Below are 126,276 nucleotides of genomic sequence, written 5' to 3' on the forward strand. Positions count from 1 at the left end.
TAACAGTGATGAGCTGGGGCAAATGAAATACATTAATAAAGCTTTATATATGTTCATAGCTATCTTTTAAATGATGCGGCAGCTGAGAATGAGGAGAAACCCACTCCCCACAGAAAACAAGTGACTGCTCCACAGCCAGGCAGTAGCTTTTTCTAGTCACCTCCCAGGTCAGCAGGAAATGAGGGCACAGGATATGAGCTGTCATTAACAGACCAGCTCCCATTGAGCCTCTGCCCATTCTTATCAAACAGCCAAACCTCAAAAGAGACATTACTCAGTGCTGATAAGGACACCAGCATCTGACCTTTACCTCTGCCCCTCTTTCTGCAGAGCCAAAGCAAAACATAATCAACTGCCACTGATTTTTTTTTTCTTAATCAAAGTTTGAATAAGCATAGGCTTTGATTGATATATTTTGTAGAGCTGCATGTCCATAGAGTATTACCACTGTAAGTTTATACTCACAGCAAAATTCTCAACACTGCAATATGAAATTTGCCTTGAAAATCAGTGAAAAAGCACAGTAAAAATCTCAGTGTTTAAAAGCTACCTGAATGGTGACAGCAATTGGTTAAAAGCTTGTCATTTTGATAGCATATATTTTGATTTCCAAGACCTAATGAAGAATCTAAAAGAAACACTTGTGCATGGGAAGTTAAAAGGAAGAAAATACCAAGTTCTCAACAAAACTCTTCTTTTACTAGCTTTCAACTACTTGTTCTGCAATCTAGGGCTAATTTATAACAGCTGAGGGTTTGGGGGGTTTTCTGCAGTCTAGTAAAACACAATAAAGTAGTAGCTAAAGTGCCAAAGCATTTGTGGGTTCTGAGATTGATACTTTTGCAACATGCACTGATCAAACATTAAGTCATGGTGGAAGAACCCTGTATATTTTGGAGGAAGAAAGGAGATGGGAAACAAATATTTTAAATATAATTTCATTTATCAATATCATTTAGGCCTATGCTTACAGACATTATACAGTCTTTAATATTACAGTCATAGCAGATTCTAATATAATGTTCATTTTGCAAATGAATGAAGTTAGCTTAATACTTCTAATGCTATCGTCAATTAAAATGCAGATGTACAAGATAATAAAAAATAAAGTGGATGCCATTGACATGATATCATAGTGTTAGTGCGAATCCATCTTTTCAAAATAAAATCTCCCTTTTGCTAGTAGGAGATATTGTTCTCTTTGTGACAGCCATACCCTCCTGGGAACTTTCTAATTCTGTAAAAGCCAGCTACCAGCATTCGTTGAAGTTGTGTATGAATGATCACCTGAGAAATCTTTCTCAAGAATGTGAATAAAAGACGAAGATTTACCAAGTCACTGGGTTGTGCTATGTTATATTTACAGGGAAATAAACTGTATAAACATCATAAAAATCATCAATGCACACTTAACGTACATAAAAAGAACGTCATAGCATTCAAGTCTAGCAGCGCCAGACCCCACCTCTGAGTTAAGGCAGCACTGTGGAACCCCAAATAAAGAACATTCCATAACAGTTCTGCTTAAACAGCTTAAAATGCATTAGAAACCTGAATAGCAGTGAAAAGAATTCAAGGATTGAAAACTGTTGTACAGGACAATTTGCTCTTAAATGCTTACCTCACACACACATATATATATGCGAAATACAGGCATACTGCAGTAAGGCAAATTAAAAGTGTTCTGCTTATATGCAAGTCAGGGAAAAAAATGTTTCAGACAGTTCCTCAAGCATAAGAAATTACTTCTTGCTTCACCCTCAGGTACATAGTTGCATAAGGTGCCTCCTGCATTTGGATCTAATAAAATACAACTTACAGGTCCTGTTCAAATCTAATGTACCTTCACATTACTGATATAACTGGAGAAACTGTTCTTTATTACAGTAGAATGAGAAACAGAATCCAACACAGATAACATTTCTCAGTGGGTAAAAAAAAACCAGCACTATTTAAAGACAGATTTATTTTTTTAATTTTCATAGAAAAATGACATTAAAAGGGACAAATCAAAGGAACCTGGGGGGAGATAGAAGGATGAGCAGTGTAGACAAGACATGGACACAAGATATAAAAAATCCCACCCAACTATACAATTGTTTTCAGTCTGTTTCCAAATGGGTAAAGTATCTTCTGAATAAAAACCACCTGCTTTTTTCTCTATTACATTTAGGTGCTGCAGGGTACCTTTACAGGTGGCTACTGAAACATGTGGTGACATTCACATAACTTGACCTCGTGCATTTCATTTCGGGTTCACAAGTCCTTGCCAAAGGAAGTTCAAGGCAAAGAAATACAAACAGAGTTCTCCTCAAAAATCCATCCTCCATGTAAAGGTTTTCACTATAAATAAGGCATAGCGGTTCAAGTACTACATTAAATATAATCAAACAATGGGAAAGAAAACCACCCATGAACTCCTGCCAGAGAAGTACTTTATTAGGGAGGATAAAAAGCACTGCTCAGACAGTCTGAATAGGCATGGCCTTCTGCGCTGTCAGGCTCCTCAGGCTCAAAGTCATCAGGGTCTGGGGGCAACTGGTCGGCATCTTCATCAGAAGTGGAAGGGCGTGTGAGGATTATCCGAGGTATCTTCAGCAAGATGTGAAAGATTTCAGAGAAAAGAATCAGATCAAGAGCAGGGAAGTGTTGAATGGGAATATTTTAAAGGGACAGGGGAAACTGGTGATAAGAAAAAAATATGTGAGAGGTGTAACACCATAGAGAATCATAGAATTGTTTAGACTGGAAAAGACCTTTACCATCATCAAGTCCAACTACTATCCCAGTCCTGCCAAGTCCACCACTAAACCATGCCCCTAAGTGCCACAACTACATGTCTTTTAAATACCTCCAGGGATGGTGACTCAGAGACTTCCCTGGGCAATGTGTTCCAATGTTTGAACACCCTTTCTATTAAGACTTTTTTTCTAATATCCAATATAAACCTGCCCTGGCAAAACTTCAGATCATTTCCTCTTGCCCTGTCACTTGTTACATGGCAGAAGAGACCAACCCCCATCTTTTTACAATCTCCTTTCAGGCAGTTGGAGAGACCAATGAGGTTTCCTCTGAGCCTCCTTTTCTCCAGGCTAAATACCCCCAGCTCTCTCAGCTCCTCCTTGCAGGACTTGTGCTCCAGACCCCTCACCAGCTCCATTGTCCTTCCCTGGACTCACTGCAGCCCCTCAATGTCTTTCTCACAGTGAGAGGCCCAGAACTGGACCCAGCTCTCCAGGTGTGACGTCAGCAGTGCTGGGTACAGAGGGACAATCCCTGCCCTGGTCCTGCTGGCCATACTGTTGCTGATACAGGCCAGGATGCCACTGGCCTTCCTGGCCACCTAGGCACACACACAGCTGAGGTCCAGCACCCCCAGGTCCTTTTCCACTGGGCAGCCTTCCAGCTACTCTGCCACCAGCCTGTAGCTTGCATGGGGTTGAAGGGCAGAACGTGACACATAGCCTCATTGAACCTCACACAATTGGCCTTGGACCATCAATCCAGCCTGTCCAAATCCCTCTGCAGAGCCTTCCTACCCTCCAGCAGATCAACACTCCCACCCAGCCTGGTGTGACCAGCAAACCTATTAAGTATGCACTCAGTCCCCTCATACAGATCATTGATAAAGATATTAAAGAGAACTGGCCCCAGTACTTAGTCCTGGGAAGCACCACCAGCTGAATGTAGCACCATTCACCACCATCCTCTGGGCCAGGCCATCCAGACAGTTTTTCACACAGCAACAGTGTCCCTGTCCAAACCATGAGCAGCCAGGTTCTCCAGGAGAACACTCTGGGAAATTAAGTCAAAGGCTTTACTAAATTCTGGGTAGACAACATCTAAGTGGGTCATTTTGTGACTTTGTCCCTAATAGATTAGGTCAGTCAAGTTGAAGTTTCCTGGATCCTCCTTCCAGCCCCTCTTCTAGAAGGGAATCACATTTGCCAACTTCCAGTCAACTGCGACCTTCCCAGTTAGCCAAGACTGCCAACAGATGATGAAAGGGGCTCAGTGAGCACTTCACCAGCTCTCTCAGTACCCTTGGTCTGGCCCCATGGACTTCTGTGTGTGTGTAATTTGTGTAGCAGGTGTTGAACATTTCGCCTTGGATTATGGGGGTTTTATTCCACTCGTTACCCTTGTGTTACAGTTTAGGGGACTGGCACCCAGAGAACAACTGGTCTTGCCATTAAAGACTGAGGCAAAGAAGGCATTAAGTACCTCAGACTTTTCCTTATCCTTTGTCTCTATGTTTCTTACCACATCCAACAAAGGATGATTCCCCTTGGGCCTAGTTTATTTATTTTTTTTTAATTGATAAAGCAAAATTAGGATAAATTGCCCTTTCCTCTCATTAGCTAATCTTTTAAAAAACTTTCTATAGGTGAAAAATATTTTTTAAAAATAACGACAAGTAAATATGAAAAAAAAAATTAACTTCATTATTCATTCAATTCATCCCCCTGAAAGCAGTAAAGGATGAATTAAAACCCATAAATAATATAAATTATCAATCTTTGGAAAAATTGCATATTCAGGCTTCTTTACTGACAAAATATATTTAAGGGAAACATTAAGAGAAAATATCAATGTTTAAATTTTTCAGTAAAAATGAATACATGGATTTGATTTTTTTTTTTTGGACAAGAACTTTGTATTCTTTGAGAATTATATTGCAATGTTTTAAAAATAATTTAAATGCTATAACTGATAAAAAACCCTGTGTCAGGCTCTTTATGTACAGTCAAATAATGTATCAGTAATTGTTTTTAACAATGAATGGATTATTACAAATTTTACTCTGATGCACAAAATCATCCTCCTTTTTACTGCTTTTTAAAAAAGATTTAACATGTAATGAAAACATATAAGGGTGAGTCAATATATCTAACAAACAGGTAAGATGATAATGTGTAGTAAATAAAGTGACCATCTTACTAGAAGTATGAAAATTTTCAGGAAAGTTAGTACTTCTTATTTATCTGCTACTTCTACTTCATGAGAACATTTAATGTTGACACCACACAATTCAATTGTCTATATATTCTTTCCTTGCTGTACATTTTGATTTAGGAAAGACACAAGCATATAGATGCTTTGTGGCTGTTGCACTTTCAGCCAGGAGATTTCTGCATTGAAGTACAATGAATTATTCCCCAGGCTTCCCTGACATTAGCTCCAACTCCCCCCAGCTCATAGCACACTACACAGAGACCAGAGTGCAGGTGTCAGTGCAGAGCTGGATCTCACCCCTGGCAGATTTAAACTAATTTTAAAACCATGCATAAATTCATTGTATACCCTGGTGTACTGAGCACCCAATTATATACCTTTTTTTCCCCTTCTTTTTCTTCTGCTTAAACTAGGGACACAATTCTGGAAGCTTTAAGTAACCTATATAGATCCTAAGCACTGGCCAAGCAACAACTCCTGGGATGATTTGCTTTTGTCATGCACACATGACATAATTTATAAGCTTTCCTTGCACTGGATGGTTCTGTTCTTTGTTGAAAGATGCTTCTCGATAACAACAGCCAGCAGCCAGCTGCTTTGCAGTACAGCAAATGCACATCTATACATACAGGTGGTTTACTGGGTGACATAATGAAATTCTGACACTTCAAGAACTACTGCAGAGGTCTACGCCCTAAGTTACCTACAGTCATATCCAGGACCAGACTTTGCATTTCATTGAGCTGTCAGTTCAATGCTCAGGAAAGACTTTTCTTTGTGTACTGTGCTGTTCAAAAATAGACATGTGCACACCTCCCTATGACTGACATGCATTTCATTAGCAATGCAGACTCACAAGTACCTATTTGAAGTACCTTTTGAAGAAAAGGCCTTAGCCATGACTGTCAGTTTTGAATGTCAGTTTTTTAAGTGCTCTTTTTCAGCATGGTTCCTACTCCCCAGTTTGCAAAGAACCAAAATTAATTCTCTAAAGGAGATTTTCTTCAAACATTTCATGACTGCTTGCATACTATCTTTTATATATTATGATGGAACTAGGTCTAAATTATAAAGTAAATTTAATTGATGAAAAGTGCTCCTTCAACATTTCTGTGGTAATTGTGTTAACTGCTCCACAAAATGCATGGTGTTGGGGAAGTCTTACATCTAATCTTTCATGTTGCTGCTGGTAAAAAGGAACCAGCACTAAACGAACAACCAATTCTCTACAGCAGAGGCTAAACAGTGTCTCAGCCCAGAAGTGCTGCAAAGGCTGGAAACCTGCACTTCGAAAAGAAGAGTGGGCTCAGGTGTGATCTACAGCAGCCCGTCTGTACCCTCTCCAGGCAGGTGAAAGCTCACACATCTGCTAAGTCACACTGATTTGGAGACATACTGTTGAGTCTCTCTAACAAATCAAATGTTCTGGTCCAAGAGCAGCTGTATTCTCTGTCCCTCTGCTTTCTGCCCATCTCCCTGCCCACTGTCCCTCTGAAACCTCATGTGAACCCATGCCTCTGCTGTCCCTAAACCATTGCTGCTCCTTCCCCTGCAGCCAGTCATCCTCCTCTGTGCCTCTTCCCCTGATGGGATGCTAAGGAGCCAATTTCCTCAAATCTGAATCATAGGTACCAATGAAAAAAACAACTCTCAGTTGAAGATGGTGCAAATTATGGAATTGCAAATGCAACTAGGTTATACAGCATGCATTTGTACAAGGTCTAATTCAATGAAAAGGGGCTCAGGCCTCTAATCTCTCTCTTCTTGCAGCAAAAATTATCAGTTAAGCTCCTCTATAAACCAAAACCAACACAAAACGGATGTAAGAAACACACATCACATTTCTAAGCACAGTGGCCTAACCATCTTCACCTAACCATCCCCTAAGAATCCAGCACTCTCTATCACTGCCTTCACATTCACCCAAGCTCCAGGAACATCACAATATAAGCTTTATCAGCTTCCTTTACTCTTTCAGTTTTGTTTAAAAAGAAAAAAAAAAACCAACAAAAAGAAAAGAAGAAAAAAGGGGAAAAAAGAAACAAACAAACAAACAAACAAGAAAAAACCAAACCACAAACAAAAGAAAAGAACAAAACTCAACAACACTGAACTTGCATTAGATTTTGTTACATCCTTTTCTCAAACTCAGTGCTTCCCTTCCCAGAATCCTCTGGGGATTTTACCTTCACTTTCTTATTTCCCTGCTTTTCCTCACTGACCTCAGTATTACCCTATTAAATAGGCAAGCTTTGCTCTTGGAGCTTTTCTTTACTATTCGTATTTGAATGTACATTTCCTGGTGCAGCATGATCGAGCGAAGATAGGAGAACATATTTCCTATGTAAAAAAATGGCACTGCAAAGAGGAAGCAAACTATTTCCACTGCCCACTACAGACAGGGCAACACAGAGACATTTAGGATGGCAATAAGGAAATCCTTCCAGTACAGGCACCTGTGTTGCTTGTCTAAAGCATGTGAGAAGGTGTGAAACTTCCATCTTCAATAGATAATTCTGAAAAAAAAATTGATGCCAGTGTAGGAGGACAAATTCTCTAGATTTTCTATTATTCCATTGTTTTCTACTGGTTGTTACTCAGCAGTGTTTGAACTTGTTTAAAATACTTACACTGAAATTGCAAAGTCCTCCTACTCACTTTCCATCATCATGCTTTAAATATCATTATTTAAATAATATTTGAACTACTATTCAATCTCAAATTGTCCAAATACATAGAATACTTTTTCAGAAAAATGCATTATTAATTAATTGAAACAAGTTACTATTTTTCCATTTTTCCCTGAAATTACATTTTCAGTGCCTAAAAAGTAAACTTCAAAATGGACATGTCCTCTGGTAAAACCAGTGGGCTCACTGTGGAGACTTCTTCCATTACCTTGTTTGTGTCACTTTTTTTTAACATAACCACTAAGACTTTCTACACTAAACAAATTCAGGTTTGTTAGAATCACACATAACTAAAAATCAAATTAAGACACTCTCATTATATGGGATTAACAGCCTACATTGAAACTCAGAGTCCTTCAACTGGAGCACAGACGGGGCTGCCTGTGCACTCCTGGTCCTCTGCAGGAAGAAGTAAAATAAAGCCATCTAAATAACTTGGGGCAATTCGGTTGCAGTGTTGGCTGCAAAAATTCTTTCATACTGAAACAGAAGAGGAACAAACCCACAACTAGCTAAGATGCATGAAAGCAGTTTTTAAAATAAAGTGTGATAAATTAGATGTCTTGCCAACAGGTTAACATTCAATAATTTTTAACTTCCAGATGTGCACATATGCTCTCCTTACCTACTTCTAATCAAAATGTCTGTCCAAATGGTTGCAGAACAGTCCATAAAAGACATTTCATTATGTCTTTTTATAATTTTTTCAAAACTAAAACTGAACAGAAGAAACCCCACCATCTTTTTTTTTTCTTTTATAAGCCTTTCCCTTCCCCTAGCCTCTCCCAGTCCACAGGTCCATATTCAAATATTAGCTGGAGAGAGAAGTTCTCTAGGCAAGAGTCAGAGCTACAACCCAAGCTTCACATCAAAGGCATAACCAACAGCAACAGGGCAAATAACAGCTGGCAGCAAGGCCAGCTGCTGGGGACAGAGGCTACAAATCAGAAGGTGAAATGACACATGAAAGGCCAAAGTTTGATGAAATAAGGGCAGGGAAAAGGAATTAGGATTGACTTTTTTTTAGGAAGAAAACCAGATTTACTTTTAAGTCTAGTTCAAACAGATAGATTTTTAAAGAAAATATTCCCAGCTAGAAAATATCTGTAATAGGAATGCCTGCCTAGCTCAGATCCACGTGTCTAAATTATGCATATTTTTAAAATTTGACTTTACAGTTGATCTTCACTGACTCCATTGCTAAGGATGGTACCCTTAACTGGAGAAAACAGGGGAAAACAAAATTATCAACACAGCTGAAAGCATGTGCAAAGGTTTACATAAATATCATGAATAATGTTATGATTTCATACTTAGTCTTACCTGTTTTGTCATCACTGGGGACGGAAATAATTTTTTAGACCTGAACAGGAAATTTAGACTTCTCACTAAACAATGAAAACAGTCCTTTGCTAGATGCAAAAGATCATGATCGATAATGACTGTATTCACAGAAGAAACTGTCTAAATCGAATTTAGTAAAACAGGGCATTTACTCATGCCTAAAAAATATTACACAGCTAGACTTTTAAATAAAAACTTTAAAAAGAGGATGCAAAAATGCATCCAACAGAACAGCAGAGAAGGGGCAGATCTGCTGCTGCACAGTTCACAACAAACAGGCATCCGATGGTGTTCTTAATTAAAGTGACGTCAGCAACAGTAGATAAAAGCAAGCTTCTCCCCAAAAGGAAACAAGGAAATACAAGTCAAAGAGAGAGAAAGAGATCAAATTAGTTCCTCGTGAGTTCATTACTCACAAGCAACCCCACCTCCAGGCGGGAGCGGGCACAGCAGCCAGAGCACAGCCGGGACAGCAGCTGGGGCAGGGTCGAGGGGCGTGGGACAGAAACAAGGTGATGTACAGCTGTGTGTACGAAAACACATGAATCTGAAAACCCCTTCTAGGCATTCAACACAGCTTCCCTTTTACAGCGTATCAGGGAGATTTCAATAAGCATGTGTTTTATGGTGCACCCTCAACTCTCCTGGTCGTGGAAATCCCTGGCTGCATCCCTCTCCCTGGCACTTTACAATGCTATTTTACTGCTGTGTTTGATCTCTGGCAAAACTCCAGAAACTGTGAAGTAGGATGAAGAGAGAGGTATAAACCTCTCCTGCTCTCTGGGGAAGATAAATCTTTGGTGAGGCATGGATGAAACACCTCATTAGATTGGCTACAGAAGACCTCTGCACAAGGAAATCTGTGTGACCTGTGCTGCTGCCCTCAGGGAGCAACCGGCTCATGACAACACCTTTTTGTTGCTTGGGCTTGGGAGAGGGCAGCACATAATTCAGTTCATCCTTGCCTTTGGAACAGGCACACTACTCTTAAGCACCAACAGAGGAGCTTTGGCACCATGCTTTTGGAAGTGCTGCTGCTCAGTTTTGTGTGCAGCAGCCTGGTGAGGGCCCTGAGCAGGGGCTACCCCACCAGCCCATCCCTCTTCCCTGTTGCTGTTCCCACACTGTGCACAGTGATTTTCTCCAAAATCTAATTCAGCTCAGTATGATTTCCTGGAAGTCAATGAACCAGACAAGCAGTAAGACACTGGAACAGGTTGCTCAGAGAGGTGTGGATGCCATTCCCATTCCTGGAAATGTTTGAGGACAGGTTGGACAGGGCTCTGAGCAACGTGTTATAGTGGAAGATGTCCCTGGTCGCTACCAATGGGGTACAAGATGACCTTTAAAGGTCCATTCTGACCCAAACCACTCCATGAGTCTACAGAAATTTCCTCTGTGTGAGTTTTCTAGATACTGATATATTTTACAGCTCAGGTTTAAAACTGAGCGTTTTCTCCACTTCTTGGAATAGCAAGAGAACATCTTGCATGTTTCATCTGTCTTCCAGCATGCAGTATATATAACATTTGGTCATGTCACATTTAGAGCAAAGCTCCTTTCTGTTCTTGCTGTCTGCCTCCCAAGGGCAATGCACAAGGCAAGAAAGAGGGAGCTCTGTCAAACTCACAACAAAAATGGAAGACCAGTCCTCATCATGTCACATCTGCAATGCTGTCAAGCACAAAAGGCTCTTATATGATTCAAATTGTGTATGAAAAATTGTCCTTGCTCCATTTCTTACATCTTCTGATGTACCACTGGATAGTGACTTCCCTGACACCGGAATCTGATTTACAGATTTTCATTTAAGTGCTTTCATAAAAGTGTGTAATAATTTCTGGCCTGATGCTGTGAAGACATGGAAGAAAATGTATTGCTCTGACCAGATTGGGAGACTTAAAAGGCATTGCCCCCATAAGCAGTGCTACCCATGGTCCAAGTTGCCAAGCCTTTGATTTTTTGAAGAAAACTCATCACTCCTGTGTGAGTTTTCAGTTCCTGTCTGAAAGCCTGCAGGAACATAGTAGTCTCTTCCCCTGCAGTACTCCTGCAGAATCCACAAGGATGCCTTTCACAAGGGGAGACAATGATTATCATTTGTGTAGTTCTTTAAATACTTATCCTCTTTTATTCTCAAATAATATGCTGTGTCCTACAGCACAGTTCAAGGTGCCTTGCTTGAATCTGTTTGTCTTTTACATGGTTTTGCTTATATTGTCTGCAGTGCTTATATTGTCTGCAGTGCTTATATTGTCTACCATATGATGGGCTCACTTTGTCGGTTTTCTCTAACTTGGAGGTATTTTAATATGGTAACTTGAAAAGATCAATTAATGTCCTGCCTTTTTAAAATGTTTTTTTTTCCTATTTAGCGTTGTTAATTACAAGCTTTACAAAATCCAAGAACTTAAAGTTTGAAATGAGTCAGTTTTGACTGAGTGCTGTGAGAAAACTACTTAAAAGGAAGAGAGGAAAAAGGCACCTTGTGCAAACAGAAGCATTTGTTGGGAGCAGGAACTTAATTTCAAATTCACAAAATAAGTTCCCTAACCACTATACTATGGAGGCAAACACAGTGTCTACAACACCCACCTTTTATCTTCCATCTTTTATCGTGACTCAGAAATACTCAGCTGCTTAGATAAAAGCAGGAGCAAACTAGGAGATGAAATGGAGGAGGCAATCACATGGCACATGGGTGCTCACACTCCACTGTGCTCACACAATGGCTAAGGTTAGCTAAATCAACAAGGCTCATAGGCTTCTTTGCAAATGTATGTAAATCTGCACAAGATGCAAGGCAATGGAGAGTTAGATTCCTAACTTCTAAAACAAACTTAGCTTGTCAGAATAGAAAAAAAATAACATACAACAACCCCTTACCTGACAAGATTAAAAGAGTCATGAAAATGTTTGGAGAAGGGATAAAACAGTTTCTTATAAGAAACTTGAAGAAGTAGATCTTATGGTGCTACAGGTCAGTCAAACACTGTATGTGATGTGAACAAGGTCTTTACTGTTTGAAACAAGCTTAAGAAGAAACCTGGCTTTGTTCATGATAAGGACATTCTGAATCTCACTTTAGTTGTCTTCTTTTTTACTGCTTCTCTGACCTGAGTACTCCACAGGCTTTGCTTTTAAAATTGAACAAAGTAAGACAATGACATATAATGACAAAAGTTTTATTTTATGTTGTATGATTTCAGTTTTCTGATATGTTTACAACATGATCAGATGAATAAAGAAAGGGTTTGATAATTAGATTTTTGAAGATTTTTAACTAGTGTAAGTGGATCAAGGCTTTTTCCTGAAAAGTCTTTATCAGCTGGAAACGAAGAAGGTAGATCTGCTGGGATTCTCATCCATGTAAGATTTCTCACGACTTGTATATGAACAATATGAGACAAAGGCAGAAGACCAGCAACTGCATACTGTGGGAGATGCTGTATCTGCTTATGCAATTTCTGCAAGCTCAAGAGGATTTAATTTTGATACAGGTTCTAGTACACTTGTCTGTTTTCTTGGCAGATTTAGAAACGCTTAAGTATCTCTGCATTTTTAGCAGAGCAGCCAAAATATTTGGCTGTCTTAGCCTGAAGAAGTTCTTCAGATTTTTTCACCATTTATTTATTTTTTTATTTATTCACACAATCACGTTTAATTGGTAACTCTTACTTTAACCTTCCTTGAAAATTCCACTATCCACATGTACCCGCAGTGACCTATATGGAAAAATATAATTGAGAAAATTCCCAGGGCAAATGTACAAAATTAAATCACATAATATGCTAAAATTTTAAGTTAAATACTAGATTAAACTATCTTGAATGCTTGATATTAATTACAAAGTATCAAATATCCTTATTACGTTGATAGTCCCAAAAGTGAGTCAAAGAAGATGGCATGATGATGCATGTTATGAAATGACAGAAGATGCTGAAACCTGTCAACACTCTCCATTCAGTCAGTCAAAGTCCTCTGTGAATTTCAGTCAGAGGTTGAACAAAAATATTTATGACGGAGAAATAGTAGAGTTGGCTCTACTTTTGAGAGGATGGATAGGAAACAGTAACAGAACTGGAAATGAAGAATCCAGAATCCAAGTTAAAGATCCTTCTGCTAAAGTCAGCATGGGCATGTGTTTATATCCCTGATTTTTTTTTTGTTTTTTGTTGTTTAAGTTCAATTCAAATATTTTTATTTAGATATATATATATTAAACCAAGTAAAATATGTTTTCATATTTTTGAGGTGTGATTAGCATAACTGAGTCAAGTCTATAAAATACTGTATGCCAAAACTATCTACTTGTAATTAAAGTTCTGAGACCTCTATCTACATGTCAGCAGAATACTCAATCATAATTAAAACCAAGGAAGATTCTCATTTTTCCTTTGCAAAACAATGACTCACTGTGAAAGAACATTTCGTTTGTCCAATTAATTACTGGTCATTCACAGTGTCATGAAATCTTAAAGCTGGCACAAAGGGTTTGAAATTGAGTTTGGCTGGATGAGTTAACAATTAAATGAGCCTTTAAGATGCAGTTAGATTGACCAAGCCTCTGTGGAAAACAGAGACCTGAACCTGGCAGCAGTGTTGCCTGTTGTAATGCCAGAGCAGCAGGCTCAGAGATGGGGTGGGCTGTGGCTAGCAAGGATGAGACAAATATTATCACATAGAGCATTTGCAAAGAGGATGTTTTTTAAAATTCAATAAAAATAAACAGATGAAGACAGTGTCTGCTGGAAGGCAGAAGGATGACATGGAAGAGAGGGAGAAGAAAGATGACACCATCTGGCACATACTGAGTTTTTGCAGAATAGTAATAGGAGTCTCTTGTTTCTCTGCCATTATGCTTCAATTCTTCCCTCCCTTGATGCAGACACAACCATCTTCTATTGAAACCTGATCAGAAACACAAAGGAAATGAACCTTCCTATATTCCTAGCACAGAAGAAGATTCTGCATTAAGGTCCTACTGCCACCTGCTTATCTGAACATGCAAAGCAAGTCCTCCATGAGAGGCCAGGCTCTAACCATTTTCCAGATAATAAGATTTCCTTCAGTTACTGAGGAATAAGAGGGACTTCAAAGTCAGAACAGATGAGAAATTGAGCACTCCCAAGTCAGCAGGATACTCCCCATAAACCCATAATCCCTAAAATTGATGAATGCTGCTCCAGGCTACAGGAAATAACATGATTCATTTGCTACAGCACAAAGATTTTGATTTCAAGAAAGAAACAAAACCAGAAATACAAATGTTTCTTCACAAAAGAACTTGCACATCGGTTACTTTTGGCACTCAGAACATATTCAGCCAGTTGACTCCCTCTAAGTACTCAGCTCTAAGTTAAGTATCTCAGTCTAACCTGCCTCCTACCATCACTACAGATGAAGCACTTTAAAGGGAAGCATACAATGTAAAAATACAGTAATTTCTTCTGAAATGAAAATACTAGAAGTCAGATACTACTGCAACAGATCCAGGCCACTGCCAATGTCTGAATAAACCCTTTCAACAGTGGTTCCTCTAACAGGAAGCTTCATGCTTCCTGCAGTGCTGATTAAGACTGTAAGAAACAGCTACCAGGCATAACTGGACCAAAAAAAAAAAAACCAACCAAAACCAAAAAACAACAAAACACCAACACAAACTGATGGAAGTATTTTCAGCTGGAAAATAAAATTGGTTTAAATTTTTCACAAGATGATGCTGGAAACTCAAAATAAGTTTCTTTAAGCAACTAATAGAAGGGAAAACCTTTCTTAGTCTATCTCATGGACAAAAGCTGCAGCTCAACAGGTCAAAGAGTGATTAACAGAGGAAACCAGAGAAAAACAGTTGCATGATCTATTTGCTCACTTTTTCAGTCAACTAACAAATCACTAACTAAATGGTTAATAAAAACTGATTTAGTCTTTGATTATAGTCTTTTATATAATATACATACTTTCATTTTTTTGCCATTAGCTGAGTTGTAAATGGTATTCATGGACAAAGATTTTTAAAAAGACTGAAAGAAGATGAATCAAACAAGCGTTCCTCTGGCATTTGCTGTAGTGGAAACAGTTGTTGCTTCCTGGTACTTCAAGCTCCATACAAGATGCTTTTTGACCTTAATTATAAGACCTTGATCTTATTGTATCTTCCTAGTAAAGCCATAGTTTCAGTTGGGCACATTGATGACCAAGATCAGGGTATGTTTTTGGAGAGTTGAAGTTGCTACAAAAGTTCAAAACACTGGATTTCTAAAAGCCACCCTGCAGGCTCAGCTGTTGCCTTCTGTGACATGTGCAGTAGGCTTTCTCTCACCACTCACCTAAAATACAGGCATGTCTTAGCCTGTGACACAAGTTCCACCCTCCAGTCAAAAGATGAAAATGGTCACCTCCAGGTAGCTGTTCACCCTCTCCCTCCTATAAGAGGGACCCTGGAAATGCTGCTCCGTCCATTAGCTAGAGACAGAGTCCAGACAGCAGAGTAATGACTCAGACTGGGGAGAACGGACACCACCTTAAAGTCCCCAAATCAGAATGCTTCAAAAGCTCTGCTCTGCTACACGGGCACTCACCCAGGAGCTGAGCTCCTCCAGAAGCCATGTCCCAGCTGCAGTGACAGCCACGTAAACACTCGGTAGGGTCTGTGGTCTTTGATATGTGTTGAGTTCAGTGCCAGTCTTCACTAGCATTAATGACAGCACAAATTTCTTAGGTAAGAGTGACTTGTTATTTACTAGGGCCATCCTACTTACTGTTATGACATGGTTGACTGTCGGGAAGGGGCTGCCCTTGGGGGAAGCTTCAGTAGGACCAGCATCAAGGACAGCAGGTTCTGAAACAAAGGTTGCCTTTAAAAGAAAACACCAGAAACATATTTTTAGTCTGAATACTGTTTAAGAAGAGGAGTTCCCTCCCTCTCAAGTTAGCATACAAACACCTTGGCCCTATTGTTACGTGTGGTTGTACAACAAAAGAAAATGAAATTGCAATTCTTGCTGTTTCTCAGTTTTGGTGAATTTTATATTTGAACTGTTGAAATTATCAGTTCAAGAATAACAAGTTGTAACACAAAGTGTCAAGAGAAAAATGCCTGTTATTTGTACAGAGATTAGTCCTGTGGTCAAAACATTAGTATTTCTATAACACAGCCCATTACATTGATTCCTTCTTGTGACAGACACAAAAACAGCAGAGATTTGTTTTCTATATTCTTTAAACAGATGAATGATTCTGCCATCTTGTGGGAGATGGAGAAATCCTAACTATTTGTACAATAACAGCAGGGCAGAACAGGATGAAACAGAAATATCTTCTCTTTTTCACTTGTTTCACTATTGATTAAGTGAACAAAACACCTCGTACATTCCAAATAGCCTTCAAAATAAAAAATTAATTATAGCCTCATGGAGGAACCTGAGCAATGGGGTTGATTTTAAAGATACTAACTTGACCAGAAGCTCTGCTCAGATGGTAAAAGCACAGCAACTAAAAGTCTTGGGGTCTTTTCCCCAATGATCTGATAATGTGAAATATGTAGAGAATTATTTCAATTCTCTCACATTTGTTAAAATAATTTTGAAAAAAGAAAAAAAAAGTAGAATTATGCAGATTTTTATCTATAATTAACCTTTTAAGAACTGGTAAACTAGCAGAATATTTATATGTTATGGAAGACCACCCTCTATTAATAATTCCATAGCATAGTTTTACAAAATTAGTAGAATAATTTGTCATTAAATAGTCTTTGGCTGATACACGTTTTATTATTATTCCTGACCATTTAACAGACCTACAATATTGCTTGTTCTATCCAGCTTTAATTTAACATGGAGCATGCTGGAGAAAAACTACTAATCTAACAAAGTATAAATGACAGTTTAAGAGAACAAGAGCTGAAATAAATATGGACCAGCTTCACCTCAAAGAAATTTCGTAGAGGTTCTCTTCCTCCACCATTCTCAGGAGGTAAAAACCAAACAGAACATCCAAAGTATGTAACACAAAACTGTATGTGATCATTTTTTTCCCCATTGTTCTTGGGAAATTCTGAAGCTCAAGAATGTGGCTTCTGCTAGGAAAGATGAGGCTTGAGGTGGAGCAGGCTGGGAGACACATTTATCCCTTGGCACTTTGCACTGCAAGCCTCCATCAGGGGAGTTATTTTGAGCTGTTTTCTTCCCACCAAAAATTACCTTGGGGTAATAAGCTCATCTAGTTTACATCTCTTTGTTGCAACTTCACGGAACTCATCCAGTAAATCTAATACCATGTCACAAGAAAGCATGGATCAAGTACAACTACATTTATGCTTATATAACTGCTTACTAAGACCAGTATTTTCCTTTGTAAATCGTTCATTTAAGTGAATAATATTTAGTTAAGCACTTTGAACATAAAGATCTGACAACCAGAACATAAGAAGGAATACAACAATTTAATGTTATTATCATTTCTTCATAATGGCAGGTATCTAAAAAGCTACTAAGGCAAGCCTAGATCTGCATCTCAAGTTCCCCAACTCTAAGTGATTTAAGACAACAACAAGAGAACACGCTCCACAGTGACAAACAACCCATCTACCTCAGCCACTCTGTCTCCTGCTTGTACCCCAGCCAAGTCTGATGGACCATCTTTTGGCAGCCGTGCAATCAGGATCCCCTGGTAACACAAAACATAGGTTTCAGAAGTGACAGTTTCTCCCACTGTTCTTAGATGTAAAAAGCAAATGGGAAGTAATTAATTTTCAAGACTTATGGTTCTGTTGACTCCATAAAATTAAAAACTAAATGCCTTAGCACATTAGCAAGACAAAAAAAAAAGCCTCCATGGCTGACACATACAACAATGAACAAAAGTCAGTAATTGTTTACACTGTGCCATGGGGAACAGACTAGAAAACAAAGATTTATTTAAAAGATAAATCAGTGAGAAGATGTGTGAAATATTTCTCTCAAATCAAGTTAGCTCCTGGGAATGAGCAAATGAGATGGGAGAGGCACGTGGATTGCCAAGGGAGGGACCCCAAACTGAGGCAGAAAATGAGAATTAGACAACAGTGTTTCAGCCATCAGGTTGCCTTTGCAACATCACTGGTTTACATTTGGGTATCTCTCCCAAATCATCTGTTCTGGAGCTTCCCATCAAAATCTAATGCCAGATCCTACTCTGGGAAATAAGCTATTTTTAGCCTTGTTACCTTTACAAAGATGGAAATGTTACAGGAAGGACAATCTCAGAAAGCAAACGACAAAACACAGTAACTCAAGGAACTACTCATCAGTCTATTCCTAATGATCACTAGATAAATTTTGAATAATGAAATGCACCTCATCACTTTCTTTACATGAAGACGAGCCCTTTCCACCAGCAATGCTAATACCAAGACTCCCCATTTGACTGCACACAGTAATGGTTACCTGGAAAAGAATTATAATGGAGAAGTGACCTGATTAATCAAAAATATTGCTTATTAATTATGTGAGCATTGAAAAAAATCTGCCTCCCACATTGAACACTAGCAGACACGCCTCTTGAGAGCCCAGTCCAGAGAAAAATGGTGCTACACTTCAACACTGGCACATGCAAGACTTGTCACCACTGCTTTGAAACCATGGACTGAACAAAGACTCAGCTCAGTGCCCACCTGCACATACCTTTGACTTGGCCTCACAATACCAAAGCTGGATATCTGAAGTGAGATACATGACTACAAGGAAAGTGGAGTCTGTTGGGTTTTTTTAATGGGAAATTCTTTTTCCATATAAGTCACAGGGAGCAACGACAACCCTCAGCTTACTCTCCTAAAGGTAAGCCTCACGACACCTGCCATGCAATGTCCCCCCTTCTTTGCATCTTTTATAAACTGCCTCACCCAGGAGGAGTTCCCCACAGACACAGGGACTGCCGCACAGACATGCAGAGCCCCCCAGCAGCAAGCCCAGCCCACACAGCAGTTCCAAACCTTCAGCGGGGGCTGCGGCACATCCAGCACCCGCAGCTCCTCCGCGATCCGGCCACTCTCGCTGGGGAAGCTGCCTGCTGCTGACACAGGTGGCCGCACCTTGGTGTTAGATCCTGCAAGACTCTTCCCTTTCATTGCCAACTTGTGCTTTTCTTGAAGCGTTGTTCTGGGATTTCTTTGATCTCGCATGCTGTCGTTGCTATCAAAAAGGCTGCCGGAAAACTTGGAAATTGGTTCCTGAGGGTTAAAGATAAACACAGCAACAGCAGGGAGAATCTGAAACGCAGACCTTACCCATGCTAACATGAATTTGTTCCTCACTCTCACATTGCTGTATGATAGAATTTATTTCACTGAAGACAAAACTGGAACTTTACAGCAAACACAAAGATTTCTTTTACCATTATTTCTCAGGGCATATCTTGCCCTCAACACTGGGGTTGAAACTGTGCGAACAGGGAGAGGACTGGGATTTTGTATACCCTTTCACTACATTCCCTGGCACACACAAGCACACGTAATACACAATACCCATACGTGCATAAATCCTGCAAGGCCCTGTGAAAATGGCAGAGCAGGAGAACAAGACTATTTTGGGCAGCCTCTGGCAGCTCTGTAGCACTGAATCCATCCACTGTTCTGGGGGAAGGAACCACACACACAAGGCAAAGGAAAGATATTTCCATACAGAAAATAAAACAGTTCTTATAGTTTCTCAAAACTCACATTCCATTTTTGGGAGCATAGGTGTGAGAGGAAAGGCAAGCCCCTACCTTGCATCTATATATGCAAGACTTTGTTTCAGTCATTGGATTGACTTCAGTTGCAAATGGCAGTGAGTGGAGACCTGCACACTCAAGTGGTTTAGGAGTCCTCTGGAAATGGAACCTCAAAGGTGATGCATACTAAAGCCTACACTGAAGCCTGGCTCTGGGGTGAACCTAGTCTGAGATCAGTGAGAAGCTCACAATGTCACCCTATGCTTAGCTAAACCACAAGGGCTTGAAAAGAGAAATATAATTAAAATACCTCCACCAAACAATTAAAGCTTCAGACAAATTTGACTGCAAAATGCAGCAATATTTCGCAGCTATCAGTTATTCCTGACAAAGGGTTAAATTAAATTCAGACATGATGCCCAAATTCTGTTCACATTTTAGGAACACTTTACTTATATTTAGCTGATTTTTGCTCCTTAATTTTATGGATTAAGGTGAAATCAGATCTTCATATTGCCCAAATCCTTATGTCTTCTATTGGCAGTGAAACGATGCAGCAAACAGACATCAACACCTCTGAAAATAAACCCCATAAGTGTTTCTCTAAGCTTGGAAGTTTAATACCAAAATACAAAGCAGTGTCATTACCTTGAACAGCTGTGCAGAACCCCACTGGACACTTTATTTTTCAATCTATATTGGCACTTTCCCACAATGTTTTTTTGGTTGGGATGGAAAGAAGCATTGCCAACCCCAGGGATAGCATAAAAGGCATGATTGCTTCCCATTTTCACATAAAAGGAAATATGATTAGCTTTGTGTCACATAAAACATTCACTACCTTTCTTCTCTTGAGAGAGATTTTTCTTTACAGTGCCAGGCTGACTAACCCAGACATATCTGCAGTGCTGTGGGTGCCAGAGAAGAGGGCCATGAGCAAGAGCCACGACTGTGGGCTGGAGGAGGAGGCAACCAGCAGCACTCACAGGGGCTAGGAAGGAAGCAGAGATCCTGGAAGAGGAGTAGGAGCCCCAATTCCCTCCTTATCTCCCAGCAAACACCAGGAAGAACGGTGAGCAAATGTCCTGAAAGGGAAAGGCTGCAAGAGTGCAATCACCACCTCCTTTTCCCAGGCTAGGACCAAGAGGACAGCCAGGTTGCAGCACAGGTGACAGACACCTGGCAGACACAGGCTGGAGAAACTACAGCAGGCAGGGGCTCACAGACATCAACATCTTGGAAGAGCATCAGAATTAACATGCAGTGGAGGAGCACACTGCAACCTCACTTTTCTACCATCCGGGCCTAGGGAGACACTGAGCCCCAAGTGCTGCCAACAACCTACTTACCTGTAAGTGATGGAGGGAGCTTGGTAACTGGGGATGTAAGTAGGAGTAAAATAAAAAACGTGTCTCATCATTGTTCAGGTTACTCATTTTAACCTGCAGGTACTGTAGTACTGTACTCCTGAGGGTTGGATGGATTAATTACAAGCAAAGTGAAGGAATAAAACATTGAACATAGCTCTGTACCTTCTGCACAGGCAAGGACATGAGAGTATAAGCACTGCAGGTCCCCCAAACCCAAAGTGCTCTGCTGCACAGCAGTGTGAGCAGCTATAGCCTCTTCACAGATACACTTTGTCTCTCCAGATTTCAAGACTACTTACATCATCAGGATCCTCGAGTTCCTCTGCTTCTTGCTCGGGACTGATCCTTCCTTCTCTCCATTTTCCATTAGCAGAGCTCAATTTGTACAGGTTACCACCATGAAAACCTTCCTTTCCTTTCAATGAGGCCCAGCGAGAGCCCTGGGAGCTCCAGTTATGGCCAGTGTACAGTTTAGGAGACTTGGGAAGCCACTTAATAGAGTCCTGAGGAAAAGAGGACATTAAAAAAAAGGCAATGAATAGATTTTAAGAAAGCAATTGAGGTATGTAAGTGCAGAAACTGTCTGGCAAGTTCTGCAAGGTATTTTAGATTCTTGCAAATACTCTGTTTCCCTTTTTTACCTTTAGAAGTACCTTCAGTCCCACAGAGACACTTAGCCAGTTAATGGGCATTACTGGTGATACAAAGAGCAACCAAAGGCTGCTGAAAATAGTGGAAGACTTTAAGGACTTACAAGAGCATGGGACCAAGCCTACCTTCAGCATTGTAAAGAATTAATGATCAACAACAGTCTTCAATAAAGTGTACTATTAAGAAAACAAACAAGAGTACACAGACCTTTAGTAAGCACTTCATCTCATGACCTGAGTTTAAAAAAAACTATTAAGTCACTCCCCTCTTCATTATTCATTAAATAAAATGTTTCATTTGTTGAATGGTACCAATAGAAAGCACAATACTTAATTGATCTTTTAAGGATTGTTAATTTACAAAGTGATTATAGTTCAGTTATCCCAAAATGTCCATTACTCATTTGCATCCAAAATACTCCACCTTTCTCACTCAGAAGTTTATACATGACAAGTAGTGTCAAGGTTGCCTATGTACCTAAAATTCACTGAATTTTAGAAATAATTTTTTAAAGTAACCTTTATCTTTCTTTGAAGCTTTCTTTAAATCTCACTTCTGCATTTTCTTACAGTGATACAAATCCAGCGGTAAGAAGCAGCCTGACACCAACAAATAATACACATCAATGGAGAAAACAAACAGAAAACAATTTTCAACAAGCTTATGGTGGAGCAATCAGAAGCACTTGGTGACTTTCACATGTTTTAACAGGTATTTGATTCAAGTTAAGTTTCCATTTTCCTTTTTAAATGCAGAATGGTTATTTTCACACACACACAGATATGCTGCTACTACCAACAACTCAGATGTCACCATCTCTATTAGATCTAAGGTGGGTAAAGGCAAGGAAATAGGACAAGACTGTTCATGCTGGACACACTGATTCATCTTCAGCTGCCAAAGAAGGTCATCCTCTTGTGACTCTTCATTTGCTTTCAGCTTTAGGATGGCTGAAAACGCTAGGAAGCGGAAATGGACGGTATCCCAGTGTCTCATCGGAAAACACTGTAGACCTTTCTGTGAGTCTTGAAAAGATGATAACCCCATCACAGGATTATTTGTATTGTACAAGGAAGGTGCGATTTGCCTTTTCCTGCAGGAAATTTGCTGTTAAACCACATTTTGAACTGCACTGACACTCAGAGATATCGGTATTTACTGATAAGTAGCCCATATTTCTGGTTATTCTAAACCACATTGCTCAGGACACTGGAGCTGATTGTCAATTTAGCTAATCAATGGGAAAGCAGCACAATCAATCACAACACAGCATTGGCCTCCTTCCCTCCTGATAATTCAAAATGCAAGGCAGGATTTTCTTCACACCCATTTTGAATACAGAAACTAACTTTGCTTTCTGATAATATTAACTAGGGGAATAGCAATTCTAATCAGATAGATGAACAGTACACTAAGTGAAATTGTTTGCTATTGGCTTGGACTGTTGTATTTCAGAATAGCTAATGTGACATCTCTCAATGTTCAGGGTATTTCAAGACAGCTTAAATCCTTGTCAACTTTTAAGCCCATTAGGAAGTCATAAAGCAATTTCACTCTAAAAATAAACACAAGTACAGTGAAGCATTTACCCTCTTCCAAGGAAACATCTTATCCTTGTTTGATGCTGATCCCTAATCCTAAACAACAGCTTCTCAAATTCAGCCTGCCAAATTCTGTAAAACCAGTAAAAGGCTATTCTCTCAAGGTAACAGACAGATTTCAAATTAAGCTTATGCTGACAATCCCTTCATCATTTCAGGCACTCAGCTGCAGTGGCAGCCTCCTGTATGCAAAGGAACACGGTGATGAACGTCAGTATATTTTACATCCCTATGCCCCCTGCAGTTCAGTTGGGACACAGAGCTACAGGGCATTCCTGCTCCCTGTCTGCCTTCTCCTAAGCCAGCATGCTTCTCCTCATGCTGACGTACAGCTGTAACGAAAATTCAGTACCTGTTTAACACCTGTAACCCAAGAAATTTTAGTCATTAATATTCTTGATCTACAGTACTACAAAGTAAAATAAAAACAATGGAACAAATCTGGCAAAGATTTTTCAGCAGGTCTACACAGTACTGTAGACAGGATTATCTTTATGAAAGCAGATTCATGATTTGGTTGTATCAATAGCAAAAGATGGAATGTAACAACAAAGAAATGCCTATTAGTCTACATTTGCATATACCTGCTATATTCAAAACACCACATGAATTATACTTCCACAAAGTAAAATGGAGAAACCAAGCCAATGAATGCTACTGCTGTGAGTGCAGGCTATTATTATTTTGCAAACAAATCTCAATCCCCAATTGTTTTTTACAAATTCATCCTTTCTGATGAAAGGAAAGGGAGAAGGCTGGAAATCAGATAGTGAACTCAACCTCTCAGTCTGATTTTTTTACTGGATTTTGTTCCCCCTGCCAAAAATAAATTCCTTATTCTGATGTATTAATTAAAATTGCTTTAGATAGGCAACAAGCTTCCATCACCCCTCAAGGTCGCTCGGGTAACAGATAGTAGACTTGTACTCCAAAAATGAAGCTCTCTTAAAAACTTTCAGTCATTTCTTAGCTTATTCTCTTTTTATTAAATACTAGAGGACCATGCTTTGAGACAGAAGACTACAGGCAAATATCCTAATATGAAGAAAGAAAAATCAGTCCTCCTTACAGAATTTTACAGATTATAATTGCCCTTCTTACTATACAGGTAGAGTTTGGAAGTTCTTGTGTTTCATATGTGGGGAAGCTAAGACCCAAAAAGATTAAAAACATGATTGGTTTCAGTCATTAGCAGCAAACACAAAGTGAGATGCACATAGATTTATATTTTTTTCAAAGTAGCTGGAATGAAGCAAAGGCAAATTCTGTATTTAGGACTTTAAGCTGCATGGGTATGTGGGTGGTGTAACACTGCTGTTTTGTAAAAGCAGAAGTGCTTGGAGGGAGAAAATATTTATCAGCCTAGCAGTTATTATGTTCCATGGAAACACATTTTCTCTTCTCTGTTCACTCTTAATGAGCCTGATTTGCTAACAGATCATTTTGCTTCAGTATTACACCAGCAAGTCAAGTGACGTTTTTACCTCCTTTCAACATGTTTTTCACCTTTTCAAAGGCAGTCTCTCCATAGCATAACTACTGCTCTGTATCATACCCCTGTAGTTAAGAGGACAAATTGTTCTCATAAAGCACAATGCGTCCATTCTGTTAAGATCTCACTAACAAATGGCCTAGAGAATGAATTTCCTCCAGGAAACAAGTCGGGGGAATGCTATGTATCACCCTAAAACATTCTGGTAAATGAAAGAAATTCCAAAACAGCCTAACAATAAAAGCCAAGTTATGAAAACCACCCATGTCTCTGAGCACCGTTCTGAAATCACAGTAACAGTGAAACACCCTGCTTACAGCCACAGCCTGGTCTCCACTGGCAAGTAGAATCCAGTTACCTAGAACATTTCAATGGTCATACACCTGCTACAACAATTCAACTCAAAACCCCAAACACAAATTCTCACCTATTTCTCTATTTAATAAAAAGATGATTTGCTTAAATAGCACAATTATGGGAGAAAATGGTTTTAAAGATGCATTTCCTAGACAATAAACACTTTCCTGCTTCAAAGTACAACATAACACATTCTATTAATCAAAAGCTATTTCAGACTCGTTCCCTTTTTAAATGACAAAAGACTGTTTCTAACAAAGCTTTGCGTAATTCACATGAAACAAAAGCTGAACAAAATGGTGCTGAAACAAAGGCATCCTTGAATATGCTTCTGCTGGAGGAGAGGCAGTGTAAACGCTGCCTGAACTGATTATGGAAGCAAGCCTTACACACTTTGCTAGCAGTAAATACACGATTTAATTTCAAACTCCGATACTCATGTATTAAATAACCAGGTAAGATTTTTTTTTAATTTCCTGAAAATAGGATTTAAAAAAATTGCTGTAGGCTATACTAAAAGCATCCACTATGCAAATGCGCTTTAGGCTTGAAGTTTTCTCCCCTTCTGAATGAAGAAAAGTCATCAATAATATTCAAACAAACCTTTCTGTTAGTTAGTTTGGATTGTGTTTTGGTTTTAACTTGCTTAGTGGAAGTCCAGGATGCCATTTGCAAACTCATGTTTATAATCATGTAGTCATGATTATTATGTTTAATGTTCTAGAAATATGGGACAATCCTATCTCCTATGAGCAACTTCAGAATGATTTAAACCAGCCCATTTACTTTGGAATTGAGTAAAACTGGCAAGTTACTGAGATGATAGAATCAGACCATTTCCATCACAAGCACACTCCCACAACTTGCCTGAGTTTGCTTCAGGAGCAAAACAAGATAGGATGTTTAATTAGTTTTGTGTCCAACTAATACTTTTTCTGCATTATAGTGGGGATGCTTACAAACTGAAATCCAGCTGCTGATGCTTTAGTGGTATATCCAAGCTCTGTGTGCATCTGTGGATCTTGAGGAAACTTACTGCAGTCCACACTGGTCTTCCACAGTGAGCGTTGCTAATATTTTGTGTTTGGCTGTTACCACCAGCTGCACATCAGAGATTCCAGCCAAGACAACATTCCCCAGTAACAGATGAGCACATCAGAGAAACAGTGTCAAAGGTTATTGTACATCAGGTGTCCACTTCCTGGTTTTAATGCTGAGGAAGGTTTGCTAAAAACTTTCTCTGAAACATCATTGAGGAGACACAAAGTTGTCTCCACGGTCAACAGTGACTGTATTTTCAGGAGAGGTCTTCTCCTGGAAAAAGCTAAGCTACTTGTTAAGATCTCAGAGTTAATGAACTAATAACAACAGTGTTTGGAGGCCGACACCCTGAACAGGTTACAAATTCAAAACCAGACTGCCATGAACCCTCACACCTGAAGTTAGCACAGTCCAGCTACACTCACTGAGCTCCCCCCTCCAAGCCCTCTGCTCTGGCAGAACCCATGACAGACCAGCCCACTCCCACAAAAACTTCACATGAGGGAATGAAACAAACAGTGTCTCCAATACCCACCAGAAGAGGAGACAGGATGGCTCCTGCAAAGCAGCTCATAGAGTTGTCCTCAAATCAGGCATGTGCTACTATCCACTTTGGAAAAAAAAAAATCCATTCTTCATTCAGCTGGTGGAATAATGATTATAGTCCTGACTTTACAATAAAAGGAGGAGGCACTGTCCCTCTGAAAATTTCACAATTGCTTCAGGAGAAAGGGGAACACCCAAAACAATTACTAACAGTCAAAACCGGCTTCTGTCATATTCCCTGACAGAAACCCAAGCACAGAGATTTGTGTGTTTGTCAAAAACTGAAGATGGGAAACATTCATATCAAGTAAATTGAAAAACTAAAGTAATTTCATTTTCTGGAGTCAAGGCAAAGAATGGTGGTGAATTCTCCATTACCAAAAGGTCTAGACATTTCTGATCAATAGTGTGCTTCTAGAGGCAGACATTTACAGCAAACATGGATAGTATCAACCAATATACTAAAAAATACTCTTATGATAAAATTAAATTCCTGGCATCACTAGTCTCTCTTAAAAGCTGAAATTACAAGCTCCAAGCAGTGAAACCTGTTAAGTAGCTAAATCAGCAAAAAGCTACTCACCCAACACTAGTAAAGCATCAGTGCTAGACCAGAAGCAGGCCAAGCAGGACACAAACAAGTCACAGGCTGGAACGAACAGCATTATGCAAGTTTCCAGTAGATACTTTCCTACAATGCGCTGATTATCAAAAATATGGAACTTAAGCCAGAAAAATAAACTCAACACATAAATTACATGGAAGTTGTGGGAAAAGCCTGGAGCAACACACAGGGGATGGAAAAATCCATTGCTGCACTAACTACGGTAGCACAAGAGTGCCTTTTTTCTTATTATTCTTTTAAGACTAGGAATTGTGACTTTGAATAAAGAGAACTTGTATGCAGTAACTGGCAGGTTAATATTAAATCCACTCCACCATATGGTCAGTTGATTTTCCCTGGTTACCTGTTTATAGCTAATAAAACAGCATGCAAATTTTGTAGCCTCTTTGCATTAAACCCACCTATCAAAAGACAAAGTAAAGTAGGAAAAGTTTATAGAGAAAAAAGTCATAATCATTCAAAGTCATTCACTACTCAGGCTCCTCCCAGTATCAGCAAGAGGGGAAAAAAAACCAACCAGACTGGGAAGAGAGGGCTCATGCTTTCAAAGACAGACATTGCTTCATCAAGAACATGTGTCATCAGCTTTTTCTGGCTACAAAACAGTTAAAACTGCCTGGAATGTTATCAATGCTGTTAGGAGGAGGAGGGTACTTCAAGCACTCTCTAAAATGGCACACACATGGATCACTCAAGAGATGAGAGGGACTTTGGAGGTCTAGGGTGATGGAGGTTTGGTCAAATAAAATGACCTGCAAGTCACTCTGAACCAGCATTAGGAGGAGAGAGAGGGCAGCCACTTGTCTCTGTTTGCACAGCAAGAATCCAAGCATCTTGTCACCCCTGAAAAACAACACTTCATCTGCTCTTATTCCATAACACTGGCAGCTGTTGCCATACCTCAAGGTGTACCCTGGAAATTACACTTCCTGCCAGACTTGAACACTACACTACCTTGTATACACTGCTGAACTACCTGCAGCAGAGCAGAATCTTAAACTGCATCACCAAAAAGCATAAACAAGAGACATTATTGAGATACAGTGCTACACAATATTACTGTAGAAACCTGAAAAATACACCTTCTTCATCTCTCCCCAGACACTGACTGAAAAAACATAACAAAAATACAGATTTCGACTACACAGGTTAGCAAAGTGAGGAGAGAGAGCAGTGAAAAGCAAGGAATGCCACCACTCTTCTGGGAATAGTAGCTGGTTGCTCTGATGATGGACTTCAGCTCCTCTAACCTCCCATTAAGCAATTGCTGGATTCTAGTCTACACTCAATTAATTTTCTTTTACAATTGAGTGGAGGCAAGCACCTTCAATATGCAATTCATACCACCCATCTTTGGCTGAGATGACCACAAGGAAATGATCATCCTGGACTTCCACTATGCAACTTAAAACCAGCCACCATTGGGTGCAGCAGTACGAAACTGTCCCAAATAAAGGGACGCCCTGAATCACCCACTTATTTATCTGTAGCCAGAGAAACCACAACAAATATTCCTTCCACTATTACAAAAAAAGGAAAAAATTAAAAATCCCCGAACTAAAACATAGTGACTGCTGACCAGTTCCTTTGTGCCAAAGTGGATGCAGCAAGTAGTGCTTGCCTTGTGGTGAGTTTGTGGGCTGCAGCAGTCTCCATGAGCCTGCTGAAATGTATGAAAAGCAACTCCCGAGCGACAAAGCGCATATCGCAGAGCTGCAAAAAGATTTACTTCTTGTTCTGACTGCAGCAGGAGGGAGTAAGTGTAAAAGAGCAATTAATTATTTTCATCTGGTAGCAAGTCAGGCAAGGCCCAAATCCAGGCTTTCCACATTCATCTTGCTGGTAGAGCAGACGCTAAAAACAAAACAAGCCACAGCCTCCAAATGAAAAACTGGCATCACAGAGTCTTGCTGTCTTTGGCTTTTTTAGGAACTGTCTTTTTTAGGAACTTTTCATCTCAGATGGGTTTGTTGCTCTTTACTTGGACTCTTTTGTTGTGTCAATTCCAGTAAGTACTTTAAAAAGAAAATTCTACCCAAGGCTGGAGTCAGCTGTACCAAAATGCACTTTCCTTTTTGATTTTATTTTAACAGCAGCTTACCAAGAATAACCAGGAGAACTCTCCCTTGGGAACAATGAAACTACACTACCACTGAACTGACCTAATACCTACAAACCTCCAGCACCCTCCTGCAAAATTATGTCTTAAAGCTTAAATGAGGAATCTTTGGGAAGAGAAATGAAAACTAATGTATTTTGCCAGGTTAGATTTGAATACCTGCAGTTGGTTTGAAACATCTACTTGTTCAGTATCAAAAAGACAGCAGTGCCTTTTGTAAAAGCTTCAAATGAAAATTAAGAGTTAAACTAAAAAATTATCACATGTTGTAGGTAAACATAAGTTATTATGACTTCCCAAATCTCCTCCTTTTCTATCTTCTCCCAGATATCCTCATGCAACCAACACCTACTGGAAAAATGTTCAGTAGAAGAAGGGGCATGGTTAGCCACACAAAACTTCATTTTTTTGAAATTAAGGTTCATTGTGAAATCTAACACTAAATACGTGACAGTTTTGCTCTGTACCTCAAGTCCCTGCACTGAACCAGCCAGTGGTCTTTGTTATGGCACATACAGAACCCAGAGACATCAACATCAGTCTTTACCAGGCTTTTGCAAAATTGTTATTTACTGAATTGAACTCAGTTAATACTCACCTTTATAAACAAATCAGAACCCATAGATTTAGTAAAACCTCGAAATCAGCATTGGACAACTGAAGTGTAACACAGTAACAATGATAGCATTAATGCACAGATACTTTAATTGTTGTTTTAATGATACATCACATCTACTGAAGCTTTTAAAGATGTTTTTATTATGGTTTTATAAATTTTTATAAAACCACCAAAGCACTTTAAAGAATCATGCTTTCTCGTGTAATACATAAAACTAATTTCATACAGTGCTTCTGAAAGTCTATCGTGCTGTTTTTCAAGTTATTTTACAGATGGCACATTAAAAAAAAAAAAAAAAACCAATGGAAGCATGAATTTCTAGTGACTGCAATGCAACAAGGCATCCAAACCAAGATGTTTCATTACAACTAAGATAAAGTGTGAGTGCATTATGTAATAAACAATAGCAGTTTGGTCATTTAATCTTAATTCTGTTAACAACAAAACTAACATTTGTGCTTCACAACCTAAGATCCCATAATATAAACACAAGTTCTCTGCTGTAAAATTCCCAACAAATTACTGTCCAAAAAGAAAAACATATCTAAAGCAGGAGACCAAATCTATTCACTTTCCTCGAGAATCGCTATATTTAAGACTAATATGACATACCAGACACAGTAAGGCACGATGGGTGGTACAAACAAATGAATACAGTTGTCCATGATACTTGTTCTCCTCCACAAATACTAAAATATGTACCGCTCAAGATAAATTTTCTCTTAAAAATGAAATACATCATCTTGTTATGAAAGTCCTATACAAAAATTTAAAATTTACACCATCTGAGCTGCCAAAAAAATAAAAAAGTGTATCAATTTCCCACAAAACTATATTTCTCACCAGCACATCCAGCCACTGGGAAGAAGATATCCCAGCACTCTGGAAAAGAAAAGCATTATTTCCCCTGTGTTTAAGACAAAAATATTGTATTCTGCATACAGTAGTGTATTAAACTTAAAAAAGCCTAGGACTATTAAAATTACAATATTGATTTGGAAATTATTGGTTCACTGCCTGGATGAAATAAGGCACTTTCTTCCAGCGGGCCGCACTTTTCGTGTGTATGGAGACGATGAATCAGGTTCTGGTTAAAAACAAAAAGGGGCTCAGTGAGGTCCCAGGAGACGACAGGAACATGTCAACAGCAGGGGAAGACACAGGAGGTAAAACCTGGAGATGAAACTCTACACAGAAGTGGTCACTCTGTCAATGGCATTATTGACCTCGTTTTTGTTTGAATCCAGTCCTTTAGCAGCATTCATATCATTCCGTAAATTCTCCACTGTCTTTTTCATGTTCTTTAATTCTCCAGGGTGTGGAGTGGCTCGCCTTAGAAGTGTTCTCTAAAAATAAACAGTGCAATAAGTGGTTTTGCCTTTGTCTCTCTGCAAAAACAACATACATTTTCAAGGCTTCAGCATTCACATACCAAATATTAAGTATCAATTCTTCCCCCCTTTTCCTTTTCAAAGTATGATGCTCTGCACTGAGCATTACTTTAAAAGCTGCTTGTTTATGAAGACAGGGAAAGAAGTTTTAAGAAGTCTCCAAGCGCAGATTTTCTCCTCTTTTGGACTACTAATCTGAAAGCCACTCAAGTAAAGTACAATTACAAGTAATGAAGCGAAGATTCTTTCATAACTGTACTTGGGGATTTTTTTTTCTCCCCAAAACCATACAAGTGATTTAAGATCACACTTAAAGCATTCATCTGATTTTGAAAGAATCCCACAAGATCTGTTTACAGCTTTAAATAGTGTTTGTGTGGAGCTCCATTTGCCTTTCAACCCCACCATACAGTCTGGTTCTCTAGTTAATTGAGAACAAGCACCTTGAGAGGAAGAGGGAGTATTTCTCTTCCACCTTAGACACAAGAATGTATATCATTGTGCTGAAACCTTTGCAAGGAAAACAAGATTCACAAAAACTCCGGTTAGCATCCAGGCTGGAGACCAACAGAACACCACAAATACAATATACGTATAATACACGTATACATGCAATTACTTTTTAGTGGCATGCATGTAAACTGTGCAGAACTGATGACCCACAAGTGGGTGCTTTTGTCAAGACTGCTTTGGAAATCTGCCCTTCCTTCTCCTCAATAAGATCATAAACGTTTTTTTCCCATAGGAAGGTTCTTGCCTCAAATCAGGCAAATCAAGCCCTTATCTTCAACACCTGAGCTTTCACTGCTCTATGGACATTCTGGGGTTGGCACAGTTGTTAAGCAGCATCATTCTGAACTCCCTATCAGTCAGTGAACCATGCCTGTTAAGAGACATTTTCTTTCTGCTGCTTTGGAGTAAGCATCTACCTTGCTGGTTCATTTCCAAACTAAAGTAAGAGTTTTTGTAGTCACTTTTTGACCTAAAAGATCCAGACAGTGCCCTGAAGTAGCTCAAGCTGAGGTCTAATGAGGACCACCAGCAACGTTTTAGAGCATCAGAGATGCACATTGAAAACATGACTGAAGCAGTGTTAATCTTTACAAGGAGTTTTAATTGTTAATGAACGCTAGTAAAACTACAGATCATGTTGTGTTTTGGTCTTCAGCATATGCAGAGCCCAACTTAATGAAGAGGTCTTGTAAGTACAGTGACAGATGTTCCCACATCCTTTGCTTAAGTGGGAAACTAATGAGCAACATTCCTGCTGTTTATGGACACCATGGTTGGTTCAATGCAAATGGTGGAGTTCAAAAAAAACAAACAAAAAAAGTGCAAGAAAGAGATAGAACATAGAAATAGGATAGATAGGAAATAGAAATTAGAGAGACAAACAAAAGCAGACTTAATGAAGACACATGCCAGAGTGCTGGAATCCTAAATTGGACCCTATATACTTTCAGGCAGTAAAGCTTCACAGAAGCAGAGAAAGATCCTATCTTCTTTCTGGAAAGAAAACATCCTGAGCAGACAGAGGAAAACAAAGCAAAACAGAAGACTGTTCTGCATCAGAATATAAAAGTTCTATTCAAAGCAGAAAAAACAAAGGCATTTTAAGTCAACATAAAAAGTTTCAGCAGCCAACACGAGCAGGTTCTTCTCCAAATGAACACACAAAGCATGCAGTCCAAGCTGAAATATTTACAGCAAGAATGCTCAGAGACTTTTTATACTTCTGCATTAATGTCACAACATCCGGAGGTATCCAAAGGCTTAGAAAACATACCATTTCATTTTCCTCTTCATCTTTTTCATCTTCTAAGAAGCGAATTGCACTGACTCTGTTCACAGCCCGCTCATTCCATGTTTCATCTGACATTTCATTTACCAAACTCTCCAATGCACCACATCGTGGTAGGTTATCTGTTAGAACAGGAAAATGTAATTCAAGATTCACAGCAACACGCACGTGAAGTCACACAATCAACATACCATAATGTTCATAATTGCAATATCTGAACAATCACTCATCCAATACTTACAAGTGGCTATTTCTACTCTTTTTGGAAGAAAACAGAACTTGCATTAGTTTTTTTTTTACCAAACACTAGATGGTTCCTGCAAAAAATAGATATTTTTGTACTTGCACTTGTTGTAATTCTCTAGGGGAATGGTTTTCTCCCTTCTGACCCCCCGGAGTTCCTTACCACATAGAGTGACCCTTCCTTCCTTCTCTGACCCCATTGACTATGGTCCAACTATCTTTTCCCTGAGCGGGGGGACTATATAATGCCTTGCTCTTCCTTGTTCTCCCTCTTTACCCCCTGGAATTTCAAAGAACAAACGCTTGGGACAAAGGTCCTGGGGAAAGGGCGTCTTCTGATATCTTTATCGCGTCCTTGGTATAACTCCCTCCAAAGCCTCCTAATAACTGAGCTAGCTAACGGCTCCGGAGGCAGGTGGGGGGTATTTTTACATGGACTGTTTCAGAGTTTTAGAGTACTGGTTATATAATTTAATATACTTGCCACTATATATGCTTTTCATGTGGAACATGGCTGCCAGCTGACATTAGCCAATTCCCTAAATGGCACTCCATAACATAGGATCATTTTACTAATCTCATCCTTTCAGTATTGCTAGGCATACACATCCAACAATCTAAATTCCAAGCCTTCTACCCTTGAAGCCATGAGATTCATCTGGAGAGGACAAAATCTAATTTCTAAGTAAGGCCTTTAGAAAAAGTCAAGTCAACCTCCTTTACTCTTCTAGCTTAATCCTCTCTAATTCTAAAGAGGTTAATTCATATATTAATTTTAATTATTAACTATTCTTAAAATCCAGGAGCTGAAAACAGAAACATTTCTATACTCCTACTGTTTTAATGGTTTCTGTTTGCTTCAGCCATATATCATTGAAATGCTGGAATTCAATCTGGGTACCTACAACACAGATACCCACGGCTGAACTTTTCTCCTCAGGCCCCTTTGTACTCAGTGGAGAAGAATCCACATGATTTTCTTTTAAAAGACCATTTTTTGGATGGGATAAATTACTGTCCAGTCATTACAGTAGAAATTTAAATATTAGCTCAGATGAACCCCCTTGAATGTTCACACACAGCTTTAAAAGCTTGAGGACAAAAAACATTCAGAAGTTATTGGAGCAGCAACACAGCCAACAAAGAGTTTATGGTTCCACCTGGCCCAGAGGCAAGTTTCATCACAAAAGGGAAAAGCAACTTATACTGCAATTCAACATTTGTTAATGAATATAATGAAGTTACTATACAGCACGGCTGCTTCAAAGAAAATGAGCTTGCTAAAAAGCAAAAAGTCACTATTTGCTTGCAATTTATTTTGCTGGTAAAGAGATTGCAGTTGGAAAGACATGATTTTTCCATATATATTTATATAAAAGATGTATAACCAATGTACACAAATATGGACACCACTACTGGGCCCACTGGCAAGCCACAAAATAGTGATAGGAGTAATTCTTTTTCTTCCAGATCTGTATTTTATTTATTGTAGTGCCTGTCATTGTATTTTCAGTAACACTCAGTGCCAAGTTTTCAAGCCTTCTGAAGACTAGTAGGGTAATAAAAAAAATGGTTGAAAATTCAACTGATCTTTGCTACTTTGCTCACTATAGCTTCGGCATGTTTTACAAACCTTTATGGGACAGCTCAGTAAACAGAGAAGTAAAACTTTTATGCATAATGAAAAGCTGACTCTAGGCACTTACCTTGGCAACCAGGCTCAGAAGGCATTTGAGGAAGTAGTACACATGTTAAAATCTTTTCTCCTGTTTCAGGGTCTGTGTCAGTCTGAAATGTCAGCAGAGGTTGGGACTGGTTATCAGACAACCACAAAGCCTTCAGCTTTAAGGTAGTCAGTGAAATGGGAAGATACGTCAGCCTAGTTCAAAAAAGCAAAGTAAAAAAAGTCAGGCCAATCCCTGAGAGACTTAATAGATGGTCATGAAGTCAACTCAAGTATACACTGCTGAGCTGGAGCAAACAGGACTGAAACTAATGCCTCTAATAGAAGGTATTGCAGTAGTCGTCAATTCCAACTACTCCATTCTTTAAAAAAAACCAAAACAAACCTGCAGCTTAACTTTATTATAACTTCATAATCCTCTGAAGCTGAGTAACAGGTAAAACTACGCTGAGCTTTCTCTACTGCAGTAAAGTGCCCTGGAAGGCAGGCAGCTGCTTCCCATCAGCAGCTTTACATGTAAACAGTGGCCAGAATAGAAATACGCAAGTGCCTGTGAGACAATTTTATTGCATAGATGAGATGCCACTCGCTTTTCTTCTGTCTTGGGTTGTTGGGTTTTTTTTGGTTTTTTTTCATTTAACTTTCTACTAAGAAACTGAACTAATTTGCTGGTTTATGCTTTAATCCACTCATTTTTGCATGTTGATGTTTGAAGCACTAAGATTCATGAGAACCTGCAAGGTCAAAGTGGCTTTCCTTGTTACTCCACCATGTTGTGAAGATAAAACACTCAATATTGGTGCCACTTGACATTACAGCTTGGAAGCTTCACCCGAAGTTCTATCCATTGCCTAGATTCCCAGTTTTAATTCAGAAATACATTAATCCAGGAGGTCTTATTTAAAAATCCAATCTCTGCCTCAGGGTCAAAGTAATCCAAAAATCCCACTTGTGACAAAACACAATTTATCCTTCTTTTGGCCCAGAGGGAAGACTACTTTGACAATTTCAACAGTAACACTAACATGAATGTCATAACTGTTTTTTTATTACTCTGTTCTTAGACATAATATCTTTTGCCATCAGAAAGAATTAAGTAAATACAACAAAAGAACATGAAAACACAAAAATCCCTTGCCTGTTTCCAGCAACATCCAGGACATGAAGTTCAGTGGCCTGTGAAATTTCAGCGGGAATTCGAGATAATCTGTTGTCACGTACAGAGAAGACATTAAGACTGCAGCAGCCCCCAACCTACATTTGAGAAGAGAGGGGGGGGGGGGAAAAAAAAAAGCAAGTCTGGTTTTGTTGCACTACCATAGTGTAACAAAGGCATGCAGTACGGGTCACGGAGTGTGTCACAGCACATTCAAGTTACAATGCCTGCCAGACACTTCCCCCAGAGGTACAGACTGCAAACAAGTGTTAGCTTAGAAGAAGTCTGATCTGAAGCAAGTCTGTAGGAGCAGTCTCTTGAACATCTGCTGTCTGCAAATAATGGCTATCTTTACATATAGGTCACATTCTAGCTACCTTTCAGAGTTTTCCACATCCAGAAGAAACCAGTGACCACACTGACACTACTCTGTGCCAAACATTCACAAAAAACCCAACACTCAACTTATTCTAGCTCTCTGTGTTACGTAGTAATTCATTCTTTCCTCATGGCACCTTTATATCCAAGCAAGTTAAATAGGGCTTGAAGCAAGGCAAAATACTAAATACACCAATCAACCCCCAAAAGTTGTTGAGTCCACAAAGATTAATGAACAGTACGCTAGAAGCAGAAGACTCAGTAAAATCTTTGATGCCCTGATTCATTAGAAGCACCTCCTTTCAACACATTTCCCGCATGAACTGGCCTTCTTTAATCTATTTTAATCTAATATCCTCTGTCTCTATCGATTTACCCATATGTAAGCATTTGCATTCTCAGGCAAATTAGTTTTTTGGGTGCAAAGATGGAATTTTCAGTTTTACCTTTAAAAATACACATTTTGCACCAAAAGTAGCTGTTTTCAGAAAACTAAACCTCCCATATTTGATTAAAAAAACCTCATTCCAACTTTATATACCAGAGGGAACTTCTGTAAACAGGAAGATTATTAGTTGTAGCAACTCAAAAGCTGCTTCAAGTAACTCTTTGCTCCTATTAACAAAGGAAACTTACCTTTGTTTGCTTATCGTACAGAATTTCAAAAAGCACTGTTTGCCAGTTCCAAAGCTCACCATAAGAAGGGGAAAAAAAGATTTTTCTTTTCTTACTCCAAGTAATAGAGGCAAAATATCCCAATGCCATTTGAAGCTTTCAAGTCAAGTGGACTTAGAATCTAATTATAGAGTTAGAGTCCAAACTAAACGCAGTGGAAAATCTCAGTTCAAAAATTAGAGGACATCTGTAGTGACATACATCTAAGAAGGTTCTTCCCTCACACTATAGCCAATATATAACTCTTGGCCAGGAGTCTCCAAAACTAAGCTGAAATCACTGTGTTCTTGCCAACTGTCATTTGTGTCTTTGCAAAACCCACAATTCAGTTCAAACCCAAGACTGAGATTATAGACAAATAGCACAAAATATTTTAACTAGTCAAAGGAAAAATAGTGTTGATTTAACCTACACTATTTACTAAGGAAAAAGCCACTTTCAAAGGATGTAACTGTGACTCACAAAATAAAACAAATGGAGCATTTATACCCCACTCACCTTCCTTTGTATCCCAAATGCTTTTTAATGAAAGAAAACAGCAATCAGCTGCTCAAGGCTTCTGATTCACGAGCTATTTACAGCAGAAAGTTAAAGCGCTACATTCTTGACAAAACAAAATCTGTGATATTTTCCTTAAATCACTGCACTCTTAAGATGCAGCTATTTCACAAGATAATCAGTTTTCCCAGCCCTGCGTGTTCAACAGAAGCATGAACCTTGCAAGCCATTTTAGCTTGTGAATCAAAGCCCTTAGAAACCAGCGCTCAAATAGTAAGCAAATATTTCTTGGTTCAAGAATTCTGCTATTCACTTTCAAGCGTGTATAAATTCTTAAATAATGTGCCTTCACATGTTCACAGAACACAGTGTGGTATTAAAAAAAAATATATACACACTAAGTGTCTAATTGGTGTTTCTAACATGAGGAGCCGTGAAAAGCAAGAAATACAATTAGGGAATGTTGATGAGCTGGCAAGTGGTGCCCTCAGTGTACACAAAGTGTTCCCTTTTCATGAATGAAGTTTGCATTACTCCGTCTTGGAGCATGGAGATCCAAACAGGTTAGCCAAACAAACCAAGTGAAGCCATGCAGCCCTGATGAGACCAAAATTTCTACACTTTTGACAATGGAAAAATGCAGCAGTGGAATCAGGACAGCCTGAGTCATCATGCATTTAAAGCAGTTTAATGAAAGGTAATAGTAGAACCATGGACTGGAGAATACTTACAGGCTTATCAATTTACCTGACCCATAATTTTCCAAGCGGCTAACAATTAAGAAAATACAAGACATGTTCAATTTATTTTTCTTTATTCATACTGGACAAGAGCAAGCCAACAAATGGAGACAAAACATATATTCTTCTACTGCCAAAGAGGGTTGTAACTCCTAAATAATTTAAACTTCAGTTAATTTAACTTTGCTCTCTATCAGTCAACAGGCTGCTGTTCAAAGGTTTTGTTTCATTCAAAGGTAGTGAAGACCTTTTATTTTAATACGGTAATAGGGTAGATAAAAAAGAGACAGTGAATTATTTAAATGAAATTGGTTTTAGAAAAAGCAGACAGCATTTAACAAGCAGCATCAAGTGAGATACCACAAAGAAAAAAAAGACAAGCTGACAGTTAAAAATCAAATAAAATCTTTGTCATTTCCAACAAAGATGGCACCCATCTAGCAGTACAGAAAGGCATCAGGACCAATGTTTGAAAACCTAAACATCAAGCTGTACCACAGAGGCAAAGTGCACACACTACACGGCATGCGGAAAGGAAAACACTGTCGTGGCTACCATGAAGTAACAGGGTACCAGCAGGTCGCTGGTTTGGCTCAGAGTGGTTAACTGAGGAAGAGCCGTGCTTTCCAAGAGTCACATGCTCGCAACTGTGCCAAACCACCCCATATGCGCCAGGGACACGGCTGAGGCCACAAGCCCATTCACCAGTTAAGCATTTCCAGCACAGACTTCACTTAATGGGGACAAGCACGAGGTTAGTCCTAGGCACGTGAGCCACTCTTCCAAGGACTGGAGGCTTAAAGAAATCCTCACATTCTTCTGTAATGAGCAGGACATCAGGAAAAGATCTCACGTGAGTTGTGCATGCCTAAGTCATACTCCTGAGAATTAGTTCATTTTAGCAACTTTAGTTTAAGGGTTATTGACTTGTCACATCATGCCAGCTCCAAAGAACAGTAAGCCTAGATAAAAACCGAAAGGAAAACCACAAAAACAAAGCCCACACGTCAGTCAGGCAGTAAACGGTCATTATTCTGAAGGGCTTTTTTTTTTTCTACGACACACATACTCCTACACAAATGAGAAAAGCGACAGGACATAAAAGTTACAATCAGAAAAAACTAAGTAGTCCCTATTCGTTTTACAAAAATAAAAATTTTAAAAGCACAGTTATTGCCAAAAAACCCCACCCTGTAGTACTAGTACCTAATGGAGTAATAATTCTCACAATATACCTCAGAGACAGGAAGGACACATTAGCAGATCTCTGCAGGTTGTAAAGACTCATTAACAAAAGCATATAAACTGGAAAACATTCCAAGGAGGTTATTTATGCAAGTGCCAAAATCAACACACCAGTTTCATCAGCGTTCCTGTGCCAGGGTGGGATTTCAATACCAAGGAGTCACCAGGCAGGTCTTTCAAGTTTAAGGGGAGAAACATTTGTAACTATGAACAGGTTTAGACATTCTCAGTTCTTGCTGAATTCTGTTTCACCACTTCAGTCAGAGAGGGACTAAGCTGCAAAACGAGATACTGAAGATGAAATCTGTCAGTGACTCAAGCCTTGGTCATACATTCAGTTCTTCCACATTTTACCTTTATCAGCACAAAATACGGAAGAACCTCTGAACCAGGAAACTTTGAAGGTGTATTTGCAGACAAACTCCTCAATAATCCCAAGTCAAGAAATTTTATACCAAAAGATAAAGAAGTTTTACAAGCGTTCCTTGAAGCAATCTTACAATGTAATGGTTTAACACACTGACTCAAAATCCAATCCTCTTAAACTGCTGACAAAACAAAACCAAATCAACATCCTTTTACCCCCTTTCCCAAAAAAAAAAAAAAAAAAAACCAAAAAAACACATACCACCACAGAAAAGCTAAAACTCAGAGGTTATCTCAATAGGCTACATTAGAGCAGGCACATAATTTCCACCATCATATCTATAAAAGTGGTCTTTGCTAAGGAATAATTCCGGGTGAGATGACAGCGACACCAAGCAGATACAGTATTGGGTACATGTACTCTTCTCTCTCACTGAATTTCACTTTTTTCTACACATGACAAGATTGTGTCTCTATCCCTCTCCAAAAGAAACCAGTAACAGCCTCCCCCACATCAATTTTTTATTGGGATGAAGACCACATATGCACAGCTGCTCTAGCACTCAGTAAGGCAGAGAAAGAATGGAAAAGGTAAGAAAAACACATAAAGGAAAAGAGGGAGAGATACTGAAGAAAAGTATCTGCCATGTATACTCTACTTCTGCATCCAACTCTGCTTCTATGAAGGGGGAACCAGTGTACAAGTACTAATGTTGAAGTGCAAAGCTCCGAGACCCCAGTCTTGGCCACACTGCCTCAGGAAACATCTTAAGCAATACAAAGCAGGCAGAGGTGTTGAAAATTACTTGTCAGAAGCTTGTGCCCGGCTTTAAATCTTAGTTAGTCAGTTTAGGATGAAAATTAACAGAAAACATAGTATGCTTTCTCGATGTCAAGCAGAGCCTTCCAACAGACAGAAAAAGGGTGATACATTTTTCTGTCTTACCTATGTGCGCTACCAATGCATTTTGTATTTTTTTTTCCAAGTCAGTAATGATGAGAACAAAAATGGAAATTGAACATTTCACCCAAGACACCAAATTGTTTCTCCCTGACATCCAAAGGGAAACTCACAACTGGAATCTTTGCCACTATCAGCCCCCTAAAACTGCTCCTGTGTTTTGCATAACAACAAACAGTACTTGTTATATCTATGCATTCAGTTCATGTAGAACAATTTTCTTTTAAGAGCTATGAAATGTGACTCTTAATTCCTCTGAATTTTAAACAGAAAACTTGTACTATGACATCTTCACGTTCGGTTTAAAGCAAAATGCTGCTGGTTACGAAAAATACTATACCAAGAAAATGCAGCTCCAGGAACAGATGGAACATGGGCATATTCCTTTGTTTTTGAAACTACCATTCAGCACTAAGGCACTCTACTCTGGGAAAAATGTATACTGTACAGCCTAAGTCCAAGGAATTCAAACTGAAACTTGAAAAACTGAAACTGAAAAGTCTTAACTAGGCAGTAGGTTCTGCAATACATGCATATTAACACTATTTTTGAGGCACATCATTGCCATCAGTTGTTTATGCTATTTGTAACATCACCATCTTGGAATTCAAATGAACTGATCAAGAGTGAGATGACCCTGCAGTTAGAGAAGGGCTGACTTCCTTTAAAATTAAATAATAAAAAATTAAATATCGGCAGAGCAAAACATAAAATCTTACATTATATGTAATTTCAAAACATTTGTTCTAATGAGACAAATGCATTGATGTGGACACCTTTAAAGGAAAAACAAAAATTCTATTTCAAAGTCATTGACAGGCAGCCAAAGAGCTCTGCTTCCTGTTTCCCTGCCAAGCTCCATTGGGAACCACCCTCTCCCATTTTTGTTTCCTGGGCTTCCACAACTCCCCAGTTCACCTCATTCCAGACTCTTCAATTTCCTCACTATTCGCCTTCTCCAAACACAGGCCCATCCTTCTCTCCATTCCACTTCTGTGCAGGTGTCCCCCTCCCTCTCCATGTGCACTGGTGCTCTCTAGAGACATTCTCATTCCTCAGTTCACCTTTGGCATACTCCCCCCTACTCCTTCACCAACTGAGCAATACATCCCACCTCTGAAAAACATTGCTAGTTCCAAGTCTTCAGTATCTTGCTCAGTATTAATCCCTCCATTGTTCTGCACTGAGCTCCTGACCCCACTATACCCCCAAACAGATATGCTCCATATCCACCCTGCTCTACCTACTCCTGAAGCTGATCCTTCTCCTCTTGCCTGCTCCTGTCCCTGCTTCTTCCAAGCCCCACTGATTGCCCTTATGCACCACCTCCAATACCATACATACCATATATTCAATTAACTGAGAAAAGTGCTTATACACTACACAAACTATTAATGGCCAATCTGGAATTAACTGTACCAGTAAAACCTTCCATGCAAAACTCAGAACAATTGCGCTCAAAGGTGGAGTGGGCGTAAAATTGCACAAGTCTCAAGTATTTTAGCAAAGAAAGCCTTCTGCTGAATGAGCACAAGATCAGAAAGATATTGAGCTATTAGAAAGCATCCAAAAGAGGGTAACAAAGATGGTGAAGGGCCTTGAGGGGAAGCTGCATGAGGAGCAGCTGAGGGCACCTGGACTGTTCAGCCTGGAGGAGACTGAGGGGAGACCTCACTGCAGTTACAGCTTCTTGTGAGGGGAAGAGGAGGGACAGACACTGATCTCTTCTGTGTGATGAACAGTGACAGGACCCAAGGGAAGAGCCTGAAGTTGTGCCAGGGGAGATTTAGGTTGGATTTCAGAAAAAGGTTCTTCACCCAGGGCTGCTGGGCACTGCAACAGGCTCCCCGGGACAGTGGTCACAGCACCAGCCTGACAGAGATCAAGTGTCTGGACAATGCTCTCAGGCACATGGCGTGACTCTTGCGGTGTCATGTGCAGGGCCAGGAGCTGGACTCCTGATGGGTTTCTTTCCAACTCAGCATATAATTAAAACGAAAACTGCTATCACATACCAACCCAAATAGTTTTCCCAGGGTCTTGCCTCTTGCTAGCCATCATGCAACCTGTCTGGCTAAGCCCTGTCCCAATTCTGTTCAGAACCAGAAGCACCGCAGCAGAGAAGACACTGTCCTGCTAGAAAAGCCGCAGTACTCACCTTCCCTCGATTACGTGACTGGCCTGTGGCAGCTCAGACCCAAGACACTGGAATGGTTGCTATCAGTGCCACAGCAGCATCTTCTGCCCGTTTGATCCCTCTTCTTCAGACAATCAGCTCTCCCCCATCTCCCTGCCACCTCACTTCCTTCTATACCTCCTTCTTGAGGTATAGAAGTCCAAGCTCCGTAAGAAAGTGAGCCAGAGCTGATACTCCTCTCAATTTCCATCCATTGGCTGTCACCTGAGTACATAACCCTCCTGCTCCTTAGGTGACTGAAAGTGGAGAAGAGAAGCTCAGAGCTATATGTTAGATAGGAAAATTAAGAGGGGGGGATAATTACTTGGATAAAAATTACAGAGAAAAAGTAGTACAAACAGAACCAACTCACAGTCCCATGCTCCAATCACAGGATGTTGCTTTCCCGACTTCTTTTCACCATTTACTGCTGAATTAAACTTGTAAAGCTTTCATAATATTTCGTTTCAGAACACAAACTCTAGCCTCATTTCAATCCACGTACTGTTACAATAAAAAAGAAGTCCTAGTGTTCATAGCTGTAAAACTTGAGGTATCTAGGTCACGTCAGGTCCTTATATTTAAGCGCAAAAGTAGTCCAGAGATCTCCAAAACCAGAAAGACTGTCAAGACAGTCACTGAGCCACTTTTCAGAGTATGAAACGTTCCCTTTGATATTGGTCACAGGAGTGAGGTGAGGAAGAGTGTGGCAGTGGTTTCATACTACATGCAGAAGAGATATATTGGTGTTGCATTCACCCTACCAGAACTCTGAGTCTTCAAATAGTGCGGGACCCGACATCCACACCAGGAAATCAGTTTTACTGATTACTTTTTACCAGTTAAAAGCTAATTAGACCAAAGTTAGTTACAAGCTAGTTAGATCTAGGCCTTTCTGTTCAACTCCAAAGACATTTTGCACTTCCAAGCCACTAAATCACTACAGTTTAGACCTAGTGGACAAGTTTCTGGCTATGATCAGTTTGGAACAAATACCCACTGGACCAAAGTTGCCTACTTCTTGCAGGCATTTGAAATCAAAAGTTTTCTGTTTCTACAATCTCATCTGCACAAAACTTACCTCTTTGGGCAAAGATGTTAATTTGTTTCTATCAGCATTTAAATTGTTCAGCTTCTTCAGTTTTCCAATGCTCTTCGGCAGTGACTGTGCCAACAAAAACAAAACAATATACAAACAGAATTCATAAATACACACTCAGGAAAAACCACTTAACTCACTTTTAAAATTAATTAAGAATCTGATCCACTTTCAAAATTGAAGTGTAGTTAAACCTCATTACTGCCTGACTTTCCAAAGAATATCCAAAGGTTCATATTGCAGAACAATTCTAGGAATGTCAGTTTCTAACACAAATTCATTCATTAATTATCTCTGCACTATGACTATAGACACACAACAGCTGTGTACAGAATGCATGTATGTAAGATGTATTATCTAACCTTACACTCCCAAAATTTCTTTTCAGTTAGCTATCTCCTAACTCAGGTGCTATGAACTGACGGTTGGAGAAGCATCTTCTTAACAGTCTTAACCTTCTAACTCAACCAAGCACCAACTGAGCTTAAGAAATGCTCAAACCTAGTTTATTTCAAGACAACTACTCTACAAGTGTCAGTGTCACATGAAGTTTCAAAATAATGAAAGGAAACACCTAACAGAAGGAACTGTGAGATTTTATTTTAATTGACCACATATTATATGTAATACCTGGCTAGAGCAGATCAGCAGAGCAATGAGCAGTACAAGCTCTGCAGTGCTCAGAGCTTCTATTCAGTTCCAGCAAGACTGATCCAGATAATGCACCGCAAAAACTGGCAATAATGCAATACAGCACAAACCCCCCCCAAGGAAAACACAACGAAGTAAGTGATACCTGCACTCCACATGCTCCAATTCTCTCACTGGTCATGAAAGACTCAAGAGTAAATATGTAATTGCTTAAGCATTTGAAGGGCGGATTGTTACTACACACAACTTGATCTCCAGCTTTCATTTAACAGGTACGAAGTACGGTGCATTTAAAGAAAATGCACTACTTAGCAGTAGCAAGGGTGAGTAACCTAATGAGCTAAGTGATTCAGCACTTAACAGCAGGTCTTATTACCAGCTGCCATTTGAGCAGCAATGACCATGCATACCTGCAGCTGGTTTTCTGTGAGAACTAGTTCAGTAAGGCTTTCACAGTCTCCAATGGAATCAGTTAGTTGAATCAGTTTGTTCTGATCAGCCTTCAAAATAGAGAGCCTCCGCAATTTTCCTGTTCAGAGAAAAACAACACAGATTTTTAGTCTCCTCCAATACCTTTAAGTACATAAATTTTTACTGCTGCAAAACTTCAAGAAATCTTCTAAAACAGTGAATTTTTTTTCTTAGGTAAAATAAAAGAACCCAAGCACTGCTTGACTTAGTGCTTGCGCTATTTTTGCAAGTTTTAATATCACTGAATTCATACTCAATATAAATGTTCATATCTAACATTTAAGCATAATAAACTGTAATAAAGTTACCATCAGAATGATTTCCCATGTAAATATCAAGGATGTGTCTACCTAAATGCCTATGTACAAGTGAAAATTATCTGTTTGGTCCTGAATTATACAGTGTTTATTAATAAAAGGAATGTTCAGAAGATCACCTACACCTAATCAGCCACAGTGAGAACATCTTGCACTGAAGTGACAGCCCAAACCCAAACAGGATCAAGGTCTCTTTGTCCTAACAGAGAACCTAATTAGTCAGACACGAAACTCAAGTTTATTGTTTAGATGAGAAATCAAACTTTGAAGGTGACTTTTCTCATGAACAAAATACTACTTCAGGGCAGAAAACTCACTTTGTTCTACTCCTTTGTATCTGAATGGTCTTCGGTGCAAAAGCTGACTGAGGCAGAGCCGAAGACAGAGAATTCAGGAGACAACACTAGCTGCTGATATCTCCCTGCCATCCCTGTGTGGTTCAAAACAGCTGTAATACTCTGGGGTATAAAGTCCACTGATGATACTAAATCATGAAGGGATGTCTGACACACAGAAAGATGGCAACCTAAACAGAAACCTGAGGTTTAGCACAGAGAAGTGCAGAGCTCTGCACCCAGACAGAATAAACCTGTGCACCAACACAGGCTGGGAAGTGAAATATACAGCTATACAAGAGTCCTGCTGGAAAGGACATGGATACTATGGTGAGCACTAGGTTGAATACTAAATAGCAGTCAATGAGCTCTCATCAGAAATGAACATCAACTAGACTACATTAGAATTATAGCCAACAGATCAGTGGAAGTTGCTATATCTTATCAACCTGCAATTAGTGAAACCACACCTATAAAATCATTCTCAGTTTCATGTGATGTCCTGTCTTCCCCCCCAACTCCCCCGTTCAAGTGAAGGGGGTCCAGTAGGAAGCTATCAAAATGACTGGAGCACATGAGCTGAGGCTGAAGGAGGTGGCTTTGTTGACTCCCACCAAGAGACAGCCAAGGAGGCATCTGGGAACTGCCCAGAACCACTTGCAGGGCAGTTATGGACAAGACAGAGGCCAACTCTTCCCTGCAGGGGCAGGTGAGGCAGCAATGGCTGCAAATCACAGCATGGGAGATCCCACTGGGACACCAGAAGCAGCTTCCTCAGTGGGAGGTGGTGCAGCACTGGCACAGGCTGCCTGGGGGTGCTGGAGCTCCATCAGGACTCTGGAGACTGAGGAGACAGGGCCACAGCTGACCTGAGCCACTGGTGCCACTGAGAGCCCTGCTTCAAGAGCTCTACAGATCCACAAATCCCACCAAGGATTCAGTAATCAGCTGGGCAATGCCCAGGAGCTTCCACAGACACCAGCAAGGTTCACTTCTGCCAACAAGCTCTGTCTAGCCAGGGGCACGGGCTGCAGACTTTCAGAGGCTACAGCTCCATTTCTGATGCACAACAACTGTATAGCACAGGTCATCAGAGTCGGTTGTCACAACTCCGTGTCAAACACGTACTAGGCAGCTGTAGGACCTACAGTTGTCACCCCACTTCCCCAAGTCTAACTTCTAGAGAAACTTTTCTTAGTCTTATAAGAATATATTGGAAGGGGGAAGGTCTGACTACTCTTTTCCAAATGTTAAATATAGTTAAATCACATTCACGAGTCCTTCCCCTAAACCTTTATTGTGGGGAGTTCCAAAAAAAAAAAAAAAAAATCCTCTCAAGGAGAAGGCACACTCCCACAACATGGAACTTCCCAGAAAAACAGCTGATGAGTAGAAAAAAAAAAGCACTGGTAATGCTTCAGGAAATATTCTTCAATAACTGAACCCATTCTAAGGGGTCAGACGTAGAAAGGTTGTAGTTTGAATCCTCAAGGCAAGGACAAATGGGCTGCAAGGCAGTCTTCTACTAGGTTCAATAGAGAATTAATCACATTGTCCAACTGAAGACAAATACACATCACTGTTCAAAATTCTGTGTTTTTTGTAGTTATACTTTCAGCCAGTCTTCTCAAGTGACCCACAGCACGATACAAGCTGAAATTTTACAATGTTAAAGAGTTCTGATGGTGGAACGGATACAATGGGAACTGAAGGGACATATTAACTTTTATGTTGTTTGGGAGGTATCAAGTGAAGACTGAAAGAGGATTATGAGGGAGTCATTATGCAGACAATTAAAATGTAGCATTAAGAGAGCTATGCATTTGCTCCTAAGCAAAAGGAAAAAAAAAAACCAACATGAGACAAGCTCATCTCTTGAACAAAAAGACTCTAAAAACCCAAATGACTTCCAGCTACAGTAGATTAAATGGCTCTGTGTGATAGCACTGTACTCACCAATGCCATCAGGTAAGACCTGAAGTAAATTCTGAGAAACAAGCAAGTCTGTTAAAGAAGTCAGACCACTAATTTCTTCAGGAAGGCATTCCAATTTATTTTCAGAAACATCCAGACAAAGCAGGTTTTTCAGGTTTCCTACTTCCTGCGATACAAGTAAAAAAATTTAAGTCATGCCCAAACACATAAGAAAGCACTTTGAAAAATGCACCATAACAACGAAATTCCACAAAGAAAAACAATTATCTATATGACCTCTTAATTGGCCATTCTTTGTATGTCCTCTAAAAGCAGAAAAAAACAAATAATTATGTTAATAGCTTTACAAATGATAAACTAACCAAGCAATTCAGTCACGGTTTCTTATTTTAAATTTTAAACTGGCTTCAGTAGTAAGGCAAGCTCCGCTGAGCACACCCAGGCAAGCACCAGCCAAACCTGGAGTTTTCCTCAAGTAAAGACTACGGAGTTGTCTTTTTTCAGAATGGCAGATTATCAACCACTACATAATTAAAGCCTACCCCTCCCAATGAACCCTAGGCAAATTAGGATTAGTGTCTCCTGGCTGCTACAGCAGCATGCCATGACATTTAGGGATTTCGTATCTTCACATCTCCCAACTGCAACAAATGTAGAAATAGGAACTGGGGGTGTGGCTCTAGTGAGCATATTTGAACTGCCAAGTTATACTGCCATCATCTACTATTATTAATGACTGCTTGAGTTTTTATCATGGCAATCCAGCCATTAGACAGAGAAATACCTTTGCCTCTGTTAGCTATCAGAGCACTCGCCCCAATTCCCCATGCGCACAGACATCCCTATCACACTTGAGGATAGATCTCATTTTAGCCATCCAAATCACCTTTCAGAGAACAGAACAATTGAGGAAGAAGTGCTTTTTTTTTACTTTTACATATATGAAATTTTCATACAGCAATGGCCTTGATGCTAACTTACAAGATCAGCTCTTTTACTTCTGAAATATCTGCCTCTCAAGAGGATCTTTCATTAAACACATACCGTTTATCCTGCAAGTTCATGCTTGGGACATTGGACAAAATGGCCAGTTTCAATAAAAATGGCTGCTGAAGTGACATTTGTATGAATGACCATCTCTACTTACTAAGCCAAGCCAACAAAAACCAGGTCAACTAAAGCCACTAAACTGTAACTGATTTGCAAGACACACAGTTGACAATGAGATCCATACAGTAAGTAACAGCAAACTGCAGGAGGAACAGAAGAAAGCATGTTTTGACTTGGCTGTTAGGGAAAAAGAGGGAAGAGGAACCATCCCACATATTGTAAAAGTTCTTAAGAAGGGAATTTAGAGTGCTATAAGCTTTAAATGCTAAGTTCCCTCATCCCGTGACTGATGTCAGATGGGGGATTTGCCCTCATAAATCAAAATTTCTATTTATGGCAACAGTTCCATTATTGTATTTCTTCCAAACACCATGCTCAAATGGATGAAGATGACTACAAAAAAAATGAAAAAAAAAATATTCATACTCAAATCTTTTAAACTGCAATGCAGATGGATACATAAAGTGAGGGTTAGCTCAGACAACTAATGGCTCCCTGATGTTAGGGCAAGAACTATAAACAGAGGATGTGTCATCCTACAAACTGAACAACGTGCCTATTAGGAAACAATTCCTTTGTCAAAATGCTTAAAAGAAAATTTCTGACAACATACAGTATCATGGCCAATGCCTTGCAGAGGAATTTATTAAGAGAAAACCCTTACACACCCAAAACCAAACCCAGGCAAAGTAAACTGAGAAAAATATTCCATTTTAACACACTTCCCTGTAGGAATGAATGAAAAGGTTTTCTTAAAAAAAAATCTTTAAAACAGTATCAGTACAGGTCATTTTTACCTGAGGTATTTCAGCTAATTGGTTTCCATCCAACCAAAGGTCTTTAAGATTGAAAAGTGCACCAATTGTTTCTGGCTACAACATAAAAAGCAGTACAGTTAAGTAGCATAGGAGCTTCAAGTAGAAAAAAATAGCCACCCCACAATTACAGTCTAAGTAAACCAATTCTTACTGCAAGCACTATTTAGATCTACCTTGGTCAGAAGTAGCAAGGGTGACTGTAAGCATTTGGGAACTCCATCACACAAATTAACTGCTATAGCTTAATAACCTACCATTCTTTCCTGGCATGCACTAACAAATTGTCAGCACACCCTTGATCTACTGAAAATCCATCCAACATTTACCTGAATCAGTTTAAGGGAGGTGACAGATATATTTTTGGTAGATCAATCTGCGACAATGTAGAACATCTCAATCCTCAACAGTTTTGCCTCAGCCCTTTCCCCAAGATTCTCACTCTCACCCTGGAAACTGAACTGTGCTTAGCCCATCCAGCTCCTGACACAAGTCCATGTGGTCATTGTAACTGCAAGAACAGAGAAGATTTGTCTCCCACCACTCCTTTTCATTTCCATAAAAACAGCTGTGCCTCCCTCTCATTTTCTAGAGATCAGCTGCAGTTTTTTTGAGTAAAGTGATACTGTACTGAACAAGACTAAGCAGATATGAAAGCACCAGCTCACTGTCAAAATTCATCTGTACCTATAAAATCATCTCCCTCCATGTATTTTTCTTTCCTCAATTTTGGACATCCTACAACCTATTTAATCTAAATGATGCATAAAACAAGACCAATGTGCAGTTTCAGTGGTATGTTCTCTTACCAAATGATAAAGTTCATTGTTTCCTAAATCAAGTTCTTCTAGTCGCTGCAGCTGGGCAAGTGATCTATGAGATGAGATAAATCAAAACAAAACCACATTAGACTAAAGCAACAGCAACCCCATGTATTTGAATAAGCTCATTTTACTGAAACTTGAATTTCAAATTACAAGGTACTGCAGGCAGACAGTTATTTTACCAGGCACAGACTGTTTGCAGTAATATCTAACTGAAAAAATAATTTGGTTTGTCAGTGTAACTGTATGCCCTTGAAACTTTAAACTTAGTAAAGGCGATCAAATAATTACTTTTTTTTTATTTTAACAATAAGTCCCCTGGGGTAGCAAATGCCACATACTTTAGTACAGTTAGTTAGATTTATTTTTAGGGGAAATTCACAGTTTTGAACTGGATAAAAATTCCCCATTGTGATCACATAACTATGTGACTCAAGACTCAATATCCACCATTTATCTTCTCAACATGATCGATCAATTTCTGAAATACTTCAGTTTTTGAGACTACAAACAGAGGGAAGTACAAAAGCATGTAAAAAATTTTAAACCCACAGACAAGAGAGGGCCACTCTTCAAAATCAGGCTGTCATAGAGCCCTTGCTTACTTTCCCCAAAGCTGCAGTAGCATGAAAAGCAGAGAGAATTTGTCAGCTACATTACTGACAGTCAGAATTTTCCAGGAGCAATAAAACTGTCAACATTTTTGATAGCTTCATACTGACACTGCATGGCCAAACTTAGCAATTCCTATCTTCTGACCACTGACATGAAAGTGTCTTGTGGCTCATTGCTATGAACAGCCACAACCAACACATTGGGTAGACTGACAGGAAAAAAAAATACCCCAAAGCAACTGGGGAAGAGATTCTGATTAAAACAGGTTAAATCTTTTACAATATCTATTAGATTATCTAAACAAGCAGAACAAGAGTCACCTAAACTCTTGCAAGAAGCAACCAGATAGTGAAGGAAGGAAACTCCTTCTAGGCAGACAAAAAGGATGCCCAAAGTATAAGATACTGAATTAGTCTACCAAAAGATCACCAATTCCTCTGTCACAGTACAGACAGTACAGAGACATCTAGAAAAGTTTTTTTCTCCAAAAATTACAGTCGTAAAGTCAGACTTCAGACATCAATAAGGCCTAGTTTGCTACCAAGGGTTTCATCTCCAGGTTTTGGAAGCTTTTGGCTACTCAGCCCTGAATAGAAACACTTACTTAAATGTTATAAAGGTCTAGAGTGAAAATCTCTGAGATCTTCCTGCCCTACTTTCACAGTTACAAAACTCCATCATGAGAACAACCCAAACCACCACTCCCACTGCAGATGGGCTTGTCCAAGGCATGCAGGAGTTGTTTGGTGCTGCTGTATTTCATAAAGAATACTTTTTTATAGAACAAAGCCACTCCATGCAGACTGCAGGCTCCTGCTACTAATCAAGTACAACTAAAAGTAATAGATAAAAGTAGATGTTGCTAAAAGACAGCTGTATCTCATGCTGTCAATTGGCTTTGAAAATTTTTTCTTGCTGTCATTCAGTTTCATATGTTAGCAGATTTTAAGAATAAGAACATTTTATGTTAATATAATGAAACACATGCAATCTGACTTACTCAGGTAAATATGTCAGCAAATTTTCTCTTAGTTCCAGTGAAGCCAGGTTATAAAGACTGAAAAAGAAACCAAAAAAACCACATTTTAATACCATCTAACTTTTTATATTCCACATTTTAAGAAGTGTGCATTTGCACAGTTTAAAACAAGTTGCTATAAACTGATTTTTTGTTGTTTTAATTGCACCAGATCATCCTGTGAAAGACAGAATAGAAAGACTAAGTTTTTGCTTGTTTCTCTGTGATACTTCAATAGATTAAAGCTAGAAAGTAAACAGACAAAACACAAATTTCCATTTGTTAAAAGGTTTGTAGCTACAAATTACTAAACAGAGTGTATTATATTGTATCTGAACTGCTTTTACTTACCTTCAGAAGGTGGTATGGGCTACCAAAGTTACAGAGCAACAGGTAAACCCATCACTGTCCTAATGACAGCGTGCTCATTACTCTAAGTGACATTATGCTGCTAAGCGGCTCACTTACTCCATATCCCAGGCTTTTACTAGCATCACCATAGCAACATTCAGATTTCTCAGGGGTTTATTTATGACTAAATGGAACACAAGGAGTCAGACATTATCCCAACACCATAATCTGCTCTAATCCTCCACCATCCCAGGGAAAAATGAAAATCAGACATGGTGACTGCAAATAAGTTTTCGACAACAGAATTATGTTCTGTCCTGGTGTGCAGGGAAGAGGGACAGTGTGCCAGGCCTTGAATTAAAATCTAGATAAAAAAACAAGAATTCCACTAAATTTGAAATAGATGTTAATTCTAAATTGTACACTTTAGGAAGAAAAAGCAAACAAACAAGTCCATGCATTCAGACTACATAAAATTGAAATCTTTTCTCATCTCAAACAATACCGGCCTACCAAATTACAGAGTAATTAGTTAGCTCCAGTAAAAAAGTAGCTGATAATAAAACAATCCTCAAAAAAAAAAAAAAAGAAGAAAAATCTTCACATTGCAACTTCAATACAGTTATCTAAGCAGAGAAACGCTACAGAATTGATGTAATGACTAATTGAAAGGGAAAGAAGATTCTTCATGGATTGACTTTTGATGGTGTCTGAAAAATAAATCCCTATCTGATGCACCTGTTTCATACTGCATTCAAAAAACAGTGAATGAAATCTCACAGGAGCTTTGATTACAGTCTCAGCAGCCCTCTCCACCTTTTAAAATAAGCACATTTTACCCAATGGGTTCTGTATTCCTCCAAAAGTATAGTTTAAATATACCATATAGGCAAAGATACTTTAGTAGAAGTCTATTACAAATTCAATTAAAAGATAAGTGAGAAAAACTCTGCTACTGCCACTCAAAATCATTGACAGAAATAAGCAAGCCATCACTCCAACAACACAAGAGAAAACTCACACATAAAAAATTTAACACTATAAAACACAAGTCAAGATGAGACGTGGTATCCCCAACATTTTCACGGAAACCAAACAAGTGGAGTGGGAGAGGAAAGGGGTGATGAGAACCGTTTCTCTCCAAAAGAAATGTGGGTCTGATCTTGCTCACACTGCCACCCACAGATTGCCATTATGTTCATGTTTACAGGTTTTTCTAGAAACCTATTTCAACCTTCCTCTGAATGTTCCACTTTCTCTTCAAGCTTCTATTAGGTGAGGTCCATGATTCATTCTTATCAAGAGAATACAACAGGGATCTGCACACCTCCAAGCTGCCTTGTAATCTTGTGTTTACACATCACCCCATGTCTACTTAGCTCCCTCCCCATCACCATGAAGAGTTGATGAGTAAAATGGTGCAATCTCTTCATTTCTTTTCCTACCTCAGACACCACTTTGGCTGTGGCTGAACAGAAATCTCTGTCAGAAAAGCACATTCAACACCAAGAACTTGGGAACCACCGTCTTAACCAGTCTCATCATATCATTAGACTGGGGCAGGCCATCAGCTCAGGAAACTGATCCTGCTCCAAAATAACCCAGCAAGGAGAGTAACACAGATCCCCAACCCAACACAGAATAAATCCCCTTAAACACCTGGGTCAGTACAGCTGCCAAGAAGATGCAAGGAAGGCAGCTGTGCTGCAGCACTGTGAGCACTCACTGGCAGCTGTGCCCTTGTGAGTACCTTGTGAGCATCTTTGCAGAGTGATGACTGTGGCCCACCACAGTCCCAGCCTAGGTTCTCTTCTTGTGGGAGTCAGCTACCTGCCAGATGATGTTTTCATCTCTAAAGACACAGCTTTCTGAGGGAGAAATGCTTTATTTGTTCTACAGCTATTCTCACCCACAGCACGTTCACAACCCTAACTCTACCCTGGAACAAAAGAAAAGATACTGCCTCACACTCCTCTATCCTTTCTAATTCTTCCAAGGTCTTGAGTCCAATTCCAATATAAGCAGAGCCTAATAAGCAAAATTAAGCTTCCCACCAATATAGACACCTAAGTCTATGAAATTTAAACCAGCAAAGCTGCATCATTAGGGTGAAATACTATGTTTAAGACGGATCCATTTGATAGAAGGTCAGAAAACAAAAAGAAATTTGTTACTTATTCTTAAATCTTGACTAGTTACAGAGATGGCTCCCAGCAAACCTGTGTGCTGCAACCTAAAATGTGACAGCTATCCTATACAATAGTATCATATAAAAGACATGCTGATGTACTGAAGCACTAACCTCCAATACACTAAAAAGCAGAGGTATCACTTGTCCTTACATTTGCCAACAGGTTCTTAAATTTTTTTTTTTAATTTTTCTGATTTTAAGTCAAGAAACGCAATTTTAAGTCTTTTACAAGAAAAAATCTACATGGCTTGTTATTTTTCACGTATCTTTTCTGATTTAGTAACACACTCTCCAGAAAATGCAACCCTTCCTCTTCTCAGCTACAAATAGCTATTTTGCACAATATACTAAATTAAATAATTTCTTTTTTCTCTATGCCTTTAATTTTACAGGTGCACTGTCAGTCCAGTGTTTCAAAAGTTCCTGAGAAGAACTAAAGTAAGCTAGTTCTATAATCTGCTCATTGATTATTGATTTCAGGATCTTCCCCTAATTCTAATCTCCACCTTGTAGAGAAAAATCAGTCATGGGAAGTTACCATAAAACACAAAAGCAACAGCAATCTAATTTGCTCAGACTAAAGACAAATCCATCAGCATCTGTTCACCAACTGCATTTAGAAATGCAAACGCACCACAGAGCATTGCAGGCTGCTTTCCAACAAACAATCCTTACTCCCCCCCAAAAAATTCCAACAGAAAATGCACAAGCAAATGTAATTTACATTCTAAAGGAGAAAGGAAAAAAAACAAACAAAAACAAACAAACAAACAAAAAAAAAAACCAGCAAAAATAGACAAGAGGGATAAAGGAAAAAAAAAAAGTTTAAAAAAAACAAACAGAAACAAACATACAAAAAAACCACTATCAGAAGATACTATTTCGCCATGACTTGTAAAAAGCATTAATATTGTAATAATTCTCACTACAAAAGCTACCACACAGACCTAAAACACTGATCATGTGTGTGAAATTACTAAGCACAAGGAAACAGACAAACCAGGCTGAGGATGAAGTTAACTGAAATAATTACAAGTTTTCCATCTCAGCATTCCAGATGATTTCTGGTGTAAGGGTGGAACCAAGTTGAATTTAAAAGTACAACATGGCTAAAAATGTCAGTGTCAGTATAATCCAGATATACTTGTTCAGCCCTCTACCTACAGTAACTGTAGATATTGGTATTCATTGTGTGAGCTAGAAGAATGAAGAGAATGTGCAATCAGTAACTGAAAACAAAACTAACAGCAACAAAGTAGACGAAAAATGCTGGAAGTGTCTTTCCTGATCATTCCTGTCAAGTTTTGAAAGAGAAATGCACAATTCAACACAATCTACAAATAGGGAATACCACAAATATTCCTTCATCAACTGCAGCAGTCCACTCTAAAACAAAGGTTAGACTAGAATCATCTGCTAAAACCAGAAACAAAGCCTGTTGTTCTTTTTTTTTCCAAAGCAAGTCAGTTTGGATTGATTATGAGATTATCAGCACCACCATGTTCCACAAAAACAACCTTTTCACAGACAAATGACTCTCAAAACAACAGAGATTCACTGCAATAGGTTAAAAAACATCACTGAAGTTAAAAGAAAAATGGAAAAAAAGGACAGACGTTCCGCAGTTACTCTGGATGAAATTACATTTTCAGTGTACAGCACACATTAAATGTACTTTATTTTTTAAAGTTATAAAATACAAAACTGGTATGAGTTTATCCTAGAACTTTTACCTTGAGGGACAGTTGCAGCATATTCGTATATCCATGGGGACAGAAAGCCAGCCTTAAGTGCAACAATAGACAAAACAATATACCCCATTTCTATCACAGTCCCTGCAAAAAGACTAGGAGCTCCAAGCCCTTGGCAGAGACCAGCAAAGGTTTCATGATAAGACATACGCTGTTCCCTTGTGAGAAGAAAAAAAAAAAAGAAAAAAAATTTAAAAAAAGCTAAAATTACAGAAGTGAAAAGACAAATGTGGGAAAAGCTAGGAGAAAACAAAGACAGATGACAAAAAGAACTGATATAAAAGCTAAAGTTGCTCAGTTAATAAAAACTGACCAATGCCCTTCTCTTGAGTAACAAAAGCTACACTTTCTGACCTTATGTCAAAAGCAGCACACAGCTGAGCCAGCAAGACAAGAGCACAAGCTTTGGGAAATAAGGAAGCAAAGCTGGAAGAGATGTAGATCTAAAGCACCTGCAGAAATCCATGGCCCGATTTGCACTCCTCCCAGCAAGCTTCAGCTGGTTAGAGGCATATAAAATCCCAAATGTCATTCTTCCTCACGTTTGTAAAACTGCAAAAAGAAGGGGAAGAGAGGACAATGGGCATTGCCCTCATATTGATACAGAAAAAGAGATGGTCCTGCACAATAAAGATAGGTAAGGTGAGAACACAGTACAGATTCTGAATATGGTCCGGTATTACACTTTTTATGCAGCAGCAAAAACGACCCCAGAACACAGCCCAAGGATGCATCTCACAGAAATGAGAGAGGTTAAGTCCACAGTTTTGACCAGTGCACCAGTTCCAAAGGACTTCAGTTCACTGGGCCAGCATCTGAAGAGTACTGATACTTAGATACCTTGCCTGGGTATACAGCAATACACTTGGAAACATTCATCATGACACTAAACTGGGAAGGAAAGGAGTCTAAACTAGACAATTTACTGTCCTCTTTTTTTTGTGCAGAAAAGGAAAATGGTTTTATTGTCTATTCAAGGGTCTTCCAAGAGATAAGGTAACTGGTACTCTGACAATGGCATAAAAATGCATGAAACTAGCCATATTTAAATATATTACAGCCCATCCCCACTGGCCAAATAAAACTACCAGTAACATGGTACTACCTTGCTCCAGGATGCACCAGTTAGATGACTATGCACTCACCTGACAGGATCCTAGTAAGCTACTCCCAAACCACAAGGCTTCTAGCTGCAGATCAACAATGCACTGAGAACCTGATATTTAGCAGCTTTTATTCCCCAAGAAAATGACACAGTTAATCAATAACTAGCCAGCTCTCAAAATACCACTTACTCAGACTCTAAGTACTTTAAGGTACAGCATATACCTTTGGTATAAGCTCCTGTTCTAAGTCACTCCCAAAAAAAACCCTCTTTCTCTTCTCCTCTCGACTGTTTCCTCAGCTGCACAGACTCTGAAAAGACCAAATGTCCAAACTCTCAAGGCTACATCAACCACATCATCCTGGTCTGCATAAAAAAAGTGTGGCCAGCAGGCTGAGGGAAGTGATTCTGTTCTGCACTGGTGAAACCCCACCTGGAGAACGGCACCCAGCTCCAGGGGCCCCAGCACAGGAAAGGCACAGTCCTGCTGGAGCAGGTCCAGAGGAGGGCCACAAAAATGGTGAGAGAAGCACCTATCCTGGGAGGACAAGCTCAGAGAGTTGGCATTTTTCAGTCCCGAGAAGAAATATTTTACAATGAGGGCAGTGAGACACTGTAACAGCACACCCAGGGAAGTTACAGGAGCCAAACTCAGATAGAACAGGGCTTTGAGCAACCAAATCTAATAAAAGATGTTTCTGCCCACAACAGAAGGGTTGGATTAGATGATCTTTGAAGGTTCCTTCCAACCAACTCAAACCATCCTATCAAATTAGGTGCTTAAAGGTGGATTGTTTCAAGAACTCCTGTAGCATGTACCCCCTTCTAGAGCTAACTACCACTTCAGTTCTTCCCTGAGTCTGCCTTATTTCACCCAGTTACTATACTTGCCAGCAACCTATCTTCCCTGTGTCTGAAGAACCAGCTCCATGTGGATTTTTGGTGTAATGACATTTCCAACGCAACAAAAGCAGCATCAGCTGCATCGGGAAGAATTATGCTTCCAGAAATTAGTAAAAGTCTCTTAAAACATAACCATGTAGTTGGTGGTCTGTATGTTCCAGGCATGCACTTTTCTCACCTTTTTTAAAAGGTTCAATACCACATGCCTATTTTGCTTCCAATTACTGCACAATGCTGGCATATAATTACACAAAGTTACCATGAAAGAACCTTGCAATTCATATCCATTATATAGTAACCTACAAATCGTACAATAGTCCTGCCTTGGTTACCTTTTGCTCATAGAAACTTGTTTTACAATGTGAATGATAAAAAAGAGCACTGATGAACTTCGTAAAAACTAATCTGACAGAATTGAAAAAGAGACCTTCTGCCCACACCATGCGATAGGGGAGAGTGATTTATGCAAATTCTTAGGTACTGAATGCCAGAAATTCGTACATGAGCTAGAAATTACAGGAAGTAATAATTTCCTAATTAAGAGTACTTTCTTATTTCAAAACAAACTGATTTTCACATACATGAAGTCCTGTGGTTCTACCTCAGAATGCAAGAGAAGCTGGAAAAGCAACTAGAAAGCAAAGTAACTAGATTTGGTTTTGATGAAACTGTTATTTTGTCTCACCAGTATTGTTACAGACCATTCTTCCAGAAATATCTTTGAAAGCTTTCCTCCTCCTCCTCCTCCTTTTTGGAGGCAAAGTAACTTCAAGTAACTTGCATCTAAATTAAACATTATTCTTTCCTCTCAAGTTTCAGTGTATAACATTCAGGGCATGAGGCCTTCCTTAGCAGTCTACTTCCAGAGTTTGATAAGCAGAACAGCATTCTAGCACTAATTCTGGTAACAATATCTGAAATTACGGATTATGTTCTTAGTATTTGTAATTTTCTACAGAGCTGGGAGAATTGGACACAAATTAGGGTGGGGAAATACTCCTTCTGAAGACCGATTTCAAATAGGGACAAAAAAAAGTGAAGTTGATAATTTTGGTCATCCTGGACATAAACAGCAAGGACACTGAAAGTCAGAAGAAATGCATTTGCATAGTCAGTTACTTGAACTGACTTGTCAATAACATTAATTGGCTCATAAAAAGCTACGTATCTTCCACAAGTAAAAACAGGATAAAAAAGTCATTATGTTATCAGCCACTAACTGAGGGAAAGCCTCAATAGATGGCCAGTAGTCCAAGTCACATTCAATTTTTAAAAATAAAGTTCTACATTTTGTGGCCGAGGAATTCCCTAAATGTGTTAGAGATAGCCCAAGTTGGTCTTATTTGCTTATCAAGACTATTGATATGGACTGAGAAGGCTAAGCCAATTCATTATTACCACAAAATTTTGCTTTTAAAATATCTTCTGTTCCACTCATGCAATCATCAAACTCAATCTTCAACAACTTCAATAAAAAAAGATATATTTCACTTTTAAAAAATACTGCTAAATATATGTTACATGTCTTTCTTTGTAACATACAGCATGCAACATCTCTTATTTAAAGGCCAGATGGCACTGCATGCACTATTACATTTCTAGTGTTCCTGAAATAAACTTCCAAGTTCTTAATATTCAGTTTTGTCATTTACCAACCAGCTGTGATTAACACTGAATGCTCTACCTCCTCAAACTCTGTAAATATTTCTTGCCATGCTAAATTCAGTTAAGCCACAGTAGGAGTTTTTAATACTATTTATATCAGCCTAGCCAGACCACCTACATATAGTCCTCCTTCTACGTATTTGTGAGACAAGCTTCCCCATTACTTCTGTTGTATCATGCAAGACTCTATGTTAATGAGACATCATTATGCTAAACCTGAAAAGAGAATTAAATTGTCTTCCTCCACACAATTTTAAGAACATTTTCCGTTCTGTGTGATGCTACCAGATGCATCATTTACACTTGAAACATCCAGGCATACACTAAGAGAAACACAGTCACAGACTGGCCCAGGAATCCATTCCAAGGATTAGTATGCCATTCTGATCTGCTTCTGGACCATCTGTATTGAGCAAGTTACCCTTGCCTTAGAAGATCTTTTATTCTCTGGCTATTTCTTCCATGATCAGCATTAGAGATTCTGTTTCAGAAGCTGCTGGAAACTTTGAAACCTCTAGAATTAAACACAAATATGCAAAACTATCACCCTCAGTGACTAACACAAAATCTCTGGCTCTTAGTGGTTCCGTGACTGTTGAAAAGCATGCCTATAACAAATCTTTCTGTAAAACAATGCTTCTAAACACAGCATCATTTGTTCTGTTCTTTTCATTATGTTCACTTTCATGATGAAATGCCCATTTCAGCATTCTACCTGCTAGCTGCAAACGTTAAGAGGAAAATATCTCATCTTACCTGGTAATTCCCTTTCAGTAGTAAGGTTCCACAGATCCATTCAGCCTGCTTGCAGCTTGGGGGTAAACCAGACTCATCAGTCATCAGCATCAGAATATCCTTCACATCTAAAGAAATTCACCCCTCCCCACATCAAAAGTTTCTGAAGCTAAAATAAAGCTATGCTACCTTCTTGCATCGCAGATCGTGCAGTTGTCTTAAAAAAAAAAGGGGGGGGGGGAACTATGAATGATGGGGATACTATAAATTACTGTATTTCTGTGATCTTTTGTTGAATCCTCAGGATTTTGAAATCATTTCCAAGTAGGAGACCATCTGTATTTTTAGGGGAATAATAAAGATTGCATATGGCAGAGGAAAGCTTTCTTCATCTACCATTTAGAGAACTTTCAAAATACCCTACCTGTCAGTCATGAATAATCTCTTACTTTAAGGCTTAACATCCAAAAAAAAAGAAAAAAGTAATCTGGTAATCTTTATCTTTCTCAAGTACAGACAAGACTGCTGAAAAAATGGTGAAAGCTAAAAACTGGGTATGAGTTAGGTGCCTGGTGCGCCAATGGGCAGCAGGTCTAAAATCATAATTTAAAGCACACTAGTGAAGCTCTGCCCTTTGCTTCTGCCATTTAAGAATTTAGTTGATTTTGCCACCCCTACAGAATGGGACAAATAACTGTCTTTTTCAAATACGCATTTCATGCTGAAAGGACTTTTTTCAGCTAAGGCAAATTCCTCATGAAGCACTGTTCTAAAAGTCTAATGCTAGATTAAACATTAGAGACACAGAAAAGGCTTTCCAAAGAAGGTACCTGGATCTTATTCAAGCCTAAGAACCACAAATAAATAATAAAACCACAAAGCTGACACAATCTCTCTTCTCTTTCTAGACATTAAGTTGTAAGACCACTTTGCAGATATCTGAAATCAATCTTTACTGGTAAAAAGCCAGTATTACAGAGGTCTGAAGCCAACACTACAGAATGAACACATATGGACAAGGTGCTGGGCATCAGAATATTCACGCCCTGGGAAGCCTCACAAACATCCCAATTTATTCAAATATCCTTATGTACAAATACTCTGATTTTTCAATTTCAGGAAAAAGCCATGGCCTATGTTTTGGGTGCTATGTGAATAAGGAAGTATTGAAGAAAAATAATCCTAGAAGCAAGGGGAAATTCCTAAGTGTTACCCACGCTGGGAGGAACAGGTTATGCCTGCTTGTTGCGCAGCTCTAGACACAGACGGCCCTGCAGAATAGGCAAGGAAATTAGACTTGCTCTTAGACTGAGAAAGGCTGTAAAAGACACTCCTACTCACAGCTTAAATGGTGTAACTTGTTTCTCCAAATAGTTCAACTAGCCAACAGGACAAGTCCTGCTCCAAGCTGCAACCACCTAATTATCAGCTTAAGTATCACATACATTAGCATTCACTGTTTTACTCCAGATAGCAACCAAACCATTTGTTAAGAGAACACAAATCACAGAGAAACACAAAAAGCAGCACTGGTAATATTAGGACATCCAGTCTGTTATCCAGTCCTGTTTTTGTCACACATTTTTCTAGACAGCCCTGAAACAATATGTGTGCTTAAAAGGAGTAGGTTTAATCCAGCAAGGAAAAACAGCACATGTAACAGGACCAGAAAAGCCAACTGAAGTGGCCATACAGAATAGGAAAAGTTGACATACTCCGAGCATGGCTATGCATAAGCAAGAGGAAAGACAAAAGGTTCAAGGAAGGCCTTGCCTATGCTCTTCAAACATCCAGCTGAAAATACTTTAAAAAATACTCCTTTTGGCACTACAAAGAAAAATAGAAATATAAAAGATCTGCGCAGAAGAATGCATAACAGCACAGTAAAAGTACTGATGGAACACTATATATCAGCGGTTTGAACAAGTAGTTTGAACAAATAGTTTGACCATGTTCAGTGGCCTAGGACAGTGAAGCTGAACTGTGGCACTCACACATCAGACCATGGGAAAAACAGACTGGATATCTGAATTCACAAGGAAGACACATTTCCACTAAGGGTTCACCGCGAAGTAGTTCAAGTCTATTATCTGCCATTAATAAGAACTTTCCTACTAACATTAAAGTACTGCTGTTTGTAAAAGATTTGCCATTGCTTTTGCTGCTTTCCCCATTTAAGACAGTAAGGTAAATTTCCATCACCACAAGATTGTAAATAGGTAGCTAAAAAAAAAAAAAAAAAAGAGATGCTAAGTACATACTGATCTCTGTACTACATAAAGATGGGTTAGAAATTTCACTGGCTGTATTAGGCAGTTTCCTAGACAGCACTATAAGACTGTAAGCAATTAGGATGCACTTCCCCAGGTTTCCACATACTCTAGTGGCCAGAAGATCTGCAGAAAGCACAGGGACTTCAGATTTTTCCCCAAGTAAGTCCAGCTATAGTAGAATAAATACAAGTATATATTTGTTTGCTCACTATTTGGAAAACCCCATATAGAGCATATTGGTCCAGCCTATTCCGTCAAATAACAACATGCGTTATTATCCAAAGTACACTGAATCTCCAAGAAGGCATTTGCAAACATGTCCAAACACCTTTTAGTGTCTTACTTAGTCTCCTTGGCCAGAAAAACAAAATTGGCCTTACTTTTCAATTCTCAGCAGTGGGGGAATGGGGTCGCAGCAGATGAAAAAGAACAAAGAATGGAACAACAAGTACAAGTTTGTGGGTTTTACCTTTGGAAAAGCCACAGAGCATTTCACAGCTTTTACCAAATACAAGGTGATTGGTAGAACCATCAAATTCACTTGCAGTAAATGATAAAAAATTTGCCAACTAAAATAGGAAAGTTGCACTTGTTGGTAGCCAGACTGAGAAAAAAAAAAATCTTACTTATAGATTTAATGCTAAAAAATCAGTAAAATTCACTCTCAGAAGTGGATCCTTAAGAACTTCAGGTTGCAGTTCCAGTTCACTACAAGACCTCCCAATAATTTTGAGTTGGAAACAGATAGGATCTCTCTGTTGGACATTCCTCAACAGACTTCAGGAACAGTTACATTTTCGGTGGACACCCCATGAGTTTCCCTCATGCAATATTATCATTCTTCTGAGTTAGGAACTATGCATTTTCAGTCCAAGCTTCCTGTTGACTTCCCAGCAGATTCCCACCTATTCTGAATATCAGATGAGGCAAAAACAGCCTCACACATCTGTCTCTGCTTCTTTAAGTACAAACCTAATAATAAAAATTTCTACTAATGAGACTAAAGTGTTTTTGTAAAAATACAATATTCATATTCTAAACAGCTAATATGGGAACACTCCCCAGATCAAAGCAGGCCTGTCAGACTTGAATAAAAGTCTATCCCTCCAGAAGTACTCACCAAGTCCACCGGGACAAGCATGTGGCTCTTCCTGACACAAGCGAGGACCCCAGATTTTTAGTTTCGATATCAAGGATCAGATACTGACTATAAAAGAGGACAGGTTGCATGGATCCTTTCTGCAAGAGGGCACGCTGAAACAGTATCACAGCATTTCCAGGAACTGCTTAGGATCAGTATGAGGCAAATTTTTACCTTTCTTTCTTACACAGCTCCACATATCGACATCTCTACAAATTCTGGTATCTCCATTTTATCCACACCTGTTACGAGTCATCTGCTCCAAAACAGAGGCTTATCACTACTCACACTACCAAATGAGAGGCAGAACAAGCAAAAAGTCAGAGCCGCCACAGCCACTGAGCTCTCAGGGAAGCCAACAACCTTCCTGCAGCTACTGTCTGCTAGGCAGCAGTCCACACCATGCTTTTGGGAATCATGCTTGTCAGGTTTCTTGGATTTATTTTCAGAATCAGGCAGGATCCCAAATTTTTTGCCTTGATTTTCAGCAAATGCAAAGCCTGAACAGGCCTCTTCTCAGCTGCCAGTGGTGAAAAAGCTGCATGAAAATTTCTGTGAACTTTTACAGTGAATGAGGAGTATCACAAAAGTCCTGGCCCATGCAATTTTTAGGTAAGACTCTGCCCTAGTCACTGGGCACACACTATCTGTACCTGTTAGTGCTTGCGGAAGGTTTCAAAAGATATTTTCCACTTCTGTTGCAGCTGGTGTGGTGCCAGCCGAGAGCTTTCATATCCATGGGAAGTGGCTAAAGTAATGCCAGTCTGAACTTGACTACACTGCAGGAGCTCTAATGATTAAGATCCTTACTGCAGGACTCCTCTGTTTAGAAACATCTGGATTTTATTGAACTAACAACAAACCTGTAAAATGGTTAATAGTTGTGTGCAGCTATTTGCCAGGGGAGAATACTAAAGATGTCTACATATGCTCAAGGGGAAACTGGAAAAGTAAACAAAAGAGAGATTCATTATGGGCTATCAATTAGACAAACCAAAATCCAAAGCTCAGGAAATCCTCTGCAACAGAAACAGTCAGGGGATAGAAAAAAGAGTCATCACATACTCACACTGTTCTTCTAAACCCTCACTAGGCATCTACTTACAGCAACAGCAGAAGGAAGCTGGGCTAGATGAGCCTTTGAGCTAAAACAGCACAGTCATTCTCATAAATTTACGTGAGGAGACATGGAACTACTACTTCTCCTTCAAGTTGGAAGAGACACTCTTCTCTCCACTAAGGGAAAAGAGATTTCCCATCTGCAAGTGTGGATGTTTATTTCAATCAAAGAGAGAGACATAAACATTGTTCACTTCACTTTCCACATGTTTCCACTTTGAAAGTCTGTCCTTGCAACACGGATCTATCTTCCAGAGTGAATGAACATTTTAAATAAAACTTACAAAATTTCAACTTAAGAGCTGTTCCGTGAGTTTTCATCTCCACAGCTCCCACTGAAGGTTTTTTCAAAACCAGACTGCTCCCATAGCTAGTTTGGAAGCTTCTGAATTTCCATCCTGATCACAGCCAGCTTTTACCCATCTGTTCTTGTGCCAGCAATTGCCTGGTTTTGAGCTAAGCAGCAAGCCATCTGACATGATCAATGGATCAATGGTCTACTTAGGAAAGCAAAAGGTCAGATCAGCATGACAAACCACTGAATTAATTTTGCACCTAAAATTCCAAGTTATTTTAAATCCTAAAGAACAGAGTTGAACTATACACATACACACTTTGGGTTCTGCATTAACCTGCAGATGTCATGGGAAATGTCAAGTGAAAATGCCACATTTTAGGTTTTTTTTAAACAGATCCCTCCAACTTGAAGGAATAGAAAAAATAAGAGTAGACCTGTAAATAATTTATAGGTGCATTAGATACAATTATGTAAGTCATTTATACAGGAAGTGTAACGATAAAGAAAAAAATAAATTTAAAAAGTAATAAAGTACAAGAACTTACTTCCCAATGTTTTCAGGTAGTGCTTGCAGAGAGATGTCATTTACTGAAAGACACGTCAGATTCTGCAATTCAGGAAAGCTTTCAGGCAACCTATGGAGATAATTCAAATCAAGGACTTCCAGAAGTACTCTCTTTCATGTGAGTAAGACTTTATTTAGCAAATAGGCACAGAGGGAGGAAAGCCCAGATTCTAGCATGACTCTCAGAAAATTCTAAGGATCATAAAAAACACTCATGATTTAGGGATTTTAAAGTCTATTCTGTGTCAAAGAACAGGTGATATACCATTCTCTTCCCTGCATCCAATTTGCAACTTCAAACACTATAGGGCTTGAGAACATTTTAAGCATTTTCACAAAACTGAAGAATAAAATCAAACACATTTAAAAAAAAAAAACCAATACAAACTTCTTTACCAATATTTTCCTGTATAACCAAATGGTAAAATGATTAAATTTTATTCTTATTCAGGCTCCAGTTACACACACATTTATAGCATGGCCATCTGTATTAGCTGCTTAGGCTGCTCTTCAATTGCTGGTTTTTTTTGAAGAAACATGCTGTTCACTATGAAGACAATGTTCTGCTGTTACAGCATTTCACATTTACTGGTTCACAACACAACAGCATGTTAATCCCCCCTTCTTACACTATATAATGCAGTCATATGCAGAACACTTCCAAAGTTCCCAGAGCCTTTAGGTCCATCACCCAGCTGGTCTTCCCCAAAGTGTGGGTCCCCGTTCTCTCACACTGAGGGGGTCCTGTACCACTTGCTGCTCGCTGGCAATACCAAGAAGCTCAGTTTGCAGTTGCACAAGAGACGGAATGAGGTAAAGGGTCCAATCAGGTAAAGAAGCAGAAGCCCCTGGCCCAGCCAATCAACTTCTGCTTAACCCCCAGAGCATGCAATCTAAGATCAAGCTGTAGCATTTGGCTCGGTTCCTACTCTCCCCATCACCCAGCTCAAGGCACGTGGTATGACCTGCAGGCAACTTGCCAAATGGAGACAAACCAATAGGCAAACACAACTCTGCACAGGGAGATGAGGAGAAGGGAAAAAGCAAATTACAGTGTGGGGCAAGAGGGAGTTTTCATGTGATCAATTCTGTACTGCACTGCTTCATATTTTGGACCTAATTAAGAGAAGATGTTCAGTATCTTCAAAATGTGAGCTCCACTGGAACCACTCGTTGCCATTTAGACTAACAGGTTTAAGACTGGGGTTAAATGGTTTGATTGTCTTTTGCTCAGCCTTGATGTTAACAGGTAGTTGGACTCAATAATTATTGTAGGTCGCTTCCAACTAGAACTATTCTATTCTCTCTACAGCAGGCAGTGGACTTCCATATCTATAATAAATCTACATTTATACATGTGTATAAATACCTATAAATAAATGCATTGGCTTTTTGCTGATATAAATAATATATAAACCTGAAATAATCTGAAAACAGCTGGAAAAATGGTCTGCCAGCCACCTTTAATGCTCAGTGTCATCAGTGATTTAAGTTTGACAATGAGGCAACATACTGTATTAGTGGCAGGACATTGATTGCAAAGATCTCCAACTGGCTTTTAAGCTTAGAGAAAATAAGGACAAGAATCAATGGCTAAAAAAATTTCCAGAATATTACACAAAAATAACTGTTTGACTTTCCCACCTTGCCTGGGGAAATCAGTACAAAAACTTACATGCTATTGTATAGGAAAACTGAAATTCTGGATCTCATCACAGAAATACCTGGCAACCATATGTAAACAGTTCCGGCAATCTGTGCTTTCTAACTTATTAAACTGCTTGGAGTGATGTTTTCCAGGACATGCATACGCTTTGGAGCCACTTTATCAAGAAGTTTTAGAATCCCCTTAAATTATCAACGAAGAGTTATGATATCTATTTCAACACCACTGAAAAACTCTTTTGTGAATTCCACGAAGCTGTAGCTGTGCATTACAGGTACTGCTTAAGGAAACACATTACTCAGGCTTTATTGAGCACACGGAATGAAGAAGGATAACTAGAATACTACTACTGACACTTCTGATTTCAATATCACAAGATGCAGATCTGAGCATTATACACTGCAACTGATGCCTGGAAAAAAGCTGCTCAGTGACCCTCACCACTTGTGTATCTAAACATCAGTTCAGACTCAGTTTGCTTTGCCGGATTTTTGTGGTATTATTATCTTCACTATATAAATAGGCTACAGAGCCACGGGGATTAAGATCACAAGTGTTCCTTTAATGCTCAGCGATGGGACTTTCAGAGAACTTAGGAGGCACTATGGGCAATATTCAAAGCACACTTCTGAAGAATCTCAGCTGCACACGTGGGAGAAGCAGTCTTGCAAAACCACTGGAGCTGCTTAAGCTCTTACAGACTCCTGTTTGTTAACACTGCAGCAGCCCAGCCAGCCAGCTAACCCTGCAAGTATCTGCCTATCTCAGTACAAAGCAAAGCAGGTCAGTGAGCACACACTGTGAACACTCTGGCTTATGTGACTTGCTCAGCATCACAAAGGAGCTCTGTGGCAATGGCTGGTTCAAGAAGTACTTCTCCAAATAGTATTCATAGGCTTTAACTAGCAAATCACCTCTTCCTTGCCATCTCCACCCTCACTTTACTAGACAAATTTCAAATTCTTCAGCAAATTGAACAGAGAAATGTAGACAAAACTCCTCTTTCATACTAAAAGTGTGCATAACCTCCAAACTTCAGCTCATCAGAACCCAGGCTGGCAGCAGACACAGCAGCCACCGACAAACACAGTACACTTCTGCCTCATGTTACTGCATGTCACTGTGTCCCAATTGACGGGAGGGTGATGAAATGCTAGCCCAAGCTTTAATCATTAGTAAAAGCCATTATCTGCAGCAGCTGATCTAAAGTCTACTCCAAATCATCAGGCACCTGGGTTTGTGCCAATTCATTCGCTCTAGCCATCGCTGTACCTTTCCCAAACATGAACATGGCTTTCCTATGCATTTAAAGAAAAGGAATGAAAAATATTTTATAGACAATCAGATTTACCAAATCAGATTTTTCTGGTTGGCTAACAAATTTCACCCCCCCCCAAAGAAAGATGCACATCACTTTTTAAATCTGAACGTTTGCTGCAGTCCCTGCCACAGACAAACACTGTTGGCAATATTACACAGACTCTAGGTCACAATTTTTAAGAGCTTATTTAAAATTGTAACTGTTATAGCAAAATTGCAATTCTAGTATGTCATGTACTAAGAAGAAGGTGAAGTTACCTAGTCAGTGGATTGCCACTGAAATCTGCTACCTGTAGTGCTCTGCAGAATGAGATGCTTTCTGGTATTTCAGGGATATCTGCAGAAGAAATAAAAAGGAAAGAATTGTCAGCAACTGTACTGCATCCACACTGAAATTATTGCTTAATGACAGCAAGTAACTTGCTACCGCAAGGAGTTATCTTGGTATCTTTCAAGACATTTCAACATGCAAGACTGTTCCCTGTCCAAGTACAGAACTATAGAAGCAGACACATTTTGTGCTTTTACACACCCTATTTTCCCCTTGTGCTCCAAGTTCATCTTCCTACTACTCACCTGTCCTTAGACTGATCTTTATCAGACTCTGCCCATCAAAAGAATCAGACAACCGATGTGCTAGGGCTGTCCTAAAGAGCCAATTATAATCTGAACCTCTGGTGAATCGATCAATACGTGCCCACATTCTATAGTGGAAGAAAGTACATGGGAAAGGAAAACAGTGGAAGGAAGAAGAGAATGTGCAAGTCTCTCCACGTGTAACATACACTCATGAAGCAGAATCATCCTCCTTTACACCACAGCCAAGTAATTCAAAAATTATATTCACACTGACAGGTCACAAGTAAGTGCTACTACACCATTTCATATGGCCAGGAAGTAAACAGAGATATTTGTACATGAAAACAGGTGGGTTTTTTCAAGGAACTTCAATACAGCACATTTATCTACTCAAGTCAAGTGTATCTTAGAAATAAAATTGTCTTCTGGCACTCTTACAGCAAACCTGAATATCCACAAATAGGCTGTGAGTCTTCTAATTAAGTACCTGTTCACTGTCATTGAGATCCAGCAAAAATTAAACAAATATTTTTGTTTCCCTGAATGTTAAAATTAATCTTTATGATTAATTTTGAAAGTAATTTTAAAAAAAAAAGCAAATTTTTTAAGTAAAGGTCAGACTTCTGTTCCAAAGTTTTCAGCTATTTCCACTGACCTCACCAGCCACGTATGATCTAAATATAATGAAAAAAAATACATAAATTTGTCCTTTTCCTACCTAGTTGAATAACTCAGAATTGACTACCTACATATTTGTTCAGACGTTCTCCCCAAAAGAGGTGTGATGGAGAAAAGGTAGAAGAGAGGAAGTACCTGCTCACCAGGTTCAACTCTTGCCAGGTAATCTCACTAAAATCATCTATTTTGAATGCTTTCCAACTCAGAACAAAATCACAGAATGATGTGAGCTGGAAAGCATCACTTAGTCCCACCGCCCTGCCATGGGCAGGGACACCTTCCACTAGACCAGGTTGCTCAAAGCCCCATCCAACCTGGCCTTGAAGACTTCCAGGAATGGATCATCCACAGCTTCTCTAGGCAACCTGTTCCAGTGCCTTATCACCCTCACAGCAGTACATTTCATTCTAAAATCTCATCTAGATCTAGTCAAATAGACACTGTAACTTTTATCTTGCATTACAGCAACAAGAAATACTGACACTGAACTTGGCTAACCAACAGCAAGTAAAGAATGTGTCATCCACTGTCTAGTCTTCATACTGTTCTACCCTGAAGTAAAAAAGCCTGTCCTAATTTGTTTGGGGAAAAAAAAATATACACATAAAAATGCAACATAGAAAGCAGAACATAAATCCTCAATGCAGAAGTTTCTAAAAACTAATCATGCTACTGATTTCCTCCACTAAAATATAGTTTCACTGCCATACTACAAATAGTTTCTCTTGTACTTCTGTATGACATACTACAAAACCCAGAAAACATGCCTTCTCAGCGAAACTATTTTGACATGCTTTTTGTGTTGTAACACTCTTGGATACCATCTGTAAAAGCCAACAAGTAGCCAAGCTAAGAAAAAATTACTCCAATATAAGATATCATTTGCAATAACACAGTATAGGCACGGCTTTTAGTTTGGATGCATTCGCAAATTACTGAATCTGCTCTGGGAATAAAATGTGCTTTCCCAGACCATGAAGTCACTACATAAGCAAAACTCTTCAATAAGAAATGCTAACAGACACAGAGAAAGCAAGAGAAACTTCATTTCTGTGGGGTTTTTCACATCATCTCTGACCCCGGAGACCAGGATAAAGCTATGTTGGAAGGAAGACTTTTCCATGGTCAAGAGGGACTGGGCTAGAGAACACTTTGACATGTGCTGAGGGAGCTGGCAGACACCATGGCCAGGCTGGTCACGGATCATCTCTGAAAAGTCATGGGCATGAAGAGAAGCGTCTGAGGACTGGACAAAAGCAAATGTCTGCCCAGTCTACAAAAAAAGGCAAAAAGGAGGACCCAAGGAATTGGTGGCCTGCTAGCTGGACCTCAGTCCCTCTAAATGGATGACAAGAAGGTGAACAGGAATAGCCAGCATCGGTTCACACCTGATCAAATTTATTGCCTTCTACGATGAAACAGCTATCTGGATGGATGAAGGGAGGGCAGTGAATATTGTCTCTTTGGACTTCAGCAAGGCTTTTGACACTGTATTCCACAATAACCTTGTAGGCACACTCAGAAGGTGCAGACTGAATGAATGGACAGTGAAGTGGGCAGAGAACTCACTGAGCTGTTAATCCACACCTGGAGACCTGTGTCACCTCCTGGGCTCCCCAGTATTATACAGGGAGCTCCTGAAACAGGTCCAACAGAGGGCAACAAAGATGATTAAAGGACAGGAGCACCTCTCTTACAAAGAAATGCTGAGGGAGCTGGGCTCGTTCACCTCAAGAAGGAATGGCTGAGAGGGGAACTCATCAATGTCTGTCAGTATTGGAAGGGAGGGCGTCAAGAGGATGTTTCCAGGAGCCAAGCAACAGGACAAAAGGCAACAGATGGAAAGTGATGCACAGGAAGTTCCACCTGACCGTAAGGAAAAACGTCTTTACTGTGCAGGTGACCAAGCACTGAAACAGATTGCCCAGAGAGGTTGTGGAGTCTTTTTCCTGGAGATATTAAAAAATCAGCTGGACACAATCCTGTGCAATGTGGTCTAGGACAATCCTGTTTGAGCAGGGAGGTTGGATCAATGACTCACTGTGATCCTTTCCAATATTACCCATTCTTTGATTCTGTAAGTGCATTTTCCTCTCTCTGGCTTGATACTTTTTCACTATCCATTTCTCTCCTCTGCCTACCTGAACAAAGGATGGACAAAAATTCAGTGTAGCTCTCTGAAGTGAGGATCATTACACATTTACTGAATTCAAAAAGGTTGAAATATAATTCATTTTCATTGCGAAGCATCTTAAAAAGATTTCTCAAGCAAAACACAAGTTACAAGAAGATACTTTATCACTACTTGTGAAGACTAGTGTAACACTGCAGTGAATAAATGAATTCAGAAGAGAAAAAAAGAGGCACATTTTACTATAAGACAAAAAATGGAGTGATAATTGTAGCAGAGAAGATAATGGTACATAACAAAACCACTGACATAATCAACTGGAATGCAGCAGAGGATATTAAAATATATAAAGAAGTCCTTGTGTCTCTTGATGGATTAAGAACCTTTCACCATTAGTGTTGACTACTTGATTTTGTTACAGACATTAACATGTACTTACCTGCAGTATCAGCAACAGTAAGGTTGAATACTTTTCTTGCCACAGTTGGATAACCAGCTCAAATCCTACTTAAATATCTAGGATTCTTCTAATGCTACACTCTGATGAATGCTTTGCATTTACACGATGCCCCAGATGTTCTGGCATGCAGATTGTGCAGCGCTGCTAATAATAAAGCCATAAACCAAACATAAGCCCTGTGACGTGTGACAGTGCAAATACACTGACAGCAGAAAAGAAGTTGTGGCAGCAGCAGTGGATCAAAATGAAGCTCAGCAGTCATGTATACAACAGGGCATGTGTCCCCTTCTCCATCCGAACACCTCTTCAGATCTTTATTGTTACAGTTTGCACAAGAATTTGCTAACAATTTAGCAAACCCTGTACAAGTAACTTTAGAAGTAAGTTTGACACTAGGGAATTCTGTACTGTCTAGATGAGGAAATTACTTCTAAAAATCCTTCTGTTTGATGATAATCCTTTCCTCCCCACCACTCCCTTTTTTTTTTTTTTTTGGGGGGGGGGGGGGGGGGGGAAGAGACTTACTACAGTAACATCACTCAATCCACATTCCCCCACTTTTCTTCCTTTAATGGCTGGGAGAGTGATTTTTAAACTGATAACATTTTTGTATGGCACATTTTCCCAGCATATTATATTAAATTTCAAGAACTGATAATATTCCATCTACACAAAGGCTACAGTACAGCAAGCATCCTTTATACATCCTGCAATATTGAACATAATTTCTAACACCTAATCAATATCACAACAGCAATGGCCAGGAAAGTCATAGGCCGTGACAAGGCTGCCAGACCTGAGCTACTCAAACAGTGACTCTGGAGTAAAAGTAAAAAGTATTTTTGCAAGAACTTTGCTGAAGTCTCAGACATGAGAAATGCACCACATTCCTGAGGGAGAGTTTACCATGCTCAAGAGTCTTTCAGGGAGCAACTACTGGATGCAGTCATATTTTCCAGCTATGGAGGCAACTCAGAGCACTTTGCATTAGGAGCAATGCAGCTGGCACACTGCACGCACCCCAGTCAAAGTCAGCTGAACAGACCTGATTTACCTGGTCATAGTGGAAAGTCCACCAAGAGGTATATAACAGCACTTTTACAAAAGACAAAACACCTTTAACTGTTAAGTGACTAGTAGTAATTCATAAATGTAATTCAGCAGTTGATTAGTTTACACCAAATTTATACCCAAGGGAGCCCATTTAGACTCAAAGACTGTGAATCCATGCAGCATTACCCGTCAGAAGAGACCACCAGCAGCAAACCAATTCTCATCCATCCAATACACAGATTATTTTTCATCCTCCTCTTTTAATATAATATACATTATCAACTATGGTATTTACACATACACCCACACACACAAAGGTCCACTGAACCATTAAGCACTGCAATAGTCAAGTGACTCAGGAGCCTAAAGGTTCTCTCATCACTTCCAGGGAGGTTGCTCTGTGCCACCTCTGTGCCACCCACCTCCTCAGAGAGATTTCTGAAAAGCCTGCCCTTGGAAAAGCTGTTTTCCAGCCCTGCTCTCCACCTCTTCTCCCCCTACTAAACATGGAAGGAAACTGCCCACTTTGTCAAATACCTTTCAAGTGGGAATTTGTGCTGCAAGCATTTGTTTGTCTTTCTGAAGGGCTCTCCAGCTGGAAAGCCTAGCAGAGCAGGCTGCTGTGTCACAGATGTCCCCACCACATCTCTCTACACTCCCAAAAGCAGCCAAATGCAGCTCCCAAGGGTCTGATCCTGCAGGGGAAAGGGATGGAGGAAGGTTACTCATCCTCTCCCTCCATTTCCATACTGAGATGGCGACATTCACAATGATCAGACTGGTTTCCCTTTTTTTAAAGCCACAAGGCTTTGCTACTAGCCCTGAAGTCAGAAGTAATCAACCTCTTTAGATGAAGTGTTACAATTTTTGGGGCACAATGTGACAGAGAGTCATGCGGCTCTTGCAAAGTCTATTGAGATTAAGTGGGTCTTGAACAGGTTGTAACATTTTCCTCTTCAGGCTCTGAGGCTGAGGATATACAACACACAAGACATAAGGCTCTTTTAAGACCTGTCTTTAACGCTTTAAGGAAAATTCATAAACAGGGACAAGTTGCATATTCTCAAGTAAATCCCTTACTGAATAATTAACAAGAAACTGAAGAGGCACGTCTTATTTCACCCCCTCACTGCTTCTGGAAACATCCCTTTTCAAAACAACAAGAGCACCAGGGGAAAAAAAGTCCTCGAAAAACAGCATTCATGCATACATATACAATGCTTGAAAGAAAACTGTGCAGGGACATAAGAACAAGCTGGGTTTTTGAACAGATAGCATGGGGTAATTCAACAGACCATCCCTCTCAGCTGCAGCAAGCAGCAGGAACAGAGATCAGGGACTAATACGAAACAGGAGGAAAAAAGAAGAGGGGGGAGAGAGATGGGAGAGCTGGAAGACCAGATCACAAGGAAACAACAGTTCCAGGTGAATTAAGTGGAAGAGCCCAAATTTGACAACAAATTTATGTATTCTACCTTTTTACTTATACATCCCAGTCAAGAGTTAAACAGAAGAGTTAATGGAGATATTTTCATAAGAATTTCCACCTTGGACCTCAAGGATAACAAGAATTAAATACATTTAGTCTGAGAAGCAAGAGGGTAAAAAATGTGAAAACTAGTATTCTACCTACAAAGTTGTGGATGAGAAAAAGTGTTTTAAGTGTTTTAACAGCATTCCAGATTTATTCCAGATTAATTTTTCAGTAACTTCATCGTCATGTCATCTTACACTCTCAATAAAATAGAAACTAAAACCCAAGCAAATCTGTGAATACGAGAACTAACAATGCCTGTCTGCAGATTACCACTTTATGATCTCTAATCTAGATTATCCAGAAAATAACATCTTTATTTTATGTCACTCCTGTATGTACTGTCTGATCTTTAACACTGTAGCTGACATTTGAGGCAGGCCTAAGGTTTCTGCCTCCAGCTTGGCCTGCTCCTCTCCATAGCCTTCCCTTGAATTTGTATGAAGGTACTATTGCTAGATGCACACAAAAGTACATTAGCAAAGTCTCATGAGAAAGAACAGGTAAATCTAGCAAAACATGCCATGATGGAAAAATCCACTTTTCTGTAATCCATTTAAAAGTAACATCTTCTAGACTTATCTAAATAAATTATTCTATCATGAGATTTCATTTATCTTCTCTTTCTCAGTCACAGTCAGCACTTGCTGCTTCTTCCTTCTCCTTGATGAGAAGCCCTGAGCAAGGACATGGTCCAGTAAATTCTCTTTTACTCCTTACTTCTCCTGCTGCATATAAAGCTCTTCCTCCAACCTCCTGACATCAAATTAATTTTAGTGACACAGATTCACAAATCAGATTCACTTTTACATCACTTCTTCAAAACAAGTAAGAATTTCTGCACGTCTGAGGCACTCTGCAGAGCTCCAGAGTCCAAAAGTAATTTGCAGCAGGTGTTTCTTTCTTCCCTAATATGCTCCTTTGATCCCTAAACTTCACGTGTAAGACATTAAAGTGATGGTGTTTTTAAGTACAAATTTTAAACTAACCTCAAGGGAGAAATGGGAGATAATATAAAGAAAAGGAATGTCACAAGAAATTAGATGTGTCACAAAAACCCCAACCCAAACATCAAAACTCAAACATGCAACACAACTGTTAGCAAGCAACCATCTAAAAGAGAAAAAAAATCTCTCATCTCCAAGTCTGCTTTGCTTTCATTAGCACCAAAAAAATCCCCAAAATCCCCACAAAACCAAAAACCAGCCACTGTTCATATGCAGACTGAAACTTAGGTTACTCTACCACGATAACAAACACAATAGTCTCTGGCAGGATGCTCCATCACTTTCAGGTGTACACACCAGAGTTGCAGCAACTGCATTCACAGGATGCTTTCTTGTATCAGATAAGACATGTCCATGCAGGAGTAGGAAGGCAATTCTTGTTTGTCTGTAAGCACTCACTTGGACACAAATCAGTTCAGAAGGCAAACAAGCAACATCCAGCAGTTGCATATGTTAACAAAATAAATGCATTTGTCAACTATACTGCCTTCCAGCACAGGATGCCGTCTTGGCATTTTTTCCTTGTCCACTGAGCAAGAAAGCATCAGTCCCCATCTATTTCTTAGCATTCCCGGTTTTGGTGTTTGCCACCAGACCTGTATCAGCACATTCATGTTAAGGCAGCTAGTGGCAGGCAGAGAAGAAGAGGATTTCATGGAGGAAGTCTATGCTCAGATGCTGTGGAAATGCAGCAGAGGTGGACAGCCAGACTACAGGCAAGAGCACAAAGCAACTGGAGCAGCTGCCAGACAAGAGAGCAGAATCCCATGTGAGGTAGCAGGACGAAGATCAGAAGACTCAAAAGTGCTTCTCCCTACTTAGCTTATCTCTTCACTGTACAATAGCTGTATCACCGGCCCAGGCTGAACCGAAACAAGTGTTCAAGCCTTTCCTCTGTCAGAATTTCTAGTTTGAAAAAAAATACTGGTTATCCTGTTTTTAGTGGGGGAGAGGAGAAAGGGAACACTTACTCTGTGGGCAGAAGGGAAGCAATCCTACAGTACAGATGACAGGTATACCTTGGAGAGCAGATGGCTGAACTAGAAAGGGAAAGCACTGATGTGCAGGCACTGATACGAACAAGCAAGTTGAGTCTCAGAGAGCAAAGCAAAGATTCTACACCACCCTTCAGCAGGATGGACTGATGCATGCTCTGCAGGAAAGCTTTTGCTCACTCACCTGGCTCTCTAATAACTTGTTGAATAAAATTTACCTATCACAATGCATGAGGTGTCCTGAGGATGACAAAGATCTCTAAAGAGACTTTCAATTAGATTGTAAAGTGGCTAAAAAGAATAAACACTTCAAACAAAGTGCAGAAATATCAAACTGCCTGCAGCAGAAAGTAGAACAGTTAAACAGCACAGTTGTAGAGTTCTCCAAGTAACATGAGAGCTGAAGGCAAAACAAAATATACGTTTCTAATTTTGCGACCGTGATCCATTTTGGAAGCAAGGAAAACTTCAGAATAAGATTCATGGAGCACTTGGGATATTGATCTTTTAGAGACTGACTTCCAAAGTCTTGGACCCTGCTCAGACCTTGCATAGCAGTAATGTAGTCTTTTCTCATACAGTGTATGGACCATTGACATGCTTGTGAGGAACCATCTCTAGTGTTACAGTAATCCTAAAGTAGCATATTTATCTTTAGTTAAATCTGTAATTATTTTCATATAAATGACAGCACATGGCAACTGTATGGAGAATTTTGAAATGAGAATATCCTGATGTCATAAGACTTGTGTCCAGAACAGCCACACTATCAATACAGTCATAAGCTCAGTTTAACCAGAAACTACAAAAATGGGTAGCAACTAATACTTCGTGCAGCCAGAATTAATCTCTATGGTGGGTATGAAATATGAACCGTACACATTACACAAACAGTGTAATTCTTATTGGATATCATAGTAAAGAACCATGTTGAGATTTTGGCATCATGCAGAGCTACATACAGCTTAGCAAGATGTGCCCACACAGATTTCCTCAATAGATGCCACAGCAAAACTCATCACTCCTCAGTTCACAAAGTAACGGATCTCAGCTCCACTGAGAGCTGAATCAGCAAACAGAGCCAGAATAATCTACCAATAACATAAAAAAACGTTTAATTCTCCCATTGCATTCACACCTGCATCTTTTCCATAGTTTTGAGTCTCAGGGCGTGGACATAACACCAAACTGCAAGGTTACAGACCACTTCCACTACCACACTTCCACAGAAGACCACACCACCTGAGTCCCCTTACCTTCTGCCAGCTGGAAAGCCACTACCGACAGTGCAAAACTGCCAGAACAGACAACAAACAGCAAGATGCTATGGGCTTCCATGACCAAGTCCTTGGTACACACATTCAATGGAAGCAAGAGGAGCAGCAAAAAAGCCTTGCAGGCTTTGATTACAAATAGACAGCCACTCACAGGTAAACACAGCAGTGCATGAAGCTCCTCTCCTACAAAAGCAACGGGGTCAGACTGCATCAGAGAAAGGGGTGGACAGCAGGACAGTTAAAACGACACTCCTGAAGCTGGGAAGGATAGGAAAGCCACTCCAGTGCCTAATGCCTGGTATCCTGGCTCACAGTGATTTTCTTTTTATGCTAAAAGAGCTGAATGAAACAAGTTGCTGACAATCTGTCAACGGCCGTGAAAGGTGTATGACATTAGGAACAAAAAAACCTGGCTTCCACAGCACACCTGTTAAGAGAAAGCGTGCGCAGGATAGAAATTTCTTTCAAATAAGAATACAACAGTTAAATTAACACCTTCAGGGCATTTTAAGAAACATGCAATATCATGACAAAAACACATCAGTGGAGTTTGGAGGATTTAATGTTTATCACAGGCAAACAAAATCCCTCTTCTTGGAGGAGAGGGATACTAAAAAGGATTGCACCACCTCTGCAAGAACAAAGCATACATACGTAGTATACATAATCCTGAATACCAGCATGTATTAAATTAACTACTGAAACTTTATGCATCGCCCCTCCTGTTTAGAAGAAGCTACAGAACAAGAAAAGCCATTAACATTTTAATGATAGGATAGCAGGGCCCTAAGCTTTAAGAATTTGGCCTCCAGGGGTTGTGCAAGAAGAAAAGGGGGGATGGAATCACTGAAGGAGATCTCTGGGGGATGAACAGCATGGGTAGCAACCTGCTACAACTCACAAAGATCTGAAACACAGGGCATGCCTTTAGAAGAAAGGGAAGCTTAATGAAGTGCCAGCCAAGGCACCAGGAAAGAACTGCAGAAATTCGAACACATTTTTCTGTCTTTGGAGACTGCATTTAATGAATCACAAGGTCTTTCACGACTTACCTGAGAGAATGTCCAAGCGCTGTAGGAAAAAAAATAGCACACAGGCATTTCTGACTGTGCTTAGAGCAGAATCTCCCCCTTCATCATGCAGAGCAAAGACTCGCACTGGAGCTCAATGCAAAGCAACTGAGCCCTACCCAAACTTTAGGGTCATCAAGCAAGAATGCTTCAGTGACCCAGTATCTTCACAGAATTCACCCATGCTAAAAGAATCCAGGAAAAGATTTAATCAACCTTGGGGAGTCTGAGGGAACCAGCAGTAGCTTCAAACACACAGCAGGTGAGTCTCTATCCCAGAAGATTCCTCAGGGAACACTCTTGAGTTTCAGACATGCTTTGCCAGCAAGTCAAAAGCACAGACATCCACTGCTGAAATCCTACGAGTGTTTTCTTTAGCCTTAGAATCACTACATGAGCTTTTTGAAGAACTTGATACCAAGAGGCAGAGATAAACTGGATTGCCAAATAACCTTCAAAGTGTTCACCAGCACTATGCTGTTTTCTTAGCACAGCTTCTCTGCCCTCTTATATTCCAGTCCTTGATTCATCCTTTCAACCTCAGTGCAAATAACAGCCTCAGCCAGACCAGAAAAGCACAGTAGGAATGCTTCCTAGGAAAATCTGCATGAACACATGGGCCTTGCAGGGAATGAGAAACAGCATCAACATGCAAATACTCCAGTAAAAGTTTAAGAATATATGGCTGCTAGCCTCCCCAAATCCTTTTCCTTCTGCACCACTGAGGCTATCCTTACCCTCCCCACACTTATCTCACATACACAAGGAGCATCAAATTTACATCTGCTCATGATGCTTTAGTTTTATTTCTTTGATTTTTGTAGTTCTAGATTCACTCATTAACCAAGAAACTGCTTAAATAATTAATTAGTGTAGCACATTATTAACATATATACTAGCAGGTCTTGGGCATTTAAAAACACCTGAGAATTTAGGAGAAACACATTTCAGAGTCTCCCTATGGACCCTTCCCAAGTGTCTACAAAGCAGGGCTACTTACATGGCACATAACATTGCGTGGCACAGGTACACAGAGCTACCTCCAAAGATCAGGAGAGACTGATCCCTTCTCTAGAATCAAGACCTCACAGCTGCTCCAAGCACAGCCAGCCACTGCAGCTTGGAAGAGCACACAAGTCCATTTGTATGATATATCCACCATCTCAGGTGGCTTCAAAGATCATATGCTGGCCAAAGGGTTATAAAGTAGGAGAAAGGAAGACATGTTACCATTTTATTATGGCAGAAATGGAAGTACTCTGTTTATTCAAAACCCTTTCCTCCTTCTGTGATGAGAGGTTAAAATAGAAAAAGCTGTTCCTGTGCAGAGAACATTAAACAAATTTATATCTGTATTTTTAAGCTCTTGAGGAAACAGAATGACCACCACTGAAGGCAATTAGTGCACCAAACCAGACAACTAGAACAAAAAACACAGAACAATGACCTCTCATTTCCCAAGCTCAGATGTCACCATCACACTTTCCTATTCATGCAGCATACTGCATTTTGAAAAGCAGGGCTATTTTTCTCTGCCTGAAAGGAACATGAAGAGTTCCTATTTTTTTTTTTTTTTTTTTATTATTCCTAAGTAGTTTTGGGCAGTTAGAAAAACAAAACCATTTAGAATGCAAACCACTGAACAGGACAAACCTGCGGCAGGTTTATAACAAGACATACTGGAAGGTGGGTTGAAAATACAAAGCTAATAAATTAAAATACTGTAAAACTCAAAAACCCTTTGCGAGAATTCCCCCTGCAGCATCCCAGATGGTGTGTGCTTTGCCTTTTGATTTGGAGAACCATGAGACAATCATAAAACGGCCAAACATGGGAAAGTAAGGCTAGTTATCTTCCACCACAGCCCCCTACACCACATTGCACAGTGCATTTTTAATTTGAAGAGTCAAGTCATGCAGTAACTGTGACATAATTAAGCAGAGGGAAATGGTATCAGTCACCTTCTGCAATGAACCACAGAGAAAAGAAAGCAATGCAATAAAATGGGTAATTAACACTGAACCTTGGATATAGGAAAGCAACTGCTCCCCGCCACCTGCATTAGTTCAACCCATCACTGGAAGAAATACTTCCCTGTGCAGTAACTTCTAATGACACACGCATCTACCCAGCCATAAACACTCACACCATCTGCTCTTGTTACAGTTGAGCTCTCAAGCCAACTTCCAAGTCAGGCTGACAAGAGTTCACATGGCTCTGATCCACCAGCTTTTTTCCAACTAGTTATTCATTTGCAAAGAGAATTACTAAGCCAACAGAGGGTTTTCTTTTTGTATAAGGTCTGTCACTGACAGCACCCAACTCAGCCAAACTCAGTAGCCAAATACCACATCAACTAATGTTCATGTATTTCTAAAACATTTTAACTAATCTGTCTCTTCAGTCTCTGGGTTTTTTTCCAGTTTTCTTCTCTTAAAAACTTTTCCAAATATGCATAAAATTATATGGTTCACAGAAATTTTTCAGCAATTGCCTGGAGACTCATCACGCTTCATCAATTATATTATCAGATAAAGACAGAATTTAAAGCACCAAACAGATAAAGGAAATCTACTATAGAAAGGTGAAGGACCAGCAATATTTTTCAGTCACGAAGAGTCAATGCAAAGTTAAACCATAAAGAAAAAAAGGCTCCTCATTACACTATTTATTTTCTTGAATATTCAATTACAACCCTCATTTATTTACAAGGTTACACAACCTTGATCACTCCCACCCCTTCCATCACAGCTGAGAGAGCATTTTGTGCACAACCACTGCATGTAGGGAGGCAAAAATAGCTGACAGTTGCTCTAATTTGGTAACACAGATTCACTGTTTTTAGATCACTGGGTCATAAGGCTGCTTAAAGGTGACCCACCAGTCCCTGAATTTCTTGTTGAACAAGTAAGTTCACCAGGCCACAGAAAACAAAAATGTTTTCACTCCATCACAATGCAGGTCAATATACACAGCAAGCTCTGCAAGTAAGCAATAAACCCATGTTGTTTCCAACAACACTTTTTAGAAGACAGTTTCTTCAGGCATTCTTATCTGAATTTATCTCTGCAGTTGACAAACAGACTGATTCTTCTTCCAAAGGCACAACTAGAAATACCAGCACTCTGCCTCTTGCTAATCCCAGTTAAAGAGCAGAGCAAAGATAAAGAACTGGACTTCTAACCCACAGGCAGTCCTTTTTTTAGGACAGAAAACAACTTTACTTTTTTTCAACTTCCTTTTTTTTCTTTTTTTCTCTTTTTTTTCCGTCTCTAACTGCCAGGCATTTCAGAGAGCTTGGGAAAAGAAGTCAACATTGTGACAGATACACATATAAAACTACCACATTAAGTGTTTTTTAAATTGAAAATAAAGCAGGTTCTCAAAAACACCAAACTACAGTCAAGCGTTATTTTATTACTGTGTTTCTACCACAAGCTGCCCTCTGCTTTTTCCCTCCTTCCCATCCAGAACTAGAGGTAAATCCATTAATTAGGCAAAAAAGTGTTCTGCAGGACATAGATAACAATTTCTGAGACAGAAAAACCCTACTAACCCAGTTTTCTAGACCATGTCATAGGACAGTACAGAATCAAACAAATTAACTCTGGAAATTACCATTTCGAGACAAATCAAGTTCCACCAGCTGCATGAAATTGGCTATTTCTGGGGGGAGCCGTTGGATTTCATTATCACTAAGTCCAAGTTTTCGTAACTTCACAAGCTGGAAGAAAGGCTGAAAGAAAGAAAGAAAAAATTACATTTCAGAAAATATTCACAAAACTCACATATAGGCACGATAAATGATGAGGAATAACTGGAATCACTTTCAAAATGTGAGCTAATTAAAGCTATTGCATGGCATTAGTTATGCAGATCTCCTTCACACCGGTATCAGAACAAACATTTTGTTTTAATTTTCACATGCAAACAAACTATAACCTGTGTTTTAGCTAAAATGAAAATTTATGTAAAAAAAATCTGTAAATCTTGCTGTTAAAGATCATTGCAGATAGACACCAGCAAAATCCAGAGTGCCAGCTTCAAGCCATTAATGGGACAAGGCAACCAAGCAGAGTAATTAAAAGCATCCTAATTACACCCAGGGCTCATTAGGAAGTTAATGCAGAGGGACAGTTCTAAAGAACAAGATCCAGAAAACTGACGAAGAGGGGCTGACAAGGTCCTCATCACTGGTGAACACTAAAACCAACTAGGTTACAGAAGCAGCCTCCCTCAGGAAGGCTTTCTTTCCAGCCTCAAACACCCTCTGTTCTATGGCCCAGTTTCAGAAGGACTAATGAAAGTTGGGCAGGATTTCAGGTCTTCTTTGCCTGAGGAAAAACTTAGCCCAGCCCTGTCCACAGTGAGAACACAGGCACACAATGCAGACAAGATGCTAACACTGCCTGACCCCAGCTATGGGCTCAGGGGGTCTGGCAGCCCCCAAGACAAAATAACAAACAGGCCAAGCTGAAAGTCAGGTCAACCCCAGGCACTGGGAGCAGATGGAGAAAGAAAGAGAAAAATGATCATTTAAAACCTACTGAGATGTAGGCATTCATAAGAAAGCTGTGAAGCTCTTACAGCAGCTTTCCTCTCTTCCAGACAGGCCTCTCAAGGAGAGTGACTGCAGGGGGTGAGGGTTTGTGCAGAATGAAATGACTTTACATACAAGTCATCTTGATCAAAACTGAACAGACTCCTCCAATTCTGAGTGAGTTTTGTGCCCCTGCACCCCCATGGTTTTTCCCCCAATAGGGTGACTGGAAGGTACTTGAAAATCTGGGATACCTGCTTACATTTGGGATCAGCTACAATCCCTTCTAAGAAATTAGCACCCCTTTTTGAGTTCTTATTTTATTTAGATGATTGAGTATGTGCTCTAAATGTCACTCAGATATGAGTTAGATTGACACAAAAAGGGGCTGTAAGGCATCTCACTAGGACACAAGACAAAAGCAGTTTCATGAATCTATATTACAATACAAGTTTTCAATCTCATTTTGAGTGTCTTGTGGTCAAAATCATAAATCAGGTGTTTAAGAGCAAAGCTTTGCACTTCTACATCAATCTTTCAATATACACTGTGTCACAGAAAAATAAAACATGACTGAAACTAATGTGTTTTTTTCTTAAAAACATGGGTTCCTTTTAGGCGATAAGAAGTATAGAGCTTTAAAAAGTTTATAAACACTCGACAGTAAAAGCTGCACCAGATCTGAATGAGGAATTTCAAAGGCATTTTTGAGTCAGAATGCCACTCCTCCACCCTCCCCCATAATAAAAGTGTTTTATAACAGAGTTGAAATTTTGAGAGGAAGGTAAAATCCTCTATAATTCCATATTTCTAGCTCCCTAAAAACTTATATTCCAATTAAAATAGCCACAAATGCTTTTTAATCCTTCATTGTTCCCAAAAGATCTGTAACTGCATTTTCATATCATTACCATTCTTACCTTAAAACAAATGCAGCCCTTTCTCTAAATATTTATGAATAAAATAATAAACTAAGAATCCATCAGAAGCTTAGAAAAGCACTTAAAGACGCTTTTGTGAAAACATAGCAGGAGTATACCCTGCAGAAGAGATCCCAATCTGCCCTAACACTCCAAAATAAATACTTGCCAAAATGTGTTCCTCAAAGCAGTGTGTAGCTGCCAAACTATATGACAGTTATAAATATTGATGTTCTACTACAAATCTTATCCTGAGCAACAGTTGTCCCTGACAGATATTCAATGGCAAGTAAACAAAGACAGAAGGAACATGGTTAAAAGACAGAATAGTCATCAAAAGCCTGTTAAGAGCTGGATATCCCTAGGAAGGTTTGAGGGCCCCCACATGTGTCAGTGCAGTACATATCTATTAAATGTGCAGAGCATGTGGGCAACAAGAAGTACTACACAATATTTCATTCCTGTTTCTTTAGCTGTCTACTACTTAAAGAAGAATTAACCGGAAGCTTTATTTTCCATCTGCATAACACTTTTTAATGAATGACACCATTTCCTAGATAAAATCAAACTGCAGCTACATGAATGGCACTTCTTTGAACTTCTCATTTGTTTATTTTTCCTTTACAGGACTCAATCGCTCTTGCATGTTTGGTGCATCCTACTCCCATTTCAGTAAGTGTTCTTCCTTTATCTAAGACACATCATTAGAGCTCTGAAGCACTGCTGGAGAGGCAAGCAACTCCTTTTGGCCATATATGTTTTACCGTTCAAAAAGGCCACAGGGAACAAAGAGAATTAAAAGCTTACTCAGTAGAGTTCAACAAATGTAAACATATATATATGTGTGTGTCTGTGTGTATGCGTATATGTACATAAGTGTATAAACATCTGCAATTTTTAAAATACATGCCAAGAAGAACATGTTGCTAATTTGATGTATCTAACACAGTTCTGCCTCTGTTTGATAGGCTCTAACATGATCCAAAGTGCAATGGGTTGTTGGCCAGAGCAGCATATCCACTCAGCACGCTCGAATAGCTGGTTTTGATTGCAGACCCAACGCCTCTATGAGTATCTTGGCAACACTTGTAATGCTGCTTAGTTTAGCTGGCCTAATTAATAGTGCCTCAATGAGAAAAATAATGCCATGAGCATACGCACTGAAGTAGCCTACAACTTGGTATTTAGTAACAGTTCCTGACCCTCAACTGAAGCTTTTCCTGCTATGAAAGAATTTATAGAGGCTTCTATTATATGGATTTTCTAAGAACATAAATCTTGATCAGATCCCTTCTCTCACTGGAAAACTAACCAAGTCTCTCTCACCTGGACACGTATTTAAAACAAAACTTCATTCTGACAAAATTGGGTTGATGTAAGCCAACGGAAGGAAAAAAAAGTAACAGATAAGTGCATGACTCACTGAAAAGTATAAACAGACAGTGTAATCCCACAGCCCTCATTTTTTATACCTTTTTTTTCTTAAGAATACCATTACAACTGGCACTCAATTCTAGAGGAAAAAAAAAAGTTAAGAGAATTAAGCCAAACTAGTGGGATATTTTCCTCCATGCAAATGGCCAAGACAACAAGACTGGGTTTCTTTCAGTGGTTCTTTCATGAACCAAAAAATATTCACGCTTGAGAATTTTCCCCTGAAAATTCAGCACCTTAGCCGATGGGAATAAAAAAAAGCATAAATGAAAATAGATGAAAACAATAAACAACTGAAGTAAAACACATAGGTGGGGAACAAAGACATATTTGTAGGTAATGCTGTTTAAGAGCAGGAGCAACATTTCAGCAACATCTGAGCAGCTAGAGCCTTTGCAGTGCCAGAGACACACCACACTCCAAACCCATCTGGCACAGGTAGCATAACTAAAGGATTACGGTGTGGAGCAAAACATTTCCATAAAAAGGCCACTAAGAGCAGCAAAGAGAATTAAAATTAGAACCTTTACGAATCCACTGCCTAATTCTCACAATGGGCTAGCATAAGCAACAGAAATTAGAATGAGACATAAAGGAGAAAGAAAACTGCAAATTAACTTGTTTCACAGTTACATACACACCAGATAGGATGAGAGTTTGGTAGTTTTTCTCTTCAAGTTTTTGTTTCTTTTTTTTTTTTTTTGCAGGTACTTGAGCTGTTGCTGACTAGATTAGGAATTTGTAAGCATTTGCTCTTATGTCAAATTTCCCTTAGACGCCAATATGGATTTTCCACACACACATGCTGCCTCAGGTTTTAAGGCTTCTTCATGCAATTACATTATTATATTAAAATTAAGTAAGTTATAAGACAGAGCATGTTATTAGGTTCTGTTTCTTAAGTACATCTGTATTTATTTTTTCCATTTTCCAGACTTACAAATGACCAACGAAAGGCTATCTGTGCTTTAGAACTAAGAAGTGGTATGTATTAATTTAAACACAGTTTAACTCCTAAATGGGTTCTTGTTTCAGATCTTACTTCACGCTCCATTTTCTTTTCCTACACTGTACACAAAAATCAATGGGTACACCATTTCATCTGTTTACTTCCAATCACCAGCTATGTGTCCTCCTCTGGTCGTTGGATAAGGGAAATCACAGTCAATCCTTCCCCACACTTTTTATACTGCCTCAGAAAGATCTTTTTCTGAGGTCTTTCTCAAGGCAAACACAAGTAGAAGAGGCAATTTTGGTAAGAAAGCAGTGAACAAGAGATCTAAGGCATCAAATCTATGAAATAAACTTGTAACATCGCTGCTCCCCAACAAGGTCTCTAGTCCCTTGCTTTTGGCCAATAGAAATTACCATTCTGTCTGCACTGTTGCATGGGCTTCAGTGAGCACAGGAAGCCAAACTCACTTGAGGTGAATGCACTGCTTGGTGGTCAGGATACCATGAGGAAAACAAGGATTAAATCCCGTAATGAAGCAGTACCACTGAATTCAAGCATCCTGCTTCCTCAGAACTGGTTTCATAACCAGGCTCTGCCACAAGCATACATGCACATTCCTCATTTGCCTGAAGGCAAAGACAAAGAGGGAAGAGTGAGCTTTTCCTCATTCCTCTCCACCTGACTTCTGTGGGAAGTCATGAACAGAATGGCCTTTGACAGACTATGAACAGGGGTCACTCAGTGCTAAGGATTCCTAGAAGATCACACACTCAATGCCCTACACTCACCAACTGGTGGGATTCCAAAGGTCACTTCTACTCCAGTCAGCCAGTGGACATACCAGTCTGGAGCTCTCAGCAAGCTGTAATGCACCCTGCACTCCACAACTAACTTGTGAGCAAAAAACTCTTTGTCTTAAAATCCAAGCCAGAGACTTCTGCCAGTGGCATGGGTGGGAGCACTGAGGAAAACCAGCAAGAGCACAGAAAACAGACACCTTTCCCGTAGAAGCCCATCCAAACTAGCTGCACAATACAATGTTGAGGAAGCTGAATCCTACTCCGGATTCACAAAGTGTGAAAAGAGATCCTAGCACACTCCAGTAAAGCCTAGCATGGGCACTATCAGTTTGGCATTTCCCACAGAGCCTGCTAGCAACATCAGGACCCCTCAAGTCACTCTGTCTACTTTCACCTGCGAGCAAGGACAGCTGGCAAGGGCAATAGGGTTTCACAAATACAGATCCCACATGATCCTTTGGGCACAACACCCTTTATTTTTCAAATAAAATATCCCTGAGATGCTGAAACAATTTCTGAGGACGGGGATGAACTCAGGGTGCAGCACAGCAGGATCATCACGCCACTGATGACTCTGCATCCAAGAAGCAGGTGATGGATTCTCTCTGCAGCCATGAAGAGATGCAGCAGCAGCTGGTGATGGACAGCAGCACACAGACCTATGCCCGCCTGTTTTGTGGCAAGCTGGCAAATGGACAACTAATCCATGCAGCTGAGGTCTCTAATTCTGTCTTCACATTCGCCATGAGCAAAACCAGAACTGTTACATGTATTTGGCATGGTGAAAGATTTTCACACACCCAACCATGTATGCAGAATATATTCAAGCTGGACTTTGGTCTCACAACATTCTACTGCCAACTTTGTCATCATAAATATTAATGAAAGACATCATGGAGGTAGACATTCAAGAAGGAGTCCATACAAAACATTAACAAAATCACTAGATTTCACAAGAAGAGAAAAATGTTAATGAGAGATCACATTTCAGGGGCACATATCCTAAATGGAACCAGATGCTGCAACTGCAGTCTCTCCCTCCAATGGGTACTTGAAATAAAAACCCAACAGAAAGATCAGCCAGGCAAGAAGGGCTGTGGGGGAAGGCCTACAGAAGACAGAGCAAAAATTGTATCAATGCCTCCCTGAAGCCGGTATTCAGCATCGACCGACCTACTACGCTTCTGACACCCTATTTTCAAAGCATCTGCCATTTTCTGAACCATGACAAGGATGGGCCAATTGCAGGTACTAGTCCCAGTTGTCACCATCGCTTTTAAAAAACAAGTAGGGGACTATCCGCTCTCAGAAACCAATACACTGCAGCACTGAATCAAAATGCTGCACTATCAAGCAGTGCATTGACCAGGTTGTCCCATACTGTTCCTGGCAGGCAGGGATTTACTTTCTCTTTCATGTCAATTAAGCAGAAGCACCAAAGGTTAAAGAGCACTTTATGCTAAATCTAGAGCACGGTGATGAGAGGGACTACCTCTGCCTTTTTAGAGAAGCCAGAAAGCATCAACTACAATGAAATACGGATTCATTGCAGTTAAATGCATTTGCCATTTGGAGAAAAAAAAAACAACCAAAGTCCACATTAATCACTCTAATGAATTTCTAGCATGCATTTTTCCAGTATACAAGACTGTTGGCAGGAGGTAATGTCTTTTTTTTAGACCAACTGATATAATTAGAAAAATAACTCCATGTATAATCATAAAATTTATTTTAGAGGTACAGATGTATAATGTCTGCCCACAAACCTTGCCTCACCTATGTACATCACAAAGAGAAGGGAAAGCTACCAGTTTGCTACAAAAGTACAAAAAAAGTTAAAGGTATTGAAATGTAACTACTGAATTACTTTCTTTCAACTCAGGTCAAAAATCCATAGAGCTGAGCTGTTACTACAAAAAACTGCCATTAGAAAATATTTCAAACCAAGCAACCTTCAAAAATCTTCTGTACAATTGCAGGGACACTAACAGGGACACTCATGACTTTCCTTTGTTTAGGAAACAGCAGACTAAGTTCTTCCTCTGCTCCTATCAGACTGTGGTCTTTCATATTTGAGGTCAAAAGGTAAAGTATTTCTTCAAGTCTGAAGCCATACAGAAAAATCTGGAAACTAGGAAGAGAAAACCTAGATACACTTATCTGGTAATAAACTTCTTTGCAGTCTTCAACACAGGATCCAGTGTTGCTTCTCTACAAACCATTATGGACTTTGATAATTCAAGCATATACTGCATGACAGTACTAATTGACTATACTCACAACAGGTTAAAAATGTAACATATTCTCAAGATACTGAAGTTGTAAAGTTGCCGCTGATCTTAGCAAGTATTTTAAATAGCATTTGTCATACTGAAAAAATTCTTAAACTTTCAATAAAACTACTTTTACTGTGTGCATACAGTCTGCTTCAGCTTCACCCAGTGGCACAGTTCTCTCTCTGACACTAACTGTAAGTACATGCTTGTTTAAATCATACAGTAGTATTTCTTTAAGGATTTACAGCAAGATGTGCAAAAACACTGTGACACTCTCAATGCAGAAAGTAAAACAAACATTTGAGGATGAATAAACCATGAAAACCACAACGATTCAATCTGTATCATAAAAAACACCTAAGTTGATATGCCCTCTACAAAATCATAAAACAGTTGAGGTTGGAAGGGACTCTAGAAATCACCTAGTGCACCCCCTGCTCAAAGCATGGGTCACCTAGGACCGTGTCAGGTTTACAGCATCTTCATGAACAGAGATTGCACAACCTCTCTGGACAATCTATGCCAGTGTTTGACCGTCCTCACTGTAAAAATGTATTTTCATTTTTCAGACAATTCCCTGTGTTTCAGCCTTTGCCCACTGGCTCTTGTAAGGTCACAGGGCACCCCAAGCAAGGTTTCATGCTGGTTAACATGTATTTACGTACAACCACGAGCCTTTTTCTTCTTAAGGCTGAACTATGCTGGCTCTTTTAGCCTTCTCTTCTGAGAGATGCTCCAAGCCCTTAACAGTCTTTGTGGCCCCTACAGCATATGTCCAGTATGTCCATGCCTCTTCTTTTGGGATACCCGGCACCAAATAAAGCACCCCAGGTCTGTTTCCTCAATGCTAGCCAGAGGACAAGGATCACCTGCTGGCAGTGCTTTGCGTTATGTTGTATCCAACAGGATACTGCTGGCTCTCTCTGTCTTGAAGGAGCATTGCTGGCTGAGAGTCAACTTGTCCACCAGGTTACCCATGGCCTTTTACTGGAAAACTGTTTTCCAGATGGTTGGCCCTCAGCGCGTACTGGAGAACTGGGTTATTTCTCTCCAGGTGCATGTGTATTTCACTTTACTGAACTTCATGAGATTCCTCTCTGTCCCTTTCTCCAGGCTCTCCCTGTCCTGCTGAATGACAGCATAAACATCTTTATTACCAACCTCTTCCAAGCAGAATCCTAAAAATATCAAAGTTTGTTTTCTCAAGATACTGTTTATTGTCCTGTTCCTCCCTCTCAGAACCCAGAACTCCACGACCTCATGGTCACCACAGCCAAGGGGACAAAGGTCACTACAGCTACTGCAACCCTGGATCTTCACATCTCAACCTGTCTTTTTAAGTATGAGGTACAGCAGATCACATCTGTCCATTAAATCCTTGAGCACCTGTGTTAGGAAGCCATCAAAAGAACTTCAGAAAACTCCTGGATTGCTTATGTCCTGCTGCATTGTCCTTCCAGCTGTCATATCGTTCAAGACCCATGTGAGGACCTGAGCCTGCAAACACGAGACTTCTTCCTGTTATCTGAAGAAGGCATCATCTACTACTTCATCCTGATCAAGTAGTCTACAGCAGACACCCAAAACAATGCCATCCACTAATCCCAACCTGCTTTCAGCTGGCCCATCCCAAAGCAAAACTTCACATATCCCTGCTGCTCTCTCATCCAAAGGGCAACTTCCCATTCTTGCCTTCTTGGCCTGTGTTCATCCACTGCAGCATTGCAGCCACATGAGATATCCCACCACATCTCTCCAAACCCAAGGAGAACGATGCATTCAAAAAAAGGAAATTAAGTTCCTATATATGTACACCTTAAGCAGCCATAAACACAAATTTGAAGAGAGGTATAGTACGATAATCATCTTTTTTCACAGATTACTGGCCACTGACCAAACAAGTGTCTTTCAGGCTTATGGTTGCATAATGATAGAAACAATGATAGAACAGTGAAATTCAGCCTGGAACAGGTTTTGTCCTGAGACAAAGGTGTGGTATGGGAAGAACAGAGGGACTGTTTCTTAAGGAGCTTTCACATGATTTCGGTACGATAACAGCACCCTGGATTTCAACACCACGCATAACACAGATAGAGTGCTGAATGCCAAACAGCAGCAGACCAGCAGCATCTCTAACAAAGAAACTGGGGCACAGGAAGAGGCCAGGGTTTAACCAGGTCTCTTGGGAAAAGGGTCTCACATCTATCTAGTAACTCTACAGAGAAGCTTTAGTATGTAACACCAAGAAGAAAAATTACAGATGACAGATACAATTTGTAAGCTCAGAGATGCAAAATGATTCAGAGCTGCACTACATTAGGTTTAGAAATGCTACAGAAAAATCATTCCCCGAAGGAAAAAAAAAAGTTCCTCGGACTCTCAGGCTAAACTAAGTGCAGACAAAATTTCGGCAAGTTTTTTTGTTTTGTTTTGTTGGGTTGTTTTTGGTTTTTGGTTTTTTGGTTGGTTTTTTTTTTTTTGCCACTGGAGTTTTTCCATAAACAACATCTGCTAGAAGTACCACGGGAAGTGGTCTTTATTCTTTGAGTTAAAGAACTGAGCAGCAGCAAGACAAAACAGCAGCAAAACAAGAGTTATAAGCTATTTCCACCACCCACCAATCCAAAGAATGCTGTGATTTAACACAAAGGCCAAAATATAATACTGCATTCAAGAGTTCCTAAGATTTTTTTTATCACTGGAAAAAGAAATATGCAGGGATTCAGTTTTTTACTGCAAATTTGAGTCACAGAGAAATTAAGCTGACAGGATGTATTTGCCCTTAAATTCTAATGTACGGGAGTAGAAAACAACATTTCATCAACTATGGACTGATCTATAGAATTGAAAGCATTTTATTTTTATCTGATGCTTTTCATTAGAAAAGCTATTGAAACGCATCAGGCAGAATGTGTTATTTTCTTCTATCAAAGCAATTTGCCAGAAAGCCTACTCTTTAGTGAAGAATAGTTTTTGACATGCAGCAAATGATATACTACACATTACAGCTTGAGTTGAAAAATTCTTCAAGTTTTCACTCCCAAGGAAAATAAAAATTCCACAGGTTTAGAAAAAAACACACAAATGACATTTTTAAGTCGCTCTATGCACACTAGCAACCACTTTTTTTTCCAATAAAATCAGATACATAAAATAATCAACAGAAGGCACTTGGGATCCAACACAGGAGAAGGAATTATTTAAGCAAGTTAAGAGCTACACTTTACCACCAACTCCATAGATAGCCCATCCTTTTCAGACAAAAGGGTGTAGCTCTTTAATTTGTCTTGTAAAACAGAAGTGGCAAGAAGCATGCTGACAGCTAGAAATTGCTGTTCTGTGGGAAAACAGCCACATCTGCTGAGAAAGGCTTCAGAGAGACTTCATTATTGTGGAAAACCACCGGCAGCTTAATGATATACAGCTTGCTCCTCCAGCACATCCCACCAGGCTGGCTTATCCTGCAAGAAGGGCAAGAGCAGAGAAGGGAACCTGGGAGGCAGCAGAAAGGAAGGGGAAAGAGCAGAGTACAAAGAAAAGAGATGTTTGCAAGGGCAGTCAAGAATCCAGCACGGAAGGGACAGGAGTGGAAGCAAAGCATCAAAAACAGACAGCAGACAGAGCTCTTTAGGTTGGAAGAAATAAGCAAGATCCTGGAACATGAAGGACAGGGGAGGATGGAAAAGTATGAACATGCAGGGTGAGGAGTCTGAGACACCAGTGCTAAGGACAGAAAAAGGTCGCTGTAAACACAAGCACAAGTTCTGCATCATGTAACTGCGGGATGGAGAGAAGAAGGGACCCAGGGATCCAGCAGAGCAGCTAAGGAAACCTTGACAAACATTCATTTACTGACATGGGAAACCAAATGTGCAGCAGCAAAATTATATAAAAACCCTTTAAATTACTATACAAACAGCAATTATTATCTTGTATTCTTGAAATGCTGACAGATACAGCTTGGTGAAAAAACAGTATTTGTAAGGAAAAGGGGGTCAGAGAAACAGTTCTTTTTCTGGTCCACATATTAATGCACAAGGAAGCAAACATGGGGAAGAGTAGAAATAATGGGGGCAATGACATCCACCTCTCTGCTTCTCAGACATTTCTTTTCAGGTGTGTTCTGGATGACCCCTTCCTACCGTCTCCCCTTAGGAAAAGGTGAAGAATTCTACCATACATTTTGGTCAGCTTACAGAACAAAAACAAAACTAGCAAAGTAATTCCCTTGAAATGATTCAAGTATATTTCTTGTTTCTCCTGAGGATACTACACATGACTCTCATACAGTTCAGCAATAGTGCTGGGTCCTTCTGCTAGTCATTTCCCTTCAAGACACATTGCTACAGCAATTCTCAAAGTTGTCTTCCATATTTTGAAAGGATTTTTATGTGTGGTTTTTCCTGTTGAGTTTTTTCATTAACACCCTAGCATATGCCACGTTCTACTGGCTTATTCTAGAATAAGGGAGGTTTTAAGTATGCTAGGAAAGACTGCAAATTAAACAAAGCCTAGGACTACTTCTGTGTCTCAAAATGGAGATTTAGGATGTATTAGAGTATATTCTTTTACTAGTGGATTGGATCAAACCAACCAAAGGACACCTTTTATTGACAGAAATGGGGGCAGAGAGAATCAGGGGGAAAGGGGGAGAAGTGTGTGCATCTAACACAAATTGCCTCATCAGCAATGAGAAATGCAGCAGGTCACGTATTTCATCAGGCCACTTGCTGATATTTATCTCCTTCAGAAAGCTTTACATCTGAAGGGATGAAAAAAAATATGCAAGCGGATGGAAAGTGAATGTCTAGAAATAAAGGCATCATCACTGTCTGACCTGTAGCCACGGCAAAGCTGGTAAAAGAACTCACTGATATCTACTCGATTTCAGAGACGCATTACAAGGCCTCCTGCCTGCTGTCATAGACCTTTAAGACCACAGCTGCTCACACTGGGAAAATGAGTCTGAGCTACCTGTGTGCATAAGGAAGAGCTGAGCAGCAGAGTTGGGGTTTCCTCCTCCATCCGTGGCAACTTCTGCTGCAAGTGACAGAGTCTACAGGGCGATTCCTCTTCACTGTACCAAGGTGAGGCTTTACAGCAGCAATTTCCTAAGGGGCAGCACAACCATCTCAGCAACACAAACACCTTATCAGTGTTAAGGGATTATATTATGGCATCAGCACAGCCCACAGATGATTCACCAGGAACTGGCACAGATCACTCTGAACTTCAGGACCTCATCCAGCACTGAAAACACCTAACTAACCAGACACTGAGAGTTACACAATTCTCCTGACTTGTTTAGGCTTCAACTGAGCCCAAATCTAGCTTGATTTTGTGTTACTGCCTTTATGCACGTAAAGAAACTTAATGGAGGTAGGATCAGACTAATATAATGAATTACACTAAATTAAGGATGTAATGACCACTTTTATCTATGTAGACCTAACAGTTTGTTAATTACACACTGATGATTTCCCCCATCTTTTCTCTACCAGAGGTATGGTCTGCCCCAGCTTCTTGCACTGATTTCCAATTCTTTGCATCTATCCGTACTTTGCATTGACACTACCCTTTTAATATAACAGGAATGAGCAAGGTATGCTGTAGCCACCTTCCACTGAGAGATCTTCCAGGATTCTCCTCAACTAGATTCCAAGAGGAGAACTTTTTGAACCACCTGCTGGTAGAAAAGTTGAACAGGGTTCTTCCCATCTGTTTCACTTTCAATAGATTAGTTTCACATGCAGTACTGCAGCTCTAGTTTTGTGCCTCAAAATTCTGCACAGTCAACACTCATATGGGGTGATGATGCTATATTCCATTTATCAGAAATCATTAAGAAGGAACTGACAAGGAAAGTTCATAGGTTCGTGCAGGAAGCACCAATAAAAACACCTCCCTGCATTGCTGACAAGGCACAAAGTACTTAGGACAGATTTAAGTAAGTTTCTGTAGTTGTATTTCATCAGATTCCTCCTAGTCCAGCTAAAAACCCACAAACATATTCCTACAGTATATTTAGGCACTCCTGTAACATGATCCATCCACATTTGGGAAAAAAAAAAAAAAAGCCTTCTTTCTAACTTCAACTTTTGCTTGATTCCACCACAATGCCAAGGAGCCTGGGTTGGTTTGGGGAGCTTTTTAACTCCCTCAGCTATTCCTTACATGTATGGGATATAATGCATAGTCACATATAACTAATGGGAAGAAGTGGTCTTTTTAAGCATCACAGGGGGAAAAAAGGCTATTTCAAATATTAAGGTTCAAGAAATAGAAGAGAAACAATAAACAGTCGCACTCCATTTACAGAAATTAACATCATATAACACCACGAATAGACACCATCTTTTACATTTGTACACAGCAACCAGTTGGTGGTGGATTTCTTATTTTTTTAAAAAATCAGAGAGCCATGGGTTTCAATGGGATTTTAGTCACACGTGCATTAAATACCCCTGTAATACGATGTGTACAAGCCTGAAAGCCAACACTAAGAAGAAAGGTCTAGTACAAAGGGACTCCAGAGTTTGGTCTGCACACAAAGCCAGCAAAAACTGCTGGAAGTAAAAACAGCACCCACACACAGGCTATGTAAACCAGTTTTGCTCTACTTCAGAAGGATAAAGAGTTCAGTCACAACAAGATGCAAACTTGTGCCTAGGTTTTTCAAAAGAAAAAGCCAAATTTATCACGTCAGTTCAACTGAATATTTTTACTACTGTCTGAAGGAAAACCTAACCACCACGATTACTTTTACTATGTAGAGCTGAAAAAAAGTGTATGTGAGTGCACTGAATTCAAAAAAGGAAAAAGTAAGGCTGTTTAAGTCTGGGTATGAACAGAGCAACTTTGATTCAGGTACAAACAAAGGTGCTTTTCAAAAACTTTCTGGCTAGTGAGTTCAGTTTCTTGGATTCCAAGTTAGTAAGAGTCCACACGGTTTTAAGATGTAGCTTCCAGGTAACACTTCCCGAGTCAAACTCTACCAACCAAAACTCACAAAGGCTTCTGAGTTGTCCAAAGTTTAAAGAACAAACACGGGGAAAAAAGCCCGTGGATCCTCAAGCCAGAAGTCAAGCATGCCTCACTCTGCATCTGTGGAGCTGCAGTGCCTCGCTGGAATCACTCTGATGGAGTCCCTCTGGCAAAATCTGCAAGTGCCACCTGGAGAGGCACACTGGCAGGTACCACCTCAAGGTCTCAAAGCCATGCAGAACTTAAAGTGAATTCACCTTTGACAGCAATACCAAAAATCCAGTACGCATAAAACTCTGACTACGTGCTTCAAGTGAGAAGCAAAACAGTGACAATTGTGCGGGACTTAGACCGAAACACAGGAAAGGCTTATTCGCCTTTCATGTTTTGCACAACGAAGTTTCAAGGAGTAGAAGGCAGAAACGGGAACGCGGTCATCTGCTAGAAGGTTTTGGGTTTCCCATGTACGGAGCAGATAGTATCTACCGAAAGGGGGAAAAAGGGGAGGGCTAAATACCCTCGAAGGTCCCGTAATTCCGATGACGTGCACGTTAATCACAATATACACTCATGTCCTGCGACTCCGGCACCAACCCCCCTGCCCTCCAACAGGACCTGTCCTCCCGGCACGACGCGGATCTCCAGGTTTTGCTCGTGAAAGCTCATTACCCATCTAACTCCGGGGAAACGCTAACCTGAAACTCCGGCTCTTCCCTTAACTCCAAGGGCTGCTATCACAGACCGACGGCCCCAGGAGCCCCTCACCGCCGCCTCGGTGCGGGCGCCGGACCGGGGAGCTCGGCGGGCACCTGCCGGGGCAGCTCACCTGGCTCCCGCTCCCATTCCCGCTCACCTTGGGCAGCTCGCGGAGCTGGTTGGCGTCCAGCAGGAGCTCCTCCAGGCTGCGGCTGTAGCGGTAGATCTCCTCGGGCACGGCGGCCAGAGAGCAGTGCCGCTTGTCGATGGACTCCACATGGCGGTTGCACCGCCACAGGGGGATGCAGTGGAACATCGCCCCGCCGCCGGGGGCCGCGGGGCGGGCGCCGCCGCTCACCGCCGCCCCCTCCTCGCCGCCGGCCGCGGGAGGTGCTGCCCGCTCCGCCGCCGCGCAGCGCGGGTCCCGGCCAGCCAGCGGCCGCAAGCCGCATCCAGCGCGCCGCCGCCGCCGGCGGGAAGCAGCCCCGGGCGAGCGCGGCGGCCCCGGGAGAACAATAGGCGGGAGCCGGAGCGGGGCGGAACCGGGGGCGTCCCCCTAGTGCCTCTCGGCGGGCAGCTGCCCTCCCCGCAGGGGCATCGCGGGGCGCCGAGCGCAGCGCTGCCGGCCGCCGCCGCGCATTCCCGCGCCTGACCCGGAACACGGGCGGCCGCTCCCGCTCCCCCTCCTCTCCTCCCCCGTCCCGGCTGACATCAGCGGGGCCGGGCCCTGCCGCCCTGCCCCGCCCCGCCCCGGGCCCGGGCCCGGACCCGGACCCGGCCCGCCGCTCGCACACACCCCCCCCGCGCCCGCCCCGGCGCCGCCTCGCCCCGGGCAGCCGGGGGCGGGCGCCCGCACAACTTTCTGCCAAGGGAAAAAAAACGCGGCGACGGCAGGGAGCTTCCCCCGGCTGGAAGGGTAAGGTGCTGCGCGGGCAGCGGGGCTCGCACCGCACCCCTCCGCCCGGGGCGCCCGCGGGGCGCGGCTCCCCCAGCAGCGGCCGGGCCGGCAGCCGCCTCGGGCGGGCTCGGCCATCGCCCCGCGCCGAGTGCGGCAGCTGCTGTCGCACCCGCGGTGCCCGCAATCACCCGGAGTGCCGGGGAGCGGTTCGGGACCTCATTTTACCGACTCTGGGACATGCCGATCCCTACCTGAAGCGCCCGGGAACACCGAGCGGAAGCGTGCGCAGGCCACGCTCATAGTTTCTTTTCAATTGTTAGAACATTGTCTGGAAAGTAACACAATAAAATGTATGGAACGCACTCTAGGTACGTGGCCGTGAGTAATGTTTTCCTTCTCAAATTGCATTGGTCTAACATTTATATATACATATATATACTATTCTCAAGGCTTTCTGAAATACATTTTTTTTAACTGCTTTCAAAAGGGCAATTGTAAGGCCACAGAGTTAGCAAAAGCAAATAGTCCGGCAGCCCTCTGCCCGTGACCGCCGGCTCTGGGCTCCTGCAGTCCCACTCCACACCCCTGTGAGTAGGGCGATGTGCTCCTGAGCTCTGATGGCAAAACAGTCTTGAAGGATCTCGTCTTTCTGGTTGCATAATGGCAATTTTGTAACCTACACAGCAACACAAAATACTTTTGAAAACAGGCAGTTAACATCAGAGCTGTTCTTGAAATATTACTAATTTCTTGCATAATTATAATTGGGTGCAGATACAGGAATAGGGGAGAGGGGGAGTTTATTGTAATCGTCTCTGTTCTTCAATCCCTGCATGGTACCAACAATACTTAATCTTAAAAAGTTGCAATATTGGGTTCTTCTAAAATATTTATTGTTGGGTTCTTCTTAAATCAGCTGATAAATCTTATGAGCTGCACTTGTTAAATTTCTGTGGGAATTGGAGGGATCTGCCTATTTTTTGGTTTTAAAAAGGACATTTTAGGTGCTTGCATACTATTTCCAGACCTACAAAACAATAAACTTTAAAAATGTTAACTTCTCTTTATAAATGCCTTAAAAAATAGCCATCAGAACCAATAGTTTCTGCCTTCCATCAATATATTCAGTAATTACAAAAGAGCATTTATGAATGTGTTCACATGTGCTCAGAAACCAGGGCAGGCACATAACAGCACTCCCAAGCCTTCTCAGCCCCATAGCAGGAGATGAGGGAACTTCAACAGAAAATCAAACCAGCCCGATGTGTGTTGGCAGAGCTTGGCAAAGACAGGGACGCAGGAAGCTGCCCAGCAGATTTTAGAGGTGGAGATGAGGAGGATCATCTCCGTCACAGTTAGGGGGTCCCAGCCAGGGCCAGCCAGGCACTTCAGATGCACTTCTTGCAGCTGCTGGTGAGACTGGTCCTCCCTGATGCCAGGCAGAGGAGCTAGGTTCAGAAAATCAATCTCATGGCAGCTCCAACCCAAGATTTGACACTGAAGGTATTGAACCAGATGCAGGGAACGTGGAGGCTCAGCATAGATCAACTGAACAAATACTGAGGCAGATAGGAGGCTCAAACTGTTCACAAGCCTCTGTGACCAACCAAGATTTGCTGCCAAGGCTGCCTTAATTCAGTGACCTCAGTGCCTCTGTTCCTAAGGAACCCTCTGAAGTGAGACTACAGAGGAGCCATGCAGCAGGCACATGAACAAGGGAGGGCTGCAGATGACTGCCCCCAGTTTACCTAGGACATGCAGTACTACAAAGGACTACATCATGGGGATGGGATAAATCAAAGCATTTGAAGCTGGAGAACAATGTGACTTGGTTAATTGCCAAACAGAAGGATGAGTGCATTGACTCCTGAACTCCAGCTCTAAAAAAAAGAGACTGCTCAGTGGCACCTCAGGACTTCATGTCCATCTTCTGCTTGTTTGGAAGCATCCACATTGTCCCACAGCTGAGTCTGATAACAGGCAAGAGCTCTAGCAGTGGCCTCAGTGGAAAGGTTCCTTCACCATATTATGCTGCTCTCTGTCCCACTGTCCTCTGTGCCATATGGGAAAAATGCCTAGCATCCCCTCCAGACAAAGAGGACTTCAGATCCCAGCACTACACTGATTGTCTCGGATGGTTGTAAACAGCTTAAACCCTTCTTGCATGACATGGACACAAAGTTTGACATGAGATGTCACTTCTGCAGATGCTGTCATGTGTCTCATGACTAGGCCTCACTGTGACAAGTCTAGGCAGTAACAGGAGGGTGACTGACAATCGGGTGAGTCTGTGTACTTTAATGAAGAATGAGTCATACTGTTTGCACGCTTCTCATGAGTGTCAGGGAGTCCAGGGGACAGAGTGATGGCAAGAAAGCTTAATATTTATTTATGAGATCTGCCTTCACCAGTTGATACTCAATATAAGGATAAAGATATTTCCCTTCTCTAAGGTGGACAGCTACTGTCATAGGATCTTTGATAAAATCCTTGGAAGCTTAGGACTAAATCAGTGCTAGTGCCCCAGACCCACTGCAGAGGTGAAGATATAGCCTGAAGCTATGGTGTGGAAATAGGCATTGAGGGAGTCAAAAGGCAAACCAGTGCCGTTCTTGAGGAAATAGTATTCTCACAGCAGAAAGCAACCTCCCAAGCAAGCAAATTTGTTCAGCTTTGGTCAGTGTAATAAGTTACTGGTGTCTGTGGTTCTTCTGCACTAGGAAATAGCAGCAATAAATGAAGAAGAGACCTCCTGTTGGGACAAGTTTTGGTGGGAGAGGTCTTGAAAAAAGGGTGAGAAAAGAGAATTGTGATACAATACAGTAACTAGAAGCTATAGCCAGGCATGAAAGTTGTGAGAAAGGAGGACAGCTAGCTGCCAGGATTCATACTAACATATACCTGATAATCTTACTACTTGGGGCAACTGTGCCCTCCGGGGGTCGGAGCAGTATTGCCCTCTCTGATAGAAGCAGTCCTGCTGCATTACACATTTCATAGCAAGCTCAGGTGTGGCTCACATGCAGAAGGAATTAAGGTGTGCTGGTCTCGCCGTCCTGCAGGGGGATTACCTGCCTCGAGCTGCCATTTGATAAGAGAAGTAAAGCCACTACCTCTTCTGCAGGAGGAGTAAATGAATGTGGGGAGCAGCTTTGTGCTTCTTTACTAGGCGACTGCTTTCTTCAGCCTTGTGCAGACAAGGTAGACTTCTACCAGCTCTGATTCGGAGGGGAACAGGTTAAGTCTGCTCTCACTGTGATATCACAGTTCACATATCTTCCTGCTATTCGCACTGTGATCAGGCAACCCACATCAGAGTTTGTGACAGTCACTGTTGCCCCCGTTAAACGGCGTTAAACAAAGGTTGCAGCCGGTTATTTGCAGGATATACACAGCAGGAGGTGGGCAAATTCTCCTGCATGGCATTGCTGGCAGAGCAGTGTTGAGTGCAAGATGACCTTGCTGAACAGTTCAGTGCTTCCAGGGCTCTCTCTTGAGAATGACACCAGGGGTACCAGTTATACACACAGTCACTTCATAGCTGAAACCTGGGAGACTGGTCATCACCAAAATATTAATGTCTTATAGTCCATCAAACTAAGAGCCGTCCTTCAGTCACTACCAGCATGGTCTGAGCATAGATACCCAGATCTCTTGCTAGATACCATCATCTTGTGTGATCCTGAACAAAAAATTAGGTCTCTGTGACTTATGAAGAACTCAAGCAATGAAATGTGAAATACAGATAAGGCTGGACTGATCTCAGGAGTGTTCCTGGAAGTTATGGTTTGAAAGAAGCAAGAGCAAGGTCATGCTGCAGCTCTCCCTCCTCAGCACAGTTCAGGCAGAATTGCTTTCTGGCTTGTCAAAAGGCAATTCAAGCAAACAACACCAAGTTTCAAGTTGAGATTTTTATAAAAAGGCCTAGAGCAAGGATATCCATGGGCTTCAGTGAGTGCAGAGGAGGTTAGTGCTGCTACAAAGAATGCAGTAATATTCAGAATAATCAGAATATAATAGTAATGTACACTGTGGGATAGAGAGAAAACATAAAGGATGTATAGAAATAGATTTGGCATCAGCATAGTTTAAGTAATTCATAAAGCTCATAGGTCAAAATCCACTTAACACCAGAAAAAGTACTAAATGAATGAATAGCCAAAAAAAAACCCACCCCAAACAAAAACCCACGAACAAACAAGTAAACAAACAAAACCACACAGATAAAATAAAAATAAAGCAGGCCAAGTTCCTGAAGCCTCTCTCTGCATTCAGGACTTCTTCCTTCCCCAGATTTCTAAGCCTTGCTATAAAGAGATATGGATACATAGCACAGAGAATCCAGGGCAAAACAAGAAGAGTAAAAAGCCATTTACTATAGCTAACAGGACTAGTTTTGGGGAAAATAATTTAACTAGCACTGGATCTCTGCAGAAAGATTAGTTACCCAGCACCTCTGAGCAAATTAAACAGGAATACGACTGAACCCACAGTAACTGTATTACAGCCTGCAGAGCTGCTGAGAGCCAGTCCCGGCAGGGTGCTGGAGGTAATTAGCACTACCATACTTCTCTTTCCTCAGATTTTCTGGCTGAGGACTCTGGTCTCATTTGTACTTCGTTTCTATGTAAATTGTTTAGAGGTGGGCTGTAAAAACATCAGGTAAATGTGACCGTAAAGTGTTCCCATACTGATTATACAGCTACAGTTACAAATTATGGTTTAATCATCACAGGTATCACGACATCTACAAGGTTTTTGTATGCCTAGAATAACGGATACAGAATCACATAATGTATTACTAGTACAAAGGCACATCTAAGCTGCAATGAATTATTATAGCCATAATACCAAGCTGAAGCGACACGCACTCGTGGCAGCACATTTAACACGTTCACTGTGGTTTTCCAGTGTTATAAATAGCAATCACTGTGAGCAGAAGCTGTAGCATCTCCTATCCTCTCCACCCCCACCACCAAACAAATCACTCGTGTTAACGTCAGCTTTTATTTGAACACAATGAGCTGTAATCACATGAGGTATTACTTTGATTTAATCCTACTTGCTTCAGTTTGGTTTGTAAGGAGTGGCCAGTCATATGTGGTTGCATTGTATCCAGTAGTTTCATATTTCACACCAACTTTCAAGGGCTGACACCCCTCACCTTTTTTGGCCAGAAGAACAAATAGATGTGTTCATGCAAATAAGGAAGAGATGTTCTGCCAGCTGGAATGAGCTTTTTCTTTCTTTCTTTTTACCCCCTCCAAATTGCTGGGCTGGCTGTGGTAGCTGATGGATAGATTCTGGGTCCCAACCATTTTTTTCAGGTTTTTGCTTGTTTTCAGCTGGTTCAGTACAACTTCTCACAGCAAATTTTGCTTCTCCAACCACCATGAAGAGAACAAGTAGAGACATGAATTCAGGTCTATGTTTATTTTTTCATATCAACATCATGATGTAACTAAATAATCCTTGAGTGGGTTTAGTTGGGTGCTCTGTTTCCTATGGCCAACAGAAACAACCACACTGCTGGATTTGGCATGAAGTAAAAAGGCAGATACAAGCACCAAGTAGGTCACCCTGCATATCAGCCTCACCTGAGGATTTGGATAGGCATTGAGCCTCACCTTCATTTCATCATCTCTATTGGCTGAATTATGAGAAACTCCCAGCTTCCTGTGGGCTTTCAATATTGCAAGGGTCAGGAGGTCACATCTCTCTTGGGGAAGCTGAGCTGGTGATTCCCACCAGTGCAAGGGTAGCAACAAGAAACACCATTTGGCATGTCAAGAACCCGTATCAGGAGCATTCTTACAGTCCATCATTTCATGAACTTATTGATGGCCCTGGAGCATGTTTTACAGAGAGGAGGAAGAAGCAGCTAGTACCAGGGCTAATGTAAATTCTACAGCAATGAAAAGTATTTTGACTGGCTCATAAAACTTTTAAACCTTTTTTTTTAATATGTCATTTCTTATTTTTTTCCTCTCAGCTGGAAGGGAATTTAATGCCTTAAAATAGTCAAATGGGGTATTATCAACAATTGCACACACACACAATTCCACATTTAGCATTCAGAAATGCAGGTTTAATGTTAAGTCTACCCTTCACGAATTTCCTATATTAGCTCATATAAATGCGTGTTAATTGGACAGCTGTACTTCAGTGAATTTTACCATGGAAGATTTTCTAAAATTTCAATTATAAAATACCATGTTATAAAAGTATTACTGATCTTCAGGAAAAAGAATGAAGAAATTTCTGACATTTCTCCTTAGAACAAGAGGAACTGAATTGTGAAAGTTGCTTATTCAAGGAATCAGACAAAGGATACATAAAATATAACCAGTAATTATTTGGAATACCAAAAGGAAAAAATAGTAAGCAGTTGCACCAGATAAAATATTTTTCTGTCTTTAATCATGTCACAATAACAACTGGCATTAGAAGCAGGCATCTGAATCCAGTGAGTTACCGGGTATGAAGTAGCTACTCAGTGAGAATCACAACTGTCTTCAGAATTAAATCCCTTTCTGGAGAGATGTTATGCAGAGGACTGAAAGGTGAACTAGCAATTTAGGACATGCATACAACAGCTCAATCTCAGTTAGGAAAAAATACAGTTTAAGAAGTCAGTAGCATTAAAAAATTAATAAATTTGAAAAAAAACCCTGCCTGTACTGTTGATAAGATGTCAGAGCTTGTGAGTCCAGGTCACAGTGCTTATTAATCAGCTACCCAGTTCTGTAAAGCCTGTGCTAAGTTGTCACAAATGATGGTTTTCAAAAAAATTTAGGTCAAGTAAATACTTGGCAAACAGACATACAGTGGTGAACTAGGAAGTCCATGCAGGCACCTCTGAAGCTCTGCAGGCAAACAGGAGTAAATGGAAAGCAAAGTGGGCTAGAGTGTGACCCTTCAGCAAACTCCTAACTGCAAGGAACTCCACCAGCCCAGAAGCTCAGCTAAATGATCTCTGTAGGTCCTCTCACAAAGAGCTACTCTATCCTATCCTTGGTCATTTTATGAGGAAAGAGGTTTTCTAAGCTACCACGCGCTCAGTAAAGACTGTTTTGTGTTGAAAGAAAGTATTGAAATTAATTTGATTGTGAGAAGATCTGAGATGACAACAAACGTGAAATGAGATGACTTGAAAATATGTGGACCAGAAAAGGGCCTGGTGCTCCAAGAAATAGGCTTCTTCCAGCTGACACCAGAGGTGCAATATACATCTTGTCTTGCTCATTGTGGGAAGCCTGGCATGGAAGCACCATCACCCACTATAGATACTGCTCAGCTTTAATTGTCAAATGCCCACTAGTTTTTCAACCATCGAAGAAACACAGACCCTGAGCCTGGACATTTTATTCAAGTTTTTAATTCTGTATTTCTATTTCCAGTTTTTAGCACTTTGTCCACATACTGTGCAGAGGCGTAGGCTGACAGGAGGCCAGACAAGGCTGAAAGGGAAACCTCGTCTGCTCTGGCATGCTCCTTCCAGCCACAGAGTTGGCAAGCAGCAGCTTGTCATTTTGGCTGTTATTTTGCAGCCTGACTGTCCATACCCCTTTGCTGTGCATGGCACCAGGCTCTTTGCTTGTGGCAGAGGCTTGACTTCTCGTCTCCCACTCCACACTATGGGCTTGCTTGCTTTAGGCTGCCCAGATAGATCGGTGCTTTCAGGTTTAGGAGCTCTACAGATGGGGTTGTCCCCTGGTAGAAGTGCTGCTGGAACATGGGTGCTACCCCAAAGAAACAGGGCCCTCCAAGGATCCCTTTCCTGTATGTCACTTTTTCTCCAACTTTCCCAATACAGCCACAGTCATCTTGTGGCTCACCCTGTGTCTCTTCCCTGCAGGAAGGACAAGCTGCCCTCATGCAAAATCTCAGCAGAAATCTGATCCCAGGATACAGATGTTGGATCTAATACAGATATATCTGTATGATGCAGCTTTTCCTTGATTCTTTTGTCTCCCACTTCATCCCTGTGTGTCTCCTACAAGACCACCACGAGATCACATCATTTATTTTCTGGAAGATGGGAAGCTCTGTGCTGTATTTTTAATTAATCTCAGGTCTGCAAGCCAAAAACAGAAATTGAGAGTACACAACAGCTATAAATAAAGCCAAAAACGAAAGCATCTCACCCTTTCTAGCTTCTGGAGGCACACGAGGCACCAAATGGGCAGGTTCCACCTTACACACAATGCCAGGCTGCTGCCGGCTTCCTATCTTTGCTTCCCTGCTAACTTTCTTCAGCCAAAATCCCCCTCACCAAAAACAAAGACCCTTTCTTTAGTTTGGAAACCTCCCTAGGAAGCAGAAGGGCACTTTTTGTCCTTCTGTCATCAGGAGCAATGGGAAGAGATTATAATCTCCATCGTTAGCTGGCCCAGTACTTCCTTCTGTAAGATCTAGTTTCTACTTGCTTGCAACCTCCCCAAACTCCAGCTGTCAGGACAATGTCTTCTGCCTTACATGTCTGGCTCAGATTCAGGTATTTTAAGAAAGTTTCAGCTGAAATGATAATCTGGTTCTAAGAATATACTTAGCAGACAATACTCTATGTGTATCTTGAAAAGATGCACAGTAGTTTTGCTGCTGTGACCATTTGCTTTGGAAGAAAAAGAGACTTTTTACCAGAAAGCAGCAAGCTCAGCCTCCTGCCACCAATAGGCTTTTGCTGCCACAACCATGAAACTTGTCCAAGATTCCTTTGAAAAAAAATAAAAAACTCAGTTCACAAAGGCCCAGCAGCCTGTGCATGTAACAAGGCTAGTATTTAGCAGCTAAAAGTCCCATAAATCCTCCATGGGCATCATGCTGCCCAGCCTGTCCAGGTGCTGCATCAAGCATCCAGCCAGAGCAAGACACTGGTGAATTAACCAGCTGAAGCAAAAAACAAAATTCCTCAAAGATCTGTTGTTAACATCGCAGAAATTTTTATATGTATAAGGACTATAGATTTGTGACCCACAGCTTGGTGTGGCTGCACAATCAGCAATCTGGGATACAGAGCACCAAACAGGGGAGAGTCACAATATGTCAGCTCAGCATCATCCCTTATAATAGCTGAAATAAAAAGGCTTTATTTGGAGTTCAACCTTACAGGCTGCATCCATGCTGCTTATTTTGAGACAGACTTGTAGCCCATGCAAACTACTTACTTTGGGGATTGCTGCCATTTCTCAAGAGGTAAATCCTGGCAGCAGCCTCAGCTTTAAAGGGCTCTGTGCTCCCCTAACAAGCTGTGTAACAGTTCAGCAGCTTCCATCTGTCTTGTCAGTCCTACTCTTGGCTTCCTGTAGAAAAAAAATGTCCCTGCCTCATTTCTAGAAGTGTTGCCTACTTGATGAACAGATACATTTGCGGGCAGCCTGAGTACAAGCTGCTTAAAAGGAAAATATGCACCCAGGAATAAGGTTTCCTAGCCTGAATGAATGTAGATGTATCTGTAAATGGAAATAGATCAATTATTGATTTTGAGCTGCATTTGGACTTTTGTACTGAGGAAGCAAAATCCTTTGTGTTTGCTATAAATCTAGGGTTTGCTGCTTGCAAAACCTTTAATCTCTTTCCATCACTCCAAGTTAAATCTCCAGTTTTACAATCTCTAAAAGCAGCACCTGACATTTTCCAAAGAGCTCTTCAAAAGCCACAAGAGGAAAGAATAGGTAGATCCCTGGAAAATCACAGAAATCTCCAGGGATGACCATGAGCACCAGAGGGAAAAGTGGAAGTATCCATCCTCAGTACATAGATGTTGGACTCCAGTCCCATTTCTCCTCATCGGTATTTGCCACCACAGTTCACACAGCCCACAATGCCCTTCAGAATGGCAGAAAGGGATCATTAACTCTGGTCCTAGAGGGAGGAGGCTGAACAGTCTGAGGGCTCTCACCAGTTCCTAAGCAGTTTAGAAGCTGTGTTTTCTGAGAGATGATCATTTAGCCTAAGTTGAGCAAATTTTAGAGTAGTTTTACAGTTTCTCGGGCAGGGACATGACTTTTGATCCACTCCCACAGCCAAGTTAATCTCCAGGAGTGAAGAGAGCTCATTTCCTGGCTCCTCAGCTGCTGGTAGCTCTGGGATGGGAGAAGTCCTGCAATACACATCTTCTTCAGAAACCACTCTTTGCTCCTCACTGTGTCTACAGAGCAATCTGCTCCTACTACACTTGGCTCTTCTCCCTGTTACAGAAACCTGAGCACATACTTGGGATTAAGGTGACAGAATTGTGACAAGAATTGCGTCATCCAGATCTGCCCAGGGTGGTTTTCTCTCTCTCTTCCATCTTCTGAATCTTTCACATAAATGTTAGGCTTATTCCAGAGTCCAGAAATCAGCAGTTACTGAGCTGGAGCAAATCCCAGGACTGAGACTCCTGTCAGGAGCACCCCAGGTTTCTACCCACCTGAGCAGCTCTGGGCATGCCTCCCTTTCCACAGTGGGCATGAAAGAATGCACAGGGGGTGAGCAACTTTCCATGAGGATCTACCAGTCCTGAAGAGCTGTGTGTGGAAACATAACAAGTTCATCTTTTTTTCTGAAGCACTCACCCAGTGCTGAACCACTGAGTGAGGAGATAAATAAATGCATACACGGCATCAGTCATCTTAGGAGACTTCAGCAACTACAGAGGCTGACTCCTGCTGGAGATGTGCCCCATGCACCAGCCTGGTAAGAACAAAACTACGATCCTGGTACATGAAGGGTAGGTATCTAGTGTAAGTGTGTCCATTTATATTAGAAGTTTCCCTAATGAAGGAAAGAAGCCTAGCCTTAATTTTTTTTCTGAGTCTGTCTTCCACTCACAGCAAAATCTGCTTTCACAATTTCAAACAAATGTTTAGAGACCACAGGCTGCTGTCTTGGTGGAATGTGGTTCAAGAGCAGCTAAAATTAAAGAAATAAAAGGCAGAAAGCTAAGAGTAGACCTTTTTTCCTTGAAATTTCAAACTGAAAAAAATCAGCAATACAGATTTTCATGAATGCATTTTCCACATTTCATGAACAAACGTGAAACCCACATGCACTACAGACAGCCCATTGTCAATCTTTCTGCCAGCTCAGATTTTTGTAAGTTGTTGGAGGGTGTCTGACAAGCAATGTCAAATAATGTCAAATGTTTGGCAATGAGGATGATGCCATTAGAGCTGCAAGAATGAGACAACTGAATGAAAGAGAGCTTTAGCTGCAGGGGAAGCTTGGGCTGAGAAATGCCCTCCATGATGGTGCAGGCAGGGGAGCCTGCAGCAATGGAAAGGTGGGTGATGACGGCTCATGAGCTGCAGGAGAAGGGCCAGGTTGGATGGGGCTCTGAGCAACCTGGTCTAGTGAAAGGTGTCCCTGTCCATAGCAGGGGCGTTGGAGCGAGATGATCTTTGAGGTTGCTTCCAATCCAAACCATTCTGTGATTCTGAGAGGAAGCAAAGCTAAGCTTTCTGGGCAGGTGTAGCTACACACACAATGTGATTACCTAACCCTAGCAAAGTCTTCGAGGGATGAGACAATCAGGACTCCTGCAAGCAGAGGGGTGTACCCTTGAGAATTCACAAGAATTTTGAAAAACCAAGCTGCTGTCCAAAGCCACAGTAAAAACTGCAGTAAACTCCAGCAAAGGTAGCACTGGAAAAAGGAAGAACTGTAGTGAACTTTTCAGTGTTTAGGAATGAAGTCCTGCAAAGCAAGGTGTTACATAAATTAGTCTTAAGTCATCAAAAGAGCCCCAAAACCCCAAGAAAATATGAGAAAAGGAAGAGAGAATTGAGAACATCCAGTAGTAGTTCAATTACCTTGGTAAGTGAAACTGATTCCATTGCTACATGGGTGGTAAGTTTGGAGTTTAGCAACATCCAGTACACACAGAATATTTTTATGCAAGAATATTTTTATGCAATGCTCTGCAAAGTGTCAACAACACGTGGCTTTCCAGCTGATGAACCTTTGCAGACTTTTGAAAATGAGGACATCCAGTGGCTGAATTTTATAACGGGGATTTTCATCAAGGATTTATGTCTGGGGTAGAACCTCACCAGTTATGCCAAATTTCTGCCCTTCACACAGACCTGAAGTAGGTTGTGTGTGGAGCAAAGGCTGTTACAGAAATTCCCGATGCTGGGGTGAATTCTACTTAATTACAGGGATCATGTTTACAACAAACTGAGGCGAGCTCCAATCCCTCAGTAATACCTAGAATATTGTTTCACCTTTCTGTCTCTGCTTCCCTGTCATCATAGGCTTATGCTGATATTTATATTTTTTAAAAAGTCCCAAGTAAAAAAAAAAAAAAAAAAAAAAAAAAAAAAAAAAACAACAATTAAAAAATGTAAACTTCCTAATCCCATCATGTTTCTTGTTTGGTCTCTAGGTCTCTTATTTAGTTACTGAGAGTAAACATGGCTGTGAGTTTTAGAAACCCTCAGCACCTAGCCAGTCCCTTTGGAACCAATCAGCACAGCAAGTGTCACCATGCTTTTAGTAATTTAGCCTTAGATGTACCCATTTGAATATTTACACCTAGTTCCTATATTAAAATAACATTTAAAGACTAGTTGCAGTAATTAATCTAAATTCTAAATACAGTGTAGGAGAAGAACTAAAATAATAATAGATCAAATTCATGCTTTCCTGCCATGAAAGTGCAGTAACACATGACTCAACACCACCACATTCTAGGACAAGAATATTGTGCCTTGTACAGAACATAGGAGAAGCAGAATGAAAATGTGAAAAAAAGTAAAGTAACCTCTAAAGAAAATGGGCCACTGGAGCTTTTGCACACTTGCAGGCCATGAATTCCCCTAGGGAATGGCCTGTAAAACATGTATAATATTACTGTCTGCTATAAGAAACATCTCACCCAACACTAGGCACAGAATTTCATTTGGCAGCGAATGTGGCAGTTGAGAATTGCGAAACTATGCTGCATTTCCAGGATGAGGTGGGTAAGGCCAGCAAGAAGAAGAACCCTTACCTGCCTCAAAAGCTGATTTGAACAAATGTCACTCTGGACTGTATCTACATGCCCCAGAGGAATCCCTTGAAGATATTTCAGGTAGCGCTTCATACAGTTCATACCTCTGAACCAGCAAAGCTAACTACTTAAAAGAGAGGGGAAAAGAGCACCCCAGACCTTCTCCCAACCTCCACCAATCCATTTCAACATGGGGTGCATGGTGCAGTCTCCACCTTCTGCTCCCACTGTTTTTTTCTGGTCTAGGTTGATTGTAGTTGCACTGATTAAGTCTCTCCACTCAGACAAATGTAACCTGCTTCTCAGCTCACTCCAGTACAAAATGCCATTGCAATTTAATCCTATGTTACTATAGCCTTGGCCTCCTCTCCCCTCCTCTCTCTCCTGTCCCAGCCAGCACTAATGCTCATGCAGGCACATTATAGTCAGTTCATGCAAGCTGCTTCAACTGGAATCCAATCCAGCCATCATTAGTAGCTGAATCTGCTCTCTGAACTACTTCAGTTCCCAATTCCATGGGAACCAAGTACCAATTCAATACACTTTTCATCAGTTGCAGGTTTTTAGACTCTGAGGCTACACTTTCAGTCTAAGCTTAAACCACTTAGACAGTAAGTTACTTTAGGCTTATACCACTATGTCAGAAACTGAAGCCAGTGCCCCTGTGATTAGCAGAAGAGAGGGTTTAGCCCTGATGCGCCCCTGCGAGACAATTCTCTCACACTTTGCCAGTGGTCTTGCAGCCAAGCACAGGCTGGACTGTTTCTCAGAGGACTTCAGGTCAATTTTTGACCATCCTGAACCACTCTTCAGCCTAAACCTCTCTCATTAGAGGCTGCTCCGGGGGAAAAAAAAGTCCTCTTCTCCTTTGCCTCCCCTTCCCCAAGCTCTCCTGTGTATTGGTCACAGGTGTGGGGTAAGATCAAGCTCGCTGATCTCATGGGAAACCAAATCAGTATGAGAAATACAAAGAAACAGATTGGGATTTTATTTCACTGGTTTTGAATGCTGAATCAACACAGCATATAGTACACGAGCATTAGATCTGATTGAAGAAAGGAGGTGGAAATGTTTGGTCAGCAGTTTGGGAATCTATTTTTACCAATTTGGCTCACAGCTCAGTCAGAAAAACACTCAGCTTGGTGCAAAGAAGGTGCCAGGAATATACAGCAAGAGAGGAGAGAGAGACTATATCAATGCCAGTTTTGATCACTTCACACTGTTCTATCTTAGACTTGAAAATTTTACTGCTTTTTCATTTGGGAACTACATTTAGAGTTCATAAAAAATAAAATGGTGAACAAAAAGCAAGCTGGGCAGTACCAGGAATTTACTTTCTTTGAAGGAGAGCTTTAGTGTTCATAGACTGACTCTTCTAAAGTTGTAACACATTTTTATTCTCTGGCTTGGGGCCTATGAAGAGCAGAATAAGAATTCCACCATAGATTTCTGGACCCTGTATTAAAAAGTTCCTGTATGATAGGCAGTATTTGGGGTGGCCATACCTGCTGGCTAGCAGCATAAAAGCTGCTACTGTCTTTCACACATTGTAATGTAATGTGGAAGCAAACAGCGCGAGTGAGAAATTTAGGTTATTTTTCTCCCCATTACCCTTAGCATTCTCTGTGTCTCTAGTATCTTATATGGTTTCTGGACCATTAGTGTCATCCTCAGCTATTTACTTTATTTTACATTGTGTTGAGGAAACCAGTGCACTAAGCAAAGTCAAGTCAAGGTTCCCAGTCAAGCTGCACTGCTCTTTGTTCCTCCACAAAGGTTATTTTAATTACAAACTTCACAAAGGAGCTCAGGAGGCACACCTAAATTACAGACAGCCGGCAGGGATCAGGTGGGGAAAAAGTGGCTTGGAACTCTGAGAGGTGTTGCAACCTGTGCTGAAACATAAGAGAATTGGCAAAACAACTGAATACCACTACCAGAAGGTGCTTTTCTTCCTTCAACAGCACTGTGACATGTTTTTTTACATGGAGCCCTACCAGCTCACAAGAACTTAATCCTGAAATTAGAAAGATCTTTTCAATTAGCATAGTTTTATGGCTAGATTATGTGGGCTTTATCCATGGTATATGCATTTCATTGAATTCATTATGAATACAACCACAAAGCATGTAGTTATTTCTCTAGAGGCTGATTTAGATTATATGTTGACAAATTATATATTGACAGATTACACAGTGACAGCCAGCTCATCCTTGCATTCCTTTCACCAGCCCATCAGACAGAAACCTCAGTGTACGCAGGCTGAAAATGACAAAACAACCACATTACTTCCCGCTCATGTGTCTAATTTGCTTTCAAAGTGCCTGTTTTCATCTGAGAGGCATAAAGGCAAAAGTACTGTCACCCATTCTACTTCAGGGAGAAAAAGAATGTGTAAGTACAGTAAGTAAAAAAAACAACAGTAAATATGTATTTTGATTTTTCAATAGTACAAAGCTTATGGAGCCATCATTTATGTAAGAATCAACCTTAGATGTCTGTAGAGATGACTAAATACTCCCCCCCTTCCACTTTGTGTGGTATGAAAACTGTTCTTTTCAGCTAAAAACATTCAGAAAGTTATGTATCACCTATGGCTCATCTTCTACAGAGTAAAAATATAAATAAGTAAAACCCTATTCTCCTTCAATACAAACTGGATGCTACATCATCATTTTGTCTGTATCAGCCTGAGCCAGATCTGGATCTAACCCAGTTGTCTGTAAAAGAACCCAGAAAATATAAGACAGAGAATTGCTGGCTATATCCTGCTGAGGTTTGAAAATAGCGAGACAACATATACCGTGTTTTGAAGAGATTCATCCATACATTCACCAGATTAGCTTACAGTTTTGAAATCCTAATGGATACAAGCTATGCTTGACATATTGAAAAATAACATGTACATCACAGGACTTTGGTTTTCCACTTTAATGATAGTGGATGTTTTTACTGGACTCAATGGACTGTGAATATTGCAATTCATCTTACTGTTTGAGTGCATATTGCCATTCCTGTGTTTCTCAAGTTCCAGCACAATTTTCTAGAATAAATCCCAGGTGCTGCATATTAGCAGAGATTCAAATGGTTCAGCTTCACAGCTATCGGCTGCTGATGGGTTATGGAAACAGCATTTGCATGGCTACTTATCCACTGACACCCGTTCCACTCCAACACAGGCGCTACAGAGGCATTAATAAAGAGATAGGATCTTCCTCTGATGCTCAGAAAACAGATTCTGAAGGGATTATCCAAGCAATGGAAAATTAGTTTTTCCAAGTTCAGTCCGCAAGCCCTCCCCTGCCCATCCGCCGCAGTGTTTAGAGTCAACATCTCCACTCAGATTTCTTCTCCAATCAAAGCCTGGAGGACTTCAGTGGATGACTCCTATTAACATTCCCCTAAAGTAAGCATTACCACCTCTCTGTCTTGGCAGCACTGGGTTTCTCTAACTTTCTGAAACACCCCTTATAAAGTAAGCTTTATGTCATGCAAGCAAGAGATTTTCAGATGACCTAACAACCTGCTCTATTTAGAGTGAGTAAAAAGAGGATGAGTAGAAAGGGCAGTGAAGTGTCACGGCTGTGCATAGGCAGTTAGGAGTGCCGCGACCTTCCTCGGAGGCGTCCTGAAAAGGATGTTCTGGGGGGGCACAGGCTGGACGGATTTAGCTCTTTTGTGAAAGCTGCAGGATTTGGGCCAACACAGAAGAAAAGGACAGAGCCTTCTGAGGCTCCTGGAGCAGTTCCCCAGGAGTCTTATTCCTCAGGAGGATCTGGGGACAAAACACCAGAGTCACGCAATGCCTGCAGGGACTTTTATACAGGGGAGGCTTGGGGTGGGGTTACACAACTTGGCCAATCAGGTTAGGGATTGAACAATGAACCGACCAGGGGAAGGATCAAAAATGGCTCAATTAACAGGGGTAAATGGGAGGAAGGAGGGAAAGAATCAATGGGGTACAACCAATTAACCTGGTACTGATAAGGCTTTATGGGGGTGGGGAAGGGGGAACACACCTTATCACTATGGGAGAGATCAGTCTCCTAAGGGGTTACCACAACGCTGAAGCCTAGGGGCTGCTTTCTCTCCTGGGGAGAGTGTCCTTACCACAGTCAGACTCCACAGCCTCCTGAGGCTTAATCCCCTCCACAGTGAAGCTCTCCAGGAAGAGAAGCAGTGAGCCTCATAGTCTCATACACAAATACATTATGGCATATCTTGAAACTGATGTCACTCTCCTTTAACCTTTTGTGGTTAATTTTCTGTAGTGGAAAGTGGCAGGCGATTAGCAGCACACTCAAGTGAACTGCTGGCTCCTCCTGAATGAAACCTGGAGGTTTGCTGCCTGCCACAGCCATGCTGCCAGTCACTGGGCTGTACCGCAGGGACTGGTGTGACAAGAGGATTTATTTTAAAGCCCAGATAGAAAATAATAGAGCTCTTGCAAGGCATTTGAGGAAGTCTTCCCTCTAGAAAGTCTTCCTCTTATTTAACTGGGACAAGTGACACCTGATTAATTTGCAAAAAATTCAAGCACAAACATTGCTCAGAGGTCTTTGTAGACTGCTATGCTGAGGCCACCAGAGCCATGTGTGGTCTGGTATGGAGACCAACATAGTTACTACTGCTTTGAAGTATCTTGTCTCCACTAGATGAAATAGCACAATGTTCTTCCTCTGTGAAAACAAGAAAAAAAAGCAGTCTTTTTTTAAACCTGACAAAAGGCATGAGAGCCAGGATTAGGTGAGCAAAGGACAACATGTTTATTTACTTGCTTGCAAATAGGCACAGACCATTCATCACATGAAGCTGTAAGGAGAGCTGCAGACAAGCAATACTTGTGAGCAAGGCAGGTTTTGGACAAAGAGAAAGCTCCCCTTTTTTCTTCCTAAGTCCCATTTTCAAGCACAGGAACTGAAATTGGACTTTCTTATCCTGAATTTGAAACACTCACCTACAGGAACACAAGCACCTATTTCACACTTAACAACAAATCAGCAAGTCAAAGTGCAAAGAAAATGAATTTAATAGATTGAAAATTATGAACAAACACTTGAAGACAGCAAACATCCTCATTTTTGGGATTATTTTGGGATACATTAGCAAGGAACAGCTGCATCTCTGAAACTAGGAAGCTTTAATTTCCTGTTGGAGTGCTCTGAAAAATAAAAAAATGCCACTGAAAATGCATTTATGGAATTATCTGTAATGAGGAACAGGAAATGGTTTTGATGTTGGAACTATGGTGTCACCCCTAAAAACAGGAAAAGAAAAGCATGCATGTGCAAGACAAGAGAAGGCAGAGCATACATACTAGGGCTTATCACAGAGATATTTCCTTGTGCAGCACTGCTATATTGCATCAGGAGCTGGAGGAGGAAGGGTTATGATAAAAAGAGGAGGTACAAAGACAGACTGCAGGATCTGGGTGAACAGAGGAGGTTGGAGGTGAGAGGGCAGGTAAGGACACAGCAGGCTTTGGGTAAAAAAAAAGAGGTAGAAGCAAAACTCACATTACTCAGTTACTGGGAGAGCTGTTAAGGCACAGAGCTACACTAACACTTTGGATGACAGACTGGAAAAAAAAAACTTTATATTATTCTTAACCTCTCAGAGGTTTCTCTGATTTTTCAGATTTTCCATGCTTGTGGCTTGGCATCTGTCTTGAGGAAATAAACCCTCTAAGCTGCACACCAACATTCTCGGAAAGGGGATGTTAAGGCGGAAATGATCCAAACGATAATTTTCATGATTGCTTAGAGGAGTTTCAGAGTCCAAGTGTAACCAGCCTCAGGACAAAACAGGAACCTGGTTCTCACAGCTTCTTTGCAGCACTTGAAACCCTCTGTAACAATCCTTCCTGGGCCATGGAGCAGCCACTAGGAAGGATAGACAAGTAGGGACAGGAGCCATGCTCCAAGAAGGGTACAGGAGATGGGATATACAGCACCCATCCAACTCCCTACCACCCTCAGGATGGCAGTCTTGTGGTGATACTGTTAGCCTTCTGCCATCAAAATTCTTACCACATTCTGTTACCTGATAACTACCTTCAAAAGACTGAATAACCTTTAAACTTAGGGTAAGCAGGATGTACCTCAGAGCATAATAAGGAAAAGGCAGCTCTTTGCTCTCACCCCACAGGTAAGAGCCCTAAATTCCCCAGCAGCAGCACACTGACAGAGGAAGCAGGGAATAATGGTTGGGCATCCAGGAAGACAGCCAGCACTCAAGCAAAAATGTCTTCTCTCCAAAGGAAACAGCAGTGCCATAGGAAATGGTCATTTTTTGAAAATTGTAGCAATTCACTCCTGGAAGAAAAGCCTTGTTCTCAAAATAATTCAACAGATTATTATAAACAAGGGATAAAAGATGAAACCTCCTGTAGCAGAGCAATGAGAAAAATACTGGTGAAAAAGAATGGCTGTCTTCTCACTGACCAGCTCAAAGATCTCAGTGGGTTTTAACTACCAAGAACTAAGAAGAATGTAAACAGCTGCTGCTAGTCACAGCACCAAAAACATGGTCTGTTACATCCTTGGTTTTTCCCTTAAGTCTTCAGAAAAGTCCTTTCTGTGCTGTGCCATAATTTTGAGAAAATTATACCATGTTTTCAATGCTTAAGACTGATTTATATGCAAAATATAGCTCAGTCTCATTTAAACAATCTAGAAAACACTTCATTCATTATGCATGAGTTCTTCCACAAAACTCTTGATACAGATTATAGAGAAACAAGATACAGTGAGTGTTGAAAGTTTTGATAACACTGAATGATTAAATAACTTCATAGTAAATCAAACTCTAAGGTTTTCTTGAGGAAACTCTCTCCTACGCTTCTCTTGCTAGGCAAGCCAAAGAGATTCAAGCTCTCAGTAATGAAGAACATGTTGTACCAACAGCAGAACAAACACAGGTACAGCTTACTACAGTTCTCCAGATCAGGAAACTTCTGGAAAAGGCACTCAATACAGACCACAGACATTTCCCCTCTTAGGGACCCATACCTTGCTGAGAATGTTTAATTTTAACTTCTTAAGACCACTAAAACCTTTTATGATTCCAGTCAACCCTGAACATGCATGGGATCTGCTGTTCCAGCTGGATCCCTATAAGTTCATGAGGCCTGACAGAACTCATCCAAAAATACTTAAAGAGCTAGCTGATGTCATCACAAGATCTCTCTCAATGACTTTTGAATGGTTTTGGGAATCTGGAGAGGCCCCAGCTGGCTGGAAGCTGGCAAATATTGGCCCAATTTTCAAGAACTGCAAGAAGGATGAACTTAGAAACTACAGGAAAAACAGGCCTGTTACTGTCTCTTCTATAACTGGAAAAATTATGCAGAATATTATTCTGAAAGTTGCTGAAAAACACCTGAAAGATGGCACAATCACCACTCACAGCCAGCACAGCTTCATAAGGGGAAAGTTCTGCTGTCAAACCTAATTTCCTTTTACAACAAAGTAACCCACCTAGTTGATCAAGGGAAGCCAGCTGATGTAATTTTGGATTTCAGCAAAGCTTTTGATACTGTCTCTCACCAGCTCCTTCTGGACAAAATGTCCAGCACACAGCTGAATAAACACATCATGTGATGGGTGAGCAACTGGCTCATGGGTCAGACACAAAGGGTTACAGTGACTGGGGTGACACCAGACTGGTGACTTGTCACTAGTGGGGTTCCACAGGGCTCCATCTTAGGCCCTGTGCTCTTCCACATCTTCATAAGTGACTTGGATGCAGGACAGGAAGGGATACAGGGCAAGTCTGCAGATGACACCAAACTGAGGGGAGCTGTTGACTTCCTTGAGGGCAAAGAAGCCCTGCAGAGAAACACAGACAAATCTGACAGCTGGGCAATCACCAACCATATGAAGTTTAACAAGAAAAAGTGATGGATCTTGCACCTTACCAAAGCAATTTGAAACTATGCCAGCTAATTAATCAGCTGGTGATCAACATCCAGCTCACAACAAAACCTTGTTGCACAGACACCTCCTTATTATAATGAGTTGCCCAGTATATCAATTTTGCCTTTTCAGAGCCACACAGAGTATTTTTCTCTTTTCCTGTTGAGGGATTGCTATCTCTGGTCAGAGCCTGTGATATTCCATTCCTCAGCTGCAGAAGCAAACTCAAGTCTCAGGCTTTCTGGAAACCTGGAGAAGCTGCTTTGTGCATAAGCCTTTGGGACTTCTTTAAAACATTTCATTCTCTCCATGCTTTTCTAAATACCTAAGCTCAGAACTCAGCTGTCAGCGCTGCTCGAGCATGATACTAATGCTCTAAAAAGTCCCACTTTAGTACACCACTTTAGTGTTTATCTAAAATTTGAGACAGACTAATTATCTAACCTTCAGACTGAAAGGTCTGAAGGTATTAAAAAGCACATCAACACAGGTAACTGTGGGAAAATGTGTTTTGCAGAGAGCTGGCTACAGCACATCTGTGGGAGAGAAAAGCTGAAAACGCTGAGCATTGTAAAGAGCTGTAAGTAGCAAAAATGCCTTGTCTGGTGAAAGAAACTTACCTAATATGCAGAGCTAGATATCATAAGGAAGAGTGCTTCAATGTTTGCCCCTCTTGCAGGTTAGACTCCTTCCTTCTTTCAGAGGCCAGCAGTAGTTTGCTCCTCTCTATTTCTGCCTGAGCAGCTAATTTTCCTGCTTCTGAAGCAGCATCTCTTTCTGCAGTCTCAGCAATTCCATAAACACCAAAGGATAAGGCCTTGAGATGCCATAAAAAGCTTTGTCTACTGCTTGGATACCTATTTACAGTTCTGTAGGAGGACAGCTACAGAAGATTTTCCAGAATTGTTCAGCCCTGTCACTCAGCAAGTGCCATTTTTAGGTCTGTCAGGGATAAAAAGAGGCAACCTCTCTGTAAACAGAGCTCACATAACATCCGCTGCTGAAGGTTTCCTCCAGCACTTCCTACAGCAAGCACACCATTTAGGGCTTAAGCTACAAAGATTACATTCATGACTTTGTAGTTTCACATTTAAATCAGGAATTTTAAAGTTCTGCAGTTTGAGGGGGGGAAAAATAACAGAACTGCAACCTCGCACATTATTCTGACCTGAATTAGTTTTATTTTCAGAAATTAAGAGAAATATTTGGATTCTGAAACTAGATTTCTATGCCTTTAAATAGTTAGCAATTTTCTGAGTTTTTGACACTTCATTTCTGGAAAAGCTATGACAGTCTCATCATGTATTTCCTTCTAGAAAACCTAGCACTTCCAAGCTCCATTTCTAGTATAATTTTTTTGTCTAGGGCACACTGGTGAGGAAGTTGGGTAAGGTTAAAATGCACAGGACTGTTAGACCTCAGATTCCAGGATGTTTCATCTCCAGGCCATCAGAGAGTTGGACTTGGTAAGTCCATCTGTGGAAACAATCTCCTCAAGTCTTCTGGGATTAGAACATTCCTTTACACATTTGGGAATGCTTGTTTTTCATCTGCTTTTTTGTTGTTTCCGATCCAAACTCTCTACAAATTATATTTATCTTTTGAAAAGCCTGCAATTCTGTCTTTATAATATGTGTGTAGTCACAGAGTCCCTTTTTTGCTAACAATTAGGGTTGAGGTTTTAAAAACAACCCAAGACATGTAATCAAAGGAATTCCGTACAAAGAATTCTGTACTACAGAATAAAACATAATTCAGCTCTGTGAAAAAGTTTAGAGAGGCAAAAGACACGATAACTCTGTTAGGAGGCAACTCACATGTTCAGAACAGAAAATTGAATAAAGCACATTAAAAAATGTTTACTAGAATTTGTAAGAGCACATCACTTCCATTTGCACATCACTTCCATTAAACAGGAATAACAACCTGTTCCCATTCTCATGTCAAGCAGCACAACTGCAGAGTGATTCCATCACTTTCCTGAAAGGTTTCACTGCTAAACAAGGGTACCCAAAATAGAGACCTTTGAGAACCAAAGGCAAATGATCACACCAAGAAATGCTGAACCCAGCCCCTACACAGAATCAAATGATTGATCAGAAGAACCCAACACCATTCATTTTCCCCTCCAACTGATTCAGCAGATTGGAAAGGAAATGTTTGGGTGCTGGAGGGAGAATTGTTCATATGGAAATTAGTGAGAAAGAAAGAAAGAAAAAAATCACAGTACATTTGTCCTGTGGATGAACAAGCCAAAGATCATTTCTACCACTGTGGTGACCCTGGAGAGACTTGTTCCTCCACTGGCAGTAACTAGTTACAACTGCAGGAAAGCAATCTTGATAAATTTCACCTCTGTTCAATGGTGGAGGCGGCTAAAAGGGGAGACAGTAAGATGTCTAACCAAGGCCTTTAATCACTGACTCAAAAACCTCTTCTGTCTTTACAGGAAGGGCAAGGAAAGGAAATAAATAAAAGAATGAGGCAACTCTTACTGGGTGATTTGGGGTTTTGTCAAGTGGTATTTTTTTTGGTTGGGTTATTTTGGGGTTTTTTTCCCCTAAAAGCAGTGTATAGAGGGTAGTCTTCTTATCCATCAGTGCATCAACATTTTTCGCCACACAAAACCTTGGCACAGACATTTTGCCAAGCTTTCAGATGACAAGTCTGAGATCTGCACTCTGTGAGGGGACTTCTTTTCCCTCTGCTGAGGTTATCTCCTATGACTACCAGAAATCCTCAGACATCCCCAGGTACCACACAGCCAATGGCATCATGCTCAGAGCTGTAACCTCCCTGCTCACAGGGATCCCAGCTGTGCCTTGCTTTAGCAGCAGCTCAAATTCTGATCCCTGAACAGCAGCAACTGATAACACCATGCATGAGGCACTACACCGATGTCTACAAATTGTTCCAGAAAGATCATGCCAAACCCCACACTCCATTCTGGCCCTGGCCCAGAACTTAAGGTAACATTTAAACGCCTACAAGGTCCCTAAGAAGAGCTTAGCTCCTGGAATTCACATGCCTTCTGAGCAGGGTCTCATAAGATTGAACACTTCGTCTCAAAACTGTTTTCCTTCTCCTACCACAGGGTCTGTTTAGATGGCAACATCATGCATCCTCCTTTTTTAAGTGGTATAGCTGACAGGCCAAGCTTTCTTCTTGGGCCCAACCACTAACAGGATGGAAACATTCCTGAACGCTATGAAACAAACACTGTCAGGAAGTCGAAAGTGGTTTCTATGCTTGAAAGAAAAAAGCTCAAGAAGAAATATTACACATTTGTGGTCTTTTCTAAAGCAGGATGTTCCTTTTGTGCCCATATTTTTCTCCCGTTTAATTTAATGTTTCAGAAATTAATATGGAAATTGCTTATCACCTGGAGGGAAAAGCATTATGCTGCTGAGATAAAACACTCCAGAGATACTGCCAGAGGACTAGGAGCTGCAATGCATTTTTAGGGAAGGGAACACCATCATGCACTTGTAACATTCCTTCAGTCTTTCTGTGAAAACAGTCCCTTATCCAAGAAGGATCAGAGGTCTCCTCTGATGACATGTGGCAGCCAGCCTGGGGAATATGCAACAAAACCAACCAAACATCTTTCACCCATCCACCAGAAGGAAAGTCATCTGCCTCAGGCCAGTATACTCCAATACTATGTGTACTGTTAGGTATGTCAGATGCCAGGAATACATATCTAGCAATAATTCCTCTATACTGGAGCAACTGTATATAGGGATGGAAGGCAGGAGACTGCAGAAACATCTACATTAGTATTCTAGTTCAGATTAAAAGGCTATGCTTTTGAAGTCAGCTTTGAATTTGCCTCCCTGATTGATTTGTATTGTATCATCAAGTAGTGTCAAACCACAAAAACAAGATTCCTCACAAAGATGCATTCCCAGAGCACCCCAGCATACTGCATAGGAACAGACCACAGCACAAGCAAAAGAAAAACCCTAGCCTAAAGTGTATGTAGCACCAAATACTTTACTATAAAGAGATTTGCTTGTCTACTGTATTTTCTAAATTAGAAATTGTCAGAATGACAATCTGATGCCATGAGTGTCCTCTGTGTATCTCTTACCAGTGCTATATCTAGAGCCTTTGAAGTGAGAGAGTGAGAAGAGGAAATAAAAGCCACCTAATCCTGAAGTCAAATTTGCCCTCCACATAACTCTGCTATCATTGTCAAGGATAGGAAAAGTTATTGCCAATCAACAAAGAAAGTCTATTAGTTAAAACAACTATTTATCCTTCAGACTCGAAAGTGGATATTCCCATCATCTATATCTGTTCTGGATGTCTACAGCTGTGTTCTCAAATGCCAGAGCCAAACCAATGAGTTTGTCTTTTCTTACACAAAAAGATACCACTCTAGATAGAAACCTTCAGCTGAGTTGAGCTTCTGCCACCAACTGATTAGCAACAAAGAGTAGTAAATGGTCATTCAGCCACACCTAAGTCTTGTAAAGAATGCTTCTGGGATGAACTATTCAGATATGTATGACAGATGCTGCATTACCTCTCCTACTAGTTAATGTTTGTTTTTATTACAGAAACAGCAAAAGCTTCCCCCAGCATTTCCAGTTCAACATGTATGATTTCAACTTCCATTCTTTTTAGTGCAACTATAAAGCATGGTGAAAAAACACAACACAGCAGCACACCTGCTGACTTCAAATCTCTGTATAAACAGGGCATTTGCACAAGCTGTTATGTATGGGCAACTATGTTAATGACTACAAAAACCATTTTTAGTAACAGTATTTTTGTAATCTACCTGTAATGCCTAACATATAGGATGGTGAGGAAATTCACACATAAGGTATTTTGAGTAAGAGACATCAACTCAAAGGTTTCATGACAACCTTACCCTGTGCTTTGTGAGGAGTTCTAAGATGCCAAATCCCATGGAAGTACAAAGAAAGAAATAAGGTCTACTTACAACTACTGAATGCAATTGATAGAGTTCCTCCATTTCTAAGCCATGCCTTCAAGACAAAGTCAGGCTTACAATTCATGCAAGTGAACTGGTTTAGAAGAAGAAACTACAAAGACATATTTCATTTCTAAAACTAAACCCATTTATAGACCAACCCCAAATTGCAGAAGTCCCTCCCTCTTGAAAGGACAGCTATCCAAGACCAAATAGCTGCTTTACTTTAAGACAACTGGCTGTGAGATTGTGAGCTAGGCCTCTTCATGATAGACTGAGAGCAGCAGATCAGAGCATAGTCCACGTTTTCTTTCATCTCCACACTTATGTACAATCACAGAATCACAGAATTGTTTGGGTTGGAAAAGACCTTGAAGATCAATGTCCAACTGTTAATCCAGTACTCTGATCCTCAAATGCCACATCTAAGCATCTTTTAAATATCTCTAGGGATGACAACACAGC

The 126,276-nt window shown here is 40.5% G+C and overlaps 2 protein-coding genes across 2 annotated transcripts; both read right to left on the bottom strand.

Annotated features, from left to right (window-relative positions):
* Window positions 1-2,030: 2,030 nt before the first annotated feature.
* Window positions 2,031-22,696, bottom strand: LOC136287539 (uncharacterized). Its single transcript, XM_066180319.1, has 7 exons — window positions 22,496-22,696; window positions 21,349-21,552; window positions 18,961-19,197; window positions 18,326-18,415; window positions 17,580-17,657; window positions 15,752-15,847; window positions 2,031-2,592 (listed from the first exon to the last, which is right to left on the bottom strand). The coding sequence occupies exons 1-7, from the start codon at window positions 22,694-22,696 to the stop codon at window positions 2,440-2,442; spliced, it is 1,059 nt and encodes a 352-aa protein (XP_066036416.1). The 3' UTR covers window positions 2,031-2,439.
* Window positions 22,697-30,217: 7,521 nt separating this feature from the next.
* LRRC1 (leucine rich repeat containing 1) lies at window positions 30,218-99,458 on the bottom strand. Its single transcript, XM_066179771.1, has 14 exons — window positions 99,234-99,458; window positions 84,090-84,207; window positions 69,946-70,024; window positions 66,682-66,771; window positions 52,587-52,643; window positions 50,957-51,020; window positions 50,130-50,204; window positions 48,244-48,388; window positions 45,575-45,693; window positions 44,496-44,579; window positions 36,358-36,473; window positions 35,242-35,414; window positions 33,278-33,414; window positions 30,218-31,446 (listed from the first exon to the last, which is right to left on the bottom strand). Exons 1-14 carry the CDS (start codon window positions 99,390-99,392, stop codon window positions 31,288-31,290), a joined length of 1,575 nt encoding a protein of 524 aa, XP_066035868.1. The 5' UTR covers window positions 99,393-99,458; the 3' UTR covers window positions 30,218-31,287.
* Between the last annotated feature and the right edge of the window lie 26,818 nt (window positions 99,459-126,276).

This window comes from Chamaea fasciata, unplaced genomic scaffold, assembly GCF_029207755.1.
Source record: "Chamaea fasciata isolate MVZ Bird 193981 ecotype frontalis unplaced genomic scaffold, bChaFas1.0.hap1 SCAF_3, whole genome shotgun sequence".
NCBI lineage: Eukaryota > Metazoa > Chordata > Aves > Passeriformes > Sylviidae > Chamaea > Chamaea fasciata.

Bases quoted from the DNA above. Each gene is read 5' to 3' on its own strand.
- LOC136287539 (XM_066180319.1), bottom strand. From the start codon at position 22,696: ATGAGACACTGGGATACCGTCCATTTCCGCTTCCTAGCGTTTTCAGCC. The intron at 15,848-17,579 runs GTAGATGGGTTG...TTTCTTTTAAAG, and splicing joins CAGGAGACAGAGTGGCTGAG to GCAACCTTTGTTTCAGAACC. The intron at 2,593-15,751 runs GTAAGTAGGATG...ATCTTGCTGAAG, and splicing joins CAGTCAACCATGTCATAACA to ATACCTCGGATAATCCTCAC.
- LRRC1 (XM_066179771.1), bottom strand. From the start codon at position 99,392: ATGTTCCACTGCATCCCCCTGTGGCGGTGCAACCGCCATGTGGAGTCC. The intron at 48,389-50,129 runs GTAAAAATGACC...CTTGTATCGCAG, and splicing joins AATTAGCTGAAATACCTCAG to GAAGTAGGAAACCTGAAAAA. The intron at 31,447-33,277 runs GTATGTTTTCTA...GTTTATTTTTAG, and splicing joins ATGAAGAGGAAAATGAAATG to AGAACACTTCTAAGGCGAGC.